Below are 142,350 nucleotides of genomic sequence, written 5' to 3' on the forward strand. Positions count from 1 at the left end.
GTTGCTATTTTCCTTTGACCCTTTCCCCTCCCACCCCACCAGCTCTCTCTCTCTCACTCTCTTCACAACCCTTTTCGGTTAATCGGAAGGCAATCCTAATGACGTCTTGTCTTGAAAACCACCGTGCCGCCTTCAGCTGCCTCTCATCACTCAAGCGTTGGGAGCGGTTCGTGCATCCGGCCCCTGCTTTCCCTTCAACAGCAACAGAACGACCCCCTTCCCCTGCTCCTCGCCCTCAGCTGCCAACAGGCGAAACGGGCAAGGATTGCGAAAGTGTTTATTTTAATATTCAAGCATTAAAACAGATGTTACCATCCCACCGGAGGGTGGCAGCATGTGTACTCACCATACCAAACACAGCCAAAAACGAACGAACCCTGGCCCCCCTCCTCACCCACATCTTATTATCCCTTTTGTCCTTCCCCGGCGTCATCCCGTCTCCTCGAGCGTACGTCGAATCCTTTGGCCGGACCTAACCGGACCTCGGCTACCCGAACGGTAGGGGGATTTAACCAAATAAATAAAATGGTAGCTTGGACATGGCGTGATTTCTTTTACCGCTCACCCCTTCCCGTTGCTGGGATGCGCCGTACTGTTGCATGTGTCACCCCGGGCATCCCTCGTTCAATCTTGATTTTTCGCATTTGTATTTTGCATAATCTTTCCTTCCTTCAGCATGTGCATACATTCAACGTTTGGTGTATTTCTCCATTATTTCCATATGATTTCCGGTGGGAAAATAAAGAGAACAAGGTGGGACATTCTAGAAACTACTTCGTGATGTTTAAAAAAACATGTGTTTAAACATCATTTCATGTCACGCGTTTTAATGCAATGTTGCTTCACTAATTTCCAGTCTTTTTGGTGTTTAAACCAGGAGCCTTGTGTATGTGTTGGCTGGTGAAACTTTTGCTATCACATTCCGATAGAGTTTTCGTTGCTTTTCCCATTGAATGAAGAAGAAGGAATTCTATTATGTTAACGATTTATTACAACTATAGAATTGCAACGTTACGGCAAACATCAATTTACATCTGCTAAATGCTTGACAAGATAAATTCTGACACGCCTACGAAGATGGTTCTTTATCCATTGTCCGACCGAATCGCTTCTAGTAACTCCAACCAAACGCCACACGCTACTGGCAATTGGGCTTCCAAGGAGGAGTGCCGAAAACCGGAAAATGGCGATTGGCAAACGGCGGCGTCCTGCGGGAAAGCGTGCTTTTATGCGCGGACAGGCAAACAGAGACAGCCGATGAAGCAAACGATTGGAAACTTTGGGAAAAAGGTGCACTATAGGAGTCCCCCGCAACTGTCTAGCGGACTGCTCGAAGGGAAATATTTCCCTTATGTTTTTACGTTGTGAAGTATGTGTTTTATTATTACCTGCGGTCAAAGCTACATATTCACATTAAGCCCTAAAATTTGTAACAACGAATGGATTGTCAGGTGGGATGTTTGATTATCAATTGTATTTTTATAATTGCAAATAATTTTTGAATGTTGAGCCTCTACAAAAGCACTCAAATCTCACAACAATAACGCTTTCCCTGGGTAAAAGCTAGCACACTGTAAGTTTTAACAAACGACACAAGCATCCTTAAGACGCTTTTAAGCTTCATTGAGCAAGTTATGCACATTATGTTAAGTTTTATCGAAGCTTTTATGTTCTGTGGCTTTTATGTTAAAAAAGAAAACGTGTAAATATAATTTGAATGAAAATGATCGTTGTAATATGTAAAATTCTTTTTCGTATCTACGAACTTCTAAACAAAGAGAAAAAGTGTACAACGAAACGATTGAGTGACGATCAAAGGGAAAACATGTGTCGCACATATGTTCGACTCGTCCTGCTGCTTACGGTTCGTTAACAATTGGCTGTTCAACAAGAAAGTGGTTACAGCACCACCATATGTAGTTGAAATAAATTCAATTCACCCGATAGTGCAATAAAAGGTCACCCCCGTTCAACCCTACAGGATAAAGATGTCGAGAGATTGAACACTCTTCAAGTAGGGTAGAGCACAAGCACAATCGTACCGAGCGTGAGAAAGTACCTGAACACGGGCAATAAATAACCTTGTTGTTCCCTGCTATCATTTGTGACCGGCAATTTTCGTTTCGAAATAAACAGACGACCATTTTCTGGTGTAAAATACTGCTAGCTAAATTATTAATGTTTACATCACTACCTCCAACACATATGTTTTATTAAAATAGTATGTCCAGGAGTAGCCACGTATAGCATATGTTTTTTAAACATTTAACGTTGCTAATTGTTTAATTTATCGGTTTAAAGTATAACAATTAATTCTAATCACTTATGCAACTACGCATAAATCATAAGTATGGCAAGATGAAACTTTCTGAATGTTAGAAGCTGTAAATGTTTCCCCCTTTCGAGTCGTAACCTAACCAACCCGTTTTGCTAAGTACAATGCATAAAATTCATCACACATCAAGCTTGAAAATCCTCGTTTCATCTAAACTTAAGAGTAATTCTTCAACTGGGAAACAAGCACGTTTCCCCAATGATTTTTATTTCAATTTACAAAAAAGAGAAAAACGTGCGTTCAATGGGACTAAAGGTAAAACACACAGTTGAACATCGCGAGAAATTTGTGGAAAGCGCTTTTAAAACCGTACTATATTTGTTAATGCAGGCTAAGTAAACACGCATGTCGAGGGGATGAATGATTCGTGCTTTAGAAGGTTATAAATTTGTATCCATAAATGCACAGCTACTGGATATTTTAAATGAACGAACACATTGTAGCGCCATCCGTTGGAAATGCAGTGAACTACTGGTGGTAGGAGGCATGAGCTTGCTTGATAATAAACCCCGTACGATGAGTTACGCTGCACCGTCATCACCTACTGTCAGTCGGTTTGACAGCTCGGAGAGCGTGCAGCTGCGCCGTGCGCCGTGTGCCGGACCGAAAGGGGCCCATGCTCGCTCGCTTCCACTAACACGGGATGGGATCACGGGGACCGGTTTGCTCGCTCGCGTTCCGAGCGTGTGTGAGAGCGCAATAGTACTGTCCGGTGCGCCGAACCTGCGGCAGCCATTCACATCGCGTGCGCCGCGCTCACTCACTCGTTCGTACCCGCTCCAGGCAGACGCACGTCGCGCGATACGTCAGAAACGGAAAAGGCTTCGGACTGCCCCTCGACGAGCGCCCCATCGGGCTCCCGAGTCACAGTGTGTGCGAGCCCCTAGAGCAGCCAAGCAGCCAGCATCAGCCAGTCAGCACCAGCAGCCAGCCAGCATCAGCGTTCGTCGTCCAGTCGCCTTCCTGATAAGCAGCAAACGGTGTAGAAAGTAAAGTTGGAAACCAAAACACGGTACAAAAGAAGCAACATTTAGCACGTTTGCTGCTCGAAGATGGTGAACATTTTGGCCCCCATCCGCGACTTACGGTGTGCGTGAGCGACAGTGTGGGACGGGGGGCGAGTGAAAGGGGGTCGGGGAAGCCATCCGAAAGGAAGACGGCATCCGACTGGCTGACCCCGCAGAAGAGGGCCCAAGTTGCGTGCGGGTTTTGTTGGCCAAAAAACTGTTGCTTTGGCGGTGTGCGAAGTGCGCGCGCGTGTGTGTTTATGTGTGGTTGTGTCTAGTGTTTGTGTGCCTCGGCCGCGGTTGTGTATGTGCGCGTAAGTGAAAACGCTCCTCTCGTCGTGCTGGAGCGCGAGGCGGTGCAAAGGGAACCCTGTGGCCAGCAGGCCGCCAGATAAAAGCAGCACAAGAAGTAATAACAATAATAAGCACATCCCAGGCTCCCGTCCATCAGCAGCCACGAAGAGCCCACTCTGCGGCCGCCTGCGTGTTTGGCCGCCATTCAGCATTCCCAGGCAGGCCGCGTCTCGACGGTAAAGAGAGCCCTTTCACGCTGAGGAGGAAAAGTAGCCACTGGTCCAGCCTTGCCAGCGAGGAAGCGATCTGGAGGCTTCTGGGCAAGTGGGGTGGCCAGCATCCACATCCCATCCATCCATCCATCCATCCTTCCCACTTCTCTCAACAGCCGCCATTCGATTTCGCCATTTGCGGGTTCGTTTCGGTTTCATTTCGCATTTCGCAAATGCACCCCGTGGCCCGGAAAACTACGCAAATCCCTCCCGACACATGGTTTATATCCTTTTTCTTTCCCCCCACACCTGGAGGTTGTCCACACACCCGTTATTGTTGTTGTCATTTTAGGGCCTTTCGCCAGACCTAGCATCCGCTTCTCGGTATCTGTCCCATTGATGAATGGGATCCGTCCGACGCTCGACCTGCTTTTGGCAGGATGGGGTTTTCTTTTTGCCCCATTGTCTCCGGGCTGGTGCGCCAAATGTCCTTAAATGCACAGGGAAGATATTTGCACTCGCCTAGTGACGGCGGAGGTAGGGGAAAGGAAAGAGAAAGTGAGAGAGAGAGAGCGAGAGATTGAAGGGAAAATGAAGGAGCGAGTGGTCAGTAAATGCGTCACGGCAACGGGCCGTTCTGCCCCCGTTTCATGTCCTTGCGGAAAGATCTATACGGGACCGGGTCTGGTGCGCCCGCCCGGTTGCTGGTGTATGTGTGCCCGTGGGTCCGTGTGCCACGGGTCACCTACGCTTTACACAGGGCCCCGGGCCGTCTTCCCCGTTTCCCCGTCTTGTGCGTACAAGGGTCTCTCGTCGTCTGCTGCGCACGTGTCGGCCGCAGTTGTGTTTGTGTGTGTGTAGCCGTGGTGTGTGTCTGCCTAGCTGTGCGTATCCGTCTGTGCGCGCGCGTGTGCAAAAAAATACCGTCCTTCATCGTGGTTTCTTGCTTTTCTGTTTTTTTCTTTAATAAAACTGTAACAATTTCGCTACTCCATGGCGTTCCATTGACGACGTTCCGCGGTTTTCGAACCGGCGGCAACGAGTCTCGTGCCCGCGGGTCGGTGGCGGTCAAAAACAGGGAAAGAAAAAGGTCGAGGCGAGGACGGTCGTCCAGCAACAACAAGCAACACAACACAACGTCCAGCAACGAGCACAAGACTCACTCACATACTCAGGCAATCAAATCTCTGAATACGCTCCGGCGCATTGATGTTGGACCACGAGGAATTCCGACCGTGGACGGATACGACGGATTTGGGAGTGCAGTAACTGGCATACAAAAGAGCGACCCCGCCGGGCCACCGGGGCCACCATGCCGTCACGTAACTTCTTCTTCTCCTCCGTAGCTACATTCTTCCAAACAAGAAAAACAAGCCCTCCCAACGAAGGCCCACGAACGCGCACGGCCAAATTTAAGCAAAATCGAACACAAGGATATCTTTGTTTGCTGTAATGCCTTGGACACACCGAAAAGAAGACAAATAATTGACACAGAAGAGCCTCGCCGTATTGTCTGCAGCGAGAACCGGATCCTTTGCTTCTTAATTTACCCATCCTCGGACGGAAACTGGAAGCGACCGATCCGCGGAGGACGTCCATGTTTTTTTTTTCGCTTCTAGCTTTCCCTGCTTGCCGGCACCAAAACCCCGGTTGCGCTTCGGCAATGGTACTGGATGTTAAATGCGGCCATACACAAACACAAGCACATACGGCACTTCAAAAACCGTGACCCCGTCCGCATCATCGCGAGGAAGGACAATCGCGGTTCGCGGTTCCGTTTACATCCTGGCACGGCGAAAAGGAACCGCCAGGGTCCGAGATACCGTCAGAAACACATCCCCCTCCCCTTCACTCGCCACACGCCCCATCAGCCGACCGTACCGGGGCCCTTTCCGCGTGGGCTTCTCTGGTCGCGGTCCTTTTATGGGCATGATTCATCCCGGTGTGTGTGTCCGTGTGGTTGTGTATATACAACCTTTTTTCTTCCTACCTCCTCACTCCTACCTTTCCCGTCAGTCTGGGAGCGCGATGTAACGTCCTGGGCTTTGTTTAGGCGGCGCACAGTGGTTCACCTGCAGGTCCTTGTCCTGTTTTATTTTTTATTTTTGGTGTTCTTGAACTACCGTTTTGCATAATATAGTCCCAATTACACCATCGGTCTAAAAACCCAGATTTTAGTAAGATTGAAATATATTTGAAGTATGGTATTGAAATGTTCAGTCAACTTGTTAATTTGCCTTGGAAGCAACGGGAGTGTTTGCTGATCTTTTGTTTTGTTTTGAAGTGCGCTCCAAAAACGAATTGTGATTCCCCGCAAGGAAACGAGGATTTAGGATAATTTACCAACCAACAGTCCTCGCACCGGAGCCACTGTGCGTCGGCGGGAATCGCAAGGAGGTGCATGATTCCGAAGGCGCTCGTTCTCCCTCTAGCTCTCTCCCGGTCGAGCAAACCCTGATCTGGTTCCCCTGGGGTTAGGGTTTTTCCCGAACGCCTTGTTGCACGGCGGTTGCAAAGGACACGGCCAACGGGATGCCCTGCTTCCCCCATCAGTATCGTCATTGCCATCATCCACAAAACGGGTGATAATCATCAAAGAGCATCATTGGCCCTGCGCCCTATCGGTTGCTGTTGCCTTTTTACTTGTTGTTTTATCTTTTTACACCTAAGTTACGCTCTCGAATTTCTCAATCCTTGTCTCTCTCCCTCTCTCCCATAATGGTGGAAAACATTCCTTACTTCGCCGTATCCTTGTGCTCTCTTACACCGGATCTTTTTGACTTTATCTTGTGCTCTCTCTCTCTCGCTCGCTTTCTCTCCTGCTCCTGGTGGTGATGTCCTGGCGGTGAACTTCTGGTGCTGCGTGCGTGCACTGTGCGCACCAAAACCGGCAGCCAGCCAGCCATCCTTTCGGTGTGGTGGTGTGCGACCGCATCGAATCCCGATCCGTTCGTCACACCATGGCGGATCCTCTCCGTCCGGGAAAATCGCAACTCGACAGGGAGAGACCGAGAGAGAGAGAGGGTTTTCCTTCGAACCAGAAACGAAAGGAACTGGCAGGGAATGTCGCTCTCTTCCAGCACCAACACATACGCGTTGGTAGCGTGTGCGGGAGTTTCCCCGTGCGAGCTGCCGGTCTCGTGGACGACGGACGATGAGGACATCGGAAGATTGCGCTGGCCGCTCAAGTTTGTGTTGTGCGGGAGCCAACAAAAAAAAAAAAGCCGGAAACAATTCTCCCTGCTGTTGCAGCGCCCTCTAAAGGCGTCCCCGCGCCTTCCACCAGATGCAAATGTTGCAACGATGCACCGTCGTCGTCGTCGTCGTCACAATAAATTACAACCAATCATAACGACCCTCTGCTATCGGTCGGTACCGAATATAGGGCTCGGTGTGGTTGTAAGTGTAACCGTGGCAAAAGGGCACACGGGGTTCGTTGTCCTGGTCCTGGAAAACTCCCGGTGCTGGGGGAAAATACGGCCGGCAGAAAAAAAAAACAATACAAGAAGGAACAGACACAACCAGGCAGGGCAGGCAGAGGCCACACCACACCAAAAACCTAACCTTCCTCTCAAAGTGACCGGACACCGGGTTTTTAGGTTTTCGATTTCCATTTCCCTTTCTCCTCTGAAGGCGATTAAATCCACGCCGCACGCCGGGTGAGTGGATGAAGTGCAAAGGTGAAGTCTGTGGTGCCGCCAAACGAATGGAAAATTGTCAACAACAACGCCAACGATGTGATGGAAAACAGCGACTTTTCGGTCCCCCAGGGGATCGTGGGGTTTCGTTTTTGGTGTGCGTCCCGTTTCAAAGTAGCAACGACGTGTGGCGAATGGAAAGTGTTTATTGATTTTCCTCTACCAGTTGAACACACGCACAAACATCGCACCTGGTGGAGGTGTTGAGTTGGAGTTTATCTTTTAACCTGAATGGTGGATATACTAAAGTGGAACGTATTTCTTTCCAGCGGGAACAAACCACAACACAATTCGAACGCACCCCGCGTGGAAAACAGAAATGGAAACTCCCGGTTCCCTCGTCGTGTTGCGTGTAATGGACGACTATCAGACCTTTGACTCCGCCTCACGCCTGCCCGTCAGCTTTGCCTGCTTCATAAAACGCACGACGGTTCCCGAAGGCAATCCGTGTCCCGTTTGCGAGCTCCTTGGCGAGGGTTGCCCGAAGGATAGATGATCGAAACCGGCGGACGGGGGAAGAGTTGGGTGGTACATTTTCCGCCACGGTGGAATGCATCCGTCTGCTCCTGTCGTTGGCCCACGACGGGCCGAGTACGTGAGTTGATATTTCATGTGCACACGGGTTTGACGGATGCTGTGCGAATGGCACAGCCGGTCCCGGCTGCCCTCCGCTTGGATCGAGCAGAAGCGGAACCACCGTCTATTCCGTATTCGGTTTGCCCCGCCATCTCGCTTTTCCTTCCATTCCGGAAGCCGGTGGAAGATTGATTTTATATTCCCGCTTCCTGCTGTGTTGCTTTTCCCCCGCCGCAAGATTCGAGACCCCGTCCTGTCGACCGTAATAACAAACGTACGTTCACGGGAAACTCACGGCAATCCCCCGCCCCCCAACGTGTTGCCTTTCCACGCACGAATTGCGTTACGGGGGTTTTTTTTCACAATACTTAGATGCCCACGGGATCCATAGATCCTGCTAAATGTTTCGGTTGACTTCTGGCATGTTCTTTTGCGGAGAAATTGGTTTCATACCTTAAGAAAAGCTTTTTTGTACGCCTTAAAAAGGTTGCATTCTTTCCCGTTTCGTGTAAATATCGGTCCGAGGTTCCTTAAACTAGAGTCTGTCCAAATCATTCATCGGTTGAGAGGGTGTTTTTGTTTGTTTTTCAGCTGAAGTAGAGTTATTTTTGGGGTGTTTTCTCCATGGTCAATCATTGATGTCGTTTCGCCACTTGTTATCGCTCCCTGTTGTTCTTCCCTGTACACCAAACACTTAAAATCCCTTTTCCTGGATGGGATGTGCCGAAGGGGCTAACTGGGGGGTCCTTTTAACCCACCCTCCATCCACCGTACAACGGATTGCGCCAGGGAAACTCTCTAAAACGCTGCCCCCCTTTTCCACAGCACCTGTGAAGGACGTAAGAATTGCCAAAAAACCTCAACAATCAACCGCAACGCAAGGCGACGCAGACGGACAAACCCCTTGGTCTAGTCAACATAGAAGTGTAGCTGCAAGGGAAGCAACGAAGTTGTTCGCCGGATTCGTGGGGCTGCTTAATTTAGCTTAATTGCGTCCATCGAGCCAGTCCGGGCAGCGAACGCCTACAACCACGAAGGTTTGGCTGTCAGCTTCCGTTTCTCGCCACAGGCCTCTACTATCAAACGACCATCAGAGTCAACACAGCCGAGCCGAGCCGCCAACCTGCCATGCTGGAGGCATGCTGAAGGTATGTAGAACAATCTTGCCCTCGTAATCGTTACTAATTTCGTTCGCCCGGCTGAACGCGAGATAAGGGCTGTCGTTTCTACGGACGAACGGGAGACCTAAGGTGCACGAAACACCACAACACGATTAAGCGATCGCTTCGTCTACACTGTGTGTGTGTGTAGTCACATTTTGCATTTCCTCCGGAAATCATTCTCAACCAGACGACATTGCAACGGTAGTGTGAGATCTGGGGAACTGTGGGTGGATGATCACTTCCTTTATGGCAAGGCTGGGCAAAAGATGCTATAAATAAATACATCATTTACTTTGTACCTCTTGCAATCACTGGAATTAAGATAACAATTTATTGAATTAAATAGCATAAGTATTCTGCAAGGATCCATTTTGTTTTAAACGGAAGAGAAATAGTTTGTTTCGGGGTTCCTTCCAGTCGATATGAAATATGGAATTGGATTATTTGTTTCGTTTGCAAGAAGATAAGGGTTTTCGTGTATAAGTTGGATTTTTTTATTTAAAACTAATTTAAATCGGGTTGTTCGATGGAAAGAACAATTGAAAAGCCTGGTCTGGGGCGCGAGAAAAAAAAATCGAACACTATTTATCTAATCTAGAAAAAGTTAGAAGGATAAAGCGGTATATGCATGAGCAAGTGTAAATAACGGGTAGCGATGGAAACCCAATCTGAATAAATATATGTTTGATATTGTTATGAAATGGTTGCCCAATGCTTCCGGTTAATGGAAGATCTGCTCGCGAAAGACTAGTTTTTTTTAATGTTACCACTATGTCCATATGGTCATGTTGTTTTGATTATATGGTGGTGATATTTTCATTATAATTCTATCGAAGTTTCAAAGTAGGGCAGAAGATTAAAGTTGGCACATCTTGCAGGAAATTGTTGAAAGTTAGTGTTAGACCTGGAATAACATATGCGAATGGGATGTTTTTTTCGCATTCTGTAAACCAAAAAACACTGTTTGAACAGATGTTGTACCTCGCTTTGAAGTAAAACCGAACCCTTCCCTGTCGATGTTAATTTGCACACAACACTTTTCGAAGAGACAACGAGGCGACGAATCTTAGTTCTACACTCTACTTGCTAGTAAAAGATTGTAGCCTCACTGGGGAATCGATGTTCCGCTTCGCCTGGAGCAGATGTGCACGTCCGGTAAGTCAAGTTATCGGCACCGATACGGCCGGAAGTGTCGAGTTGGACGCGATGGCAAAACCTCCGAACGGCCAAACGGCACAGTGTGTGTGGGTGTGCCGCCGTCATCGCGTCTTCAGCGTTAGCAAATCCCATTCGCATACCAGTTCCGCGCCCGTACGTCGTGGCGTACGTGTGTTCGTGCGGAGATGATGCCGCCGCGGGTGGAAGGTTTGCTATTTTACCATCCCTCCAAGTCGCTGTATTTAATTACATTAACTTATCATACCGAGCAGCCGGGCACCGGAATGGCTCGGATGAGCCAGCCCGGACGTCGACGTTGCGTAACACACACGCTCGCCCTACTTCCCAGACGATCTTATTCCGGTGCTCCGATGGTAGCAAAGGAAGGGAGCGGGGACGCGCGGTGTTAGCGGTTCGCATTCCACCAACCTGGCGTGACATTTTCGGCGCATTTCCCAAATGTCTGGATGCGCAAAAATGAAAGGAAGAAAAGAGCAGAGCACACCGATCCAGCAGCGACAGACGCAACCGCAAACGATCTCAAACGATCCCCGGGTGTTGTTGTGTTGACGAGACGGCGGGCAAAATGAATGTAAAAGAAGAAGAAGAAAAAAACGACACCGAATGAGAAACATAAAAATAAATCCGCAAACACGCAATCAGATACGAAACAGCGCCATCAGAGAGCAAGTCGCAGCAGCTGATCGGTCATCCGCACAATCAAACAGATGATGTCATGGGATGCTGGATACACTCCGTATGTATTCGCAATTCGCACGGCACGCGGGATGAAGTGGGGTGCGAGCGACGGGAGAAAGCAAACGCGCAGTGCTGCGATGATCTCTACTACAAGTGTAAAGGCGCCCCTTTGCACAGTAGGAACTACGCGGGACGGGAAGGTCGTACCCAAACTCCCTGCAAAGAATACTCGTTTTTGAATTATTAATTTTGTATTTACTTTGTGTGTACACTATACACTATCATGTCACCGCTTCTGAAACTAGGTACAAATTAACATTGAACACTGAGTTTGTTCGTATAATGTTGAAGAATTACAATGTTTTCAACTGCTCGCTGACCGTTTTGTTGACTACTTCACAGCGATTCAGTTTAAAACATTTCATGAAACCTAACATGGTTTCCTGTTCTTGCTTTGTTATTCTGGATTTTAATTAAACTCGTGTGTTTTATATTCCAGACCCGTTTTAAAAGGTAAACTTTTTTTTACAACATCGGGATCGGGTCGGGTGTTCTCCTAAACATTTCTAAAGAGAACACATGGGATGCTAAGGCTTACTTCACGAACAATATGAGTTGTTTCTGCTATGCTGGCCAATGACAAAACACTATTATGTTTTAGTAAACTGCCCACCCTAACACACATACATGATATTGCCCAGTGAGGCAAGTAGGAAATGTAATTAGCTTGCTACATAGAAGAGTGTTTTTGTTTTGAATTTCTTCAAACTAATTAATGCTCACAACTTTTGAAACGCAGACCCTTTGACCGAAATGTTTCGCGGATTAGAAACGGAAAACATTAAGCTCCGAAGGAATCGATCGATCGCTATCGCTCGCAGCATTACGAATGGTAACACTTCTCTTGTTGGAGGTGCTGTGTTTTTTTCCAGTCTGAATGTTGGATCTTGGTGTTTATTTCTGATAAGAATGCGTGAATAACGGTGAAATTACTTTCCGTCGCTGCATTACTTAATTTGGATGTGGTCAACATAACTATTTAATCTTCATCGACCATAATTGGATTGTGTAGTTATTATTTACAACCCTTTTCATTGAGCAATACTTCAAGTAATCAAGTTATTTCGAAAGCAGCAATTTTCATCCGAATGCTTGATATACAATACCCGCTGTGCCAGAGCAACGAATCGTTTTAATAGTAGAACCTGCAATATGGCCCGGGTGCAATATCCGTCACTATTGTTGATGTCGCCATTGTGAAGTGAAACGAGAGAGACACTCGTTCAATTCTGGCGTCCAACAAAAGTCGATGATGGAGCTGTTGGCGATGACGCATCGTGCGGTTACTGGATGGATGTAAGTTTTGAACCCTCAGGGTTTTCGGCTTTGATTGCGATGTTCGAATTTTCACCGAAACCGTGCCGAGAATGTGCTAATTTTACGGTAAAGGGCTCTTCACTTCCGGGTGCGGTTTACATCTGAAGGAAACCTTCCAGTGCACCTTCGGCGTTGGCAGACTAAGACGCACTAGGATTGTTTACGAAGATTGATGCCCCTGGACCCGATCTCTGCTTTTCTAAGGTCTCGCGCGCGTTGACCGACCCCCCGGCCTCTCGGGACCTCGGGGTCGGTCGCTGCCCTCGGTGCCCGCCGAACATCGAATCGCTCCAAGACATACGCTAATTGGCAAACCAGACCTTCCGCGGACATGACCTGAGAGGGAGCAGGGGTGAGGGGAGGGGAAGTACGAGCCGGCGACAGTCTGGACAGTGGATTATTATGGCTCCCAAACAAGCTGACTCCACACACACACACACACATACCTATCTCCCTGTTTTGCGAACGGACAAGTTGAAAAGAACAAAAAAGCAAACCCTTAGGGGGGTTAGTTACTAAGGGTTAGGCCAAAAAGGTTGAACAGAAAAAAAAAACAACACACACATATACAGCCACACTTGGAATGGAAACTCTACCCTCATCCTTTGGCGTTCAGACGAAACGCAATAGGGCGGCAAAAAGCAGAGTCTACTTCTTTGGTTACTTTCTCTGAATCACGGTTCCAGTGGATCTCCGCAGTGGCAAAATTAGCTCTTGGGAGACACATTTTTACGACGTATCTTGCCTTCGCCAAAAGCGGTGAAGCGAACGACACAAAGTCAGGACTAGGTGTGGATGTCCTTTTATATGACACACATATCATACCAGCGACAGAACAGGATTTAATTTTCTTAAGTTTATCTAAGGGTTGTTTGCTTATTGATTGTTGCTCCTAAGCTTGTGAGCTGTGATTCATTGTAACTATTTCCTGCAAGATTAGAAAGTAACTCTTGTTGTTTCGTACTGTATTTCTTTCTCGCTTGTGTCGTTATCCCTTCACGGTGCAATTCTACTTTGCAATACAATTTGTTCAATGATGGTGTGATCATTGCTGTATAAAAGAAATTGTCTTTTATGACAATTTACTCAGAGTTCTTTGAGGTTTTATACATTTGTGAGTGTACAATTCTATCGCTTAGACCAGGGGTCGGCAAAGTCCGGCCAGTAAAAACATTTTAGTGCTTATATAAAATAAGACACGCAACATTGAAAACTTCTCGTAGCCGACTTATTTTCACTACTGAGAGTAAGCCAACAAAACAAAAAAAACCAAAAACAAATTACTTTGAAATAATTTGTGTAGAGAATTAATGTCAAGTATTGTACAAAGAAATTAGTTAAAAGTACAACGAACCAAACGATGGACATTCAACGAAAGGAAGTATAACAATGTAACAAAAAGTTTAATGATTAAATTGCGTATAATTTATCTTACACCACTATTCAATTTAACTTTACTATTTCAAAACCTGACACTCTATTAAAAAATGTTAAGTATTACTTTGAATACATTGAATCATCATTTAAGGTATCCGACTCGCACTTATGGTTTTTTTTCAATCATCTGGTCCTTTTTAGGAAATGTATGCCGACCCCTGGCTTAGACGATACGAAATCGAGTATCTGGGCATTTTCCAGCGCTTTATCCTCCTTTGACCACTTTACATATTCTGATGGTTGGTTCTGCCAACGGGCGGATCTGCTCGAAAGCTTTGGAAATCAATTGTCAGAGCTCAAACTCGCAGACACTAGTGCTCGCACTCCCAGTTACATTCGCTTTTCGACGCTGTCAGACGGTCCGACAAGAGGTTCAGGTCCGGGTGGAAGAAGTGTTTGTGCACCACCAGAAGTCACGCATTCACATCAATGCATTTCGGGCAGAGTACCGGCGGAAACAAAACCCCTATCGCAATCGTACGTCGGTCGTGTCCCGGGTTTGGTGCTGGATTCAACCACTATATGCAAAGGATAAACCTACACGGGAGGCAGGGAACAAAAAAGGAAACGGACCGAAAGCCATACGCAATGGTATTATCCTGACGCGCGGGGGTGCACGACCGCAAACGTCAAACGTAAAGGGCGCGACGTAGCGATGGCAATACAATTAGTGAGCGGGGAGCAAACAGCGGACAGTGTGTGTGTGTGTGTAAGTGCGGTGCCCTGGTGTCCTGTGGGCAGATGCAGCAAACCATCGTTCGTTCGTTCAGCGTTTCGTGTGGCAATCGCATGGTAGATGGCTATCAATCTGCACCTTTTCACTTCGCCCGCTCTAACACTCTGCGAAGAGAGAGGGAGAGAGCAGAGTGTCTCTGGGTGTAATGCCACCTTTACCCGCCTACGCTGTTGACCTCCAACCTACGGTGTGTCCATTCGCCGGTTCGCCGCCGGATCGATGTTGACTGCTGAATGGTGCTCGCTCGGTAGTCCATGCGCGCGCGCACACATACACACACACACACTCACGCGGCTCTGCCGCAGCGAGTGCACTGGAAAGCACTAACCACGTTTTAACCTCACTAAAAAGAAGCAAAAACTTCGAAGGACTCGAAGTCGCCGATGGGACGACGGATTTCGGCAACTCCGGGCTTCGGGAGACGGGAGATGAGCGCCAATGTTAGCGCAAGGTGGCGAGACTTTGCCTCGTCGTTCTGCAACATTGTAGCGGCGTTTATTACACCCACCCAGAATCCTGCTGTCGGATGCTAAGCTACACTATATTTGATGCACGCATAAAACCGGAGCGACATCAAAGTCGAGAGTGTACTTTGTAGAACATATTTCCAAGTATTTCACATCATTCGGACAGCAAAAATGCCTCGCCACAAATGGAACTTACTCGCCTCCTTCGCTAAAAGATGCTAAAGGCTACACATGTGATGGTCTTCTGGTACAGAAAGGGAATACTTTGTGTTGTTTAAACTCTGTACAATCTTGTCGAGCTAAGAGATGATAAATTCGTAGGTTTATCCTAAATGATTTTGGCTATATGCTATATTTGTTTGCACCCAAATGTATGCAACTCTACCCAATCGGCTTGGTTACGTTAAATTCTATAATGGCAGAATACCCGCTAGGTATGATTAGCAAAACCAACTTATCAACTATAGCATTACAAATCAATTAACTATTTAATTCCTTCTTCCAGTGCACTGGCATACACCCCCACGAGCCATTTCCCGCTTGAAGCTGCCCGTTTAGTTTTGGGGATGTACCTTCCTTTCATCCGGACGACTCTGGAACTCCTCGACTCCAGTGTTTGTTCACGCGACCGAAAGGTCAAGTGGTTGATTGCCACAGGATGTTGCTGTTTGCAACTGCTCGAATTTCTGTCGTCGTTGTCTACGAAGGGCTAGTGAGCTCATTTTTCCAATTAATTATCATTCCGTTTGAGTCGTGCATGTTCAATCTTATGCGGGTTGATCTTAAAAACTTCCAACGAAGGGTTTTATTAATCAATAAAACCAATCCAGTCCAGGAAAGTTCCAATCGCATTCATGGATTGCGTTTTTCCTGCTTAATTTACAGCCATTTTACAGTGAAAGGCTATTGCCAGGATTTATATTCTGTGAACTTACTTCTAAGACCTGAAATAAGAGAATTAGAACACACTTTCTTCTGTCACTTTCGTGCAAGGGGTGGTGAAAAGTTGAAAAAGGATTAATTCTATCCTATCCTTAATGTTTTCTGATTCATTACACATTTCCATTTGCATTTTACTATGTTTATGTGTTTTTTACTGTTATTACAATGTTTTCCTAACATCAATTAACAATCGTAAACAAATTTATCGTTGTATGTTTATCTTTAAAGAAGCATAAACATAGGTTGTATAAACGCATAATTAAACTAGTTAAGATGTTTTCTCCTTTCTTTATAGGAGAGTTTCTAGAGTTATTGTTGGATAAGAAAGAGTCTAATTTGGATAAAGCTATCCTGTTGAAAGATAGTTATCCTTGCACGAGAGAATATACTAAAGGCTGTTGGCCCTGGAGTATCGAGGGACGCCCGGGTTTTAGGAATCCTTGAAAATCCTTTCGTTTTTCCATTAAATCACCCTCCTAGTTTTCGCTTGTTGGCATTTTGCATGTTGAGAGGAGGTTGTTAAAAATGAAAATAAACTGCATGTGGACGGAACCAGCTCCAGAGGGGGTGGTGGTCTCCTATGGTGCATCCCTACTGCATGTTCAATGGCATCACCTCGCCAGTGAAGCGAGCTATCGTGCTGGTTTTCCTCCTTCCCGAACCATAATTCGGTCAAGGACTTATGCTTACCTTGCCTGGGAAGATTGCGATTCACGTTTTTCCCTTTTCCCCCCGCGCGGAAAATTCTCTCACCTTGCCGCCTCCTAAGACCTAAGACCTCATTTCGCACCACACAAAAGCGGATCAAATTGGAGATTGCTTCGTTCGGTGCGGTCCACCCGACTCGTGCCGAGGCACTCGAGCACCCTGCCTCCTCCCACTGCTAGCAAGGAATTTTCCGAAAGCCTTAAAATTCCCCCCCACCACTCCCACCCCCTCCCCGTCGCAGCCACTTGTGGCGCTTCTGGGAAGCAGCAGCGAAGCGCTCCAATAACCGGGGGCTATTGATAGGGAGACTGTGGGCAACGAGATCAACCTTGCTAAAGTTTCCCCGACCACGGCGTCGGTGTTTGTATGTGGGGTAGCTTTCCTTTTTAGTTGGTTTGTTTTTTTGGTTTGTTTTGTTTTTCATTTTTCCTACCCTCGTTTATAGATATCGGAAGCATCCGGCTAATGAAAGGGCGCAGCATCACCTTGAATATCCTTGTGGGGGTGTTTGTCCCGGGCGACAAAAAAGGACGTGCGGGGGCGGGGTTTGTTAATTTTACCTCCGGTGAAGCGCACACACACAGAAAAAGAAACGGCTATTTTCGTCGAAATGGAGCCATCGGACAGTCTCGCGTGGCTCGGAAAAGGGTCCCCGCAGGGCGACACGGGCAAACACTGAACCCGCTGGCTTGTTGCTGTGTGCCCTTGGGAAGAAGAAAATCGCCTCCTTCTTCGACCGACACGTGCTATAACAAATAAAAAAAAAGCTCAATAAAAGCTAGCTGCGTGCCTGCGTCACCCTTGGAAGGAAGTTGTTTTTTTCCTGACGCCTCTCCCCTTTTCTATCGTTTGGAGGTTATGTTTGACGAAAGTGCAGCTTCGAGTTCCTCGGCGCGCGTGTGTGTGTGTGTTTTTTTTATTATATCCCTTAGAGTTGTATGCTTTGCAAAACCAAGAACTAAGAATCGACACTTATGCGTGCAGCGCTGCTGTTCCTCCACCCCGCTTCCTTCCGTGCTTTGACAGCATCACCTCGATGGAAATAACGCATAGTCATTCGTATACACAGACACACACCCGCCACCCTTCTGAGTGCGATGAACGTTACCCTTCAGGTCTGCAAAAGCCTACGGCACGACCGAGCCTCGCGTGTATGGGCGTTTTATTAGCCATTCTACTTGTGTCTCATAAAAGAGAAAGCCTTCCGGACTTCTACATCCCCCCGGTGCAAGTAGGGGAAGGGCGGCACAGTAATGGTAACTTACTGTTTCCAGCCGCCACCTCCGATGGCGTCGATTCGTAATGCAAACGTTTATTGCATTTTCGCGCAACGCACAGAAGTGTAGAAATGTGAATATTCTTCGAGAAAGGAAGGTTACCTCGAGAGGCAGAGGCTTGGGGTTATGCCAACACGAGAGACGACACATTTGCAAGCGTACTTACAGGACCGATTTCACATCTGATGACGTTTTGCGATGAACATTTACTCGCTTATCATTTGCCCATTTTAACTGATTATTATTCTTTTAAAACTGAACGGAAAAACGATGTTTACGACTTGTGTGTGTGTGTGTGTGAGTGTGTGATCTCATGGAGGTCTGAGGAATGGTAGGAAAAACCCCAGCCGACAAAGGTTCTGCAATCATGCAGCCATTATTAAAGAAGTGTTTGACGTAACATCATCGGTTTACCATAAAAATGGCGCCTTAGGTTTTGGTGACCTTTGTTTGGAGGTTGATACATTCATACAAGTGTTGATGAATTTTTGATTTGTTTGATAGCTGGTTTATGCAGAAACAGCTAAAATAGTTTGAGCACCATTTCTCCCTTCCCATTTTACAAATCAGATGTCAAATGTCAAATTTTTCATGTTTGTAAACAAACCGAACTCCACTGTTTAAGCGGTAAAAGCAACATGATGTTCAGCTGCAGTTTCAGTTCGGTAGTGCATCAGAGCGGATGTTAGCAGTGCATAAGTTTCCTGAAAGGGTTAGCGGAAAAGTAAGGTTACGGCACGACCGCGTGGTGACGCCGAGCTGGAGCTCAGGTCAGACAAATCCTAGCTGCCGCACATCTCGTTCTGTTTGAGCCAATCAAGCGGACCACGAGTTCTTGTGTCCTGACAACGGAAGGAATTATCCCTCCCGTGGCCGGCGGGTGGACATATGGCTATTATTAGCCGGTCCTAAAGGACGAGCCCCTTGATAGGAGTTCGGACAGAGTTGGTACGCCTCTGATTACGTGTAAGGGAACAAATTGTTCGACTTAGCGTAGGAGGATATACCCCGACTCGCATATCGAAAGAAGAAGAAGATGTTCAGCTGATCGATCGAAACAGTTATTTTTCACTATTATCTATACACACCTGTTTAAAAACGGTATCTCCTCCATAGTCCTCCTTCACCTTTCCTCAAGGAGATTGGAAAGCAAAGCAAAACATCAAATCATTGTGCGTCGGTTAAAAAGAATAACTAATGATCTGTGAAGGACGTAAATGATGGCTAATTGGCTTCACCCTCTCCTGCCCGGTGCAGCTAATCCTGGTTGTTTTGATTCCCGTGTCCTGGCGTCTTAAATGGATTTTAACATCGACCTAACGCCTTCGCATGACTGGACGCCAGTCAATCGCCAATTGATGACCTCTAGTCGTTGAGCGGCAGAAGGTGGCAATCAGGCATCAGACATCACGGGTCGCAACCAGCTCCCCGGGAAACGATGCTGTTTACCAGACTCTCGGTGCATTTTGTTCTGTCAGTTTCCCGGAATTGTTTGGCACACCAACAGCTGAGCTTTTCATCGCATAGAAGACTGTTAACTGCCCCGTAGGGTGTCCCGATATTGCGACTGCATTTGTACAATGGACAATTACTTGCAGGTCAACAACAGTAGCGCGTGGAATGGTTGGTTCCATGGAAAACGCTCAATCCAGGATATCTCCGAAGGGTTGGCTCTCGTCTCGGTTGTAAAAAGTTCTTCCTCGAGCGCTCTTCGGATGACACAATGTAACGACCGTTCGGGAAACTACAATCGATGGCAATAAATGTCTAATAGACTTTATTTTCGCCGGTAGCTTCACTGTAGTGTTCTAAAATTCTGGACTATATCTGGAGTTCCAGACTTATGTTGGTATCGTATTTCCAACCGCGAACGTATTTTAATTTTAGTTCAGGGTGATTAAAACCAAACCGTGATCAGCTTAATTACGACCACGAATTTCCTCTTCAGGATTCATTCGTTTTCCTGCCTTTGAAGAAACCCCAATAAAGAAGCGGCAGCCATATTATTGTTTTATTTGGATGCGATACTTCGCAGAGCTCGAAAAGAGAAGCTCTGCGTCGGTCGGAGAAGTAAAAGACAACGAGATATGCATCCGTTTTTCTTCGGTCTCAAGGCAAACAATTGGATTAGTATTGGCTCGTAACACTGCTATCTGCAAACAGTCATTCCATTGACACTTAAATCCTCAAACATCCACCTACTAATGGCAAAGGTATTCTGGGGACTTGCGCTGAGGCGCCTAGAAAACCGACAGCCGACCGAAAATAGATGAAAATGAATGGCTTGGGAGTGGTTGGTAACGGCAGGCGAACACACACCCACATACAGACAGAAACGAAACGCTCGTAGCGACAACGGATCCCCTCCGATTGGCGATGATTGGAGTTTTTCGGAACGCGGAACGGTTTCCGGTGACACTGTTCGCGGCTCCTTGCGCTACTTCTTACGCCACATCGTCGTCGTCCTTATCAGCTCCGAAGGCCGTGGAGTCCGGAGAAATTCGATCGATTTTCCGTGACAAAAACAAAAGAATTCGGCGCGCACTCTCGCAGATATTGCGTTTATCTAGCGACAATTTCTCTCCATTCGCCACTGTCAACCTCCTTGTTCGCGTCGTCACATGCAACTCTCGCTCTCTTCCTAACACGTTTGCGAAGCTTATCAGAAGTGTGAAGCGACAACCGCCTGGCGTTCATCACCATATCACGCGCATTTTTCGTGGAACGACTTGCGGAAAAGCATTCCCCAGCCAAACCGAAGCGTGTGGGAATGTAGGAATGTTTCTATTGTGATGCTGACCAAGTGGACGCAAAGGAATCGAATGGGATGTTACTTTCCTGGAGTTGGTTGGTTTTTAGGACTCTCTCTAAGTAGTTAGAACTATAGTTAGAACGCTCCAGTTGCGTGCTATCTTCGGATTCTTTGGAGAACCTTACATGTACTACAGTTGCCTGTAACTTATCCTGACTTGAGTGCTACTCTATCGTCCTTTGCAAACCCAAAGGCCTCTGACGTAGACGTAGTCCTCCTGCCTTATCGAAAATCCCCTTTCGGTGAGTCCTCTTCTCCCAGCTGTCACCGGCTCGGAAAAGAAGGAACGAATCTCTAAGCACGGCATCGGAGAGATCTCGCCCGTAGAATGGAGAAAATTGCTTATTCCACACTTGTCGACGGTTGCTACTCGTTCCGGGTGCTCGGTACCACCGGGTGCGCGCCGGCTTTGGGAAAAGTTGGGTTGTAAGCGCCCGGGCACGGATATACCTACCACCTTTTCCGTGCAGAGCGTGCGCCAGCTGGTGCCGCTTATATTCTTTCCGCCCTAATGGCTTCTGAAACCCGTCGCCTTCCAGCGGGCTGTAGCGCATCCCCGGACGTCCTGTGGGCGAGGCTCCAGCGGATCCAGCCCCGAAGGGCCAAAGGGCACCGTCACATCCGCAAGCGCTATTGGCAGGACTATTACTGCAATCGGAAAGCTTTTGTCACACACTTTCCGGGCACCAACAGGGAGGGAAGCGCGCACTGTGAGGCTGGCAACACTCGACTTCTGCTCATCGTCATCGGTTCACCTTGGCGATGGTTGTTGCTTGCGCTGTGCATAGGTTCGATTTGTTTTTGTCGCTGCAACATAACCACACAGTTAACAAACAGAGAGCGAAAAAATCATCCCTAGAGTCGCAAGGGCTCAACCTGGAAGGGGTTTTCAGCGCTTTTTATTTCAATCAATCCACAAGTTGGCTTTTCCATTTAAGTAGATTCTACTTAGTCATTCTTATCAACATATTTTATGTACTGTAACTGTACTGTTTTATGTACTCCAACCACAGGGTTTGTTTTTACTTTGGTGTTTGTTTTGAGTTTTTTTTTCACTCAAGGTGTTTGCTTTGAGTTTTGCAGCAGACAAGTTTTTCAACTACTATTTTCAAAGATTTTATCCCTGTTTCCACTTATTTGATCTATTGTTGTCTCTGATTTCAAATATGTCCTTATGAAGAAGTTTGTTGTTTAGCGTGTTTTTAAACTTGTAGATTATCCGTTGCATTAGAATTCATATAAAAAGTGACCTATAAACGGAAAATAATGCAAAGAATTTTACAAATATTGAATAATATACTACCGGTGCATCAACAAAGTGACAAGACATGTTTGGCAGTTATGAAAACACGTTCATATACTCCAGTTTACCTTCACTTTGTGGGTTTTGGAATGCAAAAATACACTCGAAAAATTCATAAAAGTTAAGTACATAATTTGGATAATTTAGCTGTAAAGTATCAATCTTTTAAAGTTTATTATTGTCAGAGGCTCTAGAATCAGAGGAATATCTAGAATAACCACAGTTTCATTTTTATTTTCTTGTTTCCGGCTAGAGCAGAAACTAGAATAGTAAATTACGAGGCAAAAGCAGTTGCGTTAGAGATAGAAGTTGATGGGTTATTTCTAAAACAGATGCCTTAGAGACAATTGTGGCAAAATTTACATTTACTATGTTGTAACAATAGCCCAACACTGTCTTGAACGGAGAACAAAACGGATATTGGTATGACGAGTTAAAAGAAACTCGGTGTGTTCATTTTGTGGTGCATTCCGTAATTCTAGTTTTCCGTGGTGTTATCCTTAAAACCACCACCGCAAACGGGGGTTTACTCCCCTTTTCCTCCCTGGCCGTTCATCAATTATTCATTTTCCACGCTCGGCCCGGAACTCCACCGGTGAACGCAGCAAAAAAAAAACGGAGGATAAGACTTAAAACATGAAAAATGAAAAGATTGAACTTGGTGGTGGGCTTTGTGTTACATTTTCCGGAATCGCAAATCACGTGCCTCCGGGTTGAGGATTTTCCCCGGATGCAGGTGTCGGTGTGAAGGTTTGAAATTATTTTCAGCCACCTTTTGGGGTGCCGTTTGCCAATGGGAGCTTGGAGAAACATTTAGTGAGGGTGATGTATATGATTTCCACTGTAGCTGGTAATGGATTCCGAGTATTCGGGAGTATTAGAGCGAAGAGATGAGGAGCGAGGAGGGTTGTAACTATCAGTAGATTTATGAACTTTGCTTCCCGCCGAGCTTGGCAGACCGGCACATCTTTGTTTCCTTGTTGGTGCTTGTTGTGAGATATTTCGAATCGCACAACACCCGCCCCAGTCTATCGAGCCTTCCACAATCCCTCCGCTTAAGCCAGGACGGTGCATTTACGTTGCAAATTGGACCAAACGCTCTGCCGGTGGAAAATCCCTCGACCACGAGCCTTTGCCTACCGGAGGAAATCACACTGCGGAACATAACCTCTCTTTGAGGAAAGCTAGCGAGGGGACGAGCTTGTGATGAAGCAAACAGATGGGGTAGAGGAAAACAAGATGCCGCAAGAATTCGGCCGGTGGTAAGTCGCGAACCTTGTGGAGGTTAAAAAAAATATATATGGGGAAAAACACACAGGAGAAACACATTTTAAATACCATCTCGCGCTTCGCGGTGTCTCGTGGTATCGTGTCTCGCTGAACGTTTGGAGCTCCGAGGCCTCTGTGGGCGTTTTATTACGGTAGTTTTTCCCTTCTCTTGTGCGTCGATTTATATATATATATATACGTATAAATAAATATGTTTGGTTCTCCTTCCATCCACTGTGCGGCTTCAGCGAGCAAAGACCACCGTCTACGTCGTCTTGACGCTGGATGCTGTGCGAGCATGGCACGTGGCATACCTACGCTACTGAGGAGGAGAAGTTGCTGCCGACATTTTCCACCCATTCGCCTCATGCCACCCACTGGGTTTTAGCGTGCCGTGGAGCGGTGGGGAACCTTCCGTGAAACAATTACTGGGCTTCCCTTTCCGCCGACGCAAACAAACACCACGTCGTCCTGTGAAACGTGAAAGTAGTTTCCGGTTGCGGAAAGTGAAAAACAAAACAGCACAACCATCCTCCCTCCCCCCTCCCGCACGGTGTGTGTGTGTGGCGGTCGTTAGGTGAACTGTTTTGTTACACATTTAGAACCACATAAATATAGAATACCGGCCATCCATTTCCGCTGCATTTGAGAAAGTTTGCACACGCCGTACGTATCAGGTTCCCGGGCAGTAGGGAAAACCATATGCGTTTCCAAACCCCCGGTGCGAGATTCGACCGACCCGTGGGCGACACAAATATGATCTTGTTTTGCCGGCTAAAGGGCGGAGGAGGGTACGCCGTGATGCTCATATTTTTAGACCATAAAACAATCGGGAAATGATTAGAGTGCAGTCAGTGGCCGGAAGAGTATCCCCCACCGGTTTATTTTGGGGGAAACAATGGTGCACACTTGTTCCGAAACTCTTATCAAACCGAGCACGTAATGGTGGATCTGATTCAAAAGAGCGACGTCAAAGGTTAGATTGATTGCAGCTGTACCAACACAGTTCTCTAATTTAAATTTGATTTACAAATTTAAGAAATAAGTATATTTCAGTGGCAAATATAGTTGAAATGAATGTCCTATGGCTCGTAAGACTATGACAGCAACTTTCATTCATCGGAAACATTCATTCGTTTTCATTTCAGTTGACTGAAAGTCTCCGAATTCATCACACGTTTACTCAATTCACAACAAATTAACGTTAACTGTCAACCGGCAATTGTGAACGGGTAAACAAACTATGCAGAATAGTAAACAAGCTATATTATTCCATCTCTAAAATTAATAATTATTCTTATTCTGCGTTGTGAATCATGTAAGCGAACTTAAATCGCATAAAACGATGTTGTTTATTTCGTTTAACGATCATTTAAAATGGTTTTATACTGTTGACTTTTTCTAAAGCTGTCAGTTTAGCAAATGTCAAACAAATTTAATTACTATGGAATAAATTTCTTGACTGGCTACATTAAGTGAAATTTAAACTTAAATTTGCTTGTTTATTACGCTTTTAGACAAGAGTTGGGTTTCACATGAGTGAAATGAGTGTTTAACAGTTGCTGTCAAATGAAAGTTGCAATCGTTTAATACCCCTTTTAGAAATGTAATTAGATACATATTTTCAGCTGTTTTTTACTCCACTTTCACCTTTCAATTTTTTCTATTGTACTACGATTTGATATAAATGTAGCAAAATTTAAGATAACATAATAAAATCATAATAAAGGCTGGTAAACCCTTTTTAATAATTTCCATTGCATTTCCTCCTTTGTTGCAACGCAAATTCGCTGGCAGCTATTATTTCCTCCTTTTCCCTGCTTTTCACGGCGTGGGATAGTGTTTTCTTTTCCCATTTTTGCTACTGCTAGCCCGTACAAATTCCAGAATTCTTTCCTTGGAAAGGATTTTTCCGGCTGACTAGGAATAAAAAAAAACACACACACACACACACAAAGTAAAGTGTTGCACCAAAAAAGGTTGCCCGTGGGGGACGGAAAAGAAAAACAGGGTGCATGTAAAATTTTCCCATCGTTTGAGCTGTCTTGCGATGCTGCGTTTGGATGTTGGAGTTGCACCAATCTAACCCCCTCTCCTTTTTTTCTTTTCCGCCCGAGGCCATTTTCCATCGCTTCCGATCGATGTGCACCAATTTGAGTTTTCCGGCTCGTTTTGATATTGTTCTTTTTTTCTTTCTTTTTTATACTGTTGGTGCAAGCTTTCGCTTGGTGTTCGCTAGAAAGTTCCACCACCACCACCACCACCACCACCACCTTCCCGTTTGCATGGGATGCAAATCCGCTTTTGGGCGACTTTTCAAAAAATGTTGCTGAGGAAAAAGGGGTTCGGGGAGCTGGGAAAACGTGCAGCAAAGAAAGCACATTCCCGAACGGGGTAGGAAAAATTGGAATACACTCCGTTGGAAGGCACAAGGAAATGGTAACACATACACACACACACACATCAAGCCAAACGTAAAACCACGAGCAGAAAACCGAACCCAAAATGTATTCATCTTTTTACTTTCGTTTTTGCTTTGCTCGCACGAAATGTAACGATACTCGAGACGTGCCTTGACAGAAGCTTCACTTCAACCCGGGGGGGGGTTTTCCCGCTTTGTGTGGCGCTTTTCCGGAGGGTGGACTTTGTACCGCTCCCCCCATCGCCCCTCGTTCCCTATCCGTAAATCCGTTCAATCACGTTCACGGTTCGATCACGGTTGCGTTCCTTGCGTTCCTTGTTCTTCGTGTTGTTTTTGTTTTCCTTAAGGATGCCCGAACGGAGAATTGTCAAGTGAAATAGGGAAAATAAAACAGAAAGCGATCAACCATTCGCGCATCCTTCGAAAACAGCTAAGGCAAGCAGCCTTCCGCTTTTCCGCCAGCCGGGTTTGATGTTCGCCAACAAGTTGATTCGGTGGGAAAGTCGGGTAAAGGTGTGGTGGTGGAAAAGATGTAAAAAAAAAACAAACGAACGAAATAGCTAAAACCGATTAAGTGTGCCCGAAACCGTGTCGTTTCCGACTTTTACCCGTCATTCAGTGTGTGTGTGCATATTCAGCTGTTTACGTCCCGAATACCGTCGTCCTTCGAAACGATGCAATAATTCGCAAACCTCTCCCGACCGTCCCGGGAACCTGCGATTACGACCTTTTTAACAACAGTGCACATAATCGCCGGCCCATAAAACAAACAGCAGCCAAGTGTGTGCATCTGCACTGCATTTTAGTGCATCGCTTTGCACTCAATTGCGTTCCGGTTACGTGTGTGTGCGAAACTAGGGACAGCGGTGGCACTTTTTGGCCCCTGGCTGAGCGTGGAAATGGCGGTACAATTGCATGGCGTCCGGCTGGCTTTTTTACGACCATTTAACTACTACTACTACTATCCTACGCTCGATGACACTCGAAGAAGGATGTCTTCGGCAACCCGGAGTGCTCCCCACCCATTGCTCATCGCCGAGGACAGTGCGAGCGTTTTGATTGTCGCAGTGTGTTTCCACAACACTCCACCGCCGCACACGTGCCTGGGCCCCGGTCACAGTGGGGCGAGTGGCGGAGGAGGAACGCGGTTAAAAACTGTTTCAATTTCGTTTACGTATGTCACCTATTTTGTTGAGTCATGAAAGAACCATGAAAGAGTGTATAATTTTCTTACCCGATTAACGAACGATCTCACAAACGATTGAGCTACATTTCGTTACCCCCAATGTTTTGCAAGTATATTGTTATTTTCTTATAATGAATGTTTGCTAGATAAATTCGTATCATTAGCTTGTTTTTCCAAGTCATTCCTTTCTACTTAGCTTCCATAAAAAAAAACTTCTTCATATCTTTCCTATTGGAGAACGACACCACAATCATCCCGAGGTTTGAGCATAACTCAATCAGTAAATGGTTTATACTTTGCCGATAAAATAATTACAATGCACCCAGTCGGTATGAAACAAAAGAAGAGTGAAATTGATATTAAGTTCATACTTTTATTGTTAGAACGTCTAGAGTTCAAGTCAATACTTATGGTTTATTTTGTAGTGATGTGCGTAATGAGTAATAATGAATGATTGAGTTGAAACTTACTAATGAATGATTGATTTCAATCCTAACGGGTTGTTTTTGTTACTCCCTTTTGAATTCTTTACTGGGAATCCTTTAATGTTACTTGAATCCTTTACTGGGATTCGAATCCCAAGAGAGTGAATGAATGAGTAAAAGAGTTGCTAGTCGCCGTGGAGAATCAAATCTTAATTTAGGAGTCGAATCTCTACTTCGAATTCGCGTGACTAACAACTCTTTTACTCATTCATTCACTCTCTTGGGATTCGAATCCCTGTTACGGATTCAAATCGTCTCGAAGATTAATACATCATTTTACACGTTTTAAATCACAAAATCGACTTAATCGTAATGATGGTTCACTCAAATCTTGTTGAGTTGTTATTCTCATCACTATTATTTTGGTTGACAATGTACACTTGGTGATTTTTTACTTCTAGTTTTAATGATCAAACCACCTTTCCCTTTGTTGGAATGTGTATTTGACAATATTTGTTGTTGATTAATTGGATGAGATCAATATTTTCTAAACAACATATGAGGCCAGACAGACACACAAACGTTCAATTTCATCTTTGAAATAAGTAAAGAGTGGATTTAAACATTTCGATCAGCGTTGGAGTTTTGCATTTTCGATAAGCCACATTGCGGAAAGGCTCTCAAAAACATTTGGATTATAGAGGATTGTAACATGGACTCTCCTTGGTCGAGTTTAATGAGCCATTCAAGTGGTAAAATATTGCATGTAGAATTGTCCGCCCGAATCGCAGACGCTAGACCACTGTGCTATTTTACAGCGGCGCTAATAAAAATCCTGTCCACCCGGGAGGGGATATCCAATCCGGTGCGTTGAGTGTGACAACCCACTCTCCTGCCTGAAGTTATGACATCTCTGCATATCCCCCGGGAGGAAATGTGGGCCATGTTTGATGAGTCGTGATTGACGTTCGTGGGTGTCCGATGTGTCCAGCCGAGCGGGAGAAAATGCGTTCGGCGCAATCTTCCGGCCGACATTACCGAGCTTTACGATTGCTGCACCTCCCGGAACGCACCGGGAAAAATGGCGTATTCGTTCTTAAGCAGCCGCTCCTCCGAGTACGTTCTTCGGTAAGCCGGGGTTTTATATCCATCGCAGCGGCGTGGAAAGTTTCTGCCCGGAAACCCGGAAGAAAACCCAGTTCTGGCGCGGTGTGCCTGAACCGGTTTAATCGTCCAGTCAGCTGTGTGACGGATACTTTTTCGAGTCCCTCCCCTCGCTCCTTGCTTCTTTCCATTTTCCCGGACTGCCGGAAGGATGCACTCCGGATAATCCGGACAATCAATTTTGTTTTTGCTCGGGTTTTATTTTTAATTTCATCGCTTCATCCTGTTGGAAACCTGCGATCGAGGAAATAGCACTCCTACACCCGTTTCCATGGCCTCCATTGTGTGCGGATTGGTTTTGAATAAACATGCTTGTTCCATGCTTATTTTTCTTCTCATTTGCGTTGTTTTCCAGTTTGTGCGCCGCTTTTGTTGTTAATTTATTTTAATATAATTGCCAAGCTGTTCGCTGAACATCGTTAACTAACCAAAACCCCACGGCCCCGGTTACGCCGAAGCTCGCCGGGCTACCGGGCGATCCTTGCGGAGAGTTTGTTTACCGCGGAAAATTCGTTTCAATTGTTTTACTTACCGTTGGTGTTGTTTTACATTAAATGATTTTTCTCCTCTAATTGGGGTCAAAGCACGAGCGAGCGCGAAATTAGACAACCAGCCGAGCCAACAGGTCGCTCTAGAGCGCGTTGGCGACGACGGCCATATTGTGCTCCGCTGAAGTTGACTTCATGGCTTCCAGCGTACACGGGCAAACATAGCAACGCGGCGTCGGGATCGCACTGGAAGTATGTAGAATAGCTAATTAAGTGCCTACCAGAAAGGTTCCGCCCTTCCCCTACCTACCCCCTTCAATCTAAACCATTCCTCCTAGTCCTAGGTGAGGACATGTCCCAGACTTCCAGCTAGCTACCTCCCAAAGGGCAGTAGGGACAGGGGAGTAGGTGTATGGTCGGGAACAATTCGCTGCACATGCCAAGAGGAGGGTGCAGGATGAAAACCAAACAGTGGCGATTTTCCACCGTACACCAGGAACCTTCTGTCACTCTAGGATTTTGCAGAGGAACTCTAGTAGTCTAGAACTGCAGCTGGAGTAGCTGTAACCAGGTGGTAAAAGGGGGTCGGAGGAGCTTCCACAGAATCGGGGACTTGCACTACACCTCAACACGCAGCCATATCAAATGGGAAAGGATTAGAACGGATTGTAGAAATGTCTGGTGAAAATATAGCAGTCCTTGAATTTCACAAGTTGGTGGAATCTGCCGCGTTTTCTCAAACCTGCTAGCGTTCTTAAGATGTAACACGTCTCACCTCAAGTATGTAATTGATAAAGCAATACACCTCCAACCATCCCATCGCAGTCCACGATCGGCAAATACCGATGCAAATGTCTGCAAGGAAAAAGGTTTTCCCCGGAGCGCATTCCTGCTAACAACTGTGTGGTCGCGAGTGCTCCGTCTTATTTTACCATCAACAGGATGACCCCGCGATTGTTCTGTGCCATATGCCACCGTCGACTGGGAGGAAGGGGGAAGGGGAGGGTTTAATGTTTGTTTTCCAATGATTGCGATGGTTTTCCATTTCCTAATGATATTGTCAGACGCTATTTAAATTATTTTTAACATCCAAACGCGGGGAGATGCTTAAGTGCGTGGTAGAATGTCTGCAGATAGTGCATCCCCCCACCCCGTGGCCTCCCCCCTCCCCCTCCCTCCACCACCACCACACACACGCCTTCCATCTTACATCTCTCCCTGGTCCCGTGTTCTGATGCGCAATCGCGCACCATTCGGCTTGCGCTTGTTGTCGCCTTCGGGTACCCCACCCCCTCCCTTCCGCCTCCTTCACCCCCTTTGGTGAAGGGATGCCGGGAAGTGCGAGAACGCCGGTATGGTTTGAAACTTTGCCATCGCCAAGACGCAGAGCAAGCAGGTCGGATTGATTGACGACTATCTACCGCTTGTTGGGAGCTGCTGCAGGGAAGGGGCGAAGATTGGAGGGGACATTTTCCTGATAAGGATGAGCTCCCGGCATGATAATGGCCCCGTGCAACAGCCGGGCTGGCGACTGTCCACCTTTTTTCCCTGCGACCGGATTGTCCGGATTTATATTGCTATTTTATTGCTCGAACTGTCGGTACGTATCCTGGTGCGTGTGTGACCGGTCGAGGAGACATGCTGTGTGTGTGCATGGATCATCGTTGTCGGGGCAGGAATCAGATAAATAGCGCCATCGCCGGGCTGCAGTCGTTCAGTTGCAACTCCACCGTTGGAAGACCAACACCTGTCAATCAAGCCAATCCCCATCCAAGTGCAACCAACACAACCAAAGCCTCCACTCACCTGATCCTTTTGTGCAACAGTGCAGTGCGATCCTCTAGCCGGTGAACACCGCTGACTTGCGGCCAGCATTCCACACCACAACAATCCGCCACTCAACAACCAATCAACCACCAATCCGTCGTTGAGAGCATACCTTGACTTCTTGGCTTTCCGTACCATTCCGCTCGCTTCCTGCTTCCGATCAACCGTCATCTTTTCCCTCAAACCTGTCGAATGGTGCAGTTGTGCAACGGTGTGCGAGTGTCTTTCCTTCCTTGCATTGCAATCTCGCAAATCAACGCAGGGGGAGACCTGTTGCATCAAACAGTTTCCCGGAAAAGAAAGTGTGAAGTTACAAACACTTAACGTAGAAGTGTACTGTGTCCGTGTGGGTGTGTGTGGTGTATGCAAATTTGGCAAAACATTGCGCCCCGAGAAAGAGTTAACCATTGTGAAAGCACTTTCTTAAATATTATAGTCCATTTTTCGATTTGAACATTGAAAACATGTTTATAATCAACTTATAAATTTCAAGCATATCGTTGTCGCAATCGCAATACCATCATTAAAACATTTAAACAAATATAACAACTGAAATAAAACAGAGTGATTAACATAAAACAGTGCATATAATTAATACTAAGCAATACACAGAAGATTGTTCGAAGTCAAAGAGATACATTTTGAAAAGTGGAAAACGGTGTCGGTTCAAGGAGTGAAAAAACATTTTTCCAGTGCACGAAATTTGGTCACAATTTATAAAACATTTTTGTACCAATTCATCATAAGTATAACAGTATAATCAAAGAAGAGCCTTGCTGAAAGAGAACATTTTAAATCCAAGAATAATAATTTTTTTTATAAGGTTTTGATAGTTTTAAATATCCATACAATTTTTTAGTACCAGAAAACATTACTCAGTTATCAAACAAGTCAGTTTGCATTAGGCTGAAATTGTGTAACGAAAGCATGTATTTTTTTTTAACTTAAAAAAGGTTTTTAAAATTTTAAACAAGTTGTTTTATTATACATTGCCGTGAATGAGTATCCTTGCGACGTTTTATACATGGAAGGAATCATTTTGAACAAAGTTTTGTTAGTTTCTTTGCACATTCTGTTCCGTAAAAATAGAAACATTGACTAACTAAAATGTGTTTGTTGTTGAAGTTATTCTAACCTAAGTTACTCTTCTTCCACTTTCTCCTCCCGATAGACAGCCCATGTCCGTGCCGAACCATACGCTGATGTGGCTGAGGTTGTAGACGGATCGATGCTCGCAAACGACACCGGAACGGAAGGAGTCACGTCAATTCAAACCCTATTCGTACGCACAACGCCTCGGAGGTGTACCGCTAAACCCCGCAGCTGCACCGTCAACAACACGTCCACACTTCCCACTGGCACGAGCAAGCCGAGGCTAGGCGGCTAAGAGGATCTTCGACTGAGTACAGTGTGCGATCAAAAAAAAAAGAAACCACCACAGAACAACTCCCTCCAATTGAAAACCACAACACAAACAAACAGCGAAAGAAAACAGAGTGCAATAGCATTAAGCGTCTGAAGTAACCCAAAGCCGCGCAAAGGTTCGACGAAGTTCTGAGTCCTACTTCCCGACAGGAGCGTTGTGAATAATGAAACAGATCAATGTGTCCGTCGTGGGTCTCTCCGGGGTCGAGAAGGACAAGGGGCAGCTGGGCGTGGGCAAGTCCTGCCTGTGCAATCGGTTCGTGCGCCCCAAGACAGACGATTACGCGATCGACCACATCTCGGTGCTGAGTCAGGTGAGTGTTGTACAGCGTGTGAACAGCGAAACATATTGATCCGAAACTAAACCTTGTTTTGTTTTCCGTGTTTCAGTCGGACTTCAGCGGGCGCGTAGTGAACAACGATCACTTCCTGTACTGGGGTGAGGTGCGCAAAACGTCCGAGGAGGGCGTCGACTACAACTTCAGCGTGATCGAGCAGACCGAGTTCGTGGACGATGCCACCTTCCAGCCGTTCAAGGTGGGCAAGATGGAGCCGTACATCAAGCGGTGCGCGGCCATCCGGATGTCGTCGCAGGAGAAGCTGAAGTACATCTGCAAGAACCAGCTCGGCATCGAGCACGAGTACGAGGAGGTGGTGCTGCCCGAGGGCCGCTTCCTGGTGGACGGGTTCGTGTGCGTGTTCGACGTGAGCGTCGTGCCGAACCGGACGGTGGAGAAGCAGGTCGAGTTCGTCACGCAGATCATCAACAACGTGCTGAAGAACAAGAAGCCGGTGGTGCTGGTGACGACCAAGAACGATGACGCGAGCGAGCTGTACGTGCGCGAGGCGGAGAAGATCTGCTCGCGCAAGGAGTACAAGGGCCAGATACTGCTGATCGAGACGTCCGCGCACGAGAGCATCAACATCGACCTGGCGTTCATCGTGCTGGCGCAGATGATCGACAAGGCGAAGCAGCGCTCGAAGATACCGTCGTACGGCGAGGCGGCCAAGCAGCGGACCGACCTGCTCACCACCAGCACCGAGTTCGTGACGCGCCTGATACGCACGCAGATCACCGACCACCGCTCGATCTGGACCACCTCGTCGAAGAAGCTCGCCAGCCACCGGGAGTGGAACGACTTTCTCGAGCTGTTCGGCAAGGAGGCCGGCCAGCGCATCTTCCGGCGGCACATCAAGAAGCTGCGCGAGGACTACCAGTCGAAGAAGCTGCAGAGCTACATGGACTCGTTCGCGTGCGTGCTGCAGGAGATCCTGCCCGACATCAACAGCATCAACATCGAGCTGGACAGCTTCAACGACTGGGCGTCGATACGGGGCTACTTCCGCAACCACATCGACTACGAGCAGTACTTCTTCGACGCGGTCGAGCGCGGCGGCAGCTGGGCCGAGCTGAGCGACATGAGCGACATGGAGGACGAGAACCGGATACCGTTCGACATCCTCGACACGCCCGAGGCCGAAACCGTCTTCAAGAACCACATGAACGCGCTCCAGCAGGAGCAGAAGCGGCTAGAGTAAGTCCGCCGCCCTGGCGCCCCCACCCCCGCCCCAAAAACCAATCCAATACTACCACCCCTACCTACCCGTACTTTCTCTTGCTCCACATCTGTTTGCCCTCGTTTTCCTCGCGTGTGCTGTAGGCTGTATTTGGGTTTTAGTTCTACTTATTTAGAACTTTTGTGTTGCGTTTTCCGCGGTATCTCCCGGTTTTGATTGCGTTCTATTCGAGTTTGAAAATTTGTGCCATTTCGATTTTACTAGCTTGCACCTGTTTTTGTTTTTCTCTTTTTATTTGTTTTCGGTTTCGAGTTTGCGATTAGCTATTAGGATTTGGAAAGTGAGTTTGGCAAAACTAAATGAACCATGTTTTACTTGCCTTTTTCCTGCACCCGCCCTCCGAAGGGAAGCAATGATGTTCACCGAGGCTTAACCTCTTCAACAAGATGCATTTAATGATTGTGGATGATAATTTTCCGAGAAGTTCTAAAAGTGAAAAACTCACCCCTCCGACATCGTGTCGATTTAAAACAATTGCAATCCTGTAACTGTGTTTACGCAATGCGTTTACGAGCCAGTAACATTTGGTTCCTCGTAGACGTGCAATTTGTTTCGAAGCTGCTGTGTTAATGTTGTGTGCTTCTATAAGCAAAAAAGCTAGAGTCAACAATCGTCCGGACGTCCGTTGATCCTGTGGGAGCAAAAACCGGTTCCCTTTCCGCGGCACGGAACAAATTCCTAACGAAACTTTTCGCGCGGAGAAGGAAGTTGGTGCATTGTTTGCTGAACGATCAAGGCGCGGAACAAAGGCAAGAAAAACATACATGGATTTGAGGGGGGGCGCGTCTCTCGTGTTTCACAGCAATCACGGTCGAACAGCCAGGCCCGTCGGCAATAGTTTCTGCCAACTATCGTTGCTCTTTCGCGTAAACCTAGGACGTGTAGTGGAGATGAACGGGGCGAACAGTAGTAGAGCGAACCGTTTTGTTTACGCTTTTCGTTTTCGCTCGTCGGCTGCTTTTTAGTTTCCTCCTTTTTTGTGTTTTCGTTTTTTTATGGTTTTTGTTTGTTTTTATTTTACCGTTCATTTGTTCAAACATACTTTCGTTTTACTAGATGCTCCGATTTATGCGTTCTTCGTCCCGCTTTTTTCCCCCACCCGCCCTAACCTATGTTCTCTACTCAACTATTGCTCTTTCAAAACCTTTCCTACTTACGACTCTGTACCGAGCCGTCGCCATAGATGGCATCGTCAGCGCGCCGTTGACTCACTCTAACTAAACGTTCTTGTATTTGTATCTCTTTTTTTTCATTCTCGTACCTTTTTGTCTGTCTTGTGCTTGCCTATTGTGGTTTCGTAAAAAAAAACGTAAATCTTAAACACTTGCCTCACCCACCACCCACCACACCACCACCCGTCACGTATGCGCGCGTGTGTGTGTGTGTGTGCGTGCGTGTGTGCGTGCGCATGTGTGACTGTGTGCGTTTGTCTGTGTGTGCCTGCCAACAGGATGCCAAAGAGGTGAATTGAAATGTTCCATTCTATCTATTTTCGTCCTTCCATATCCCACCCCGCCCCCCGAAAAAAAAAAACAAAACCTGCAAAACAAATAACGCAAACAACAAACTTACACACTCCGTGTCCCGCCCCACTTGGCACACACCCACTACCAAACGATCCCCGTCCCCGTCCCATGTCCGGGCCCCGCATCCCCCTTCCCGTCACAACCGACCGATGCCATGCCCCGACCTCGAGAGTGTGTGCGTGTGGGTGTTTGAGTGATGATGAGCGATGAGGCTCGGGTTTTGGTTGGTCGGTTTTTGTTAAATGTTTGCCCAACGCCTAATCGCAATCTGTTGCATCCGTTTTATCCCCGCTCGTCCCCAAACGCTCGTGTGCGCCGCGCAGGTGGAAGAAGCAGTTCAAGAAGCTGCTGGAGGAAACCGGCTACGTGACGCCGGGCAAGCAGCTGTCGGAGGTGCGCGTGCTGTTTATGGGCCGCGAGTGCTTCGAGGCGCTGTCCGAGCACGACTGCCAGCAGATCTACGACAACCACCAGCGGGAGCTGGTCGAGTCGGCCAAGCACAACTTCCAGGAGCTGCTGATGGAGCACGCGGACCGGTTCTACCACTTCAAGAACATCGAGCCGTCCGGCACGATCACGCAGAACGACATCAAGGAGATCACCGACGTGCTGCAGGAGGACCTGCGCTACAAGCTGCTCGACCGGCTCGACCAGGACCGGAAGGTGATGCTGTTCCAGCACCTCGGCTTCGTGCACTGCCCGATCCGGGAGCACTGTCCGGCCTTCCCGAACTGCATGGACGCGCTGATCGAGCGAATACTGATCGCGAACCAAAAGTACGTGTGTGCAATTGTTCTCTCCACTTGTCTCCAGCGTATCATCAGCTTCGTTTGCCTTTCTCTCTTTGTCTGTACAGCCTACCAAACCCTCGGTTCGCGCAGAAGGATGGCCAGTTGCAGCTGAACCTGATAGTGATCGGGCTGGACTACATCGCGAACGACTTCATCGACAAGATCCACCAGAACTGCAACGACAACGGAGAGTACATCTTCGACGGCCAAGTGTACGGGCTGAACATCGAGACGATCAACCGGGACAACGATTCGTTCTCGTTCGAGCTGCAATCGAAGGGGCTGATCTGCTGCTACTCGAACCGGGCGACGTTCCAGTACGTGTACGAGGTGCTCGATCGCCTGCTGGTCGACAATCTCGACTTCAAGGACAGCGTCAACAATCTGCACATCGTGTTCATGAGCGACGAGAAAAACGGCCAGAGCACGCTGCACCAGCTGCAGGCGGATGGGCAGTCGCTGGCGGAGAAGCTGCACTGCGTGTTTATCGACGAGAACGAGTTCTACGTGTCGCAGCAGCAGGCCAAGTTCGTCGACACCACGCTGAACAGCGTGATCGAGTCGATTCCGTTCGAGGACCTCAAGTACGGGCTGGCGCTGCACGACCTGCCCGATCTGCGGCTGATCATGTGCATCTTCTGCGGCGACCCGTTCTCCGTCGAGACGCTGCTGAGCGCGATGATGCTGGAGCAGTCGTGCGTGAGCGCGGGCGAGCGTAACATCATCTTCGAGATGTTCCTCGGCGACTCGAAGCGGCGGGTCGAGCTGATCCTCTCGTCCTACCACGGCGCCAACGCGTTCCGCGACGACCTCATCCACGGCTTCATCCTGCTGTACTCGAGCAAGCGGAAGGCGTCCCTGTCGACGCTGAGCGCCTTCTCGCTCAACATTCCCAACCTGCCGATGCAGATCGTGGCCGTGTCGGAGCAGGGCGGCGCCAATGCGTTCTTCGCCAGCGAGCTCTCGCAGCTGCTCATCACCGAGGGTAACGCGATCGCGGACAAGCTGCGGGCCCACTTCGCCACCGCCTCGGACGACGACGGTCAGTTCCGGTTCGCCTCGTTCGCGCCCTTCCTGAAGGAGGTGTGGGACAAGAAGCCGGAGATCGAGCACGCGTTTAACATGGAGGAACCGCTGACGATCGACTCCGGCGAGGGCACGATGGAGCACTCGATGCACCATCACCACCAGCAGCAGGTGCCACAGCCGCCGCCCCGGTACGAAAGCTACCTCATCAACGGTTCGTCCACCACCTACCGTGGGGGCAGTGGCGGTGGCGGCGGGGGACCGCTCCACCCGCACCACGCCCAGCAGCAGCAGCAGCAGATGCACCCGCATCAACACCAGCAGAAGATGTCCCAGCAGCTGTTCGACAACCGCTCGATCAACTCGCTCGACGATCTCGACAGCCTCAAGCAGCAAGCGCAGCAACACCAGCACCAACAGCAGCTCCACCATCACCAGCAGCATCAGCAGCAGCAGCAGCAGCAGCAGTATAGCAATATGTACTACTACGAGGACAGCAGCGACTTCGACAAGGGTGGCAGCAACCAGGGCTTCCAAATCTACCCGCCACCGACGACACCACCGGAGCCGGCACCGCCCGATCATCTGCTGACACCGTCGTCCATCCTGCGCCAGCTGAAGGCCAACACCGTCTCGCAATCCCAGTCGAGCCTGGAGGAGATCAATTGTGAGTATCTTCTCGTGACTCCCTTCTCGTGGTTTAGGGTTCTGCTTCTTCTACAGTGGCTCACCTTTCCGGTTATGGTTACCGCTCCACTACTTCCGAATGGCCCCGACGATGTATTAATAATATTTTACCACTCAACAAAAAACCCCTTTTAATAACCTGGTGCTCTGTTTGTTACTATTCCTTCTTTAAACTCAACCCCGCGGTACACAAGCAGCCGACGTCAGCGGATCCAAGGACTCGATCAACACTTACGATTCAGGTTGAACTCACTTCAATTACACTCATTCTTGCACCTGTGCACGTTACTAGCTTGCGTTGCGTTTTGTGTAAATCACGTGCAGTTCCTTGTAATCATCCCATTTCCTGTTTTCCTCCTTCCCTCGTGTTTTAATACTTAGTTGTTAGCTGTATACTTTTGTTTCCTTTTAACACTTTGCGTTCGCCTTCGAGTTGTAAATAGATAAAATTAAGTAACAAAATATAGTTAAATCATTTCAATCGAGTCGTAGATAACTTAACATTATAGAATTAGGGAAAACATTAACCGTATTTAAGTGGTAAACACCTGGTTTATTGAATATTTTGCAAATGAACATTAAATTTAGCTTATTACTTTGGTTAGCTAATTTAGCTATTTAATTTGGGGTTACTTTTGACTATTTGTATTATTCGTATTAATTTTCTATTTTGGATTGTAATTAGATTTAAATAGTGATCACTCTTTCGCTCTTTAAATAGTGATCACTCATCACGTTGTACAGGAAACATTTGAAAACATTTTACTTTACCTTAACGATTTAAATGGGTTAAACTTATTGTGTTAAAAAAAGATTCTTATGGTTCAGATAACATAATCTTTCAGCATGTATGAAACGCAGCATTGCATTGAGTGTTTTGCATCCATATGTGTATGTGAAGAACTCGCCCTTGTTTAAGATCATATTATAATTAGCATCATGCTTATTTTGCAACACCCAGGCTGGCTGGACGATGGGTTCCTCATCCAGAAGCAGGACAACAAGCAGAGTGAAGATCTGTGGAAGAACGTAAACGCGCACCACGCGTTCACCACCGGTCGCCGGCCGAATCAGTCGTCGTTCGCGAAGAAGATCCGCCCGAAGGGCCCGAGCCAGACGCTGAAGCAGCCGGGCAAGCTGAACCTGAAAAGTTTCGCCATCGTCAACGAGGCGATTGCGCGGATGAACATCGGTGGTGGAGGTGGCGGAGGGCCGGGTGGCGATGGTGGGGCGGCTACCGGCAACAACCACCCCGGCATGGGCATCCCGATGACGGAGAAGGAGAAGAAGAAGGCCAAGAAGTTGCTGCAGCAGCAGCAGCAGCTCGAGCACGCGCCGCTCGCCGCACCGGAGGACGACAGCGAGGAGTACGAGGACGAGGCCGGCTACGAGCAGATCAACGACGCGTTCAGCGACGCGGTCAACAATGTGGCGAGTCAATTATTTACCACCTTCTCCTCCGGCACCGGCGGCAGCGCTGGCCAGGGCGGCTCCGGACCAGGCGGTCACGAGATGGGCACCAACAAGAACAAGCTGCGCCAGCGAAGGGAGAAGGAGCAGAGTACGTAGTCGCGCGGGGCACTTTCCTCCGAACAGCTTTCACAAACATGATTTACTTTCCTTGTTTTCCTCCTACACAGTTTTCAACATCCAAGAGTACTCGGACTCGGAAAGCGACTCCAGCTCGCTGGAACGTAAGCGCTCGAACGATGGCTACTCGAAGATCAACCGCAAGGCGCAACCGCACAAACGACACCGCAAGAAACGCACCGCCATCCCGGTGCAGCCGCCGAAGATCCCACTCGGACCGTTCGGTTCGTCGGCGGGTGGTCCGGGTGGCGGCGCTGGCGTCGAGCTGCTGGGCGGTGGCAGTGGCAGTGCCCTCAGTTCGGCCCTCGGAATGCCCATGATGTACCAGAAGCTGAAGAACGAGCCGGGCAGCGGGATGGAGAAGCCGGAGCGACCCGCCGAGCAGGACGAGTCGAGCGTGGACGTTTCCTCGCCGCGCGACAACAACTCGCCGATCGTAAGCGTCCTCAATTTCGATGGCATTTATGCGTTTATTTAATCAATGCGAATCCAACATTGTATGATAATAGTTTAAGTCAGCATAATTGCCAATATGAAACTTAAGAACACTTTTGCAAGATTCAATGAAATATGATTCGTATCGTTGGAGGAATCATTATAATAATTTAATGATTGAACCCTCATTATTTATTATCTCGAGCATCTTGTTAAAAGTGTTGATCATAAAATTCTAACACATTGTGCAAAATCGAACAAAATAGGAGTGTTAGGGCACTATGAAACCCGTTTGTCTGAATCAATTAACAGTGTTTCTTTTCCAACAGTTCGGTGTGCTGCCTAAAGGTGGCGAGCGCGAGAAGCTCATCACGAAGCAGAAGAACTGGTTCGGCAAGGAGATCGACACGAGTAGCAAGAGCAGTAAGGAGTCGAAGGACGCGCGCAGCAGCTCGAAGAGCGGTGGCAAGAACTCGAAGAACAGTGCGGCCACCGGTGCGCAGGCCCAGCAGGCGGCCCTCGCCAGCCTGAAGCAGTCGGACAAGGTACCGCTGGTGCCGCTGTTCGTAGAGAAGTGCGTCAAGTTTATCGAGCAGGAGGGGCTCGACTCGGAGGGCATCTACCGCGTACCGGGCAACCGGACGCATGTGGACCTGCTCAACCAAAAGTTTGCCGAAGGTAATGCACTCGCACTCGGGTATGATCGAGCAGAATTTATTAAATTAGCCCAATCCCATCCATTCCTCGCAGACACGGACGTGGACATCGAGAAGCTGGACATACCGGTCAATGCGGTCGCGACTGCGCTGAAGGATTTCTTCGTCAAGCGCCTCAAGGGTCTGTTCAGCGCGGAGATGATGAGCGAGCTGGAAGAGATCGCTGGCTCGCGCCCCCTGCAGTCGATTACCAGCCTTAACATGGAGGTGAAGGCGGACCGCAGCTGCCGGCTGATATCGCTTCGGGCGCTGCTGAACAAGCTGCCGCCAAACAACTTTGCGATACTGAGCTACATCTTTCAGCACTTTGTTAGGTATGTTTGGGATGCCAACGACGGGGTCAAGTCAGTGGTGAAAATAATATGGTTCAGACACCAGAAAACTACGTGAGACATATTCTTCTACATATTCAATTTTGCACCTTCCTTCATTGCAGGGTGTCGGAAAACTCCAAACTGAACAGCATGGATAGTAAGAATCTCGCCATCTGCTGGTGGCCAACGCTCCTGCCGATCGAGTTCACCGATATGATGCGCTTCGAGACGATGCGCCCCTACCTGGAGGACATCGTGCAGACGATGATCGACCAATACCCGTTCCTGTTTCGCGGCGAGGAAGCGTTCGTGATGGTCTGATGCGAGTAAGGGCCGCGCGCGCGTCGTCGCCCGGATGCCGCTCGTTGCCGCCAAACGCCAACGCTGCTACTCCCCCATCGTCTTCTGCTGCTACTACCATCGCTCCCGCTGCTACCGCTTGCGTAGCCGAGCTGCAGCCATAATAATCTCGTCCCATAAGTGCAGCGCGCGAAACTCCTTCGCTGCGGAAGAGGCTTGCGCTGAGCAATGTAGATTGCGTGCACTTGAGGAGAAACTAGGTCGATCTGAAAACACAACGTACTCACACGCAAACACTTACCCAAACTCCCTAATTGCAACACGCCCAATCGTACAATATCTCCTACATATTCGTATATGTGCATGACAAATGTTAAATACACAGGTTATATTGATATATATTATATATTAGAGCAAAACAAAAAAAACAATGATTGTAACCTCCTGTGTCAATGTTAAGAAACGAAATCCCATATTGAAAATCCCTTTGTCAAACAAATACTGTAGGAAACGCAACGGAAACGAACGCAAAGGGAGGACGAAACACGGACGCAATAGCTCCGATTGATGAAGGAACGGTTCGTTTAGATCAGATGTTTAACGCGGCGTATGTGTGTGTGTGTGCACAACACACCACCTTCCCTTCCGGTATCGGTATCGACCCGATGCATTGATGATGCTAATTCGTGTGCCACCGAGAAGGAATCTTTCCGAGAAAGAGAAGAAACATAACCACACACGCGCACTGATGAACTAGCGGGAAAGAGGCACTGCGGAAACAAAGTTAAAAAGAAAGGGCGGTTAGCAAAAGCCACACTCTAAAAGAATCGAACAAAACTTTGCACTTTAGCTTTAAACTGTATTTTTTAAATATTTTTTTAAATTGTCAGTATTGTTAGCTCCCTCGAACAGAAAGCGGTTAGATTTAAAACAAAAAAAAAAAGGTAAATGAGTAAGATAAGCTAACAATTGCAAAAATAAATTAACAAAAGATCAAACCATAACGAGTTCGCGAGTTAGAGAAGGCTGCGGTAGGGTGGAGGAGGAGAACAGGATAATTATGAAATAGGAGAACAAACACACTCTAGTTAGGAATTCATAAATGCACCAACAGCTTGCTGCTGCTAGCACACGTGTAAGAGAGTAATAAGGTGATTCGCCAAAAACGTTAAAGCTAGGCAACACGTTCACCCTCCCCAAAGGAACAGTATATATGTGTGTGTATGTGTGTGTTCGTATATGTTCAGCATTTGTTGGTTGCTTTTTTAAATAAGCTACTAGCGTACGCTACTGCATGATATTTGGTTTTATTAGTTTTATTTTGCATTATTTAAACGCGAGCACGGTTGCTTCGCGTACCGATTGGCTCAATTTGTGAAACTGCAACCTATTCCGTGACATATGTGAGATTAATCGTAAACTAATTATTGCATTTAGTCGCCAAGGGAAGGATGCTTCCTTGCGTGCGGTCAGCGAAAGATTTGACGCGCTAAGTAGTAGATTTTCTAAAGAAACCAAGTGTAGAGGAAGAAGAATAACGAAGCAAAACCGCAAGACAAAAAAAACCGTCCGGCGGGGTGTGTGGCAGGTGTATATTGTTCGGCTTAGTTGTACATCGTTCGGGATGGGCGCGAATGTTTAGGGATTGGCAGCAGGAGTAAGAATCGGAAGTGTTGTAGCGCTTGAAAGATTTCATCATTGCACAGTATTCGCCCATAGTAAGGGAGTCTACTATCGGAACACGCTCGGAGGCACGCTTACACGTAAGAAACTAGGCAGGAATAGTCGAACCAGCTCGACAGGCGGAGGGAGGGAATCGAAGCTAAATAATATTAACCAAGTCAATCGGGATGCAGCGCCACGCATGTGCATTTACATTGCAGCGCGATGTGTTGCAATCCATGTTAGTTTCATTTTAACTCCGTGCAAATATACCGCGGTTGACCCAAGGGAAGTTAGAATAGCAAGCACGCGGGGAGGCAAGCTTGCTTATTTGCGTTCTCCCATAGAGGGCAGCAAACACGGAGAATGGCTCTGCTCCTCCTCCCTCTCGGACACACAGACACACAAAAGATTCCCTTTTCTCTGTCCCCGCTTTCTATGTCACTGTCTTTATCATCTACCGTTGATGTGTTGATATGAATGCAAGAGCAGAAGGTTAAAATTAAAGTATTAGAATTTAACAAAATAAAACTGAAATGAAAATGCACCGAAAGCGGGCACGAAGACGGGACACCTATCGCCCAGCAGTTACAAATTTCACTATACCATCGATTTACAAATGCCACAGACATTGTTTTTAACTCACACACAACAAACAGAAGGAAAAATGGGAAAACATAACTCCTGTAAACAGTTTGCCGAACATCATCCTACCGAAACGTAAACTTAAACGAAACCCAGTTGAAAAACAGAATCAGTATTTTTCTCGCGTTTGTGCGTGCAACCAAAAAACAAACCACAAGACGAACGTGAACGAAGAACAATTAATCTTCCCTAAAATCGTTACCCAACGTCGGAAGGCATGTTAGAGCAAGTATTTATTATGCTTTCATTCATAAAGGAAACAAAACTCTACGGACTCTTGAACAACCGTGCGTGTGGCACGCCAATTATAGATATATCTATACACAAAATTTATTTCATGCAGCATCGATCAGCATTAGAAGCGAGGAAACGAAAGGAAGAAATTTAGAGAGACGTGATATAAGACACAGAAACCGGATAGTAGGAAACGAAACAGAATGAGTCGAGACGGATTAGAGAAACAAACGAACCGACGCCATTATTTTCGGTTCTAGTCTGCCCTTGAAAAAAAAGGCCCGAAATCGGAAAAACAACGCTATCAATCCCCCCTTCCCCACCCTCCCACCCCCGCCCCTTCAACCCCCGGAAGGGCCAGAGTGTCATGTGTTAGGATAATATAAGATGCAAAACAGCAAAACTGTATTAGTATATGTGTGCAACGGTGGGGGATCGACATTGCCCGATCGCCAATGTTCGTCGTGTTGTATGTGTATTTAATGCTGCAGTATGGTTTATGTATCGTTTCAGTGCGTCTGCTTCATGTTGGGTGCACCGTTTCACACGAGGTGTACGAGGAGGAAAAACAGGAAAAGAAGTTGATGTTGAAAACTGCAAAAAAAAACAAAAATGTGAAAAAGAAAATGGTCGTAGAAAAGTGAAAAGACAAGTGAAAAACGAAAGCGTGCTCTGCACACCAGACCGTACATACCCATTCTATTGCAACTGAAAACCGACCTGTAAACAATTATGTGGTGATATAAACGTAAACTATAAATGGATATATTAGGTATAACATATGAATATATATATTTTTTGTTTTAGTTTGTAGAGTCTGTTGCGCTATTTGCTATGATGATGAACGCATCCAGTAGCCACTTCCCCCGGTCGGATTCGTCTAGCAGAGCAAACTGTAGCTGGGCAGATAGGTGAAAGAAACACGTAAAGGCAAAACGAGGTAGTTGAGGTAGCACGGGAAGCACATCCTGCACTCGAATGCTCGAATGATGCTGGCAAACTAGTCGGAGTGGGTGCAGCGTTTTTGCGGCGCGCATATTTGTTGGAACGTTTCGATTCTATCCCCTTTTTTTCGCTCGCTCAATTGCTTCTTAGTGTGGTGGTTGTAAGATTTGCTGCTCTGTTTGATCGTTTTGTCGCGCACTCCCTCACGGTGGATGGTTCTTAGTAAAGGTTCTCGAGTGGCGGCTCAACCGCTCTCCTCGTCCTGGCTGCAGGACGTATGTATGTATGGCAAACGAGAAGAAAATGTGAAATATAAGACAAGGGAAGAACGAAAAGCATGCGGAAGAGTAAAGCATTGCAATTAGGAAACGTTTAGCACCGTTCTACAATGCGGAAATGGAAGGATAAGAAACGAGCGAACACTTTTTTCCACGCTTGCTTTCCCCACTCTCCCCCTGGGGGATGCAAAACAAACCACTACTATGCTAAATTGGTGTATAGAACGGGTAAGGAGGAACACTACCGAAGGACACAGTCACAAAAGAAGCCACCCCCTAAACACACTGCACACGAAAAAAAACGAAACAAACAAAAACGAATACTCGGACATGTTATCACTTAATCACTAACTCTCTTCCTTTCACACACTCTCTCTCTCTCTTTCTCGATCTCACTTCGTCTATCTTCACCACACCAGTTTTCCACTTCTTTCCCCGTTGTGCTGTTGAATGTTTGAATGCCTTTTAACGTGTAAAGTATTGCTAGCGGTAAACGTCTGTTCATCCTATGCCGTATCGAACAAAAAAAAAAAAAGCACTATCCGCCGTAACTCTACTGCACACAACAACACACACAAAACCGAAACCTATCCATCCTGTACCCTATTGCCGGTCCAGTCCGCCGACGACCCTGGCCAGCAGCAGGGTCGGAAGAAAAACAAAACAAAAACTCACCGACCAAACGCGAAATGGTTCTATTTGCCTTTGCCGCCGCGAGTCCAAACGGAACATAAAGGAAAAACAAAAACTAAAAGAGTGTTGAAAGTCATTTAAAAAACAAAAAAAAAAAGCAAAACGCTACATACAACCATACACATACAACATAGACTAACAAATTCACGCCCAGAGTTGGGAAAATATTGGGGAAGAGAAAATGTTAAAGTGACAAATTTTGCTTTTTGTGCCATTACCATTCAATTTCTGAAGGAAGGAAAGGAAAACAAATTAAATTAAACTTGAATAGTTTAAAAAAAAAGGGGGGCGGGAAAGCAGACGAACGTCGTCGTCGTCGACATGTAGACACTACACCAACCTAAAACAGCGGGCAGCGCCAAACCGAAAGCGGAAGCGGAAGAAGAGTAAAAACGAAACAAAAAAAAACTAAGGAAAACGAATAGGAACTAGATGCAGCGTCAACATTAAAAAAAAAAAAAACAACGCGCGCAACACCGTGATCGACCGATTTGATAAGTTTAGGTAAGGTAAACCGGGATCCGGGCGGTAGATGCTAGTTATTTTAACGCTTTAAATAATTACCCTCCCCCCGCCCCCCATCACAGACAAAGGAAGAGTCACAACAGTGTACGAAAGGATTAACAAGCCGATTAAAAGGTTCAAAACATCAAGCGAAAAACGCCAGCATCAAACAAACAAACAAACATAACGACAGACAAGACAAGACAAACCATGAAAAAACAAAAACTTCACATAAGCGTGCAGCAGTCTCTGTGTCCAAAAAAATGTGTCGAAATGAAGATGTAATAAAAATAACAAAAAAATTAAACAATAAATTCGAACCGCGCCTTCTTCTTTAGCTTGCAATAGGAGCAACACTTGCTCGCAGATCACTCCACATCCGATCATCAGCTAACGTTCTGGTTCGTTTGATTCAAGCAAACAACAACAGCAACTTCGTTTTGGTTCTTTTTTGCCAAATGGCTTGTATAGCGCATGTGTATATTTGAATAAGTTTGTAACCGTGTTGACCCAACAGTAAAATGCAAGTAGATTCATCGGGCGCAGCTCGTCAGGAGCGTCACCGGAGCTAGTCGATCAGGTACGGGCTGTCGAGTGCTCCGAGCCCGGCGGCGACACCACCCTCGTTGGCCGTCGAAAGCTTGGTGCGAAGCATGTGGCCGACCTGCTTGTTGTACAGTATCTTGTCCTTGGTCCTGCGGAGTGAAAGGAAAAGCATATTACTGCCGCGATCGAGAGCGTTTTTCTAGCAGAAGAAGCGAGTGTCGGAGGTAGGAGGTAGTCTAATAAGTCTCTCGTATCAACAAGAGGATGCACCAGAACGTAGATGCTACCTATGATAGTATATTAGGTCTGCATCTAAGTTCTCGCTATTTGTAAACAAATATCGCTTGACGATTTTGATGTTATCTGAATCGTCATAATTTTAGCTTAGACGTATAGTAAACAAACTGTATCATCAGATTGGTGATTTAATTGTTGCATAATATAGTTATATTACATGGAAAAATGTCGAATTTCGAGCCGAATTATCACCATTTGCAGGAAGTGCTACTTTTCTTCTTCAATTCGCAGAAAACAGCTGCTCCGCGGGGGTCCGCGACAGCCGAGCGGTAGCGCCGGTTAGAAAATCGGCCCATGAGCGCCGGGGCTCACCACCTCGACGGCGTGGGTTCGAATCCCAACCGAGACCGGACCCTCCCCTGTACGAGAGGACTGACTATCCACGTACAACAGGGAAACAAGTCTTGTAAGCCCTTAACGGAGCAGGCATGACCAACAAGGTCGTTACGCCAAGAAGAAGAAGCTGCTGCAGCGTTTCGGGCACTTCAACAAGTTTACGGAGACGATACTCTTAGTAAAAACTACGTGCCTTGGTTGGTTTGGGCGCTTTAAAAATGGCGATTTCGATGTCAACGACCGTGAGCGCCAAGGAAGATCGCCAAACTTCAGCGACGATCAAATAGTGGTCGACGAGGATGCAAGCGAACTCCTACAACCCATCAAAACCGTCAGTGGAGAACGTTATCTGACACAACTGATGCGATTGAGTCGAATTTTAAAAGAAAAACGACCTCAATACGCGAAGAAGCTCGACAATGTCATTCTCCTACGCGAAAACGCTCGGCCTCAAGTAGCTGGAACAGTGAAAACTTTACTGGAAACACTGAAATGGGATGTTATACCTCACCCGCTGCATTCACCAGACCTTGCCCCATCAGATTTTCACCGGTTCCGGTCCATGGCACATGATCTGAGTGAACAAGAAGTCAGATCACGCGAGGAAACTAAAAAATGACTCGATACGTGGATAATGTCCAAAGAGTAACATTTTGTTTTGGGACGGCATTCAAGCGCTGCCCAAATGATGGACAAAAGGATGTTGCAAGCGATGGCCAATACTTGCAATGAGTAATCTTTTACCATTACTTTAAAAATGAAAAAACATTTTCATACAAAAACAGGGAGAACTTAATTGCAGACCTAACACATAAGTCAAATAAAGCTTGAGCTATTGACTCCAGTACGCACCCGATGACGGCTCCGAAGATGCCGAGCTCGGACACGAGCTGCACGAGGGGTGGCGGTGTTGGCCCACCCGGCCGGATCATGTAGCCGGTCGAGAGCGGTGGAAAGATGCGCTCCATGAGAATCCAGGCCGAGCGCTCGTCCGGCGTCATGGCGTCCAGGGCGGTCGGTATGTCGGCACCGTAGACGTTGTTGCCGCCTCCCTCGCGCTGCGGCTTCAGCACGAACCGCTCCGGGTTGGCCTTGGCTAGTGCGACCGCCTCCGCACCGCCCTCGTCCGGGTCGAGCGAGTACAGCCCGGTGAACACGTCGCGGATCGCGTCGATCTTGGCCTCGTCCGCGCCGACGAAGCGCCGCAGCACGTCCGGCCGGGCCAGCGCCTGCTGGACCTTCTTCGTGCCGGCCAGATGGTACTGGATCGACGGACACTTGATGGCGCGCGAACGCTCCACCAGCAGCCGGGCGGCCCACTCGTCCGCGCCGTGATAGTGGCCGGGTTCGTAGCCGGCGCGGAAGTACACCACGCTCACCTCCACCGCCGGCTCGCCCTCCTTGAGCGCCAGCAGCAGCTCCCGCTCGGTGCCGAGCCGACCCGCCCGCTGAATCTCCGTCAGCGTGCGCCGGACGACGGGCACGTGCGGGTACGTCGAGCGGATGTAGAACTCGTGGAACCGCTGGTCACAGATGTTGTAGGTCACGTCCTCCACCACGAACAGGATGGCCGCGTCCGGACGGTTCTGCAGCTTCCACGCCTCCACCATCGCGTCACACAGCCCCGACAGGGCCTTGTTTTCCGGCAGCTGGCGAAAACCAAAACAAACCAATCATTAGCTACCAACTCAACTCAGCCAAAGGGAGCGCATACTCACGTTGACGAGCTTATCCCGGTAGCCCAACTCCGTCAGGATATAGCTGGCGTATCCATTCCGAGCGATTCAGTCCAGCCAGCCAAACACCAGCAGCAGCGACGGCGAACACAAACAACCAAAAACAAGGATTAGTCACGGAAATGGTAGGCGACAAACAGTCGCGGCGGATGGGACGGTGGGGGGAAGGGGAGGGGGGAGGGGGGGGGTGTCTAGGACGCTGCATATTGTACAGGCGCAAGCAGGCGGCCTAACACCGCCCGGTTGGGCTATGCAGAGATAGACAGAGAGAGAGAGAGAGACAGAGAGTGAAACATGGGACTATAAACAGGAACACTGGCAGCAAGTCCCTGGTGCCGGGGAGTCCGGTGGGCTTTGTAAATAAACTAAAAAAAAAAAACATAACTCGGGTACTAGGAGCGGAAGGGGTTGAGAGATGGGGTTGGGGGTGAAGGGATGCTATTGGAACGAATATTTTAACTTTTAGTACAACTACTGTGCATGCACTACCAGGACAAACTACTATCTAGCATAACGAATCAGGTGTAACTGTCAATGTGCGAGTTTGTGTACGAGAGTGAGTGTTTGAATTTAGTTCCTTTGTAGTTGTCGAAAATCGTTGTTCCTATTGCTACCGTATGGAAAATGAAAAATGCCGAAAATGTAAAGTGCAATGAAGCTGGGAAAGTTGTCAGGAAAAAGACAGTCAAAGAAAAACAGAGAGAAAACGAAAGAGAGATAGAGTGAGAGAGAAAGGAAGAAAATGAAAATGAGAGACAGGACGGCGAAGGAAGAAAGTATAAAATAAAGTAAGAGATGGAACTTGCTTAAATCTTCCATTTGACGAGCAACAAGAATAAAGGCTTATTAATCGTAAGGCAAAGCCGGTAGTTGTTAATTTAGTCAGAGAGGCTAAACGAGTTGCGAACAGGAAGAGCGCCACTTCGGGTTACAGCTGCTCTGGTATCGTCTGCTCTTGATTTCGCCTTCTGGGATAACCAACTGGATGTTACCATTTTCGATTTACTATTCACATTGTTTTACTAAATAGAGTTAATTGATATAGTTGGAAGTGGTTGTTATCACTTTTTCTAAAGAGTTTGTTTGCTACTGATTGATTGGTAATACGTTTTGTATTTCTTCCCCGAATTAGTCCAGCTTGTGCATTTTATATAATCGTACATGGGCTGGTAGTATTTTTTACACTATTGTTTTGTGAGCTACCGCGACTAACAATTGAACGTTAGCTAACCTAAACCCAAACCGCGATTGGGAGACCCCCAAACCAATGTTGTTGAGACGCAGCACAAAACGGACCAATGAAATTAGATGAACGTACACCAGGGTCAACCCATTTGCCAAGGGAAGTAAGGGACACAGGTAGACCTTCCTTCTAGGTGCCCATATTGTACACGAAAGACGGTACACTACAAGGAGATTAGAAACAACAACAGACAACAGATACCAGATTTGTAAGGAACAAAGAAGACGTGCAAAAACGAGCAGAAGAAAACCGGACTTGTGAACACGACAGCGAAAACATTGTACCGCTAAATGGGTGGAAGGACAAACATACCAAAGTAAACTGTAACGTGAAAAACGAACATGCGGAATGGAGAGGCGTGCAACCAGAAGGTAGGTAAGTGGACATGCCCATCAAAGACAGCGACAAAAAATAAATGTGTAAAATGGGGCGTGAGTAACACAGCCAACGTAAGTCAGACACGCACAGAAAACCCACAAACAAACGGAGCAAACCGAAATGGAGGGGATTAAGGAAAGGATAATTTGGCCTTTTTTCTTGTAAAGTCCACAAACGACTGTCCGATACCAGTAGCGACAGCAATAACACACGAAAAGGAATCATTTCAAGCTTGCATCTGAGAATATTGTGGAAAGTGTTAGAAAACGGCAAAGAATTTAAAAGAACGCACAATAAAAGCTGTTAGGTCAACATGGTGCGCATGTTTGGTGGGTGGTTTGTGTTTAGTTAAATGTAAATGTCGTGTCGATGTGTTTGTTTGCATGTGCATGAGTGTAAGCTGAAGTGCAACAGCGATGGCGAAAAATAGTCAACTTTAGTTAATAGCGCCTTGCTACGCCTTTTTTTCAATGGCGAACCTATCTATGAATATAGCAATACAAAACCGTAAGTTTCCATTCCTATAACGACAATTAATCACTGAAACGTTTTGAATAAAACTGAAGAAACGGAAAAGGAAACTCTAACATACTCTAACAACGGTGTGCAAATATTCCTAAGCTGCTGTAAAAGTCTTTGTTTAACCTTAAGGCGCTACGAACTGAAATTTACCACAAAGTTTTAGTGAAAAGAAAGGAAATTTTACCGGAAGCCAGAAGCAAACATCGACTGAGCGTGTGGTGGTGGGACGGGTGGGGGGGGGGGGGCTTAGAAAACAAAATGGAGCGTGGAGCGTGAGAGAAAAAGTTATGGAAGACCATAAAGGATGGTCCCCGGGACGACAATGTTTGCCAGAAAAGGCGACAAAGAGGTGAATGGAAGGAAAAAGAGAGAGAGAGCGAGAGAAAAAGATCGCATGGTGCGGAGTAGGGAAGGGGCGGGGTAGGAAGTAGAAAATGTACCTATGCATTGGCGTCATGTTGGTCGAGATGCCGCCGAAGCTGGAGGCGATCGTATTTATCTCCACCTGCTTGATGGCATCCGAAAAGTTGGGCAAATAGTCTGACCGGAGCAGTGCGAGCGTTACGGTCTGGAAGAAGGGGAACAATCAGATCAGTAGCGAAACGGACGTGTTGTAGTTGTTCGTGTGGTGTCTTGAATGTTTTGATAGCGACGTTACACTACCGCTTGCCGGCCTGCCATCGCTTCCCGCATCGAAACAATCCTGATCGCTGACCACTTAGCTTTGCTGCCCTGTAGTAGTCGTGGGTCTGTTGAAGTGTCCAATGTGTCAAATGTGTCAAATTGTCTGCCGAACCTTGCGTGAAGTAGATGTCCTTATGCCCTGCCCTTTCTTAAGTTTTTAACATTGACCACAGCACGGTGCGTGTTTGTATATATGTGTGTGTGTTTGTATATGTATGAGATCGGAATTTCGGCACGGATCTCTCAAGCAAATAGCGTGCGCGAGTGGCGTATCTCTTGCTGAAGCTAAACAGGTTCTATCAGGACGAAGAACATAAACAAAACGAAAGTATCAAGTTGCACTTGGCAGCGAAGGATAATGCACGTACATCCATACACAAGCACACACAAACACACATACAAGCACGCAATAGGGAGGAGAGAATACTAAAGCAGGCCAGAAGGACCCATCTAGTGTTGGCCACATACATATATCGTTTCACTTAAGTGGGATAACATTTGAGAACACACTTTTTACGGCTTGGTTTGGAACACAATCTTTCCAAAAGCCCTTCCCCCAAAGATGTGGCAGTAGATCAATACGGTCTATAATTCCGGGTATGCTTGTCAAATAATGTGGGATAAGTTAAAAGTAAAAGGTTGTCAACAATTCGGAGTTCTCTGGCTCCTATTGAGCAATAAGCTCTTGAGCGACTTTGAATACACTTCGTTTGCAATGTCACGAAACTTGGTGCTCCGAGACGACCAGTGGACGGATCAACAAAAGGGAGGAGGAAACCAAATCGAAAGCAAAACAAATAAAAATCTGTGTGTTTTGGTGGAAAAGCGAACGATCAAGTGGAGCGGACAACGCTGACATGCTGGGAATGGGAAGAGATAAACGGAACTAGCGATAACGGAAGTGAACTGGCAAGGCTAACACGGCCCTACTCTTCACTCAACTGTACAGCGCTGCCTCAACGGCAACAGGAAGCGCTCAACACGTAGCATGCCGGGGACGACTAAGGCAAACGCCATGCTATATAACTACGGGAAAATATAAAACAGAAGACATTCTATTAGCAATGCGTATTAATTATCTACCAGCAGTTGGGGGGGACTGAACACCGACTACCAAACCAGGATGAGTGGCTACATCGAGCTGAAGGTATCAAAACTAGCCTTAGTAGTTAATGTAGAAAAATACCGTGTACCTACAACAACTACTGGTTACATCGATTAGTATGTAAATCGATCTTAATATAGCGTAATACTAGATACATATTTATAATCTCCACAATAAACTTCGTGGGCACGCCAAGGGTCTCAACATCATCATCATCTCCGTCATTTTCAGTAGCGATTGGATTCGGATTCACGAAATGGGTGAACGTATGTGTTTATATGCCTCAAGAAGTTCTTCCAACTATCAATTGGTTTTCATTGCGTGTGCAGCTTGGAAGCGCTTATCTGGCGTGTGCTAAAAGCGTTTGTGGGGGGTTATGGTGTAAGACCCGTAACCAATTAAGGAGTGAGGTGGAGGCGAAATCGGGTGTTTGGCAGCGTGAACACACAACTGGAGCACAGGACACAAACGGTATTGTGAAATGAAAATGAGTTATACATAGATGGAAGTATTGCAGCGCACGTCACGATAAAACACCCAAACCGAAGCGGGCAACGGGGGGTGGTGGTTCAACCGGGATGACAAACTGACAACTGTAACTGGAACTCTGCACGTAGGAAGGTTAGCTTCCGGGAGGCAATGTTTAGAAACGTCTCACAAACGCCACCGCCACAGACGGAGCGTTCATTTGTTTTGTGTCAGTCACCATGCTTCAGGACCTCACGGTATTCGTGCAGCCGTATTCACACACGTGTAAGCTTTTCGGGGGAAAACGGCAAATCATTGTTTCACAAACGAAGGGGGAACAACAGGAGCTTCCTGCGGGTTCACGACGAAAACGATTATTTAAGTGCATTGGGGGGAGAAGGTTAAAGTGTAAGTAGAAGAAACATTGTAAGTAGTAGTAACAGGTACTGTGACAGTCAGAGATAGTAATTGTCTAGCTAGAAAACAACTCTACGTGGGAACGACTAACTTCTACTGACTACTACTACGGATGGCAAAGATAAAGTGTAATGAGATCAGAAAAGACGAAAAGGTAAGTAAACACTACTGTCTACTGATAGTAAAGAAACGGTGAAATGTGATCAGCAAAGATAAGGAGATAAATAAAGTAACTTAAACAAGGATGTTGTGCGATCAAAGAGATGCGATAGGAGAGTGAGCAAGTAAGAAGAAATAGGAATGAGACAAAAATGATAAAGTGTAGAGCTAAAAACCTTTGCAGATATTTGCTTGAGGGTCCGAGGTGACCGAAACCGGACGCGATCGTGTTGATTTCCACCTGCTTCCAGCAGCAGTAGGCGTTCAGCGGATTCACTCGCTCGCTGCATATGTTGTCGCACCGCGTCTCCAGCATCAAGTCCGATCGCAGCAGCCCCAAACTGACGGGCTGAGACCCCCGTGCCAAGGGGGGTTGTGAGGGAGGGAGGGAGGAAGAAAAGCCACGCATTTTCCCGCGCAACGTGCACGTGTGTGTTCGCCGAGGCCGAATGGAGGCGCCCCGTGTTCCGTCCGTCAGGGTTCGAGATTTTCGTTTCAGTGTGCACAAATGTATAGGTAATGTATTCGTGTGTGTTTGTGTGTGTGAGTGTTTCCAATGTGTTTCAGTGTACAGTGTATTCGAGATTCAAACATTTCGATTCCCAGGCAAGGTTGTAGGAGGAAATAAATGTATAGTAGATCGGAAAATTAGACTCAGCGTACAACAAATGTTTTGTCAGCGTGTTTTGCCAAACAAATCCAATAGGCCGCGATGGGAAACTGGTCTGGGTACAATCTGGACAGCAGTGGTTCTAAAACTTATTGTTGTCCGATCTCTAGTCATCGTGGTGTGACTCAGCAATTTCGAAAAACAAATTGTCAATCTTAGGTCTACGAAAGACAGTTGATAAGGTGGTGAGAGAAAGCCCTACGGGAACCCTGATCTATGCGGTCGTTTTTGCCTACTCTTAAGCAAGACCTACTGGAAGCCTCGTTGGTTGCTATTGACTACCCTCGAGTGGACGGAGATATGGACATTTTGGGTGCTCCCTCGCGGTAGCTGAATACGAACTTAAAATAAACCGTGCTCCATAACAGCCTTACCTGGGTAATGCCCTCGTCCAGCACCGTCCGGTAGATCTCGATGAGGGAACGCGTAAAATCATCCACCTTCACCGTCGACTTGAGAGTGTCGAAGAGAAACGCACTGTCGTGGGCGACGGTGTGAATCAGTTCGTTTAGCACCGGCTGCAGATTGACCGCCTTCTGGAACTCCACCCTCGGGAACGACGAAGGTGTCAGGATGAAGGGGGCAAACTGTTGACGGAAATAAGATTATGTAACTCTCCGCTACGCCAACGGCACCGTGCATGACCGTGTACGCCACTTACCTGGAGTGCGTCCGGATTGAAATCTTGCTTGGAACGCATCGCCGCACCGTGCATGATGGCCCAATCCTTCGCCTTCTCCACCACCTCCACCAGCTGGTCCTCCTCCAGCGGAAATGGTATGCAGGACTTGAGCGTCGACGTTGGAGTGCTCATCTTGCCGGTTGTCTCGTATTGCTGATTTGATAATTGATTGCTTTCTACGCACTGCACCTCACTAGAACCTTCTAGGTCACGGCGCCCCCGGTTGCTGCGATGATTGCTGCGTGCACACGGTCGACGAGCAAACTACGAAGCCAACAGCACCTAACTCGTTCGTTTTAAAGCGACACACTCCGTGCTGATAAGATAAACTGTTCCGTCATCTAGCACGCGTACGTTGCACAAGAATGGTACGTTGTAACTGTTTGGCTTGTGCCGGGAACAATAACAGTACACCGCATCGCGAACAGCTGTCAAACAGGAAGCGGAATGTAAAGAAACATAAAACAAACTTCAAAGCCTCCTAGGGTGGATGCCGTTTTTATGGGTGGGATCATCCAATCCGTTGAGGATGGCTTCAGCGTGGTAATATCAGAACGGAATATTAAATTTGAAAAGACCCGAATCGATTCGGCTAGATGATTTAAGCGAAACTGGTACACTGCTTATGGAAAATGATTTCAAATTGCATTACCTGGAAGGAAAAGATAAATTTGGACGACATCTTATGAGAGTCGTTGAAAACAAGTCTAATTTCTACTCAAAACAATCTATTCAACATACATCCTTAAAGAAGATATAAAGATTTCCTTCGTCTTTTGAATGGCTGTACCAACTTTCCTTTTCACTAAAAAAATAACCCTTGAAACGAGACGTGTTGATGTACACTTACATACTCCAAAATTAATCCATACTACCCATAATTAATTGCTTATATTTCTGTAGTTCTCTAAATTGTAGTCCTGCCCAAAACGACAGAAGAAAAACATTGAACAAAGTGGATTATTCTATCTGTTTGTACGAATTTACAGTAAATTTGCCATTGGACAAATGTCCTGAAATGCATCTGTGCCTGCTAATCATGTAGCAGAAAGATCACACATAAATTACACCGCCAGGAAACTAATGTGGCTTGAAGCACTAGTGGAATTTGTAATATCACTTGCACAGTCGGACTATTTTTTGCCCGTTGCATTGACCGAGTTACACAGGGTGACAAAGAGTAGAAAATTTAGAATTCTGCTAAAATTATCGTAGAAACAGATTATTAGAATACATTTGTTTAGCTGGAAAAAGTTTATCCTTTCTTCTTATGATGCATTCGCAACAAATACTGACCGCTTTTCAAAGTGACATTTCTAAAAGCAGAACCGCCATATTGCTTTTCCGGAGTCGGGTTTATAGCGCTGGGTTGGTGCGTCAGAGAGTGACAGAAACGGCCTTGGGCCGTAGGAAATCGAGAGTGATGGAGAGCGAAAGAGAGCGAACCAACCAATGCATCAACAGTGTTTTTCAACGCGCTTTCCGTTAGTAAATTTGAAGCATTTACGTTCGTATAGTTTTATCATAATCAGCCCAGAAATTAAAGAAACTCATTGTGCCATTGGTTTTCAACTATTGTGTTATTGCCGTTGTGGTTAGCTTGCAATTTGGAAGCCAAACAGATACAAACTGTCACATACGTTATGTGGTATCAAAAGCATACAAATTATGGAGAGTGGAGGCCAGGGCTCCGAATGTGGCACCATTTTGCAGTATCTAATCTCCGATCCAGTACAAAGCGGATGGTTTGGAGTTAAGGGCATTTCAAGTTTGAAGATTCTGGAACCATTGCGTACACTATAAGCAACTTTTTCGTATCAAGAAACTGTGCACATTCAAAACACCAACACCAGAGACGGGCCTGCTGGTGCTGCTACCTCCTTTCTCTTCGGTACACATAACGGACAAAGCAGGGTGAGAGCGAGAAGGAGAGGAGTGAGCGATGGGGTCGTGCGAGCGGGAGACAAACAGACTGATTGGCAGTACCGCCAGTGCACGCACACTCTCGCAGCGGGCCAGTTCGGGCATGCGAGCTCGAGCGCGGTCATCATGCATCTCTGCTACAGCAGCAGCTGAGCGAAAAACAGACGTGGTTCGGCAGCGTACACTGCTACAAAGCACCATAGCAGTCAACATCTATCAAGTGGTGGCACAGAACAGCGCACAGTAGAGGTATAGCGGACAGTAAGCGCAGCAGTAAAGTCAGCGATAAAGAGCAGAGGGCCCTTACGGCGCACACCGTGACCGTGGCAGAAGCAAGCAGCACTTCCGTTGGCAAAGGTGTTTTCCAATACCAGCAGGTTGCCATTTTTGTTTCCCTTCCTTTGGTTCTGTCGCGAGGGCGAAAAAAAAACTTTTCCGCGAGGGACACGAGAAAACAATAACACAAGGCCCACCCCGCCCGCCCTCCCTCGACGCCCGCTCAACCGGAAAGATCGTTGCAATCGGAAGTTCAGTGTAAAAGACCTTGTGCGTGCGTGCGCGCGTGTGCGTTACCTTTTTGTTTTCGATCGCGTCTTGCATTATCTTTCGGTTTTCGTCGAAAAAATCACTCGAACAAAAAAGGCGAGCCATCGGTTGGTTTGTGAAAATCCTTCCAACGACGTGTCCTGCCCGTGGCCGAGCAGAACAGTATTGGTGTGTGCAAGGATTCCTTGTAGCCTTGCGAGAGAGACTGGTTGGGGCCCTACACTACTGACAGCAGTGGCAGTAGCACCAGAACGACATAAGGAAAACGTCGTCGTCACCAGAGGCATAACAGTTTAGTGCCCTCTTAGCCCTTTGTAATACTTTCAAGGGACTGAGGCGTTTGCCTGCATTGTTGTTTTAATTTCTTCACTTGCCTCGCTGCCATCTTTCGATCAATTGCGACCGATTTCGCCTTTCGAGCGGCCGCGTTCGCTCGTGTGGGTGTATCCCAAGTGCTAGTGTTCTTTTCTGACCCCCTCCCCCCTCGTCCCCCCTCCCTTCCTCACCACGTACGTTGCCCGCTAAATAGTGTTGTTTTTTTCTTTCTCTTCCACCTCCCTTGCCCTTGTTTCTCCCTTTGGCGACGGGGCCACAGTAATTATCAGTTAATTTAAAAGTTTCGCGTGCATCGCGCGGGGCTACCGTTGTGTTTTTGTGTCAGTGTCTGTGTACAGTGTTTTATTATATCTTTTCGAAAAAAAAGTCGGTTGGCAAACGGGCGCGTCTGTCCACTCTGCTTCCGTCTCGGCCCCTAGGGGAGCGCTGGGAGCGGGAAAGGTGGTGCCCTCCCCCCCCCTCCTTCTGCACCGACGGTGTGACTTCCATCAACCGTGCTGAAAAAAAGAGAAAAATACACCAATCAACTGCAACACACCCTCCCACTCCCCTCAGCCAGTCAAATAAGTCCCACCGGAGCACCTGAGAACCGGGGAGAACCGCTTGCTGCAGCCCCTTGCGGTCACAAAGGAGCAAAGGAGGAGTAACAATCTGGCCCTGTCCTCTCCGGTTCCCGGGTAGAAGGGGAGACCTTTACGCACGACGCAGTATTCGCCACCCTTTCACTCCTCGGTCTCACGTGCGCACGGGTTAACCCCGATGGCAGCCAGCGAGTGAAGCTTGCGATTGCACCTTGGCTGGCACGCGCGACGACACGATGGACTAGCAACGGCACTACGGCAGCGAGCGAGCAGCAGCAGGGCAGCAGGCGGAGGAGCCAGAGGCGGAGCTGCGGTTTTGGGGCCCCGCTCAAGCGGCGGATGATGGTGGACGACGGTCAGAAGCAGCAGCAGCAACACCAGCAACCACCACCACGCCAGTAGCCGCAGCGCTAGTACCAAGCACACTAGGCGGTAGCAGATTATGTAAAGAATCCACCAAAAGCGCCAACCAGCAGCAGCAGCAGCAGCAGCAGCAGCAGAGCAGCGAAGCAGAGGTACGTACGAAGCTTGAGGATGAGAAGTGCAGATGGATTACAGTTAAATAAGTTTTTCAGCTGTCCGCCCTTCCGCCACGAGCATCATCCCTTTCTCGAGGACGATGGGGCGTGAATTGCCGGACTTTTACCTTTCACTCCACTAATCGCCGTCCCAGGGCAGGCACTCGGTGTTGGTCCCTTTCAGGAGACCCGCCTAGACATCTCCCAAGAAGCGGCGGAAACGTATACAATTCATTCACAAGTAAGACGAAAGGACGAACGGGAACAATTCATACCAACTTTCTTCGGCGACCTTTGGCTAACTTCGTTTCAACGTTCCATTTTCCTTCGTTTTCCCACGGATCGCAGGAAACTATTCAAAAGTGGAAAATTTTGAACTTCAGGGTCGCTTTAAAAAAGCTTCTGGGGATATATTTAAAATATTTTCTCAGAAAAAGGCTGTGCGGTTGTAGTACCTGCAATAGATCCGTCGTTCCTACGGGCCAAACTCACTATTAGTAAACACACGGCTGGATTTAAAATAACACAAACAACGTACGGTGCAGTACTTAATTAAGAATACCCAATCGTATCGTTATCAGCATCGAACATCACTATCAACATGCCCAGGGTTTACAACAATAATCGTATCGAGCAATATTACACATATATTGCATTACCTTATGCATAACGGGTGCGGTAATAAGGAATATTTCCAATCATATTGACCGAGCCGACAGCGACCAACCGTTGTTGAGCGACACACAGCCTTACGCAAAATGGAAGATTTTTGGCTGCAAAAGAAAAGGGTCTGAATCAAGAAATTGGGGCTCGTTTTGCAAGGCAAATTGTCAGTTGATGGTAATGTGTGTGTGTGGGGGGATGTAAGGAAATTAAGATTCATTGGACGGATTGAATTTCAATCGTAAGCTCATATTGAACCACGTACATCTGCAGGGAGGAGTGGGTTGGGTGGAAACAAGAAATAGAAACCCTAACCAGCCATTTTCCATTCCATTGAAAAACAACTTCCGATTTATTGGCAACAAAACCGAGATTGGGTTTTAAACCTACAGAAATTTTGCTGGAAGGCCCTAGATCCACTTGCTGTTGCTGCAGAGGATAGCAACGGACATTTAGAAGATGATAGAAGTGATGCAATAGTACACTGCAAAATGACTTCGAGGGGCAACTTTGTCACTTTCAACACTACCACTTTGGCACGAATCCATCCAATCGGTGTTGGAAGCAGCTTAGCAACGGAATGACCGGGCGATCGCAAACGTGACCGACGTCAGTTGCACCGCTGCGATCTCGTGCGAAATCAGCTCGAGGGTTTGTTGCACCGTGGCTCAGGAATAGTCTTCGGTTGATTTTTTTTTTCTATAAAATCTTCCTCTCTGATTTTAGTAATGGATCTTGTTTTATGGTGTTGTTGCCGATATGCTGAGAATACGATATTTTGCTCTGGTGGAAATTTCATTTGCTTTGTAAAGCGCTGTATAGTACAGCACACGGCCGGAAGGCCGCTAACAGCCTCACCCGCCATGAGATAATTGTCAACTTCGCGTTGTTTCGCGAATCCATCCACGTACACCACCTTTCCCACAAATGCAAAGGATTGCGTGGGCCAGACCATCCTATGCACTTTACAGATACAGTCACCGTATGGCGTGAGGGGCAAGTCAACCGTCAACCCGCAACGGTATACCGCAAAAGGTGCGATAAATTGTCCATACGATCCGGGGCTACTTTAGCAGTGAACGTGCTCATTAAACCCGATCGTGGTGGTTTTAGCAAATTGTTTCCCTTCACTACTTGAACATGACGAACGGCAGAAACTTTGGTTACGGGTGAATTATCGTTAGCACTCATCCCCGATATTTCAGTTCAGCAGTTGGCCGACTCTTTCTTTATGTTTAAAAGATATGCAGTTTGTCGAAAAACATTTACCATGTGTGGTAAATCCCACAGTTTTGCTTTTAACTTCTGCCTCCAACGAACTATTTTTCTAAATATTTACAATCCTGCAACAATGTATAATTTCACCTGTGACACATAAATCTGTGCACGTGTGCGTTCGTTTTGTTTTCAAATAAACCTACCACTACAGGAACGTGTGCAGACCCCCCGATAGGGGGCTAGAGACTATGACGCAGTGTTTTTTTTAGTTGTTTTTGTTGTGTGTTTGTTTTGATCGTGCCCCCGTTTTGCGTTTGCAAGGGAGGCCAAATGGCGTTCAGCTTTATTCCATCCCTGTTGGGTTTCCCTTATAGATGACGAAGATTTGCCTTATCATGCCTTCCTGTGGTTTTATGCTTAGGCGTGTTGTGGCCCATCGATGTGAACGGGTTTTCTTCGCCTGTTGCATGTTGCTTGCGGACAATCTTTTCGTTCCCGTTGAGATTAACACTTTGCTCATGAATTTACTTTGTCTCTTTGATACCGACTTATTCACACCTTCTTTGGATAGGTTATTTTTCCATAGGTTTCCAATAATAAAATATGTCGCTGCTTCTTTTCGATGAGTGGTGTTGAACACCCAACAGATTCCCAATGGAGTTTTTTAAACCTTTTTTATATATCATATTGTATATCTCCGGTTTTATGGTTCCTCTTTTTCTCGTTGCAGTTTCATGACATCATCGTACTGCTCATTTCGCAAGTTTATGAGTTGTGACAATTCATTAAGATCTTGTTCTCGGAATTTGATTCGGCTTCAGGACATTTTGTCACTTGTTTTTTGAAGCAAGCTCGATGAGTTTTCTCTGTCTCACCCAAAACCAATCCACTTCATCAACTTCCAAAAAAAAAAATTCGATGACGGTGTACGGCGGCGGGTTCGTTCCGCGACGGATTACGATTTACGCATTGCAAACAAAAGTGCATCGCAATGTTGTTCGTTGGCAATTAAATGTATTAAAATATATATGCTGCATCAACATTTCGCGTCTTTTTGCCGCGGGACGATTGACGTTCAACCAAGGGCGCAGAGGGAGGTGTGATTTACCGAAAAAATCCGCCGTATTTTTGTTTACCTCGATGCTTCGAAGTTGAGCCCGCGATGAGCTGTGTTTGTTTTTCGTCACGATTTGTTTTGCTCTGGTGTTTTGCTGTTTTGCGCAATCGTGATATGTCGCTGCGAGGCGAATCGAGGCTACCGTTGCTGGTGGTGGTGGTGGTATTGGTTGCGCTAATGGTGGTTGTGTTCGTGCGGTCTGTGTGCTGTTGCTGCTGGGTTTTTCTTTGTTCTCTGTCGTGGGGGGCGAAACGTTTTTCGTGGGGGAGGACGCAAGGGGCGGACGAAGCAACAGCAGCAGTGTTTTGTGGTTGCGTCGTGAACCTGAACTCGACACGAAAAAAGAGAAGGTTTATCTAGTGCAGTGCACAATATGCGCCTACGTGCATCTGCAGCCACACAAACTGTTGGAAATGTGTATGTGTGCGGGGTTTGTGTGAAATATTGTATTGTATTTTCAGATACTTTTCCTTAACATTGTTTCCATTGGTTACAGTGGTTAGCAACTTCAAATTCGAATCCTTACGTACAGATTGGAAGATTTGACATTTGACAGTCTGTTTTTGTTTTGGTTCCGTTTCTCCATATGAGCAGGCTTTTCGGTGGCGTTTGCCCCCCAGCTGACGAACTAACAACAAACAGCTCAAACACTCAACACCCCATTCAGCGCTCTCCCTCTCTCTCTCTCTCTTTCTCTATTTGCAGTGAGTTTTGCTGCCCTTGAGCGAAGTTCGCGATTACGAAAGATAACCTCAATGGCCGTTTTCCTACCCTGCCCGAAACATACGCCGTATTTTGCCGAAAAATAACCCACCCCATGGCATATGGATTGGGTGTGGTTTTTTTTTTCTTCTCTTTCGGTGCCCATTTGTTGCATTTGCTCGGGTGTGTGTGTGTACATGCGTAATATATGCGTACAACAGCAGAAACCTAATGGCCTACACTACACAACAACGCACCTCAGGAGCAGACGCATTGACGTCGCTATTGCGTCTTTGTTTTGAGCTGCTTTGCATCCCCTTTGGCTTTCCCGCAGCAGCACGGTCCCGGGCAAGGTGTGCGGGGTGGGGTAGGAGCAAAGCCCTAGACCGACGTGTGACGTAGCCCGAGGGGTGTGTCAGGGGGAAAAAAACTGTACGCACTGTACGCCAGCTGGGACAGAAAAGGACGGCCGGACGAAAACTAGCGTACGAAGAAAAGGGGAGGAAAGGAAAGGAAGAAAGCAAGCGATACCGTGTCTTGCCCAATGCTGCTTTCATCAGGCTTGCAGTATCTGCAAGGGTTACCTACTTTAGAGGGAGTCAAGGGAGAGGAGGCAGCCAGTGAAAAGAGCTAGGGCAGTAAGTGCGTTTTTCCTTCGAGAAAGTACAACGACGAAACCAATGGTGACGAAACGGGAACGCTGCTGGTGTACAGCTCAGCCCTTGTCAACGATGTGTTTCACATCCCATCTCCAGGAGTCTGCAACGCCATCGAGGAAACAAAGCTGTTCTGATTTTGCGGGACTTGGAGTTGGGTGGAACAAGATTATTGCTCAACTCGATGCGTCCATTTGCTTAAACATCCAAGTGGACAGCAAAAAACTCCACGAAGCTCTAGGAAAAAGCCAAGATGGATTAAATTGCTTCTTTTCGAACGAAACGAAAGCAATATGATAGAGCAGAATTAGCGCCTGGTTTTATATTCCAGTCTTGTCCTAAGTCCATCCACACCCGGTCCATTTCACTTTAATCCAAAGAGTTTTTAAACGCCCAAATGGATTGAGATGTGCTGATGGAAGCTCTTAGTACGGTACGGTGATTGTCTCGGTTGCCTCCGTTGCAATTCCTATTGCGCGATAGATAGCAGCGGATAAACGTTGTTTATTTGTTGAATAAGCATAATGCGTAGCAGTTCGTAAGTCCGCCTACGAAAATTGCGTGGCTCAACATTTCAACGGCTTGTGAAATTGTCATGATTTTGCGTGTTTTCTTTTCGAAGAGATGATTAGGTGGCGTAAACATTCCCTTCCGCCGAACAATGAACACATCAACATCAGGTATTTCTGTTATGCTCAATACAATATGGAAGACTTGCTCGTGTTATACTGTGCCACTTTTCAGGACAGTTGTTATCGGAACGAAGGCGCTTGATATCTTGCATGACTCATTTATTGGCGGAAGATTTTATTTCTACGTTGATGATTAATCAATTTGAACGAATCGCACATCCAAGTGTCACTAAAAATGACGAGAATGGTGAACAAATCACCTTCATTCTAGAAACTTGTTGTTGATACTGGAAAGATGTCTTTTGTTTTGATCCTTGGAGTGCACTTCGAATACGTTCGCTAATATACTCGATACAGACTCTTCCGGTTCTGTTCTCTAGTAGCCTTCTTGTTTTTCTTCGGTTTGGATAGGTTTATTACTTTATAAAACGATTTCAAATTGCGCTGGCGCCCCCGTAACCGAGGTCGGCGATAAAGAGGAACCCATAGCCTTCAATAGAGACCAGTTTTATTGGACGTTAGAAGCTGGAACGATGTCCTGTCGCTGCAGGTTGGTGGTACTGCTTTCGATGCAATTATTTGTTATCCTTTCCGGCACGTTCCGGTCCCCTTGTGCCCGGTTGGCAGGCCAGCTTTGATTGAAGCCTGTGTTTCGCTCAGCATGATAGAAATGCTCGTCACCAACATCGACCCTGCCCCCCCCCCCCCTCCCCTCCACCCCCGTTTCAGTTGGTCTGCTGCTAATTTGTTTGTTTGTACTTTTCTTGTCGCCCGTCGACGTGACACACTGGCAACTGGTTGGCTTCTTCTGGCCGTTCTCGAGGTATTGGCCCCGGGTTGTTTGAGTTGGTACGTGCCATCTTCAACCGTCCCGTTCGAGCGAACGTGTGAAGAAGGCGATGCATTTGACGATCGGGCGCTGGTAGCAGCGTTTATTTTTAAGACCACCTCACCACAGCACGGGACGGTGATGGTGGTGGTGGTGGTGTGGAAACCTTGGGGATTTCTTCGGCAGAGGAGCGCGCGGGGACTGACCAAGTGTGACACGGCGCAGGCAGCATCGGCCGTCACCTGCCGTGCCTCGATCGAGTGCAATATTCCATGTTATATGTACATTTCACTTTGATTGAACTTCGAGATCCGACATTCACAGCGGCCATGTTGATTGTGCACAACAACAGCTTACTATAAAACCGCAGCGATGGACAGGGGAGGTGGATGAACGTGTCCGGAGAAGCGAAGACGTGGTCAGTGCCATCCCCCCCCCGCCCGGGGTAGCTCGCCTGTGGTCGTGCGGATATTCCGATGATGGATCGTTCGAGTCAGGCGAATGCATAACGGCTGAACAAAGCAATACAAGCAATACACACTTTTCCATGAGCCGAGTCGCCTCGTTGCTTGTCGTGGAAGGAAAGACGGTGCACGGGACGAGGAACTAAAGGTCAGGTGGAAGGCGAAGGGCAAAATCGTTGCAACATGAGCCGCAATTGCCTGCAGCAGCAGCAGAAAGAAAAAAAACCTACCAAGACAAACGTGAAAGGGCCCCCCCCCCCCCCCCCCCCCTTCCCCGGCCCGTCCGCCATCCGAGTGGAGTGGAGGGGTGTTGCCCGCACATGAAACAGCTGATTTTACCACACACATGTACCCACAATGTCCGTCAGTACGTTGGAAGGGTAATGGTGGCAATCGAACCGCCATGACGATGACGTTGTTGATGATAACCTGCTGGTTACTGCTGGTCCGATAAATAGCCAGCCCTCTGTGGTAATCCGTGAGCTGAGCCTTACGGCGTTAGTCACCAAGGTGCCCCCTCTCCCCCCCAAACACTACTTCTGCGTCCTCTGCTGCATGATGTATTAGTGGAGTCTTTGTGTCTGGCGCGAGCCCGGAACGGCTGCAATGTGCCTCTTTGTTCTAATCCGCTCTAGCAGCTCCAATCTGCAGCGTCGAAGGGCAGCGTTGATTGAGGTCATCACCACGGCTCAGCAGTCAACTGATAAAGCTCGAGATAGGTTTTCGGAAACCACATTCGTTCGTTAAAAAAGATATGGAATCGTCCCCGGAATTTGCGGAGTGAACAAACTCTACTACGTTTGTACATGTTCGCCATCCATTCCTCATTTGTTTTCAACATTATATATTGAAACATAAGCTCTTTGAAAAAACCTCAGTTTGAGTGCTTTGATGTTGTTTTGGAAGTGTTTGGTACTGGAAGAGATGTGAGTGAATTGTTTCACCGAAGATGCAATATTTTATTTCACATAGACTGTGAAAAATTAATGTTTTTTGGATTATCGTCTCGCCGGAGAATGGACCGACAAATTGATTGACCTGTTTGAGATCAACCCCGGACGGAATAGGGAAGCCAAGAATCGGTATAATAAGCTGCCTGGTTTGCGACTTTGATGAGGAGCTGGTTTGGATTTCTTATACGAATGGTTTCTCGTTTCGAAAACTGCTTTAGGAGGAGAAGCCCAGCCAGTCAAGCAAAATGTGGTGTTCAACACGGATTTATGACGAGTTGGTCTTATCCAAAGGCTTCGGGCGGAACTTGGGGATCCACGCGTGTGCGTGTGTGTGTGCTTGTACCGATCGAAGGTTCTAGCCCAACTCGACTGCGGCGTCATTGCAGTGCGCGAGTCGTCGTTGTTCCTCGCTGACCTAATTTGGCTGCACAGCTCGGTGGCGATACGCACACGTACTTTGCACCAGCAGAAACCACTTGAGGACTTGCTCTGCGCGTCCAAGAGGGGTTCCGACCGCTCTTCGAGTTCTCTTTGTTTCGATTTCCCGTGGTTTGGGGAAGGGCTTCTGGTGCAGCGAGGATGCAAGACAGTGTGTGCATCGATTAAACACGGACACTGCTGCAGCCGTGTGGTGTGGTAGTGAGATGGTTCCGCATGCGGGGAACCTGGTTTCAACGGAGACGGAAGTCTGCAGACGCCGTGGAGTTAGTTCGCTACGCCTTCGTTTAGCTTCCCCTTTGTCCCCAAATCATCTGTGCATGCTTGTTTATCCGCACGGTGGAAGTATATGTCAACCAGCGGCCATTCCTTGGCAATTACTGCCGACGAAGCTGATGCCTCCGAGGCAATCTGGTGGATCGTGATTTGCCTTTCGGAATGTGCTGCGCGGGGTTCATTGACCGCACGGAGGAAGGTGCGCACGCCCGCGCTCGAACGTTTGTAATCAAAAACGTACTACGTGTAAACATGTTCAAAATTCGGTTGTTCCTACCGAACGAAGTAACGATTTCTTGTTCTATTGGGGGGGCTTCTTTCCACACCCGTCTATCGGTTCATTTAACACTCGTGCCTTCATCTTCTTGATAACTGTATGTGTTTGTGGAGGTGTTTTTTTTGAGGGCTTTTTCTTCATCGTCCATTCCGTCTTTCACGCTTGCCCGTATGCAACATCTTGTGCATTCACATTTCAGCTCGCGGTTTTCTGAGAGGAACACACATTCGTTGCCATCGTTGCAATGACGTTGACGGAAAACACACATGCGTCGCCCGATGTCCTCTGGTTTCTAAAGTGTTGTGTGTGTTTTTTTCCGTTTTTGTTTTCTTTCATTTTAGTTATGTATTATTTTCAACGAAATCACACATCAGCCTCGAATGCATGCGATTGCTTTTTCGACCCACACAACATCTGCGTGGACGGTTTTCGTGTTTTCGAACGGGTCGCGTTGCGTACACACCCCGCGGGCATGTGGTTGTAGTTTTTCTTCACACTGAGGCGCGCTGCACGGTGGGCCTGGAGGACAGACGGTCAGCGGATCATACGTTGGATGACGAGATTGACTTGAAAAACTTTAAGAGATAAAAATTTAAGGCAAATATCAAAAAATGAATAGTAGTTATGCATTTATTGATTTTTGGACATGTAAAATTTGGTCAGTTGGATCGAGTTTATCGCTTCACGAGTGGCCATGGTCACTTTCATCACAGCAGTAATTAACAAACTGTTGTTACAGTATATATCTCTTTTCGTTTTGACGTTTTGATGGAGGACTTATTCATTTTGTAGTTTCTAAAATTACTATTTTTAGATAGCTTAGGAATGGATCAAATTTGTCAAGTAGAAAGTTTGAGTTGTGTCCCATTGTGCACTGATTTGATGTATGTTTTTTTTCCAAACCCTTTCAATTCTGCCAAAGAACGCACTTGAAGAAGGGCTGCTTGTGTAGCAAAAAAAAAAACTACATACATACTTTCAGCAGACAAAAACTCTGTTTTCGAAATGCACCATGCCAGCATTTCGAACGGTTGACTTGTTTGACGGCGAGGCCGAGTCGTGGGAAGCAGGCACCGGGAGTAGGGGTAGTAATAACGCTCCGAAATCAGCTGCTTTCGATGGCCATCGTCGTGTTAAGCGTCGACCAGAGCATGTTCCCCTCGGCCTCGGTTTTTGTATCGTTTTTGTTTTTCAAATCATCTTTCTCAGGGCCGCCGTTGAGGCGAGTTCTATAATACCACTAGAAACCATTGTTCTGATGTTTCTACCACTCTGACTGCTTACACCAGGATTATTTTTTGGCCTTGTTTATAGGACTTTGTTTAATGCTTGAGTAGGAAAATCGATTAGTTTTAACAAACAAAGAAGCAACAATTTTAAACTTAAAAGATCTACAGTTAGTTGATTATAATTACTGCACGTGTTGGCTTCGCTTTGCTCTATCTCTAAAATACCTTTTCCTGTCCCTTCATAGCACACAATTTGCCCAGCGTGAACGAGCGGGATTTAACTTCGTTGTGTGTATGCGTGTACTGCAGGCAATGTTGGCCGTTGGAGGATTGTTGTTTATTGCGACATGGAAAGACGCGAACGGCGAAGGCCGTTTACGCCAGTGCAAGGCGAAACAACTGTTTCTATTATTTTTAACCCTCTTGCATGAGGTTCAGATCAAAAGCGCGCGTGTGTGAGGGTGATTATTTCGTACCGTGCTTGCTTGCGGTTATTGATATGCAGCGGTATGAAGGGGTTAAAGAACGCCGAACCAAAGTGGTCGTATTAAAACACAGTTCATCGTGATCCAGAACGTTATAAAATAACTCTGTTTTCCGTACTTTAACCCCTTCGTATTGCTACTTTAAGATTGCGTTGTAATACTTGCTTTATCTTAATTCTATTAAAACTTTTCCTGCATCTGCTTCGGAACTATCGATTATGCAATAGCAATGGATAGATGCAGCGTGCAGTGTGGAAAAAGTTGTCAACTTCTCAAAATATGCGGCGCATTTCATCCTCGGCAACCTTCCCCTTCCCCCTCCCAACCCTAGGCCCTTGACCGGATGCTTGCAAAGTTTATTTTAGGAAGCAACTCGTCTTTCCCGTCCCAGTCCCACCGCAGCAGCCCGGGGGAGGGAGGGGGTGGGTTTGAAGTGAGAAAAGAATGAAGAAATTTAATGCTACTGCCAACGGGGACAGAGAATAGAGCAACCGCCAACTTGTGCCAACTTGCTTAATCCTCCCCAACCCCCTCTTTTGGACTGGATGGAAAAACTAAAAACTCTTGCGAGTTTTCCCTGTACCGTGGTGTGTTTTCAAGTCCAGTACAAGTTTTTTAAAGTCTAGGGCGTAACATACGTATGCCCAAGATTATTATGTAACGGTTTATTTGAAGTTTTCCTTTCTGATAAATCGTTACCTAATAATCTTAAAGTTGTTGTACTAATCCTGAAAGCCAATGGCATCCAGACGATTATGTCTTCGTAGGAACTTCAACTGCTGTGGAGTTTCATAGTAGGATTACGAATCTCCACTGGAGCCGCTGCTGCGACAGCTGACATTTGACATATGTCAGGACGCGATCAGGAAATGACAAGATAAGGGCGTTCAGCGATATAAAAGCAAGGCAATCGCTAAAATGTAGTCTTTTCAAGTTGTAAATTGGTTAAATAAATATACTCAATTTGTGGTGCGATGCACAAGCGACCAAAATTTACCCTTTTTTAAACCCATTTGGTACAATTCCCTCATGTAAGGTGTTAAGTTTTAATCATCAATTTGTTTTTCTCCCCTCTGTTTTCTCCACCGCTGCTAGGGCATCGTAAGGGAAAATGTCGGCCGACTCTCAGCGCGCCCGCTTGGCGGCGGGGTCGTCGGGTGGTGGAGGCGGTGGAGGCGGCGCGGTGCGCTGCATGCCCACGATCGTGCCCCCGCAGGCCGTCAGCGACCGCTCGATCATCGACAGTGTGGCCGGGTTCATCAACGACGTGACGCTGCAGGGCCAGACGCCGCTGGGTGACAGCAAGGACCACATCCTGTGGGTGCGGTTCGAGAACGCGGCCGACATCAGCGATCCCTGCCTGGGCGACGACTGGGAGCTGGAGGGGGGCATCGCGCCCCCACTGCTGCTCATCCTCGGCTACGTCACGGGCGTGCAGGTAAGACTCACAGGACAACGCTCTTGCCCTGAAGCTCAACCGTTTTATTTTACACCGTAGGTTTGGATCGTGCCGGCCAATGGGGAGGCGATCGAGGTGCTGTCCTGGCGCCACGGCAGCGTCAAGTGTTTGCGCGTGCTGCCCACACCGAGCGCCGCCGGCGAGCGCGAGACGACGGTGGATGCATCGATGGTCGATCAGTACACGCACAAGCGCCCGCTGATAGCGCTGTGCGAGAGCGCGAGCGTGGCGGGCGGATCGGCTGGAGGGATGGCGGCGGCGTCGGCGGCGGCAGCGGCGGCGGGCGGCGGTGGCAACGGGGGCTACCAGTACTGCGCCGTCAACTTTGTCTCGCTGAAGGACGGCGAGACGGTGAAGAGCATCAAGTTCAAGAGCACGATCGTGGACATCCTCGCGAACCGGTCGTCGATCGTGGTGACGTTTCCGGAGCGCATCGCCGTGTTCGATGCGCGCACGCTCGAGGACCGCCTCACGGTGACGACGTGCCATCCGAGCCCGGGCCTCAATCCGAACCCGGTCGCGCTCGGTTCGCGCTGGATCGCGTACGCCGAGCGCCGGCTGATCGCGTCGAAGCGCTCGAGCGGCGGATGCGAGGGGGACGGCGTCACCAGCTACACGGCGACGGTGCTGAATGCGGCCAAAAGTCTCGGCAAGGGTTTACGCGAGCTGGGGGAGCAGGTGGCGGCCGGGCTGACCGGGAGCCACCTCGGTTCGAGTCTCGTTGGTGGCGGCAGTGGCAGCGGAGGAAGCGGTTCCGGACTCGGTGCCGGCCTAGGCGGTGGTGGCGGTCTGGGCGGTATGGGCGGTCTGGGCGGAGGCTCAGCGGATCACCACGGGGGGCTGCTTATGGGAGGAGGAGCCGGCGGCGAGGGCAATCAGCCGGGCGTGGTGACGGTGCTCGACATCAAGCATCCGATCAAGGACATTAGCCCGACCACGGGCACGCCCATCACGTGCCACGGAAGCGACCCGATTGTGGCGCACTTTCTGGCACACTCGGAGGCCATTGTAGCGCTCGCCTTCGACGCGCCAGGCATGCTGCTGCTCACGGCGGACCGACGGGGCCACGACTTTCACGTGTTCCGGCTGCATCCGCACCCGAGCGGGGCAACCCTTGCGGCCGTTCATCACCTGTACGTGCTGCACCGCGGCGACACGACGGCCAAGGTGCAGGACATCACGTTTTCGCTCGACTCGCGCTGGGTGGCCGTGTCGACGCTGCGCGGCACCACGCACGTCTTCCCGGTCACGCCGTACGGTGGACCGGCCGGCGTTCGCACCCACTGCACGCCGCTCGTCGTCAATCGGCTCTCCCGGTTTCATCGCTCCGCCGGGCTCTCCATCGACGGGCGCTCGAGCAGCCCCGTCTCGCATCTGGCGACGGGTGAGGGCGGTTCCGGCGCGCACCATGCACCTTCGGCGTCCGCTTATGCGAACCCCCGCACGCCACCCTTCCCGCATCCGACCATCGTGCAGCCACTGGCGCAACTACGCCAGCCGGCTAGTCTCGTCGTCGGCGGAGTCGGTGGGGTCGTCGGTGGCGGTGTCGGTGGCGGTGGCGGTGTCGTCGGGCTCGGATCCGGCGGTGGCGTTGGTGCGGGCAAGTCCCACGGCTCCCACGGCCGCCAGCGCAACTCGTCCTCCTCTTCGTCGGACGATCTGGTGAAGCCACTGCGCGTTTGCGCCACGTTCGCGAAGGCGCGCTCCTGGCTGCTGGATCCACCCGGGTGTTCCGTGCGCGACACACCCGCCCACCGTATTCAGCGCAAGCCAGTCGACTCGCTGTTCATCATGGCTGCCCACGGTGCCCTCATCCAGTACGATTTGGAGCCAAAGCATGCCTCGGGTAAGCGAGTTACTTGACGAGTCAGTCAAATTAGTCACTTCTACGTTCAAATGTACCATAGGCATAGGCCAATTTGTAAAAGGATATCGTAGCAGATCTGATTCTGACCTGATTGAATCTACAATCTACTGAACACACTCGTTTAACCTGTGTTTTTCCTTCACTGCATCCTTTCAGGCACGCCGAGAGAGAAGATTTGCGACGATACACCGATCGAGCTGGAGGTGGAAGCGAAGGCACAATGGTGCCTGCAGCGCCAGGAGAATGCGTCGACCGGCGACATCCAGCCACCGCTCCCGCTGGACAACTGGCTGATCAAGGATCGCTTCCTGGAGGAGAGCGTCGGGGGCGCCAAGCTGGACTACGGCGAGTACCACTACAAGTCGAGTGCGCGCGACCTCGACAAACAGCTCGGCAGCGCCGTCTCGGTCGATCACGACGAACGGTGGCTGTCGCAGGTGGAAATCATCACGCACGCCGGTCCGCACCGGCGGCTCTGGATGGGGCCACAGTTTATGTTCAAGACGTACAACACACCGAGCGGGTAGGTGTCACCCAAACGGACCTGTCGCTGACGCTTTCCATTCTCACCACTGTTTCCATCGTTTTTTTTTCTCCAGCTCTCCGCTGTCCTCGATCGACACGGACGCCGTGGAAATTTGCACCGGCGGTGGTGGTGGTGTCGGTGGTGGTACCGGCGGTGCCGGGGGCAGCCTGTACAACCGCCCTCCTCAGCGCTCCAACCCGATGAACATGCCTTTAGCTGGAGGTATGATGAGGCCCTTGGTACCCGTACTCATTGAATCTGGATCATGTAGTAATTTTCACTCATATTTTCCATCGCTCGCGTCAGTTATGATCTCTAATGCGGAGCTTCTCCTTCTATTCCTTTTCATTTCCGTTCCTCTTCCGTGCACACCGCGAGCGCAGGCAGCTACGAGCAAAGCCCGCGTATGATGAACATGAACGAATTTCGGCACCACGAAAATCTGGATACGGAGTTTTCCTCGCTCGGGCCGGTTGAGTCGCAGCTGCGTGAGGATCTCGCCGATGCGATGCGCGAGTCACCGCTAATTGCAACAAACACGACGACCGGACGCGACACTACAGGTACGAAGAACGCTCCCAACCGTTTTGGTTTTGTTTGTTCGCCATCCATTCCCCTTGGTTCCCCTGTGGCGCATATCTTTAATCCCGGGAGTGGGGAACCGCTTCATGCCACATACAACACGCACATCATACATTGTAATACACACACTCACACAAACACTAGCCATAATGTTCCGTCGTTGTGCTTGTTCCGTTCCGTTTCGATTAGCTTTGCTTAGGTTTTGGTTTTATGTTCTTGTTTTGTTCCTTAGAATACGAAAGGTACACACTGTGTTCGCGTGCGGGCCGATTCGCTTCTCTAATTACATCAATTCGGTTCCGTCGCCTATGGCAATAACATCATTTGTAGGTTCAGTTTTGTAGCACATTATAATTTCATTGTCAATTCTATTCATCATCTGTGAGACAGTGTTTTCGCTATTTTCCACACACCCATTTTTTCGTTGAAATGTTTGCTCAATCTGTACTGCCTTTTTTCATAGTTCACGTTAAATGCTTTTCCATTCGACTTGCCTAAATTAATTCCCACGTTTTGATGTTTCATCAATTTCACTCACTTTCCCAACCCGCACCCACCATATGCTGGCATCCGCCAGATGATTTCATGGTTTTTGCTTTGTTTACCACACGCTTCTTAGGTTCGATAAGACATACACGAACACGATAACATCTCACCTATTTTATATTATATTTTCGTTGTCGAATGGAATATTAGCTTGTAAGAAGATATATTCGTTTCTTTTCCACATGGGCGGTTTTTAAGAATGTTTGATGTTGGTTTCGAATGCTCGTTCGAACGTGCCCCAATGCAAACGGCCGACTCCAATAGTGTTGAGTCAAACACACACCAATTGTCATACGAATGTGCTGCCAGTGGTTTTTTTTTTCATTTCTCCGTTGTGTGTTTTGTTTTGGATTTTAATGCCGATGTAATGCACAGTTTCCCGCGGCAGATGGAAAAGGGTGAAGCGTTGTTTGTGTATGAATGTGCGTATGCAAAGAACTTTTGCATTTATGAATGCGTTAAAAGGTGGACGCTGTCCTTTAGTGGTTATGCAATGCGGTACCAAAAAGCGACTGAAACTGGCAAGGGAAATCGAGAGCAAATGTAATTAGAAAGCAGCAAAACACGACCCAATTTAGGTTAGGAATTTTTAGGGATATACGTTGTCTAATAGATTTATTCATAGCTCTCGAGCGCGTATCTTGTTGTAAGATTTTAGTCTATTAACAAAAGCGTTTCAAAACGTATTCAAAACATATACAAATTAAATATATATATGGCGCAGGGAAAACGAACATATGAACCGTTGCAAAAACCAATGTCAACCGCACCTTCCGCACCTCTTTTCTCTTTCTGACTCTCTTCGCTCTCACTCTTCCCCTCACTTCCTTTATGCCGCTGTATCCACTTCTTCAATCTGGCCCCTTTCCATTCGATCGTTCACCGTACGGCGGGCCCCACCAGAGAATGCGTTGATGCGGAGAGGAGAAGCTGGATGATAAAATTGAGAACGCCAAAGGCAAGCTTTATTTCGAACACGGAAACGGAACCGATGAAAGAAGCAAAGTGTTTTGGATGAAAAGGATAATCCGGATAGCGAAAGGAAAACCACTCGCGCGATAGAAACGATGAGCAACATCGAAGGAGTTAGGTTACCCACGAGTTCGTTTTTCGTTCGAGCGCAACAGCGTTTAGTTTGTTTTTTTATAACAGCGAGGAAGAAAGTTCTTGCTAGATTTGCTAGATGATTCTATTTTCTTAAGGCTTTAAGGCGACCAGAACAAGGGTGTTTTCCAAAGCTCTAGTTTGTTTTGTGTGACATTTCGTTTTACTTTCTTTTGTTGATAGTTCTTACTTTGTTCTTTACCTTCCAAATGCTTACTAATTAACGGTTTGTAGTAAATTGGTTTTGTTTTCTTTGCTCTTTATTCGCGACCGCATGATTTTGTTGTTGTGTTGTCTACTGCACCATTTGGCAGTTCAAATTAACTCGTTGCTCTTGTTTCATCTTGTTTGAAAGCATTTGCGCAAGAGGAGAGCTTCTTTTGTTTTGTTATTTTTCTCGCTAGTTCATATTGCGCTCCCCAATGGCCAACCCATCCCCCCCTATCACCACGTGCGCTGCCACCATCACTACCCAAACTTCTCTCTCAGTGTGTCGCATAGGATTGTTTTCCGGAAAACCTGGCGCTAATAGCCCTTGTTGAATATATGATTCGCAACGCGCGCTTTTTTTTTCGTTTTTGTATGTTGTGTTCTAGTTTTTCCGCACCTTCTCTGTAGCAAATCGAACAGATTTAGTGAACGCGTTGTAGTTAGCAAAGCACAAGTGTTGCCCGTTTGCGTTATATGGAACGAAAGAGCGTACCACAAACAACAATGTATTTGAATTGTGCAAGCAGGCTTTTTTCCGTTCCAAAACGTTTGCGACGTAGTTTAGGTAATGCAAAACATGCAATAATAGCAAAACACCAAACCCGAAGCAAAAACCTCCGTTACGGAACGCAATCAAAGTACCAACAGAACATGAAATAACACAAAACAATGATGAAACCTACCAGAAAGATATGAACACCGGTTCTAAAATACTTGCCTTTGGCTTCTTTCTTTTTTCTTCCCTTCTCTCTTTCTCTCTTTATCTCTCTCTCTCTCTCTCTCTCTTTTTCTCCGTGCGTGTGCGTGTGTATCCGGCCCCGCGTCGCAAACCGTGTTCGCAAAAACCGTCACGTCCTTCTCGACGCCCGCCCTCTGATCTACTACTACGACTACTACTACTACTACTGCTACTGGTCCTACTGCACCCTTTTCACCTCCTCCCACTCGGGTGTGTCGGGTTCGTGCGTGCCCTCCCCCCCGCCTACACCACTCCCAACACCGGACGTGTCGTCGCTACTGTGTCTCTCCGTCTCCGAACCCTGTCCCTGGCCTCTGGTGCGATGAACGGCCACGACGAAACATTTGCGACATCGACGACGATCACCACCTCTTTCTTTCTTTATTTCTCTCTCCCTCTCTCTTTCTCTCTCCCTGTCATGTATACTTTCGGCCAATCCTTATTTCACTTCCTCCCAAAACACAATCCTCTTTTTTTTTCGGGAAATTTTGTGGTTTCGGCGCGCGTATCTGTAGGAGGGCAGCATCAACAGCAGCAGCAGCAGCAGCAGCCACAACATCTGATTTCAACCTCCACCCATCATCCCCTAGCTTCCACCGGAACCGGACTCTCCTCGGTTTCGTCCTGCTCGTCCACCTCGATCTACTCGTCGACACACTCGCTGAGCTCGATCTGCGATCACCAGCAGCAGCAACAGCTGCACCTTCATCAGCAGCAGCACCAGCAGCAGCAGCAGCAACAGCAGTGCGGATGCGGCAAGGGCCCAGCGGCGGGTGGCGAGGGTGGCGATGGCACGGGAGGCTACATTGAATGTAAGCAGCCGGCGTTCGCTGGCGCCGGCGACGGTAGCGGCAATGCTAGTGCTTTAGTTGTTCACAGCGGCGGCGGTCCGGCGAAGGCGGCGGGCGGCTACCCTTGCTACTCCTCGGAGCAGTCGGTTCGGCCGGAGTCGGCCGCGAGCGGGCGGCAGGCGGGCGGTGGCATCACGATCGCGAAGGTGGTCAACCCGCTCGGCACGGTGACGACGATCAGTGGTGGTGGTGTTGGTGTTGCTGGTGGCGTTGGTAGCGGCACCGGAGGACCGGACAGTCTCGGCTCGGACGATTTCATGCAGGAGTGCGGCGAGGAGGAACCGTACTTGCACGAGAACTGCGACGAGGCGCTGTTCCGGCCCGTCGTTACGGTGCGTGACGTGTGCAGCAGCAGCAGCAGCAACAGCGCCCGGTACCGCGGTTCGTCGCTTGATCGGTCGGGCGGCGGGAGGGGGAGTGGTGTGGTAGCAGGTGGTGGCGTTGCCCATGCCGGCGGCAGCATGCTGGCGGCGCTCGGCGGCTACGAACCGCGACCCGTCAGCCAACCGGCGTCCCTCATTGGACGCGATCTCATCGTGCCCGTCATCGAGGAGAAGCAGCTGGCGTACTTCGGTGGCAACGCCAGCCGGATCACCGCTCCAGCCGCACCGCGCACCGACACGGCCCCAAAGCAACCGGCGCCGGTGCAGGTGAAACAAGACCCAACAGCAGGTTCCACTGTTCCGCCCGCTTCGACGAGCTGCGAAGAGTTTGAAAACATCGAACTACCACCACCAGCTCCAACTGCTACCACACGGGACAGGGACAAGGGGAAACCGCGCAAGGAGAAACCCACACCGCTGGCGTCGAAGTCGAAGAAAGCCTCAGACCCTGCCGGCGCCGTCGCACCGTCGTCGGTAAAAAAGGGACCCACCGCCACCGGTGACAAGCAGCGGTCGTCCAACAAGCGAGGAGGAGGAGGAGGTGGTGGTGTTGGCAAGGAGCAAGACGCCAAGGTGGCACCAGAACAGTTGCTACCCCCCCTGGAGGCACTTAAAATCGACGATCTCGAGCTGTTCGGCGAGGAGGAGGGGGACGCTGGTGGAGCCCACCCGGAGCTGGTGGTACCGCGGGAGAATCCCTCCAGAACCGTAACACCGGAACCGCCCCCGAAGGATGAGTTGTACGAAATGGTAGGTTTCGGTGCGCCGCCTCCGTTGCCTCCGCTCGAGCTGCCTGCGTTCGAGAACGACCCAGCAATGGTTGCAGCTCCGGAGGATGACCGGGCGGCTGACGTGGAAGGTGTCAAGGAGGAGGAGGAAGAGCAGAAGGACGCCGAGCGGACGCTGATCAGTTTCGAGAGCCCCCTCAGCGAGCAGATGCAGGGGGTGCTGACGCGCGGTAACATCCTGTTGGCGATGTGCTCCAGCCTGCGCGAGGCGTCTCCCGCCGGAAGTGGCGATGAAACGGTTGCTAGGATGCGCAAGGAACCGTCGCTCGAGGGACACGATTCGGACTACAAGAGCCTCGAGCTGGAGATGGAGGCGGCGGTGAAGCAACCACCACCACCACCACTGGGGGTCAGCACCATTGTGAGTTTGCTGTCGTCGGCCTCGGACGAGGAGGACGAGATGGAGCAGGCCAGCAGGACGCCGCCCAACAACGAACGCTTGCTGAGCGAGGAACGGGAAGACGACGAAGAGGTTGATGGGGATGAAGAGGAGGAGGATGAGGCAGACGAGCGCGATGAGGGCAAGCGTCGCCGCCGTAAACGCCCCAGTTTCCATCGGAGCAATGTCAACAACACCACCACCACCACCAGCGCCACCACCAGCGCCAGCGCCACGGTGACGACGACGGCAAGCGCTAGCAGCAACAGCAGCAGTAGCAGCAGCAGCACGGCCACGACGGCGACGACGACGGTCGTGTCCCCGGCACCCCCGCGGGGCAGGCAGGACGAACACGACGACGACGAGGAGGACGGCGATGAAGAGGAAGACGACGAGGAGCTGCAACCGCTCATCCCGAGCAACAAGACTTCCTCTTCGTCGCTTTCCGTGGCCACAGTCGGTCACACTCTGCCAACGATGACGACAACCTCCACGCAGAAGGAGCGTCCCTCCGAGCCAGCCTTGGAGGATGAGGATGGCACTACACTGCAGGCTTCGTCGCCCTCCCACCACAAAAACACACCACTGCCAACCGAGTCGACAAACGAAGAAGACGAGGAAGACGATAAGCAGACCACGAGCAAGCAGACCACGCAGAACGCCGCAACCAAACCGAAAGCGGCCGGCGCCCCATGCAAACAGCAACCCGTGGCGCCTTCCTCGTCGTCGAACGGAAGTGGAGGAAGCAGCAGCAGCGGCGGCGGCGGCGGCGGTGGTGCAGGTGGCGGCAGTGGAAACAGTGCTGGTGGCAGCGGCGGTGGCAAGAAAAAGTCCAAGAAGAAGCGCAAATAATTGCTAGCGAAGCGAATGGTGCTGTGGGCGCTCCGGGCGGCGGCATCATTGCTCGTTCTGCTGCTGCTGCTCTCCTACCTGCTGCTGCTCCTGCTCCTGCTGCTGCTGCTGCTGCTGCTGCTGCTGTTCAACCTTTCCCACCACTTTGCCCTCGGCCTCCTGCTGCTCGGCTACCTTTAAAAGCAGGCGATCTCAGTTCTCCCCACGGCGGGGATAAGTTTTGTCCTTCGATGCATCCGTAGCGTCATCTAACAATAACGCTGGTCTCAGCTTGGTCCATCCTGGATAAAATGCTTTCCATCGACACGCGACAACACCAGTAAATGACTTTGCAGCTTTGTTCGAGCTTCCTGGCGTTCTTGTTAGAGGGCGCTGCTACCGCTTGCGTGCGAACGTCTCAAGCAATATTTGTGGAAAGCATCTCCGATTATCTCTAATGATTGGAGGATCCCGGCCCAAAAACGGTGGAAAAACAAACAACGGGAGAGGGTTGCGTGGAGTGGAGAGGGGGATAATTTTCCCGGGAAATGTGAGAGAAGAGTAGGAAAAGGGTTTTCACACGCGCCCGTTACCGGTGGGGCTATTCGATATGTTTTTTTTGTGTCTTTAGCTGATAGGGATTAGCTCAAATCTGGACACCTGTTTCTTTAGTTCGTACTACAAGTGAGGCGCACGTCACGTCCAATTTTGCTGTTGTGTTTCTAATCGTTGTTAATCAAAGCTATAAAACGGTAATCGTGATGGACGTGCACAGCCATTGAGATGAGACATTGATATGCGTGTGTGTGTGAAACCATTTTTTAACCCAACCCCCGGAGGCAGCGGGAGTGTGTCGAGGTTGGATCTTCAGCTCGGCCCCATGTACAAAGTGAAGCGAATTTCATGCCGAGGAAGCTCTACTTCAGCTGCTCAACGTTCGACCTCGACAATGTGTGACACGCGCGGCTGCACTTGTTCGAGTTTAGGTTTAGGCGTTTCAATGTGCACCAATCATCATCAGAATACCTTTTCGTCCACACACAAACACACACACACACGGAGCACACGTGTTCTCAGATAAGTTATTTTAGCTTGTTCGTTTTTCATCGTCTAATTTTTAGCTTTTAAGCTTTGCGGACAGCTCACACAAGGAATTAGATACGGAAAGGGAGAGAACGAGTGGAGAAAAATGCACGACAAGTCCAGCGGAATGGACCTTGGCTTTGGCAGAGCGCAAACAGCATGCGGTCCGTAAAAGGACCCTTTCGAATCATGTGCGCGCTCAGAATAACGAACACGTTTGTTCTTTCTCTCACCTGTTCGCCGTTTGTTGTTACTGTTCAAGTGGTGTTTTTTTAGCAATGTAAGCGAATAGAAAAGCAATCAAATCAGTAGCTTAACGTCTCCGCTGAAGGGTTTGTGAGTCAATAAGATTCGAAGTAAGGCGGCAAAACACACACACACACACACACCCCAAATCGAAGCAAATTACAAGCAATTGAAGTGAAAAGTGCTGATATAAAAGGACATAGACTTGGTTAGGAGAGTTGCGCGTGAAACAGAGTAACTTTGAGTGTGTGTGTGTGTGTGTTCGCCGGTACAAAAAAAAGAACTAACATGTAACAAAGTATGGAGTAAGGACGCAACAAAAAGAATAATAGTTTTTAATCGGGAGTTTGTGCTGTAAGCGATTTTTTTCCCCGGGGCGAGATTTTCACTGAACGGCTTTTACACTTGTGCTGATTTAATCGAAAACTCCCCCATTTTCACGGAGCGGAAGAAAGAAGGAAAAGCACGTCTGTTTTCATCTTCTTTAGGTTATTAATAGGTGTATATTAGTTTCGTCTGCAAAGCCAAACTATACATTTTCTGTATGAAGAAAAAAACACCTACCTTTGTTTTGAGGGTGGCTGTTTCCTGACAAACCATCTAACAATTTACAAACATCAATCTTTTTCCTCCGACGATACTGACTTGTCGTGCCCCGGTTTGGTATGTTTTGCTCCATTTTCTCTACCAGTTTTCTGTCGCTGCTGGATTGCGGTAGTGTATGCTCTCGGTATATAAGCAGCAACTGGCTTCAACGGTAATTTTAAACGTTGCCTAATCAAATACCCTTCTAACGTTACATTGGCGTGAAATGGCCCTCTAACACTGAGGCGTCTGTCTCCGACAAATAATAATAAAATTTATTTAAACAATTAAGAAAAGGATAGGTAAACAAGTTACTCTTTAATAGACACAAAAAAAACTCAAAACAAAAAAAACTAACTACGAAAAAAACGATAAAGAAAGTGTTGAAAAAAGGCTGAGAAAAAAAAAAGAATAGCTTAAAAATTATCCTGGGACCGTTGTGAAACTGGATAAACCGAAACCGAAAGCAAAGTCAAAGTGAAACAGCACAGTAGCATGCATCAATTACACCGCTACCATTGCAATAACACTTACGATAATCTTAGAAGGATAGGGTGATAAGAACACGCAGACACACAGCACACACAAATAAGCAACACGTTTACGTAGAACTATCAACACAGGAAAGCCTAGCGGACGTGCTGAAATCCTATAGGGAGCCCTTTTATGAAACGAAAGTAATCATCAAACGAAAACTAGGTCGAAACACAAACAAACAAAAAAAAAACAAATCACACGTACAGCATACAGGAAGCTGACAGCCCCGAAGAAATGTGATTATTTATATATTTATTCCGAGTTAGAAAATCGAGAAAGCCGAACAGTAGTAATGGATGGCGCGCAAGCACAGCGAGCGAAAATGCGAAACCCGGTTTGGTTACAATTATACTTAAAAACTGCTAAATTTGGCAAAAAGCAAGCGAGAACGAGGAGAGCGTTCATAAAACAGCACGTAGATCTAACTTCAGGCCGTTATACAAAACAACCAAGTAAGGAGAAAGAAGCTGGGGGAAAGCAAGCTTAAGTCGGCTTTCTGCAAACTGAGAAAGAATGTAAAGCAAAACACAAGACAAAAGAAAAAAAATAGATATATATATATATATAAAAAAAATATTGCGTTGAAGCAGGTAAAAAAAATCTATTAACGGTTAGAAAAATCGTCTCGTGGACGGTGGAAAAAAGAGAACAACAACAAAAAAAAAACTCAAAAAATAAATAACTAATAAAAATCGAAAACAGACAAAAAACTAAAAAAAAATACAAAACAAAAGCGAATGTATTGTTACTGTTAAGCGAGGAGAGGTGTTTGAATGTATGTGGATTCGTTCGGTTCATTTCCTAATTGTTGGGACATGTGTGTGTGTTTGCTATGGAGATCGCGTTCCAGCGTTTGTATATCGTTTCGAGAAACCGTTTGCCCGTCGTCGTCATACCCACACACCAACATTTGTACAACTTTCGCTAAACTCTATTGTTTTTTTTTTCTTCTCGTTTTTCTTCTTTTTCCATTTTTGGCGTTTGGTGGGATTCGCCAGACGGGCCCGCCGGGATGGAGGACAGCACCGGCGATCTGTTGCGCCATCATCATCACCACCACCACCACCACCATCACGTGGAGCAGGTTACCGGGCAGGGTGGCGGGGGCGGCGGCGGACTGCAGTCAACCTCACTGGTGCACCTCGACCAGGAGGATATGAGCAGCAGCAGCTTCAGCTCGGCCAGCCGGGCCTCGCTCGAGCTGGCCCAATCGTCCTCCGGCGAAAGTCTGCTGCCGTTCCACGGCGACTCGAGCGGTTCGTTATAACATGGCGCCATACGGCGATCGCGCAGGGTGGGCGGCCGGGGGCTGCCCGTGCCCGGTTGGCCACGTCAGGTCATCGTCGTCGATCGGCCGCTCCCGGCGCGTCAGGCCGCCCCCGACCGCTCGCGCAGACCAAAGAAAGCCAACGCCGGAAAGGAGGAACGCGCCGGCGACGATGGCTGGCAGTACATCGAAACGGTGGAGCGTGGGGAAGATGGTGTGCAGCCGGCGGATGATGACGAACCGGTGGGAGGTGCAGGAACGGTATTCGAAGCGGAACACGAAGACGCAGGATTGCAGCTTTATCGACCCCAACCGAGGACGGACGAACGGGGTGAGGGTGCGGCAGCAGGAGAACCCCAGTACCGCCAGCTGGTGAACGGGATGAGCGTGCGACTGTACCGCTGGATGCAGGGTGTCGGTATCGGTTGCCAGCGGAAGCGTAAGCTTCCACCGGGAAGCTAGTAAGGACGACGACACTCGCAACAGCTGAGAGAAAGAGAGTTCCCTTAGTAATAGTGCACTAGGTTAAGCGAAATATACATCGGAAGCAGACCGTAGAGAGCACATATGTACCATATCTCACCTGTAAAGAAGAGGGTTTGGCCACGTCCTGTTTCTTCCGAACGATGGCATATTTTTCGTTAAAATCGAATATGAAACATGGTATAGGAATGGAAAATCATATGACAAAAAAAAACAAAAGAAGGATTATGTGAAAACAATAAGAAATACATAATTCATAGATAACATAGGATAAGAACAGAACTTAGGCCACAAGAGAAAGAGGAGCCATGAAGAATCTGCGGTTACAAAGCAGAACGTTGGAACTTCCGCAACAATTGCGTTGCTGCTCGCGTGTAAGGAATGTAAAACGAATGTGCGTGATGTAGGTGTGTGTTTGCGTGCGTGCATGCTCGGGTGCTTGGGACTAAAACGTGGACAAGATTGCCTGTGATAGCGGAAACAGTTGGAGGAGATCGGGGGAGAAAAAAAAACCGCCAGCCAGAGTAGATTCGGTTTGTTTGGCTTGGGACGGGTGGGTGGCACGATGAAATACGGTGCTGGGGTGGGGTGGTGAAGCGCCCGGCTAGGAGACGTGTGCGTGGGTGTGTGCTTGTCAGGGATAAGTTTAATAAGCAAACCAACATTGATGGGTGGACACTAGGAAGCTAAGGCAAAACATATACAGCTAAGATGTATGTTTAAAAAGTTAAGGCTTTTTTTTCTGTAGATTTTGTTTTTCGATACGCAACTCTACGTTCTATCCGGACGAGAGTGAGCAGGAGAGAGAGAGTTAGAGAGAGGTCCCACTTGGGAGGAAAGGTGAATTTAAAATTCAATACTGGACGAATCGAACACGTCCACTAGGTATGGTATGATGTAGTTTATCATATATTTTTTTTAAACCTTTTTGAATTCATTTTTAGTTAGCAAAGCGTTTATTTAGACAAAGTATAGAGTGCCCCAAAGCGCTGTAAAATATTAAGAACTTCAGTAGAACTTCGTGCCCCTCCGCCTTCGTGCGGTGCGGTTTGGGATTTCCCACCGAACGGAAACGTAAGAGAAAAGAAAACCACAAAACGGGACGATACGTTCAAAACTTTTTTTCCAAAGCCCTCTCTGCCAACAGGTTAGGAACCGACAAGGGTGTAGTTAAGAAAGATAACCGGAAGGGCATCCGGCGCGTTGTTCCGACAGTGCAGGGGAGCGTTAACAACCCGATACCCAGTGATATTAGAGGAGGTGAAACGGATGAGTAGAGAAAAACAAAAAAACAGAGTGAAGTTTACGAAACAAACTAGAGATGGCAGATGACTCTTCCGGTTCCGGTTCCGATCGAGTTTACGTCCCAGGAATTTCAAAGCAATATTGGATTTCGAGTAACCCGCTCGGTTTTTTTTTGCCCCCTTGGTACGGTTTTATATTCAGTAATGTTCATTTTAAGTAGACACTATTACTATTGTGGTTCTTTAGAGAATCGAAAACCCAAAACCTTTCTACGTTACTTCTCTAGCCCCATTTAAACTATGCATAATCTTCTAGCGGAATAGACATACATATATATACTACATAAATTAGCAAACATCGAGGATTGCTTCTAAGTAAGAGGTTCTTTTTTTTTTAAAAGCCATCCCGAATGGTGAAATGTTTAGCTTTGGCATTTAACAGATAAGAAAAAAGAAGGTATACCATATACCAGGTAACCACCATTTCCATTTGGATGCAGTTTTGTTTTTTATTTAGATTTGTTTTAGAAGGTCGATGGTATAGTAAGGAGTAAAAAGGAAAACAATCAAATAAGAAACACATGTCATATGAAAAGTATATAACGGTGAGAATGGAAGCACTTATCGTACACATATGTAAAACCGAAACCGAAATAAAGAACCACCATAAGGCAAAGAGAGCAAAACGCAAAAGTGTAAAGCCACAACACAGTTCATATACATATTTCATTATACAGGGTTATTATCGATGTTTGTCGAGAGTCAAAGTGAATAAAAACACACATCTAAAGTCAGTTTTTCATGAAACAGGTTTTTCCGTTTGGTGTTTTTTTTTAAGTGTGCAGAAGAAAACGCCTGGCGTACATTTTCTTTCTTCTTCTTCTTCTTTTAATATATAAAAGTCAACGTTGTCTGTATATAAATATGTAAATATATGTATGTGCTCGCATCACGCCAAATCTACCGGTCCGATTTGCACCAAACTTGGCAGGAAGGTAACTAATTTTCCAAGGTTGAATGATCTGAACTTCGTTTGTTGATATCCCCATACCTCCCAACCCCTCCCAAACACCTACCCTCTAAAGCTAAAGAAAAACAATTTTAGCTCAACGATTATTCACCTGATTTTCACCAAAATTGGTGCACATGCTGCTTACGTAGGGACATAGCATGGGTTAAAAATTCATTTATCTAGGGGAAGGGGAAAAGGAGGGGGAGGGTTCTAACACTACCCCATACCACACAAATGGTAAAAAGGCAATATGGGCATCAATTTCGTGGTATTTGTGGTCTATAAATCGAATGGCCTTACTCTTAATGTTCAATATTAGCCCAGGCTCCCTCTACCCTCCTCCTCTTCAGTGAAACAATAGCAATCCTCAAAACGAAAAGCGTTAATTTTTATCACATGTATTCAACGCAAAATCTACTAAGTCTACCTTTATACGGTAGATATAATTTCATCCATCTTGAGGAAGGGGTAAGGGGAGCTTCCCATCCTACCGCCTAGTTCAAAAATGGATAAAATACAATATGGGTATCATTTTCGTAGTATTTGGGGTCTCTAAATCTTATGGTCACAGTGTAAGTGCTCAATCTCATCTCAGACTTCATTTAGTAGCTTCACACCGTACATATCGTGGAGTGACGGTAGAAGTGCTCTTAAACAACACGCAATTTCAATATTGGCAAGAGTACTTAATGAGTATCAATGTCGTAGCATCTTTTTTCCTCCTTTTCCTCTTCTACAACTAAATAATGTTGGCTTGACTCAAAAAGCGGTGAATTTTGATGACATACATACAATTGTATTAGGCAACACCTTTTGGTCTGGATTTTAAGGGTAGTTTACTAGACCTATAAACTAGATTTAAGGGTAGTCAATGTTGTTTTTGAACTTAATTTTGTATATGTGATCACCTTTCTTTACCTATCCCGCAAGCTTACACAAAACATTATTTCTAAGCGATAAAGCAAAAGAACTTTAAAACGTGCTTAAAAACATAATACATAAGTTTTGCAACTCTTATAATTACTTCATGGATTGGCTTATCGTTTGTTTATACAGTCGGACGTCGATTATCTATTGTCATGCTTGCTTCAAATGGTTCCACTAAGGTGGAAACCCATTTAGATAGTAAATGCAAAATGTGTATTAATCTGGTTTCGTCGACTTAAGGTAATACTAAAAAATAGCATTTTCTGCAGATAGTAAAATTTAAGATTGTGAAACTCAAATACTCAAAATGAAAACACTCTCCCGCTTGGAGTTTCTTTCTACCCGGATGAAATCGGGTTCCAATTAAATGCAAACAGTGTTATGTTTGGGTTTGTTTTTTATTACTTCTATTTAATTTGTCGATGATTAAATTACACGAGTGCCACGACGAGAGCAAATCACGCGGCTAAGCCCCACTCGCAAACACACACACACACACACACACACGTACACAGAATTACACGAGTTTCCGGTGCGCAGTGTCCATGTGGGGAACCGCTTGACCGGTGTTTCCGGTTGCGCGCGCGCTCGTGTGTGTGTGTACAAGTGGTTCGTTTTGGTTTCGCGGTTTATTATTGTGATTCATTGGTTTTTCGTTTGTATGGTTTTGCTTTCCGTTCCGCAGCAGCACATCGCCCTCCGACCTTCGCCTGTTAACCTATTGTCCTATGTAACTTTTCCTCCATAATTCCTCTCGCTTTATTTCTTCCAACACACACACACGTGTTTACCCTTCAGCTCAATTCCAGACCTTTCGTGTTCCGTGTTCCTACTTTCCCAAAATTTAAGTCGCTTCCACTTTCACCTAATCACGTTAGCCTTTTGCCTTAAGATAGGCGGAACATCTCGCACTCGCAATTGAACATTTAAGTTAATTTTTGCTGGAAAAATATACTCTCTCTCTCTCTCGCACTCTCCACACATCAACCTCCTTCCGCAATCGCCACTGCCTTTGATTTTTCCTTCGATTTAGCTCCTCGATTCTGGTTTGCTCCTTCCTCCCCCTTGTATCACACAGCGGAAGCCTCGTGTCAATCCGCCAATCCGCCAGCTCCAGTACAACGGTTCTACATGTATACATATAATATATAGATATATTTTCATTTAATTAGGATTTGTGTGTGTTTTTAAATTATTCTCATCTTGCTTGCTCTTTTCCTCTTTCTCAGTTCTGTGTGTTGTTCCCAGTCCGGCCGCTTTCCGCTTTTCCTACGCTTTACCATCCCGTGTTCCCATGCGCAATAGATAATTTTCACCCCGGGTTCAGAGGCGGATGAATTGTTCTAGAGGCCCCCGGGCAGCTACAAGTTGTAGGTCCCAAAAACATACATTACACTCAACCTTATATTTTAAAATATAAAAAAAATTCATCTACACTGCAAACAAAATATTTCCTCAATATTATCCCAAGTTTTAAATTCCAAAAGCCTTATTTTCAAAACCATACTTCATGCGAAACCATGTTTGCCAACTTCCTAGGAGAATAAATTTTCACGAATAGTATTTTCTATGAACAAAATTGACGAGTAAGCTGATTGTTTTTAAATCTAATTAGTTATTGAGCCTCTTAAAAACTGGAAAAGTTCCTTTGAGTGAAAAGTTCGAAAAGAAAAGGTTAGAACAGTGCAAACGCGTTAGAACTATGTTTGGAAATGAGCAAGGCAATACTTTTGCTACTCCATGTCCATTATCCTAAAACTGTTCTGAGAATTTTCCTCTTCTGCAAAACAATCTTTAGACTGATCGCTTTTATATATGTTAGTGCATCAGTATTTTATATTTGAACTTTAAAAAAACCTCAAAAATGTGACGTTTGTTCCTCCTAAAAAACCTAAAAAATGTGACATGCAACTTTTTTGAAAAATAGTAAAAATTAATCCAACATTAAAATAAAAAAAATGGGCAAAAAGGACGGGGTCCTCGATAACTCGAAGGCCCCAAGCAGCTGCTTAGTTCGCTTACCCTATGATCCGCCTCTGCCCCGGTTTGTTTGTTGAGATGAGATCACAAAAAAAAACAGAAGAACAAACTTCCTTCATTCCGATGGCAGGTGGAAATGTGGAATTGCAAATGGTTCCGAACTGTTGTTTGCTATCATGATTGCTTTCATTCGCATCGTCTCCCTTTCACGGCAAAGCGAGTTGCCCACGGAACTCGAATTCCGACGCCTTTTGAATATCGCAGTTTAAAAAAAAAAACGGGGTAAAAGCTAGGAAGAAACGAAATCACTCTTCCTGGCGTCTTCCTTCGGCAAAGCCACTTGCCGAATTCGTGCCACTAGCTCTAGTTTAGTACCGTTTCGTTTTCTTTACGCCGTTTCCGATCCGTTTCTGTCCTCTTTATGCGGGGTTTTTTTTATATTCCCTAACGGACCTTTTAAATCTCCGAAGTCGGTTCGGACTCCGTTCTCATCGCGAACCCGAATCCTTTTACGTAATTCTTTACCCTTTGTCGGAACATTATCACGCTCGCAAGTTGATGTATTGGTGTGCCAAAGCCGGGGCACACTCCAATTGACCAATCGGAAACTACAGATCGTTTAAAGTTATTGTCACAGAATAAAAAGGTCGAATTGATCGCTTCGCGGGTTCCGTTTTTGTGTTTTGTTTTGGCAGCCTCTATTTGGAGAGTGTTAGAATCCCCCGGTGTTTCCCTTTCCCGCTGGCAAATGGTCGTCCCTCGGCACTAGCGTTGTGAGTGAATCTGTTTCAGCCTCGTTGAATGGTGGTTCGCCAAAAAAGGAGCAGTTTCCGAAACTCCATTCCCAGAGATGTCCCGCACGAGGCTCACGCATCCGATTAAAGATTCTTCCGTTCGTCACGACTCTCCTCCCTGTCCATTGCTATCTTTCCTCGCTCGTCTTAGGCACTTCTTTGATGCTTTTTTCATGTGGTACTACTAGAACATAAAGTCTGTCTCATAGTTAATTTAGCCAAAGAAAGCGCGCTACTGTGGCGCCTCTAGTGACGCCAGGCGGACATTATAATTTTTAGTAGTATTAGTAACTAGTAACGATCACATTGTGAATGTTTCAGATGTGTACTATTTTGTTTCGCTAAATGCCGTACAATGGAAATTGAACTGTCAGAACTGAGCCCGCACCAAATACTGGAGCGCTGGTGGACAAATTGACAAGGCCTGGAATCCACGAAAAAGCAAAACAAAAATTACAAGTATTTTTCTTTTATACAGTTGTGCATAAAGTTTGTTATAAAAATAGGTTTTTACTATTTACGTGCTTCCTAAGGTTGTACAGGGCCAATAAGATCCATTTGGTACCAACACCCAATTTTGCAGAGTTTCGCCCCATAAAAAAAATACTAGGCTACCACAAAACTTCGTCTTAGACGAAGTGGTGGAAAAGTAAGAGATGTTCTTGGGAAGAAGAAGTGAAAGGAGATTTCCTTCCACGATACGGGAGCTAATGCAGAAACCAAAAAACAAAATGCATGAACGTATAAGAACAGGGAACACATAAATAGTAAAATCCAATTTTTATAACAAACGTTATGCATATAACTGCACAAAATAAAAATAATTGTCATATTTTTTTTGCTCTTTTCAATGAATTCCCGGCCTATTCCATTTGGTCAATTGCCTTGGTGATCCAGTATTTTGTGCGGATTCATTTTTGATCGTTCAATTTCCATTGTACGGCATTTAGCGAAAAACAAATAGTACACATCTGAAACTTTCACAATGTGCTCGTTACTAGTTGCTAATACTACTAAAAATTATAATTTCCGGCTGGCGCTAGATGCTCCACAGTAGCGCGCTTTCTTTGGCTAAATTTTACTATGAGACAGACTTAAAATTAGAAATTAAAAACAAACCGTACGACTACTTGTTTCCTTGTCGTGCGAACGGGTTTTCGTGCACGCGGGGGGCGGGAGGGGGGAATGTAAACGGTTTAGCTAGCTCGATTCAAGTTGCTCCGTTTTATTTGATTTCACATTCGGTACAAAAAGAAAAAAAATGGTTCAATTATGTGTGGCACGCGAATTGTGGCGCTGCAATTCCCCGGGAGGGTGGAAAACTGGTCAACCAACTTTTCCTCCCTTTTCGTTGGGCGGAACAAACACACACACACACATCTTACCCTTCAACGACGGGATAGCCATGTTCTCCCAGCTCCCAGCGAGTCCCTTCGTTTCCCTACAACAACCACTACTAGCTAAGCTCTACTATCTCCTAAGTGAACAGTAACTTGGACCTCTCGCTCTTACTCGCTTCCATTTTCGCTAACCATGTACAACGTTCCGTTGAGATCTGTCTTTAAGATGTTTTTTGTTATCTTCTGCCCTGTGTTGTGGTTGTTGTTCAGTGCAGCTAGCTGTTTGTTTCATGTTACTACATTCAACCTCTCCCCGTTGGAAAGCTCCTTGAGCAAAAGTTCAACGTTTTGTAATGGTTTCTCTTGTTTTCTTCCCCTTGTTTGCCTACACAGATTGGTAACTTGAAACAACCTACCGCTCCACCACCTACTAACTAATATTCGATCCCGGGCACGCCGGCGACGGAAATCACCTGCACCTTAGGTCTGATTAATTTTCTTTCGCTACTTCTTCTCCCCCTCGTCCTCTCTCTCTCTCTCTCTCTCTCTTGGTTCGTTCGCTACCGACACACGGGAGGCGTCCGTGTGCCGTTTCTAGGATTCACAATTTTATAACTGCTTAACTTTTATTGTACATTTTGGTAGTTCCGTCCTAACCGCTCAACCCCTGTCCCCCGGTTTGCATCGTCCTAACGACTCTATCGTCCCGGCGTTCCTTACTTAATCCTTCTTTTTTTTTCCTACTCTCCCTCGCTCTATATCTCTCCTCCTAAACATTGCTACATGCATTTATTCTTTGCTAGCGCGTCTCTCACCTATCCACCCCTTAGTGCGGCGCAATGCCCAGAGTTCGAAATTCTTTAAATACTTATTTTACAACGCGGCAGTTGGGGGAGGGGAAGGGGGGGGGGATTGCTCGTGTGGTATGAACGCCCTCCCCCACCCAAAAACCGTGCCTTTCTGTTAACTACTATACAGAATAGATTATATCGAATGGAAATGGAACGTTTGGCGATGTGAAATGTAATGGACAAGGAACGGAACGAACAATCAAACAAACGAGCGTCTTCGAACAAGAGAAATAGAAAATCCTAACTAACAGTATTCATCCTCCTTCTAACCTCGAGGTGCTCGAAATGCTTCTTGCCGTGCTGCTTAGGTCCTAATTAAAAGTTATAGAAACAAACAAACGGTCTAGATTGTTTTTGTCGAGAGCGCGAAAGCAAGCGGGCGAGTGGTTGCGAGCCGATAATAGTAAAAAAAAAGAGGAAAAATCATTGGCCGCCTGTGGCAAGGATGGAAATCATACTCCGCATAAAAGATGAGCATGAGGCACACGGTGCCGGAAGGGAAAACAAAAACCTCACTCACACTAATCGACAGATGTTTTCGCACAATGCTTAGCAGCAAATGTATGAGGAAAAGAAAACCGCAAGACCAACTCCTTCTGCTAATACTGCTGCTGATCCAGTGACCATCACCGGATGTTTGTTTGGGAGGGGAGGGGAGGTTCGAGAAGGGTGCACCACTCGGCTCTAGGCGTCCGTTCGTTCCTAAATTTCCCGCCCGTCTGAAATGGGCTAGCGTCTCACGTTTTACGCGCATTACAACTTCTCCCTGCGTTCTCCACCGTCTGCTTCTCGCGCGCTTCCTCTGCCCTGCCATCCATCTTACTTACTAGGTAATATATATATATATATAATAAGAGTACGCTAACTGGCCGTCTGTAGTCTTATGTAGTTCTGTTTTAAATATTTTGGTGCAAAATTATTGACCCGTTGCGTGGGCGTGGGGGGGGGGGGGGGGCGGGGTGAAACTGTTTGAGAAAAAGCAGGGCAGGCACCCATCGTTCGTTCAACCCACAACCACTCCGGCTCCTAGTGCTCCGCACGCCGGCAACTGAGAGGCCGTACTTAGAAGCCGGACGCCTCGTGGATGAGGTCCGACAGCACGGTGCTGTTGTACGACGGCTCGGTGGTCAGCAGGGTGAAGCCGGCGACCTGCTCGGTGTGCTCCTCGCCGTACGGGTGTCCGATGGAGCGCAGGAACAGGAACGCCAGCATCAGGAAGCTCGAGCCGAGCAGATCGCCGAGGGCCGTCAGGTACGGGATGGCCGAGTTGTCCGGATCGATCTTCAGCTTCCACATCAGATGGATGATGACGTGGGCGATGTACAGTAGCAGCATGATCTGAAATGATGGGCATTATAGGCACCTCGCTCCGCTGCGTCTACGTCGCGCTGAAGGCTCACCTGAAGCGTGCTGACGAACAGGTAGGTCAGTACGAAGGGTAAGCCGATCGTCGAGCGGGACATGTGGATGTAGTCGGCGACAAACACGAACAGCACCTGCCCGGGAATCGACATCATGATGAGAATGCGCGCAGTTTTAGCGTACGGCACTGTGGAGGAGAAGAGCGGAGAACACACCCGTGCGGGTTGGTGAGGCTGAAACGGAGGTCAAACAATCGGGGCTGCGTACCTCCTCGGATCAACGCCCTCCACGGCAGCTCGGCGATCTTGGCGTGCGGCGGTATGATGCCGAGGATGGAGCTCTGATGCAGGAAGGTGGAGATCTTGCTCGCCTGCACCGACACCAGGTTGCCGCCGATGCCGTTGATGATGGGCTGGAACACGACGAAACCGTTGAACATGCCGACCGCCGTGTCGAGCACCAGACCTCCCATGCTGGGGTGTGTGTAGGAATGAGAGGTACGTTAGACATCAGACAATTCGCAGCTCGCACGCGGATCACACTTACCCACTGATGAACAGACTGGCCAGCACCGGACCCCAGCCGGAGGTGAGGACGCGGCTCGTGTACTTGTTCCGGTACACCACAAACACGAAGAACGGCAGCAGGATGAAGTACCCGGTGACCATGACGAACGTAACCCAGAGGTGCGTTTCTGCAAGGGAGTAAAAGCACGATTTAGGTACCTTCCGGAATATGTCTACCGTGAGGTGCGGTCATCTTACTGATGTGATCAAACAGAAGCGACGCCATGCCGGAGAGGATTGAGATGGAGACGACATCGCCGATGGAGGCGGCGAGCGGCGTGGCCAGATTGTCTGGGTTCAGCCGGAACCGCTTGGTGCAGAGAATCACGCCGACCAGCACAAAGTCTGTGAATTGGGAGCAGTGGAGGAGTTAGTGTCATGGCGCAGGAGACGGCGCTTCACGCGGGTAGACGTACCGAGCACGAAGCAGGAGCTCGTAGCGGTGAACATGCTGGACGCGGTGATGAGCATCGCGTGATCGAACTGGAAGCTCTGGTTCATGATCGCACCGACGACGATCGCAAAGATGGAGACGATGAACGCGGCAACAATCGCCTGCACCTGCACCAGCGCGATGTTCCCTATGATCATCTTGACGATCTCGCGCGTCCCGTTCAGATTGCCGAGGTTCGCCTGGGTCGACATGCGCGACGCCAGACACATGTCCAGGTTACCCTTCAGGCCCAGCAGGGCCGGCACCAGGATGAACAGCTCCGAGATCTGGGTAAAGACATTCCAGTTCTGATGGCATTGGCGTTGGAGAGAAGGTGATCCCCGGGTGGTTATTGGGAGGTGAGTGGAATAGAAGAAGGTAACTTTAAAGCAACGTGTTATGGGGATGGCTGGATCTACGCTACAGTAAGGATGGAGCTTTGATTGATTGGATGATGACGGTGGGCCCCAGCACTCGAGAAGGTAAGGCGCTGGTGCCCTTGTCCGTGAGTAGATTAATCGTCGCCATGAGCTCGCCGACGTACGGGAGGATGTGTCGCGCGTGTGAAGGCACTCACGCCGACAAGCACTGACTGGTGAGATGATGGACACATGGAGTAATGCCGTATATGACTATCCTTCGGCGACTACGACAGTGAAGGATATCGCATCGCAAACATCGCACGCTACAAACTGACACACAGCCACACAATTCTAAGTCACGGGAGTTCATGAGTCCAAGTCGTCGTAGACTTTTTGTCGTGGAGATGAACGCGTCCGGAAGAGGGCAACGGGAAAAGAGTAAGTAAGCAGGCACACCAAACAGATCAAATCGGTAACAACACACACAACACAGCACACCGGAGGCCTACCGGAGACAGGTATGTGAACAAACCGATGTCAATGCCCATCGTGGTGCGTCCCTGCGAAATTAAAATATTGGAAGGACCAATCGATCAGTCATCGGGGTAAATAAGTTTATACGTAGGTAAGTTCTAAACGTAGTCCAGTCTGGTTGGTGATAACGTCTTATGCCGGTGGAGAGTGTAATGACAACAGGTGATACTTGCAGGTCACCAACTTCAAACGATTGGGGATTCCCACCAAAGGAAACACACCTGTGCTTCACGATTCTTGGAGTGACGACGTCTCTTAAGATAACCGCTCGATTCGTAGACTTAGTGACGAAGCGGTCAAAAAGCGCTGGAATGATTACTCCCTGGAGGGTGCAATGTACTTGGAATCTTCAGTCTATGTCTGTCACAGCGTATGTGTCCTGATTTCGCGTGAGTAAACATAGCATTCCGGGTGAAATGTTCTAGTCCGGGGGGAAAAAAAACACCTCTCGCTCGCGGGCTCGAAGTCAGCTTCGCGCCAGGTAAACAGCCTGCGCTGGAGTACGCCGTGAAGTATCTGGGAATTGTCAACGCAGAATCACGCAACGGACCGATAACGCGAAAGAGGTCTCCGGTGAGTGCCACGGGAGTGGACACTTATCTGGGAGGTGTTTGATTCGTTTACGATTGTTGGCGAGCGGAAAGAAAAGGTGGAATACCAAACGTACGACAAGGGCTTGACAAAATAGACATAACATTCAACTGACATCAGCTCATTTCGACCGGCAGGGCCGGTTGGTGAACACCAGGGAGCGTTGCGGCTGGAGCCACTTCATCAGCGACCATGTCGACTCGGGTTTGTTGATGGCTCCTGCGCGGCGTCGTCAATGGCGAACCTGCTGGAGTTGCACATTCCGCGGCGTTATCTGCAGCGTATGAGAGACACTGGCCCATTCTATCGCAGTAGGGGGGAAGGCTTTTGGAGAATCAGGTATCAAGTAGGTCGAGTGGTAGAGAGTAGAAGCCATGCAAGTGTGTTAGCGCTGCGGCGGTCAGACCTTTTGACCGGACCGAGGAACGTTAGTGTAGTAGGTGGGTTCATGCAGCCCACGGGAGAGCCCACACATCCTTACTTATATAAACGTTCATACCTCTCCGTTACCTACCTCTACGCGTCCCAGGATGATACCGGCCGCGATTGTACCGAACCCGGCGATGAAAAACGGTACGGCGATCTGCAGCGTCGTCTGCCACCACTTCTCCGTCCGGATGGCGGCGACCGGACCGTGCCCACCGTCTCCCCCATCTCCTCCGGCGGGCACAACTTCGGACCCAGCGTTGCCACCGCCTGCGTTGCCATCGGCATCACCACCACCGTCTCCGGCGCGCTCCAACGCGGTCACGGCGGGACGCTGCTTTTGCTCCAACGGACCGGCGAGATCTCCAACATCGCCAGCCAAACTACCGGTGTAGCAGCTGCTGCTCGCACGGTGATCACCACGGTCCGGGTCGGACGACGCAATCGATGTGGTGATGATCGAGCTCAGCGAGCCGGTGGTGGACGCTGGCTTTCCGGATCCATCACCTGCTACAGGAGAGATACAAAGAAACGATCCAGATTAGGAACAAAGGGCCTAACAGAACGGTGAACTGTTGGAGCTACAATAAGGACTAAAGCTAACGCATGCTACTCAACGCTCTACAAGTGCAGCTCGAAGCGGCTACGTTCAGCACATTTTTTATTCAACTGTACAGCCAAAACACTAGCAGCACTACACTGGAAAGAAACTACACCTGTTCCAAATATAAACGGGCCTCACGTCATTTGCCGGTGACGACTGCACGGGTAGACAATACATTCCTAGATAACCCAACTCCACAACCCGCTTCTTCTGAAGGTCTTTCCCCATTGCGACCGTGACCGATCAGTAGCATCATCATCATCATCATCATGATCATCATCATTGTCACTATCATCATCAGTAGCAGCAGCTACGACACAACAGCATGATAATAGGCTTATATGAGGGAGATGATTTGACAGATAATATAACTTGATTGTGCTATTGCCCCGACAGGTGCAACAACAGTGCTACTAAATTAATTACCCTACGTGTGTACCTTAGCGGTGGAAGCTGCCTAATTATCTGCCGCTCTTTCTCGCTCCCTCCAACACACACATACTTGTAATCTCTTTCCGTCAATCCCGAAAACCCTACCTTTGCCCTACCGGTTCTATCAGTACATTCCCAGGCCTCGGATGTAGTTCTCCGCCGACACGGGGGTGAGGCGCTAAATTGATGTCGCTGTTTTTCCATCATGGTTTCACTTTTTCACTACCCCTTATCTATTGTTCAACCCGTTGTCCGTCCTGATTGGACATAGGAAGAAGGTACTGAAGGGGAGGGGGGGGGTTGCACACAAAAAGGTGCAAACACGACAAACACATGACATATAGAGATGTCACCTGGGACGTATGATAGGAGTCGTGTAATTGTCTTTTTCCGATTGTTTGCTTTTGTTTGGGGGAGGGGGGGAAAGGGACGTTTTCCACATCGGCAGAGAGGTGTCGAGGTGTTTGAGTTAGAGCTTCTCTGCCCCCCACCCCCCTCCCCGTCCCCCGTCCCCGGGGAGATCGAGTAATTTCACCAGTTTGGCAAGTTTGGGAGTAGGAAAAAAAAAATAGCTGAAAAATGACCTCTTCCGGCCATTAACAAGCAAACCAGTTAGTTCCATTGCTCTCAGGTAGGTGAAGAATAGCTGTTGCCGACGGGTTTTGTGAAAATTTGCGTCCACTTTCCCATGTCCGACCAGTTTGCGTGCGTTCCTATGTCCTCTTCTGTCACCATTGTTCACACGAGCGCACCCAACACACGGAACGCTCTGCTAGTGGAACGTGACGTGGAAGTTCACAATCAACTGGTAGTCGATAACACCCGTCCCTCATCCCAGTGTTCCTCCCGTGCGCGGGATACGACTCTACAGTGCCTTGGCATCGGCTAAGGACGACTCGCGACTTTAGACGGACTAATTGGCGCAGCCGAACGGTTGGCTGATTGCCTCACCATCACCCATCATCGTCATCAGCTCGATGCCCCGATGGCCGAGATGGTCCTGGGAGTTCTATTTTGAAACCGTGACCGGTCCTTACAAGCGGGCACGTGCTTACTAGCATCTGCTCATGTGGCGTATGTGTTCTTGGTGTTTGGAGGGACGCCAAGGTTGACACACCGAACGGAACGACGGGTTACATGACGGGCAGAGGGTGTCCCAAGTTCTAGATATTGGCAGAAGTAAAGGGACCAAAGGTTGGCGACAGAAGGCGCCAGGCTAGAAGTTCGACTTCGTCTGGTGCAGCTGAATGCCGATAAAGCGTGACTAATGCAAACGGGAGCAGAGTTTCCTTGGGGACAATAAAATCACCTTCGCATCATTATCGCCCAGCCAGCCCTTTGACTTCGGTCGTTTATTGCCACCGGTCGGGTGAGCGCCGATAAGGTGGATAACACTTGACGACCACTAGGTGTATAGCCCCGGCGGTACAATCTACCGCCCTCCCGTCGGGCGCGATATCTTTGGTCGTGATTTAAATTGCGTGAGCCACACTCTACATCGCGTCCTGTCCTCTAATCTCGATTCCAGATTCCCTTAATCGATCGGCCTTTTTTATGGCCGCGTGGTGGTGGCGGTGTTTCGACTTCGAGCCAGCGCTAAACAGCGGCGTGCTGTCTCCAACCGCATCATCTCTCCCTTCCCGTCCTCTCCCAGAACCTCCACTGAAATAAAGTTGGAACGCGGAGATGCGCACCACTTGAATGCCCGAGACAACGGCGCGAGTGCTAGCTGTAGCTCGTGGAAGTTAATTTGGCTAGATTAGTTGCGATAGAGGCAAGTGGTGGCCGGTGGACCTCCCCCCTCCCGGTCCGATGCAGGTTAAGGGTAACCGACGCAATCTGCATATCTGCATATCGTTAGACGGGCGGGGGCTGGTGGTGGCACCGGTGTCTAATTGTCGGAGTAGCAACTTCGGTATGTATATAAAAAAAAAAAACCTCAACCCTGACGAAAGGAGAGACGGCTAACACGGACCAATGTTAAGTTTGAAGCCCCCTGAACCAGACGGAAAGCCCGCTCTACTTGCTGGACCCCAAACACGCCGAACATTTTCCCACGCAGAATTGAAGGAGAAGGGGTCGAGAGGGAGCGGGAGAAGGCATGTGATGCTCCATCCGATAATGTAAAGGCAATGTAAGACTGCTCGAACGTAACCTTACGATTCGTAACGGTGATTCATCTCACCATGGCAGGGGGCGCGTTTTGCTCGCTGTCTATAAGCCGCTACCTCGAGCAGCACGCTCTCGATGAGGACCATAAATTCCGCGAAAATGTTGTTTTATTTTTACTCGAATCGCCGGAAACCGATTCGCGTGCGGAAGCGATGCGCATTTGTCGCCTCAGGTACAACAGCTGCGTTAACCTTGCAATCAACAACTGCATTCCGTGGAGAAAAGAAAAAAAACACAACGGAACATCACACTGAATTCCAACCGATTCGATCATGATCAATCACGCTTTAGTACTAGCCGTCAAAGGCAGGTACCGAACCGCTCCGGGCCTAGAATATATATGGTCGAACTATTTAGTCACCGATAGCCCACGGAAATGCTGAATAAGATTTGAGCAGACATGTATATTTCTGTTCGATTGAAGACGGTGAAGGTGTTTTGCAGCACACAACTCGAACTCGATTGACCGAGACTTAGTGTACGAAAACTCGGTACATACAACTACACCTTTGCCTGAATAGGCCATCTCGTTGAGTGGTTTATAAAGAAGTTGTAGCATAATCATAGTAAAAAGAGATGTAAAATATATGATATAACATGTAAAGAGAGTAACTAGAGTAGTAAAATCAACTTGAAAGACGAGAAGAAAAGAGAAAATAAATGTAAAAGTGGTAATAGAAGAATATCAGAAAGAAGCTGACGAAAGAATTGATCGAACTTTAACCGAAACGGTTGGTACTGTAAGTAGTAGTATTTGAAGTTAAAGAAGAAGAGAAGTGAGAAGAAAATAAACAAACAAAGGTAGAGCAACAAGACAGGAATGGAAGAACGTTGCTGGCAGGAGAAGCCGAACAGTGGAAGGTAAAAGTAAGAAAGACGAAACGAAAAATAAACGAACTCACCATTTCCACCGTAAATCGTGAACGGGCGATAGCTATCGTCATCGACCCGGTAGAACTCGGTGGCCTGCGGGCCCCCGACGGCACCGGTACCGGGCCCGGCACGGAACGCCATGGCCGTGTCGAGCGAAATGACTGTGTGCGGAAGGGGCGCCGTGCCGGCGCTGGAGATGCTCGAGCGGACGCTGGCAGCCCGCGAACCGAGCGCCACCGGGCCCTGGCTGTCCAGCAGCACCGCGTCCAGCGTATCGAACGGGACGACACTGTCCCGGCGCGCGCCATCGGCGGCAACACCGCCGCCGCCGCCGCCAGATTCCACAATATCGTTCGGTTTCATTCTGAAAGTCTTGTCTATAGCTCTTCTGCTAGCACTCGCCGCTGCTGCTGCTGCTGCTGCCGCTTCTGGTTCCACCGTCGACTTACACTACTATGAGATGAAACCTCAGCGATTGACTAGATCGTGGGTACGGATCGCGGGGCCGATATGCCGAATGTTCTTCTGCTTGCCCAAATATTACTATATTAGGTATTTCTATACACGTGTGTGGTTGCTTGTGTGTGTCGGTTGGTGTGTGGTCTATGTTGTATTTAAGTAGGCACTGAGACTTGCGAGACCCTCGTTCGTTCTTCCTTCGCCTTCCTCGGGTGACGCAATGTATATCTATATATTCGAATTCTAATACAGACGGGAGGGTGGTAGACCCTATACGACGACAGGAGGACTATTAAACTTAGCGGGCCAACGGCGTCGTGCGTTTTGAGCAGTGGTCAGAAGATGGCCTAGACCGGGCGGCTAGAAACAGTCGATGAGATCAGGGCCTGGAGTCGACAACTGGCTGGCGAGAGAGAGTGTGGCCGGTCGATGCCTGGAACGTGCCCGGCGCGAAGCTGCTTGCCGGTGCGTGGATATTCGGTAACTTCGATTCGCAGGGGATAACGTAGCGTTGGTATTCGGGGCTGTCGGCTGATGGCAGTGGCACTGACACTACTACTGTCCGAACGTGGTTAAGTGGCGTTACGCGCGTTACATTCGAGGAAGGTCGTTCGTGGTGTGGGCCACCACCCGTTCGGTGTCGGATATCTTCTACCACGCCTTGGGTAGATGGTCCCTGGTATGGGATCGCTCCCTCGCTCCACACGGCCAAGGGTTTCCCCTGCGGTGCTGCCGGTGCTGCTTCAGGTGCTGGTGCTCCTATCGGCACGGAAGCTTGCTGCGCCCAACGGCAACAACCACTGCCATCCCCGGCGGCCGCAGTACGGAGCAGGGGCACGGTGCTGGCGCTGGGGACCGGCTCCAACCAGCCTGCCAATGCCCGGCCACGAGTTGCTCCGACCGACGCCAGCAGTCCGCTCGCCAGCGCAACTTACGGCTAAGGCACTCGTGCGTCTGCTGCAATCCGGCCAATCGCCTACCGCCTGCGTCGATCGCCCTGTAGCTGTGGGTGCGGTAGTGGCCGGCTTCTAGCTGGCGGCTTCTAGTCCAGCTTTTGTCGCGAAACGCTAGGGTAGGCGAGACAAGGACAGGGTCAGTTGTGTGAGGACTAGAACGACTTGGGCGGAGGAGACGGAGAGTAGTGTGGATGTAGAACGCACTATTCGCAGTGGACAGGGCTACGTGCGACGCCATCAACGCAAACCCCACCGAGGCCATTTCCACGTTAGAGACACCAATCGACCGACATTAGTAACCCTTTACACCTGAACCTCAACTGTCAACCGTTTCAAACATTTACGCAGAGAAGGATTGCCACCAATGGGAGAAGCCACAACCTCAATCTAAGTTTTCCGTCCCAACATCGGATGCCTCGAAGCCATAACCAATCACGAACGAGACACAGACCCGTCAGACCATCACCAAAATCACGTGAAGAAGAGCGACTACCTTAGCCTAATTCTACTTTAGTTTTTAGCGGGAACCTACAGTGCGGGATGAGGATCTAGCTGCAGATGAGCCGAACAGGGATGTGACACGACAAGATGTTAGCTAGTGTACGGCACCCAAACCAACCACATGGACCAGCCTAACGAAAATGCTCGCAACTTGACGGTATAATGTTATAAAATGGAGTACTAGAACATGCGTGAACTGTACTTGAATGAGTATAGGGCTGCTTCACTTCACGCAACACAGTTCACGCGTTGTTCGGGAGATCCTTATACGTCGGGGATGTGAAACAGTATGCCAACCCGAAGCCACCGACACCGAAAAAAAATATGGTAAGATTTTTAGATACACACACACACATACACACACACGCACGCACACAGACACAAATCCAGCTCCGGCACGCACTGGCACGCTCGTGGGTATGGAAGAGTCAAAGGAATCAATGCAATATGGCGTCACTGCCGGAACACATTCGGTCCGATCTGCCAAGATTGATTGTGAAGCAGACAACTGTCTATCTCTTCTAGTTGGGAGTTGGTTTTGGTTGATAGAGTTAATAAACCATTTCTTTTCGGTAGCGATCCTTGCGGAAAATGTAACAACATTAACACGGACGGATAGACGGACACACAGACGCACACACGCGCGCACGCGCAATTCCACCGAATGAGAATATGAGGCAGGATAGACACAGGCTAGCGATCGCCGAGCGCGATCGATGTAATTGAAAACCCGAAATGCTGGTGTTAGTACATTATTGTGTAAACTTGCACCAGAGGTAAAAACAAAGGAACACTACTAACCAGCGACGGCACAATCACCAGAATTCGGTTCGCTTTACAGCGAGCCAAGTTGGATAAGTCTCCTTGCTGCACTTTTAGGTAAAAACTTCCGACCTAGGAACCCTATCCAGGATCGCACGAGGCTGATCCAACACGACACGATCTATTTTGCGGGAGGAGTTAAAAACACGCACTAGTAGTAGTTTAGGCACGAAAAACTTAGTGCACGCCCTGCTTCAACGTGTGGTGAAAAACGGTTCCGGGACTCGCGAAATGTAGGTGCTTCCACGGCGACGGCACTAGGATCAATGTCGCTGGAAGCCGAACGCACGAGCTTAGAAAGGCACACCGCACCGAAATGAGAGCTGCGTAAGCTGGTCCGTTAGTAATATACGCCTGTGCGACGCTGGAGCGTGAGTTGCGCCCCGCGAGAGCTCATGTCGTCTCATATAGTCGCGAACTCTCGCGGAATTACCCCGCGTGTGGGAACGGGGTGGAATTCGCCGTTAGGACGCGCACGAGTGAGCGCGAACTACCGCGAAAGCTCGGAAGACGCGGGCCAATGATAAAAGGAGCAAAACAATTAAGCACAACGCTTACAGCGAGCGGCGTCCGCGAACTCAAGAGATGCTGGAACGTCGGCGAGAGAGTGAGCACCAGCTGAAAGCTAACGGGTGAGCCCTTATAGGGCGCGTGGAAAACGCGTGCGCTACCCGTTGGGAAGCAGGACTCGGCGCTTTTGAAGCTTTTCTCGTTTTTTTGTTTGTTAGATCGCGGGCTGAACGCGTTCTCAACAGAGTTTTTGTGGCAGAATTTGGATTTTGGAAGCCTAAGTCTAGACGATTTCTAATTGACACTCAATGCGCCCCCGGATTGCGGGTCCACTGCAACCTTCAGGTTTTCATTTCCCCCAAAAACTTCCATCATCCCCTCCAGTACCCTCGCTCCCTCTCATTCTCACTCGCCAAACACAGAGAACAACTGTTCAGGTCGTCTCACACATAATGCTTTCAAGTAAAGTGCCTGACCACCTTCGCTGCACAGCGAGCGGCCACTTTCCGACCTTGGCCTTCGTGGGAGGCAGGGGGGGAGGGCGATCAGCTGTGCGCGTGGGAACCGTTGGGTTTTGGTTCGCCAAACTGAACTTGACCCCAGGCAGGTTCCCGTTAGTTCTGCCAAGCAAGTCTAGTCTCGCTGCGATCGGGACTTCTACGCCTGGCGATGAAACGAACCGCATTAAGGAGGCGCTGACCATTCGGCACGACCTTGGCAGAACCCGGCGGGCGGATGCTGCGCAAGGGGATTTCCCGGACGTTCGACCGGATCGGATCCTCCTGATGGGAATACCAGCTTTGTTGCTTTTATTTGTTCGGTTCCGCACACGCACCCAAGGTGCTGGTAGCTGCACGCAAGAGTTGTTGTGCTCAATCGATTACTCACGCTCGCTAACGCGGTCGCGCTTTTAACATCGTGTGAGGACATTCTGCGTTAACGGCACCTTTCTCGAGCTCCATACAAAATGTAAACAATATACTGAAAAAGGCGAATAACCCTTTCAGCGAGAACCCTTGGAGAGTCCCGGTGGATACGAAACGACGCGCCTGTTAAGTTCTTGTTTACTTTTGTTGTGTGATTTTGACAAGCCGCTTGGAGTGTGCTCGTAATGTAAACAGTTCCTGTAGGACAAAGTCTCTTCCGCTTACTGAGAAAGTAAGTCCTACCTTCCTTGCACAGTGGAGGGGAATGTAAATCTTGTTGTTTCAGGCGGTGGTTCTACAGTAAGAAACTCATGTTTGACACTATTACAAGTAGGAAAGTAATCAATTGCAAGACTGGAATCAGGGACTAAGGTGTCTCACCGAGCGTGGTCGGGATAATTCAGGATAATGAAAACTCTCGCCAAACAGGTTCGAAAGTCGAAGCCTGCGGGGCGTTCAGCGAATGGTGAATTTTCTCTCGTGACTCACGCAACCATACCTTATCAGCGCTGGAAATCTGTTGTTTGTGATCAGCGACTCAATCAGCGCGCGCGGATTCGCCTCAAGCCGATTAAGACGCCGCAGAAGCTTTGTGAAGCGTTGTAAACCGGACCGATGGAAGTGGAGCTTACTTATGCCACTGGTTTATCTGGTGCTGGGCGCTAGAAAGGGGGCGCTAAGGTGTCAGTTGCAGACCCCAACGGCCGGGTCGGACGCGTGAGTCACACGTGAACACCGATTACCGAAATGCGCCGGGGGACTGGCTTTACCATTGCGGTAGTTCTATTTTCGTACACTCTCGGATATCGAAGATAGTGAAGGATCGATCCTCACGTGACGCCTGCTGTGAGTCATGGCCTTTTGACCTCAGTGGCCGCGCTGCCTATGTGTTCTCAGCTCATGAGAGGCATCGCTCGTAGACAGAGAATAGTCATAAAATGTCAAGCCACCTTTACCTGTAAGTGTGCGCTACAATGTTTTTCGTTTCAGATTTACGAGTCAGTTGACTCACATTACTTTTTCTACAAATAGACAGATAACTAAAACAAAGTACAATCACATCCAAGTTCTAGACAAAACAAGGTAAAACGCAGCTTGATTCTCAGTGCGGATAGTTCTGGCGACGACCGGTAAAGTATATAGACAGGAAATCAGAGTAGTTAGGAATTTCTCACTCCTGCACATACGATGTATAGCCTAACATTTAGAGTGATACTTAAAATTCTGGCAAAGAAAACGATGCGTGGATGAGACATTAGCAGAGTAGATAAGAATTCCTCATTTCGCATACAGGATATATAGTCTAACGTTTAAAGCAACTGCAGATCGGATGTTTAGTCTATCGTTTAGAGCAATATGATACCGCTTTCTGCAACTCTTCTGAAAAGATGCTGATAATTCTGACAAAGGAAACGATAAAGTATATAGGCAGGAAACTTGTTTACTTTTTCAGCTACAGGATATACATATAGTGAATCGTCTAGAGCAATATGACACCACTGTCTGCAACCCTTCTGAAGTGTGGGTTTTAAGCAGGCTGCATTCTATCGAAGAGGAAGACGGCCATGACCGTACCACGGTCCCTGCCTCAGGTGTCGTTCTTCGCAGCGGTTGCTGACACCGATAAGTGCCAAAGGCCCTCGCACGAACCGTGTTTGGCCTCTCCCAGCAGAAGTCTTAATGCGTCGACACATTTCCGTCCGCGACCTCCGGTGGCAATCCGATTAGGTTCCACGATGGCGGATGCCGCGCACAGGATGCAGGCGATGGATCTCAACGGAACGGAAGCGCTCGTCGACAGTCGAATGCCTCCACATGCACAGCCGGGGGAGATACCATCCGATTGTGCTACCCCCATTCATAACTCCCCATTCACCCGTGCGGCAGTCACCCGACGCCCGGCCGAACTCGCGCAAAAGGTGTCAATTAACGTCTTATCAGCGGCGCTGCGCTATCATCGTTCATCCCCGCGCGCGTTGGAAGCGCCCTACGCTGCCTGCGTGCCCACTCCACTTCTGTCCTCGAGATGGGTGGTGGTGATGGCCTTCCGGGGGTTCTACTATTGACAAAGGTTTTGCGCCACTACAATCGAGCACACGGTACTGACGTTTTGCCACTATCAAACCCACCTTCTCCGGCGTACCTGGCGCCCGATGGCACGATCCGAGCAGCGGATAGTTAGTGATCTAAAACACCGAAACTCGCGCCCGGAACGTGATGCGTGATCTGGCGACATTGTGCGACAATTTGTGCTACAATGAAATGCTGCTTGTCGGTAGGAAAAATACCGCCCGACCACTTCACTCGTGCCAGTTGCCAGGTAGAGTTGACCGATAACGGCTGCAACCCCTCAGCAGGGTAACCCCTCGAACTCGCGCGCGGGTCGCGAGCCCTTGATGTCCGCTGGGTGTACAGCTGAGCTCCTGGCGTAAGGTGAACCTGGAGGTGCTGGTCCTTATCCTTATTTATCGATCGCACCGCACTCGACCGGCTCATTTGCACAAGTGCAGCATGCGTTCGCCCTTCAACGCGAACGCTCTCTTTCGGGAATTCCCGGCCAAGAGTCGGGCATGGCCAGAGAGTGCGTGCCGCTGCGGTTCCAGGGCTCGGTGGTTTTGCCTCTTCCGACGTCACAGCCGTCGGAACACGATCTCACGTGGCATTTCAAACGGACTTTCGATGTCGATTTCGCTTGATTGATTGAGGTCCACCCACTGCCGGCGATTGCCACCAAACAAAAAAACCCACCCGCCACCAGGTGGCCGATTGTATGGCCCCGGCTGAACACCGATTACGGGCCTCAATGTTGTTTTTGTTTTTTTTGTAAACAAATGTTCGTAACCAGATGGAAGCGCCGATGCCGGACGCAGCCATCGCAATCAATCAAGCGCCGGGGGACCCAAACTGCGCCAAAGATGAGCTCAGCCTGGACAGCGCACCAATTGTTAAAATAGTTGTTTTGCCCACAAACACCGCACAGATTGTGCCGGTGGCGCCCGCCTTAAGCCATCTCCGATCAATTAGTGAATCGCGGGTTGTGGCGGCTCAATTAACCGATGAACTTCCACCAATTGAACGAAGGAGATCAACTGCTCGGTGCCAGAAGCGCAAGAAAAACTTACTTTTTGCTGAGTGACAAGCGAGGGCCGCTATCAACATTTCGAGCATTCATTCATGAATCTGCTGATATTTATGTCAAAGATTGATGGATGTCCAAAGCTGAATGAATCTGTCAGCAAAAATAAAACAATAGTGCCTCAGCTTTGCACATTCTTTAAGTTCTCCAAATCCTCCAACTCTTAGAATGCCCATGAATCCCTCATTCAAAAATTCATTCTCATTCATTCTGCCTAAAGTATAAATCTGGTTCTTAGGCTCACTTTCATATTGTTTTATCACGAATAGAAAGCCATGAGCTGTGTCACAGAAATGTGCAATTGCAAAATACTTTACTTCGGCAGATGATTTACAAATAAGGGGAGTTTTAGCAGGACATGATTAGTATGTTTAATTTTTTTGTTCAGGTGCTTCCCGGTGCGGTTTTGATGAATAGCACGCTAGGGGCGTAAAATTCCCGCCTTGGTTTGACATCGGTAGCACGTACGGTAACAAAACTATCGCAACAAATGTACTTTAATGAGAAACCCGCGTGTAAATCCCGGTTTGGCGTAACACTTGTCAATCTTTTCCCCATACCTGGGACTTAGTTTTTTTCTGGATGAATGGCAGGGGATTCCCAGCCCCTAGTTACGCTCCAAAATACAACCGGGCATGTTGCCAGTTCCGGGATTTCCCTTAAAATTCGACAAAGCGGCATCAGAGATCAAACCCAATGTCGATTACGATCGCTAGCCGGTTTTCGGGAGATCAGAACCAACTCTCTCCCGGGCAGCGTACAAACTGCCGCCATGACATGACCGAAACCGAGGTTAGTTATGCAAGTCAGTCCGCTGCGTGCGAAGGCGGGAGCAGAAGATAGCGGCCAGCTCGGAACGGTCGAGCTCGGATGGGTAGAATCATGATTTTCAGACTCTTTTCAGCGATTCGCGTCACGCCGGTGATGATGATGATGATGCTGATGGCTGGCGGCACGTTTTGTGCTACACAATTGAAAGCGTTTACCGCCGCCGCGTTTTGCCACACCGCGTCTGGCTGTAAAGCCGTGGGCTGTAAGTTTTGCATAGTACAGGCGCAAACATGCGGAAAGAAGATGTACTCATCTCATCTGGTCGGGTTTGGGCACACACACCAGCGTCCGAGTATGCCGCGCTGTTGCACGTCGATTGCAAAAAGGTGCGGAAATGTTTCGGGGTCTGCCCGGTGGAAAATCGTCGCGACGATCGTTTGGATCTGGTGGGTCAAAAACGTCGACATGACACGCGCTAGAACCATCAAATCCACCGAAACACACCGAGGGGTTCGAGTGGCGACAATTTCGACCGAACCGAAAAGCACGTCCACCGAGCCAATCATTTCGCATCGTCCGTTTTGACAGCAGCAATTGATGCAAATGAAACTGTATGTGAGCGCGTCTTGAACCGTACCGTTTGTGTGGAAGAGGAGAGGGAGGGGTACCGGCCAGCGGTTGATCGCTTACTTATCCGACATAAACGGAACACGACACGACCGGCACGCGTCAACCGAGCAGCATTCCGACTGCGAGGGAAGGCGAACCACTTGTCGCGTGGCACTGTACGTGCCCTCCTTCTCTCGCTGTCAGCTCGCATCTCTCCCACGCTTTACCAGCATCATACCCGGCGCGCTAATCAAGGGATTACTTGATTCGATAATAAGGGCCCATACAGCAATGCATTGTTCTTCCACCTGGCATGAAATGAACACTTTCCACCGGTAGACAGAAAGTCGGTGAATTGTTTCCTACCTGCGAGCGACATAGAGGCTGCTGGAATGGAAGCCTAACAGCAGCAGTTGAGCCCGCCAAAATGTCTGACTAGCTAGAAAATGTTAGACGCCGCAGTACGCCGAGGAACTGTGCGGTCTAGGCGCCATTTTATTTCAAAATAACTATAACTATATTGACTAAGAGATCTGTCAAAGAACGTGTCCCTCCAACACTACCTGTACACTTAAATTCGGTAACATGTTGTGGACGTTTCACCTTTGTTCATTGTTCACCGCACCAACGGGAAGGACTTACTTCAATTTCGGTGTAGACACTAACCCAGAATCACGACACATCACGCGGTACTTCAATAAAAAGACCTAGAGTAGAGCAGCGCTCGCTGGAGACTACTCGACTCGGTAACTATGGGAACCTTTGGGGTGGCTCAATTCAACCACGGCCCTATCGTCTTCCCTCCGCCCAGCTAGATCGAATCGTCTCACGAACTTCACAGAATGGATAGCGGATAATTCGCTCAATTGGCTCTTATTACAGATAACCCAAGCATGCCACCATGAAAGGGTAAAAACTAGCATGGGGTTTATAAAATTCGCAATCGCGAATCGATGGTGAAATAAAATAGGAACACAAAAACAAACCTATAGCTGTATATACACCAGTCCACACCAGTGCTATCGTGGGATTTTCGTTCCCACGTTTTCATGGCGCGGGTGGACGCCCGCTTTTCCTGACTCCTAGTTCCTAGTCAGTTATACAAAGCGATCTACAGGGGTTCCCTTTAATACCAGCATTCTATGGGGCTCTCTAAACGAGCTTGGTAGGTTGTTCTCTACGAGTTCTTGGATTACAGGTTTTACAAAAGTACTGAACATGCCTGCCTGTTTAACAGAAACACTAAAGAGAGAGTCCAACGTCTACTTTGTAGAGTGCCTGCCGTCTACAGCCTGATTCTGCCGGTACATTGCACCTGCCCGTTCGGGCAGAAGATGTGTAGATAACGATCACGAGGTACCAAGCGCACGCCCCGTTAGGGCCTTATGGCAGTGATGCACGCAACGTGTTACATTTTGCTGTTTTCCCATGCTCACACTGCCGCCTCATTGGTACGCAATTGTTACAACCGAACACACCACACCCCTCCCCTTTTCTTATCGCTCCGAAACTGTATGCCACCCGCCGTAGAACCCGCCGGTGGAGGTGTAAGAATGAAAAACATAGTCCCCGATGTAACCGTAGTAGGCAGCTGGGTTCGCGCATTCGCTGCATAATGATGCTGATTAGTTTTTATCATAATTCACTAAGCCCGATCACCGATCCGGCCCGTGGAACTGCTTCCTTGACATTCATTAGGTTGCTGCTCGACTGATTACCATCGGTTACGACTGGGGAGGAAGCGGAGGAATCATCTCCAGTGGAGTGCTATATGTGATATAAGGGGTTTAGTACGTACGTACGGAAGCGACCTCTAGGATTCTGCTACACGCCGCTTAGGATATCCGCGAGGGGATATTTTTAACCCATTAGAGGTTCACAGCCCGAGATGAGGGGTAAACTGGTACACTGAAGTCGTAAACCGTCAATAAGAACCCGATCTACCGCTTGATGAGGCACAGAAAGTAGGTGTTTCCTGGAAGCGTCTTCCACTCGGGGGAGAAAACCCCCAGTATCGTACGCGATAGGGCAAAGGGTGTAGGTAGAAAGAATATGTCCGAGAATTCGTACGCACGAATCGTTTTGATGAAACGGTTTTGCAGCGCCCGATTTAGCGACCCTCTGGTCTGGTATAAATAAACAGCGAGCGAGGCGATGCGATGCTCGAGCGTGTGCCATATCGTTTCCGCCGGCAGCGGCACTTCAGAAGACAAGCAGCGGGCGAAGTGGTGACGCTATTGCGAGATTTGCGATACGGTTGCGTTTGTTTTACTGCGAACAAATCGTACCGTCTATGGTCACGCATATTTGGCCTTCTTTTCCGACACAATCCAAAACCGAACAACAAAACCTGTTTCGCCAAAAAACCGGGGAAAGCGGACTGGCACGTCTAGAACTTTCGACTACCCACGCAGCTCGAGTTTGGGATCCTCGAGCAGGCAGACCGTACACATACGCATCGTACTCTCTACCCGGGATCCGGGTGTTTGACGATAAATGGCTAGCTATTGCTGCTTCTAATATGGGTTTTTGCGAGCTTACTGTGTTTGGTCCTGCGACGATGCATATTCCGGTATCAATCAGCTGTGGAGGTAGTGGTTGGTGAGCTTCGCCCCTGGAAGATGTCGTTGATCGTTGGGAAGAGTAATCAATTGGCGGTCACCAATGAATCGATGTTCCTTTACACTCTTTCACCACAGGCACTAGATGACTTGACTTTCGCGAGTCTTTTTCTGCCAATGGCGCCGGAGGAATGGCAACACGGCGGGGTGGGGGTTTGGCGAGCTGGTTATGGCCGAAACCAGCAACCAGACAAAAGGCGGATGCACTCACTGACTGCAGCGGCAGCACTGACTTCGGTGGTTCGCGAATTCGCAGATAGGGGTTTGTCGGGGGATTTTCGTGCACACGTACAGCTTGGCCACAGCACCACAGTTGCCCGGGGGTCTTGTCGACACCGACACAGGAGCGGGTCACTCGAACGGAGCTCGACGGGTGGGACGAAGACGCGACGCGACGCACGCACGCCAAGACGACTGCGGTGCCGATCGTCGGCAGCGGTTTATACCCGAATTCTATGCTGCATCTGATGGGCCTCGGGGCCCGGCACCACTACAGCACTGCCGGGCGATGTCGTCACGTTCCGACTCGGCACCACTACAGGGGCAACACGAAATGCCGGTTCGCTTGCGCGCTTGCCAACCCCTAACCCAAGATACACCCAAAGACGTTTGGGCATTGTTGTCTCTTCTGCGGCCGAAAGGAAATAAAGGGCAAAGGGAGAAAGAGAAGGAAGGAGCCGGTCTGTGGCGAAGACGTGCTTGAGACGGCGTCAGCAACAGAAGGGACGGGGCGAAGAACGGAATAGAAAGCCGCAAAGAACTTGACCGCCGTACAGTGACTGCCGCGTGAAAGGTACATGTGCCGTTGAGAGTGTAGATTCACTCGCATCCGGTGTGGCTGTTTTACTTCATTCATGAAAAAAAAAAACATATTCTGGAGTGCACGACTCCTTTCTGACGTATCCATGATGGAATTCGAAAGCATAATGTCATTGAACATGAGCTACTTTCAGCCTCAAAAACTATTATTCTGATGAAACGGCGAATGCAAAAACAACATGGATAGATTAATGCGGGTTCTATTTTTATCTCCATAGTGCCACTGCAAAGTCAGGTTCCACCCCACATTCTTGCCGGCGAAACAAACCGGATCAATTAGTCGCACCAGACGCAACCCGGACCAGGAAGTACACATTTTCGCATCAGCAGTTCGTGGTGACGGTGCTGCATACACCACTGTACCACGGAACCACCGGTCCCCAGACAGGGGGCCAGAAGGTCACGCGTGGTAATTTAATCTTCGTGACGCTTATTATTCTGGTCATTTACCTTTTCCACTCCGGCCAGGCTCTCGGAGGAGATCCACGGAGATATCCTGTTGCCATGGAGTGGGCATACAGGCATGAGACGCTAAATCTCCGCTCCCATCTGCTGATGCTTCCTTTTTTCGCAGCCGCCGTCGCTCCTCCGTGTTTTCATTGGCATGTTCCATACACGCGTGTGTTTGTGTAGTCCAAAATTTTGGGAATCAGTCTGCCCCGGACGTGTACTCCACGCTGAAAGTGGACTTGTACGAGAACCGGACCTGACGATACGTAATGAAGGTGTACCTTCAGCGGCGATCGATTGATAATGTGGTCGCGACTGAGGCCGCTTCGTCTACGAGGGCCAGTACGCTGTCGAACATCACGGACGCTTCGCTTATCCACGCACGTCGCACCAATCGCCGCATTCGATCGAACCCGAAACTAGGCTGGAACACGTTTGATAAGGAATGTGCTACGCCCAGCCGGTGGAGAACATATTAAAAGCGACCGGGAGGACGCTCGCCGACGCTCACTTGCGTTCTGCGCGACGTTCCGGCTAATTGGTCTCCCTAGCCTCGGACAGGGAGACAGTTCGGCACGATCGTGACGTCGGCATCTGCCTGCGCATGGCTTGATTAGTCGGCTGGATCGACTCCACGCGAGGAAATCTGCGACAAACGTCACTGCGTCAACGAGATTAATTGGAAACGATTGTCGATATCCACCAGGGACTGGATCGTTTGCACCATGGACACTCTCACCGCACGGAGCATACTTCAAACTCAAACCCCTAAGCATTGGGCCCTTGAGGCAGCAAACGTCCAACAATAACTTGGAAGCAGGTGTTCCGAACAACCTAACATAGGTGCAAAATCGTTTACGCAACGTTTAATAGCCTAATATACCAAGAAGTACCGGAACAAGCTCAACGCGTTCGAAGTCGCTGCACGCACCAATCAATAATGTTTCGGCGCGAGGTCGTGAAGGGCAGTGCATGGCTAGGGCACGGTTTAAGCCCTACACTCCGGATGGCCTCAATGTAATTCGTTACAATGTTACGCACTAACCAACCATCAATCTTAACCGTGGTATGGTTAACACGTTTTAACCACCAGCCCTCGTTTATGCTATAGGTTCCAATGAGCTACAGGTTGAGATGTCTTAATTCTCGATGGAGGATGTATGCCTTACGAACCTCGTTCAACATTGGGCACGGCGTGCAACCTTCTAATGTAGGGAGAAGCTTCAAACGACCCTAGGCGCAATTTGTACGACACACACACACAAGGCGGACGTGCATCGTTTTATTGCCGCTCGTGCCTGATGTGTTTCCTGATGTGTTTTGCTTGGAGATTGACTCCAAGAGTTGTAGTTGATGGCGCATATGCATTCTCCCATACGCCTAACGTTAATGTTTCCTCAATGTTTTTTTGCCTTGCGGTAGCAAACGTGCCAAACCCCCTTATGCGAAGAGGATGGCGCAACGGTGCGTCAGGATCAGAGTTGCCGTGCAAGCGCAGAATGACGCAGTTCGAGCTATCCGTCTAAGGAAGGATATCGTTCCGGATACGGTGACGCGTAATGGCGCAAGTCAGGCAATGTCGGGGAACGCCTCTGTCCAGGTGGACAGGTGGAGAGAAAAAATAGCTCGGCTTGGCTCGTCGCCCCTTCCACCGTTGACCCTGAGGAGCCACCCCTGCCCCGGGGGGGGGGACTGGAACGGATTGGATTCGCCTCCGAACATTGGAGGTAAATTTGGCGTTCGTTCGTCGAACGAGTTTTCAGGTTCGCCCTTAACCGGCACTGGTTCCTTTCTATTTTCACACTCGTTTCATCACCCTCGTCGCAAAAAAAAAACCCGCTGCAGACTCCGAGGCAATGAACGAAGGGAATCCCCTCTCCCCCTTCTCACCGCCTCTTCCGCCGCGTGCGTCACACCCAAAACAGAGATTCAACCATAATCTGCCGCGTTCGCCAAACTGAACAAGCTGTAATCCAACTGTACATCGGTTCCGTCCGTGCAGGTTGTAGGAAAAATACCCATAACAAACCGGAGCTTTATTGGAAGCCCGTCAGCGTTGTGCGTCAGCGTTGCGCAAGTCCTTGAATATCCGTTCCGGGGGGAGGGGGCCGGTGGGTTGTGGTTGTGCGGTGTGGTCCGCTTAAGGAAATCAATCTTAGCACGTGCAGCGTCCCGCAACGAAGAAACCAGGCCTGCAGGAGACCGGGTCATGCCAATTACGGCCATGTTTGCGGTTGCGTACCGACGCGGTCCGGCGTGCGATTAGTAAGGCGACGGTGTTAGTTCATCCGTTGGGCGGCTGGCGATGCTTTAGCATGGACGCCCGCCTCTACATGGTAGAAGCAATGGTTTTGATGTAATTTGTTCGGTGGCGTTATTGCTGCCGTCTTTCAAGCTGCACCGAGCCGCGGACACTTGCGTCAAGGTTGTTATCATTGGCCTTGGCATATCTCACTGCGATAGGTGTGAACACCGACAACCGACCGGGATGGAAAACCCCATTGACGAAGCAAATGAGTGGAGATTTAGAAGGATTCTTCCAACAGGATGCATTTATGACCACGCATAGGATGACAGTTTGACACTTGAAATAGAAATAATCTAAACACTAAAATCAAATAAGAACAGATTGTTTCAAATTGCAAATATTCGCCACGGTTTCTGACTTTCCGACCCTCCGTTTGTATGGACCATTGATTGTAGTTATCAGCACGTTGTGTTGCATCTATCCACCCTCTGGTGCAGTGCAACACCTGCATCGGTGGGCGGCAACAGGAAGGCCACTCTTTGCCCTTGATTTTTAGCTGCTTCTTGACTCATTTTTTTTCTTCTATTTTTTCGCAAGCACTCTTGCATATCAAATTGCGTTCTGCATACAGTGGCTTTATGCACTTGCTCGTACCGAATGGAGCTCGCCATCCAATTAACAACAATTGGCGCCTGCGAAGATGCTGCTGGCCGGCGGGACAAACAGAAAACCCCACCATGCTGTACCGTATGCTTTCCGATTGATGATGATGGATGGATCTGCGATCGGGCGGTTGACGTCTAATTCGTTTTTTTGACCGTGATAATACATTCGGCAAACCACAGCCTCGTGATGGGAGTTGAAATCATCTGAGATTGTTTCTTTTCCGTTTATTGCTCTATAATCAGTGCCCTAAGCGCTGAATGAATGATTTTGTGTTAAAAATAGCCGCAGGTCATTGTGTGGCTTACGTCCCTTCAAATATGTAGCTATCTTTTTCGTGAATCATACAGCTCAAATCACGTGAGTATAGATGGGAATATGGTCCCATCTGGGAAATAATGACGTCCCCCGTCCCCACCAACCGAAAAGCGATCGCCTCTGTGGTTTTTTGTTTATCTTGTGTGCGACAACGTGTGCTTCAATGAATCGATCAAATACAGTATGCTCGTGAGGAATTTGGACACGTGAGAATTTGTTGCGTGTACCACGTTGAGCTAAAAAACAAGAAGAAGAAAAAACATGTAGTTTCACTACATAGCACTCTGTGTACCGCACCCTCCCCCGAAAAGCTACCTTTAAACCAAGACTAGTGTAGTCGAAATCGACAGAAATGTCCCTTCCGGTTGGTCGACTCTTGGGCCCAGATTTCCAGGTTCATGCGTGTATGTGTGCGTGTGTATGTATGTATGGGCGAGATTAGATAAGAAGTAGTACGGCTCGGAGTGTGTGAATAAAAACAAGAATGGCAGCAAAACGGAACAGTAACCGCAAGCAATATCAAAGTTCTTGTAAAGGGCACTCGAAGTGCTCGACTGGCAAGTGTGTTTGCCCGGACAGCCCTGGCCCACTGGCCAGCGCCGGTGTGTGCACCACCGAAGTACCAGCAACCAAGGCAGCATACCCAGCATATAAACAGGCGGGCGTTTTGTTAGCATTGTTCACACGCGTTACCGATTGGAAGGCAAAACAAACACTGGCGCTGTGCGCGAAACGCTTTAAGGTTTAAGTTTTCCCACTTTTTTCGTGCTACCTCAGCAACACATTCGGTACATGCGTGGATGCCCCGGCTTTGCAACACACTCCAGAGAACGATTTGACACGGCCCGGGCCCATGGGGCGATGGGCAGCTTCCTTCAGGGGGAAGCACATCCAATGGTGGACATTCCGTACGTCATCAGTACTGGTACTTACGATGGCATGTTTTACTGAACAATTTCACCGGGGTTAGAGACGGTTCATAGATAGTTTGAACAACCGCACTGGCCAGCAGATGCTGCAAAGTGTTCACTCCATTCACATGCCAAAAACATCACTACTGCCGAAGGCCAACGAAAGGATGCGATAGTTACGAAACGTCGAGGCGATTCCCACCTTGTGTCCGTTCTTAGTATGGAAACGTTTCGTTTCGCACGTGGTAGTGTATTGACCTTTCCGGCGCGTAGTGTATCCGTTTGCACTTTCACTATCCGTTGTACTATTTGTCGCTCTAGTCCTCTATCTGCGCTACTGTTTTTGTATACCGACCGGTAGTATGTGTTTGCTTAGGCCGGCTGGGATTAGATACGCCACATGCGAATCCATGCGCACGGTATCCACACGTGAGGACGCTGCATTTGACAGTGGCCGCCTCCGCCTCCGAAGGTACGTCAAAAGCCGTCACGGATCGAAGACGACAGAGGTTCGACCGGTGGTCGGTGGACGGACAGCTCGTAAGGGAGGAGGGGAGGGGGACGAACATGTGATGTACCGTCGACGTACCATCGTAGTGCAAAGGCAGGGGCCGGGTTTTGGGTTGGCAGGGAGGAGGTGGAGGAGGTGCCAAAGCTCTTGCCCGAGGAGAAACCCTGACGGCGCAAGGATAGGGAAATCGGAAGCGATTGCGTTGTGTTGAGACGGTGACGGTTAGAACGTGTGAAATTATAGGTGACCACTCGTTTGCGTGTGTGTGTGTGTATGTGTGTGTGTTGATGGCTTACCAAGCCCGTTCGCCTCCGGTCGGTAAAGGTGATCACTGTTGGTTGAAATCGGTTGATGGACGCCTTTGACCCGCTCGAGGTTGCGTTGGCCCGTTCGACTGGTGGTGATGCTTTATGATGGCCCAATTTGGCTGCGGATTTGACACTTCACGCAACAGCCCAGGACGCCGCGTTCGGGAAAGGAAGCTGGGAATCACGACGGGATTAACGGGCGAGCGCCTGACCGGTCGACGAACACCAGCAAGCAAGCGAGCGAGCAAGGGACACCAACACACACTGCGCGTCGAACAGCTGACGCATGAATGAGGCGGCGGTCCGCGGCGCAGCGAAAGAAGATCGGACAAAAGCCACCGAAGCGAATGTCCTTCCGGGGCACCGGCGGATTCCGCACACCTGGCCCGCGACCCTGGCCCGCGAGTGGCACTTTCGGTGAAACCGCGATATGCAGCCCGAAACGGCTTCGAAAGGTGCAGCGAGGCCTTTAGCGAACGAGAAGCACATGTGTACACCGCACACCAGCTTGCCTGCCGCGTTTTGGCGGATACACACCACGAGCACCACGCGCGCGCCGTTCCCAGCGAACAGAACAACGCTCGCTCACACACCGTTAGCGACAAAGCGCGAGCACACTGTGCTCGCGGTGGCGGCGGCGGCTGCTGGTTGGCGTTGACCGCTCTTTTGTGTTCTTCTTCTGCCGGTTTCTGCCTTCTAATCCTCTAACATCCACACACACGGAACGCGGGGGGGACCTCTCGGCCGGACCAGTGAACGCATCCCGCGTACGGTGGTGTGCGCCGCACAACAGTCAAGCGCGCGCGTTCGAACACTTTCCGCTCGGTGGACGGCCACGACGGGCCGTAGGGGAAAGTGTGGCAAGCTGCCTCGTTGGGGCCAAATGTACCGCCACCTTTTAAACCGAATCAATTTCAAACTAAATGTAGTAATAGAATATCGTCACGGCTCTACAATTAGATTCAACGGAGTAAACATAAACTTTATCATGTTTATCATGTCATTAGACGTGTTAGAATAAAATATCACAATCACGCAGACATTAACCAAGTACCTCAATATGTTTCTTAACCAAAAATGGAACATTCTGATTGTGGAGTTAATAATCAAAACATCCTCATCAAAGAGGCAATATGCACCGGTTTACGTGAGGCAGAATGCACTGCTGTGAATGTTTCCAAACATATTTCCAAACATATTGAAATATATGATGTGAATGTCATTATATCTAAACAAATTTGGATACATTTTATTTTACGGAAGGAAAAAAGTACTATTAAAAATCCCTCTTTCGGTAACAATTGGTGAGTTGTACTATCAATTTACTGTTTTTCGGTAGTAAAAGAGAAAATACAGAATCGATGTGTGAAAGTTATAGTTTTTTTTTCTTGGATGGACTGCAAGAAATTAATATGGTTCGCTTAGGGTGTTGCATTTTGCCTCACATTACCTTATCCCCATTATGTACGAGACGCACCGAAACGATCGCGCTTTTGTAGCGCTCCACAGCGTGGTAATTCGGTATCAAATCGCGACACCACCATCATCATCATCATCATCATCACTACCAGCGTTGTACGTCGTTTCACCTTTTTTTTTCGGCAACGCAGCGTGCTGGGAGATTACTCTCGAGAGATCAGGTTTTTCAGTATCGTCGTAACTTTGTTCCCTTCCCGGATGGTTCTGCTGTTTGGGATACTTTTTTTGCTACATGCTTTATATGCATTCGCATCGAGGAGGACGGATATTGTGATGTGGCGATTTTCCTAACATGCTTTTCGAAAATTTACCTTATTAAAATTCGACTCAATGTGTGCTATAAAACACGCAGGTAAATATAACTTTTCCAAATGTGAATGATCAAGGAAACTGAAAATAGTTCGTCGTGATATTTAATGTTTCGTTCTACCTTTTTAGCCCACCGTCTACGGGATGAAAAGAGTGAGGAACACCCTTACGCCGGCCGTCTCACAGTAGGAGTCTTGCACCGATTTACGTTCTCCAATGACGGATTTCCCCAGCCGATGCGCTGGCTTTCGGTTGCATTTTGTTCTTTAGTGTAGGAACGAGAAAACCTGCCGGTTTGGACCGCGATTTTCGTTCTTTTGTACCCCGTGCTGAAAGAGACTTAAAGAGAAGCATGCACAGACAAGAAGGAACGTGATATTCATCGATGGTGGCTGGAAATAGTCCTTGTATTCGCCAAGGCACTGGAGCTCATAGCACAGAATAAAACGGTTGCCACTGTTTTGTACATTTTCCACATTCCTCGTCATGTTTTATCATTACAAGCGACTTAGAAGGACCAAGGTTGACATTTGGAAAGGTAAAAACATGGCAGAAACGCTGCGATTCTTACTTTGTCGCATGGATTTTAGCTATATGAAGTGCGGAGGTATTGTGGCAGTCACATCATATCCAAATGCAAAAAAAGAAGCCCGTTCTATTCTGAAACATCAGTATAAATCAAAGACAGGCGACATAAAAACAAAATCATGTCGTTCCACGTCATGAGCGTAAAATGATCACATTAGAACTACAAACAGTAGTGTCGACAGTTTCGGCGTGCAGTTGATATACCATTTTTTTACTTGCTTCCACAACACCATCTGATGATCTACGAATTTCCATTCGTTTCAGCCATTCGCTACACCGTGTTGCATAATTGAGCACAGCTACGGAGTGAAAAACTGCACGAAACTGGGAACCCCAGTACACAAAGTTACCCCGGAAGTTACAAGCCCAAATAGTAAAAACATAACCGAAACGGTGACTTTGAATTAGTTCACCTTTATGGTTTGCTAGTTTGATTCAAATTCTTTTTGGTTCTAGTTGGCGCATTTTTTTAAATGTTCCGTCCAATCGTCGAAAGTTAATTTTGTTTGTGATCTATGATTCAATTGTTATTGAAGTTTGCGAAAAAGAGGTTAAGGAGTTGAACATGCAAGTAAACATTCAACGTTGATGCCGGTCGGTATGTTCCACGTCACACAAATAGAACTCACGGTATTACGATACTTCCGGCTAGCAATATGTAGAACAACATTCGTTATATCTTATCAGCTTCCAAGAAGTACAGTTAGTGTCTGCCACACTCATTAATTTGTCGGGACAGCGCGCAAAATCCAGCCGGCTAATCGCATCCGATTGTTGGACAATGTCAATTACACCAGCATGACTCTTGTTTACTTCTTGAGCGTTTCGGCATGATATATGGGCGTTCAAGCGCCCCCGAGGCGTGGCGGCGTCGATTCTGCACGCATGCCGAATGTGATCGTGGATAGACACTGTTAGGAATTAGGGTAACCGAGCCGGGCCGGCGGTCAGCCGCTTATCGGCCAACGAGTTCATGCGATACCTTCTAATGGCGCAGGATGAACAAGGTAGTGTACGTATGCCCTTCAAAGGCACTGCCCAAAAGCGGATCTTATCAAGCAATTAGCGTTGCTAACGGACGTTGGTGACCCAGAGAAAAGTATCTGGCTTGTCATCGTCGGCAACTGGCAGGCTCGATTGGATGGGACGAGAGCAGAATACAAAGTTGCCAGTGCGCGCGCGCGTCTTTTATGCCCCGTTATCTAGCAAATGCACCGGCAAAAGTGCAGTTTTCAAGAAGCTGCTAGATATCATACTCCTGATACCGGTCGACCGCACGAGCCATTATCGAATTTTTGCAAGCTTAATGGCACGCGTTGTTGAAGAGGCCAAAGGTGATAAAAACGACACACTCCACGCGAGAGATAAAACTTACTAGGAGCCTCACCCAGCCTTCGCTACGTTTGTACAATTCCGGAACAGCAGCAACGAACGAGAATAAAAAAACAACGATTCAGAATAAAGAATCGACGGGGATGATCCCATCTTCCTTGACATCGTTGGATCGATGGTAGGATTATCTTGAATCACGCGGGAATCAGCAACAGGAAGAACACAAATCACTCAAAGCCCATATCACTTAAGCCGGCTCAGACCACGAGGGTGATTGCACTAAGCTGTAATTGAACACAAAAAAAAAGATATCCTAATGGGAACCTTAACCCTAACGCCACCCTTGCGACCTTGTGTATCAGATAAACGAAATCGTTAATTTATTGTGCATTTGTGTATCAGTACTTTCCGACCACCTCAGCCCCTGAGGCTTCCCTTTCTGGCTCTGCCCATCGGCGGTGGTCGGCGCCACACCCGAAACCCATCTGCTAGAGTCGCCGGTCGGCAAAAGAAAACACCGATACTCCAAGCCATCCCCCCGGGGGCACGGGGCGTGATTACTCGGAGCCGCGAGTGCTACTTCATGCAAGGGAAGCTTACCGGAAGGATTAGCGATACTCCAATCGCCCCCGGCTGCCGCACATCTCACGCCCGGTGTATCTGTAGGCGAACGAGAGGGTTACGGTTTCAGCCATAACTCGCTCGTACGCGGATATCGCAGTCGACATCGGTATCGACGCGCCTCATTGATTGCATTCCGCCAGATAAGAGATCTGTAAAATTGGTCACTCCGACCCGCGGTGTAAACTAGTCCCCGGAAACAATGTTTAGCCGGTTTCGCGAGTTCGATTGGATAAGAAGTCCAGCTATACAGGCCTACAACAGAGCCTCGCGATAATGAATACAAAGCCAACGCAAATGTCTGTGCAAAATGTCGATCTTCTTCAAATCTCCCGGTGCAATCCTGGCAGCCCACCAATTGAGATTGGCCAGCAGATTATGGATGGTCCAAATGTTGCGCCACAAGGTTCGCGTAGTGTAGTATGCTAGTCATCTCCGATTAGATCGCTATCATGCGGCACGGTGTCGGGCTGTAAATCTGTTGTGATCCAAAACAATCCTGGAAGGGGGCAATGGGGGGGTGTGTGTGATACCACCGTGTCGGTTTTTATTGCCCTTCCTTGGAGGATGGGTGCCTTGCTAGATCCAATATTGACCAGAATTTGCGACTTTGCTCGTACGGTGTTAAACCCTGCGAAGGCAAACCTCGAGGTATCGGGGAGTTAGATGGGACTATGCTAGTCTCCCCACACTGACCTACATAGGACGCAAGGGGGAAAACCCTCCGACGGCGAAAGGGGAATGGACGTAATTTGTTTTTAATTGAGTCCCAATCCCGCCCGTCCATTGGCGTGGGTCCAAGCATCGTGTCCTATAGCGCTTTCTCCACGGGTTCGTGAACGTGAGAGTTCGCTCTGTTTCTTCACACTACCACCAAGCAGAGGTAGGCTACAAAAGTCAAGAATCGAATAGAGAAAATCCTAACGCAAGACTTTCCTGTTCAAGGTCTTCAAGTCTCCGTGCGACAGTACACATTTTTGAGGATTGCTTCCGTCACCCAAGGAAAGAATGGAGCGTTTCCGTGTCCAATGGATCGAACCGATGGGGAAATGAAGGAGGAGACAATGGATGAATGAGAAAATTCGTGTGGAGAATTGGTGGCAGCGAACCTTTCTGGAACGTGCATCCCGACCACACACACTCTCTCAACCGTATCGTGCTACGCTAGAAACGGAGGATGGAAAATTGCATCACGTTGCGAAATCCTACCGGTGTCACCCAGACTGGTGCAATTTGAGTTTCGAAATTGAAATTATCCCTCCTTGTCCAACCGAGCACGGAGTTTGTGCCCTTGCGCTGGAAAATGGGGTTCACCCGGATGATTCATGGCATTTTACCTTCTCCACCTAGGGTTTTCCACGCCGGGTCGGGCAGGGAAGCGCACGGTAAAGTGCGACATTTATTAGATGGTTTTTTCCAACTTTTCCGCGAACCTAAAGGTCCTTGCTGCGACCTTGCTGGGGGGTTTTCCGTCCCAGGGTCAAGCGTGCAGGATGTAGCGTTCGATCCAGCACGCTGTTGCGCAACCCAAACCCCCCCTTTTGCGTTACCGACCGACCCGAGTTTTCATCGCCCGAGCGAAGGAACATAATGAAGGAAAGTTCCAGTTCGCCATCCTGCGCGAGGTGAAACCTGGACGCCTCAGTACACGATGTAGGAGCTACGTTCGCAGGTATGCCAACTTTAAAGCTATCGGCAACAACAACAGAACAGCCATTTTATGGATTCTTTAACGGCAATTCGCACCTTCCTGAACTGCATTCCCGGGTTCTGAGGGGGTTCGTCCAACCCGCTGCACCACGGTGGAACGCAGTAATTATAGGACTTTGTTGTCTCAGCCCCGGAAACCGAGTCGCAATGAGGCAAATAGGCTCCTGTTTCAAACATCGGCTCGAATTTCTCCGTGACGGTCCAAAATAAAAAAAGGTGCAGTGATGGCAAACCGGTCACAGACCAGAAGGTTTCTACTTCTCGCATTCTTCATTACCACATCTATAATTGGTTCTAAATTCATTCAGTTGTCACAGGAGTAGTAGGTCGCTTACATGAGGACAACAGTATTTAACATTTAATAAAGGCTATTTCGGAGCTATTCCTTCACAAAAAATCAATCTCGTTATAAGCAAACGCATACGGATTATTCTGAAAGGCTGTTTGTTATTTCTGCTGTTCTTCCAATACTGTAGATTCTGCTAAATGCACGACGACGTACAAGGTTCGCCTTCCCTGGCTAAGCCCTTCGGAATTGGGTTTCCGGCTGCAACGGTATCGGTCGAAGGACTTAGCACTCCCATTCTACACAGTTTTCTAGCTGCAGTGCTCTGACCATTCCTTGGAGACTGTTCGACGGAGTTTGCAAAGTCGACTCGTTATTTTAACTAACCACTTCATCCACCATTTCACTCGATTGTTGTTAGGTTGGGAAAGCTTAGCGGGAAAATTATTTTCCATTTTCTCACCCGATGGTGCCCGTTGGAGCTCGAGGTGGAGTGTTGCTTCTCCTAATAGTGAACTTTCAGTCGAAGAGATTGGTTACGCCTGGTCGCGGTCGGAAATAAGCAAAGTAAAACAATAACAAGGAAAGGCAGACTTGCAGACTGGCAGACCGACAACTGCATACAGAGTACATACACTCGAACACACGCACACATAGTAGCTACACCGACTAATTAAATGAACTGCAAGAAGGACTCTACGGGAGTGATGAAACGAGACGATGACGAACAGAAGTAAGCGATGAGCACTCATTATTGTTTGCTAGTTCTAAAACATCTAATGAGCAATGCAAAATGGTGATGAAAAGTATACTCGGGTAGCATAGCAACCGACACTGATTGGAAGTGAGCAGGACATAGCTAGCATCTACACCGGTCAGCAATCCAATGGTCGGCGTTCTATAATCTACAAAGCGACAACGAGAATCTTACGGAACAGGAAGGGTACAACCATTACAGCATACCAACGTAGGACTAGCATGCAAACGGAAGAAGCGAGGCGCACGTACGTCTCTACGCACCATTTCGAGCTTTTCCTTTTGGAGTACATTAGTCCGATTGGGAATGGGCGAGAGACCGCACTTAAAAGATATACGTCGAGGAACTAATTGCATCGAGCGAACTGAAAGTATGCCCCCGAATGAGCTTTAGAAGTGATTAATCCAATCGTTGATCAAATAAATACTCCAAGTGGTTGATCGATTAAACAAACGAAGATATTCAATTTTTATAAGATTTTGATTATCTCCAGGGAGCCTCCGGATGAATGCGACTGTACAGATACCGAACGAGTAACGAGAGTTTCTTGTTTAGCTTCTTAGTTCCATTAGTTCTAAATCGTGTTTGACCCATAAATAAATGAAAATACAACATAAAAACTGTAGTAATATTAAAAACAGGGTTTTTGGGAAGCTATGTCTTTGCTTGGCCTTCGAAACTGGTATTGGGATGAGCCGTGCAAGAAGAGGTGACATTTTAATCTCTAGTTATTTAACCATAGTGGTTGAGACTCGTCTCGTAACCCTTTCGCCTACAGTTGCATACATTCCGGTAGGTTTGCGAGTACGGAGTGACGTGCGTGCACCTCGCTGGTGACTCACAAAACGTGCACTCCCGGAAGGACACCCCTCCTCACCGTGTGTTCCACCGAAAGGCTTGGGAAATGGGTCCGTTTTAACATTGTGGTGGTGTTTTTCGTCAGCGGCCGAATGTGGAATCTGTGTGTCTAGTATCGATTGCGATCAGTGTGGCGAGCTGGTATGTTCCGGGTAACATAGAAGGGGTGGGGAGGGAGGGGGGGGGGGGGGAACCATAGAAACACACAGTGTAGCGACAGACTGAACACAGGTACAGAACATAGCGAGCTATAGGTGAGGAATGAAATGGGAGATTGCATATTCACCGAGCGTCGGCGGAGTCGCAGGCTTGGAGGCGCTGGCGGTTGCACCGCGGGACGGCGGGGTGAGCAGGGTGTAGTGGTGCAGGTGCAGGGCCACAATGGCGGTCCGGCACGGACGGGATGCCCAGTGGTCGCCGTGGCGTCGTGCCGCCGTCACGCGCCCGGACGGAAGGCACCAGGTGGGCGAGAGGGGTGACGACCGGGCGAACGACGACGGCGTGCTGCTGGCCGTGCCGGCGGAGATGAGCGGGCGAGTGGGCAGCTCTCCCGCGCCACCGACTCCTGCTCCCGCTCCCGCTCCCACTCCGTCGTCGTCCACGTGTTCCGCTGACGTACCGGATGCTGGATGCGCCACGTGCGTCACGTCAGTGTCCTCGCGGCAGCCGGCTACTCCCGAAAACTGCACTCTCTTGATCACGCTCTCGCTCTCGCGTATCCTTCCCACCGAGTCACTGTCACCCTCAATGGCGCCCCGGCTGGTTCCCGCCTCCTATCGACGCTTCTTGGTTGACGGTTCAGGTCACAGCCTTCGGTTCTAGGTTCGGAGAACCGGGATCGATAAGAAACTGCACGAAGAACAACTTCGAACCCGAAAAACCCTACTCAACAGCGAAGTCCTTGAATTCTGAGACCTCAAACTAGCTCCTGCGTGCGTCTGGCACTTTCATCCTAAGCTATTGCAACCCTACGGTAAGAGCGCGAGACATACGAGACAACCTTAGAACAGTGTCAGCCTTCCTCCCTTCCTCCGAAGAGTGCACGCGAATCGCATTGGAAACCGGAAACCGCGCGGCGCAGCCGAAGCCCTACGGCGAGGGGGTTGCATACAGCCACAGCCACAGCCGACGTCGCTGCCTCATACGACGGAAAAACCCGCGGCGAGATATATCGGCCGCATGGTGCGAGGATGACCTGTCAAAACCGAGTGCGCTCGGTTTATCTCTTTCGCGTCTCCTCGCTGTTACCTGGCCTTTCCCCGTCTGACTGCTGGCATCAGGACTGCTACACATTCTGTCTCTGTTCCTCTGCCCGACCTATGTCCTTTTTCGCATGGTACTAGAGTTTCGGGCACACACTGACAGGGGGGTCATGGCAGACGGACGCGAACCTGGACTGGCTTTGACAGCCGCTTGCTGTCACGTTACCCAAGAGGGATGGATAGAAAAGAATTTAGGTAACAAAAAAAAAAACAACAAACCTATACCTGAGCATCTTCCCTATCCGGCAGCGGCGCGGCGAAGGCCGTTGCTCCCATTTCCGCTTCGCTACTCTGACCACGTGCGTGATAAGCCACCAATCCTGCCACCAGGAGGAAGTGTTCCCCGGCGACGCACGAGCTTTGCGGAACCGAATTCACGATTCCTGTCGGCAACATCCGGACATTCCGGCGTGTATCTGCACTGGTGGTCTTGCACGACCTTGCAGTTATTATTGGTGGCATTACATAACGATTACTTGCGTCCGCTCGAGGAGAACGGACGCCTCGTTTGCGTCGGGAATTGGCGTGCGGTTGCCCGCGGCGTTGTCCTGTCCACCCAAAACTACTACACCTGGATTTCTGCAGGGCGGGGGTGGTTGGCGGTTTGGGTGGGGGAGGAACCGATATGCCTACCTTGTCAAGTACTGCCCCAGACGACGAGTTGATTGGAGAGCCGACCGTACAACGACGTCTGACGTGGTTCGGTTCAGTTGATCGCCGGACGTCCCGCGACACTGGATGGGTACACTATCACAGAGGAAGATGTTAACGGCGCGTGGCCAACTCCGGGCAGCACCCCCTTCCACAGCGGGCTGTAAACAAACTTCACTTCACGGATCGCGCGGGGTGGACAATCGTCCGGAATATTGATTTCCGCGTACCGGACGAAGGAATCGTGAGGAACTTTTGTAATATTGGGGGATCTTAGAGCTGCGGCCACGTCGGTGTGGCACCTGGGACTGTTTTGGCTAGGGGGAAAGAAAGACGGGTAAGGAGGCTGGGCGGGGGATCGGCAACCACGTCACACGGGACAGGCGACGGGTGGCTGAAGGTGGCGGGAAAATGTAGGGAGCGAGCGCGCGCACGACAACGGCACCACTTTTCCTTGACGCAGGAATTCGCAAGGGGGATCCGCTTTGTAGAACTGCGCTCCCGGTGTTGATTCGTTCACATTTTGATTCACTATGTGAGCACTGCACCCCGTACGAGCTGCCGAAAGGTCCTTGCACGCCAAAGGGCACCGTGTAGCTGGCCGTCGCACTCTCGCGAGCCCTTTGTTGGTTTCCGTTCTGCTGGACGTCTGTCTGCTGCCTCGCTCGATCTTGGTGCTAGTTTTCCCGCACGCAAGGTAACGGGTAGGAGCGGGACAACACCATCCCGATGGTGCGAGAATTTCAGACAGTCTCTGATGACAACGGTGGTAGCACGCGAATGTCGGGAATGTTTTGTCCTTGCGCATTGCGTATATTCTGCTTCTGCAATCTCTTCTTTATCCGCCCTGAGCTACAGCATTCACTGTTGACACCCGTTGCCAATAGAGGTCACTTCGCTTTGCTTGCACTGTTTGACGTACAGATGGCGCTTGCGTTGCATTTGAAGATTCAAACTCAAGCTACCGGACGGCTCTTGCAAAACGAAACGAAACAGTTTAATTAAAACATCATCCTGATGGTCCTAGAGAACGTTTTGGCAACACTTTTGCCACCCTCGTGCAAAAATATCAACCACTATACGCTGCCAAAGAAATCAAACATTGCCTGCTCTTTACTATAATTTGTAATTTATATCGAGCAACGGTATTTTGAACGCAAAGGATTGTGCAACTTCCAACGATAGTAATATTTCACGATTATCTGAATTGAATATACGTAGACGTTCTTATCAACGTACTGTGTGCGAAAATGTTATTAACGGATAATTCCACCCTCGAACTCTGCTGTTTTGCCCATTGATTGTTGTTAGTTCCTAAACTAACCATCTGCACTGCCAGTTGTATGTTGTATGTACGACTACACGAGCCCGAGGCGGTCGTTGACAAGCGTTCTAATATCTGATCTCCCCATTTTCCAACACGTGCGTCGAAAATCGGTGTGGGCCAAAATACCATACACACATTGATGTATCGACCGACAGGTGGCTTTTATCAGCGTCGCTGATAAGCGTAGAGCCCTGTCGATAGCGTTGAGTCATTGGCCAGGGTTTGTCGCAATACCTGAAAGACGCACGTCGATGGCCCCTAATCGGGGCCGGTTATTACACAGTGATCCCGACTCGGGCCTGGAGCAAACTTCAACCCGTGTGCTGATTTCGTTGGGTTATGGCAAAGTGTTCTGTTCAGTGATCCCGGTAGAGTTCTCGAGGATAGCATTTCTCCTTAGGAGAACGCTCACTTTCTTATGTGTGACAAGCCCGTGTCAGTGTGAATTCTTTTTTTTTTGCTTACAATCCTTCCAGCTTCAAGCAACTGTTGCCGCTCGGGTGTTACTTCAATCAAGCTGCGCTCGATAAGCGTTCAACCCTTTCAACAGTCATGCTACGCCAGCTGATAAACGTGGTGCGCTTCGTACTGCAAACGGTGCGGAAGTATATCAAGCCACTCATACTGATCGTCTCGTTCCTGACATTTATCTGGCTTATTGTGGATACAACGCACAGACCGGAGTTTGTACGCCACGCGTCCAAGCACAGTTTCCGGCGCAATCAAACTTCCGACCCGGAGGCCGATCGGTGGGACCAGCTATCGGTGCAGCGCTTTCTCGACCTGCTGGAAATCGATTTCAACGTGAGTGCACCCGATAGCCCCCAACAGGGACATCCCACGTCCTGCCAGCAAGACAACACCTTGCTGTTTACTGCCTTCGCAGGCAGCACCTTCGTAGAGCATATGTGGCATTACTTGTCCCTGATCGCCCTACAACGCAGTGTAATGCACACCGGAGCCGACCACTTCGATGTACGTACGATGCTGACTATTAGTGCAAGGGCCGAGTTGAGTCAACTGTTCGTAAGGTAGAATTCATAGACACTTACATTTAGCAACACGAATACAGTAGCTACGATGCGATGTCTCTTCTGCAGTTTATCGGATGATGTTATCGATCAGCAAAAGATCCAATGCTACGACGTGCCCACTGCTTACATCTTGAACGACGACACCACTGTTGAGGTGCCTGAATCCGGCAGTCAACTGTACATTCTAAATAACAACGCCAGGCGGCTTCGAGAAATTCTGCAAGTATCCTGGGAAGATGTAGCCATGTACTTCCAGTACGTTTCAAAACACGATCGCATAAAAAATTGCCTATTCTCTAAAATTACCTCCCACTGTCGCCCCACAGAATAGATCTGAACAGCAGGAAAATAGCAAACGACATATTGGTGAATCTTCGACAGCGTACCATACAGAATGAAGGTGAAGAAGTCGGTGCTAGCCTACAATTCGTTGGCTTGAAGGTAGATGATGGAGATGAGCTGCCGTTCGAGTATTACTATCGGGCAATCACTTTCCAGCGTAAAATGTACGACAATGGCCAGTTGTTGTTCGTTTTGCTGTGCAAAGACACGAAAGGGACGATCTGCAGTATGCTGAACGCGCAAAGCGAACACATTACCGTGTTGCAACAAAACATCGAACCGGCCATTGACTTTGCGTTAATGTCTCTGTGTAATCACACTATTGTTTCTCAGGAAGCAGACATCTTCCCACCGCTGCTCCGTGGCACTGGTAACACAGTTGTTTACGGTTATGAAGACGACTACAGTACAAACGTCGGACTTGAGCTCGCGAACTTTAAAGACCACTGGTACTCGATCGTTTAGTTGGTGCTGCATAAAGCCGCAAGCCGATGAAAGTGTCAAACGACACAAACTATTTTTAATCCAAGGGTAACAACTAATAAATAAGTTACGCAGGACATATTTAACTCATCCGAACGTTACAATAATAACAAAGTTTATACTGAACTACATTTTAATAAGGTGCAAATTTTATCAAATTAGTCATATATTAAGAGATACATAAATGTTTTACGCTCAATGCCAGTATGTGTTTTATGCTTGCCATCAACCGACATTTTAAAATCGAGCCACGTTATGTCAAAATATAATGCGTCAAACATGGCCGACAGGTAGGTAAACATTACCAGATTGTAAAAACACAAACAAATTTCTCCCTAAATCTACCTTCTGCATCAATAATTACGGATATGCTGCAGAAATATAGGAATTGGCCCGATACATTCATCCGTTTGCTTCGTGTTTCGTTCGACAATGGCTAGGAGTGTACTGGACAGTCGAAAGTTTATGTGCTTCAAACGAAAAAAAGTGAAAAGCAACTCGTACGGAAGACCACACGGATTCGCAGTTTCGTGACCGATTTCGGTGTGATCTGTTTACATTGATTTATAATATTGAGGACTTCCGTTCGCATTGAATATTCAAAATCAAGGTTTCATGGCAGAACCGTTGCGATCGAATGCTTAGATAAATAACTACTCGTTTTGCTATTGCCGTGGTCAGCATCGAAGCTACACATTGTAATGGTTAATCGCAAAGGTACAAAATTTCAATTAAGACTGTTATTTTACGCGTTACGATGGCAACCACGTACACTGCCACGAACTGTTTACATTTAATCTAGTAGACATGCACAAACGTCTTGCGTTCCTCTTTGAAATACCATTGCTCAGTATCGGAACAAGTGCTGTGTAGCGCGGTTGCGTACTTGACATCGTCTAGGTAAGTGACTTGCTGCCTCCCGCAAATTGATAGCCGTGTTGTTCATGATAGTTTGTTCTGCAGCCAGCCGTTTGACGGCGCTGCAAATTGGTTTAGACTTAATTCACACATCCCGAGAAGCATCTGTTCGCGGATTTGCAAGTGCTGGTCAAAGTTTATGCGCCCTCCGTCCAGCAGTTTACACAATTAACTACCCTCCGGCACATAAAGAGCAGAGTGATTGGGCCTACAAGTACTATTCTCATTTTCTATGCATGTTGCAATTCTCGTGTTGGCCGTTGCTTTGGGCAGATCGCTGTCCATTTCAGCATTATCCTGGTGGTCTTCGATGTTACTTGGATGTTCTTGGATGATAGAAATGTTACTTTACAATTGAGCAAAATTTGCCTAATCTTTTTTAGCATATCCTCCTTATTTGCAGATAGTGGAAAGAACTTATTGTTCGCCAGGCAATCAGCAACAACTCCGTACTCGAAGTAATCATGAGGCAAGGCGATATCAGCAAATCCGTAAGTGTTCGGGTCGCGCCTAATCTTGTTCATAATCCATGCTTTACTGCGATTAAAATTCGGTGGCTTTCCGGATAAGATAATACATCAAAACATATCAGGTCAAAAGTCTAACGACTTGTTTTTTCTTCTCTTATTTTATTTGCAGGAGAATTCTGTCGGATCGAAGCTGATACCGTTTATTACCACGACTGTGCTCTATTTTTCGCTTATTCAGCATACCGAGCGAAGCACCATTCCGTCAACTGTGCTGAAATGTATGCCGATATACAGTCTCCTGTTCTTTGTTATCCTGACTGATTTCAAACATGCCAAAGCGTGAGTTTTGTAATTCATATAAAATACTTTTAATCTAATGGTTTTCTATCGATTGTAGGAAACGATACAAAATGCGCATTTTGGGTGGACTTTTGTTCTCTTCGCTGGGAGATTTACTATTGAACTATGACTTATTCGAAGCAGGCATGGGCGCATTCGGTATCGCACAGGTGTTCTACATACTGGCGTTCGGTATGAAACCATTGAAAATATGGATCGGTGTGCTCCTGTACGCTTGTGGATTATTAGGTAAGTTATGCATTTCTAGCTGAGAGATTTTTAACTCAGGATTTCCTTTTTTTTTCCTCTAAAGCGACCTCACTCTTTTACGGAAATTTGAACTCAGTGATAAAAATGTGTCTTCCATTTTACGCAATACTACTGCTAACAATGTGCTGGCGATCGTTGGCAAGAGTCGAAGGCACTCGGGTATGTTTCCTCGTCGCCACTATCCTTTTTTAAAATATTGATTCTTTAACATCTCGGATGATCAAATCCACAGAACTATCTGCGCGTGATGTGCGGATTTTGCAGTGTACTGTTCGTGATATCTGATGGCATTATTGCTTTTGACAAGTTTTATGTGCCCATTAGTGCGGCTCAGGTTAGTATTTCACACGCAAAATGTGTGCTCCGGTGGTTCAACTAATGAAGATTCTTTTATTTTTTTAGACGTACATCATGGTCACTTATTATGTTGCTCAAGTCGGAATAACACTTAGCATAAATGACTACCAGACGGACGATTCACCAATCAAAACGCAACATTCAATCCATTCGCGTACGAAGATCCAGAAAACCAAGTCATCCTAAACTTTTGTACCCCGATGCACCGTCGTCGACAAGTCAAACCGTAAATTAATACTTAGTCTGTGATTCTAAATCTTCCTACTATTTGGAATATTCCTAGCCGATATCAGATATACATTCTTGTTAAAAAGAAATTAAATGGACTGGTAACGGGCATGTTCCATCGAATTTGGTCAGTAGATGTATGTTTAGACCGTTAATAACGCAACGGCTTCATGTTGAAAATAGCGGTGCATGGATATCATATGTTGTATTAAAGACTTCATTGAAAACTTGGTGCAGCTCATGAGTTAATAAACGCATATTCCAATATCAGTTTTATTTGTTTTTCATCCTCGGCACCAGAGAGAATTCATTCATTAGGGTATTGTAGTTTTTACGAAATGGACCAAAACAACTGGGATCAACTACAATGACGTACAATCTAATAGAAAAGAGAGAATAAGAAGTGTAAGATTTTCGTACTTGTATTAACTACCGAACATTGATTGGACTATGTTTGTTCTAGTTGTATAATAATAAAACATAATAGAGCAGGTACCATGTTTAGAATGACCGCGTGGAATCAACTTTTTCGGTTTCGGTTTTGGTAAAATTAATTTTGTATGAATTATTTAAAAAAAAAAAGATTTTAGAGGTGGTAATAATTCAATTACAATTTGAATTTGAAGACAACATGAAAGAATTTCTAAAAAAAACGAATATTTTTAAATTTATTTTTATGGTTCGCGTTTATAACGTCCTATAATATGTGACATTTGTAGCAATAACACAATCTATGTCAACAAGTTTTCGTTTAGGTAGCTGACGCTATGACGGTCGCAAGAAAATAATTTCACCTCATCGTTTGAATCTTGTGGTTACTATCTAGTCAATACAACGGATATAGGACAGAGTTGTATCATTTTACGTTAAACAATCTGTCGGGGTAACGCGAAAACAAGCACCGTACATGCTTTGTTCGCATCGTAACAGTTACAAGTAGCGGTACATAGATTGGTGGTTACGAAAATCAAACAGCGTCGGTATTCTATTACAAAATGTCACGGAAACCAGAAATGCAGATCCAAAACGCACCGGGGGATGTGATATCGGCTGTTAAATTTTCTCCCCAAGGAAACAAGTTTCTGCTCGTTGCTTCGTGGGATTCCTGTGTTCGCCTGTACGATGTGGTCACCAATTCCTTGCGACACAAATTTTACCATTCGTCACCAGTGCTGGACTGCGCATTTTTGGTATGTAGGATTCCCTTGCATAGCCTTTTTCTCAAAACATACTCGTCTTAGCAGTTTGTTTTCCTTTTTGTTGCACAGGACGCCATGAAGACGGTCAGCGGTGGCTTGGACAATATTGTTAAGATGTACGATCTCAATACTCACGCGGAAAACGTGCTCGGTAGTCACAATGCGGGTGTCAAGTGTGTCGAAAGCTGCAAAATGCTAAACGCAATTCTTACCGGCAGCTGGGATAAGTCGGTTAAGCTGTGGGACTTGCGCGAGAAAGAGTGTGTTGGCACGTATGAGCAGAGCAACGGCAAGGTGTACTCGATGAGCTGCATCGACGAGAAGCTGGTGGTAGCCACCTCCGAGCGCAAGGTGCTGATCTGGGATTTGCGCAACATGGTAAACTACCTCGAGCGTCGCGAATCGTCGCTCAAGTATCAGACGCGTTCCGTGCGCTGCTTCCCCAACAAAGAGGGCTACGTGATGAGCTCGATCGAGGGCCGGGTTGCGGTGGAGTACTTCGACCCGAACCCGGAGGTGCAAAAGAAGAAGTTTGCCTTCAAGTGCCACCGAGCGAAGGAAGGGGACATCGAACTCATCTATCCCGTCAATGCGATCAGTTTCCACAGCGTGTACAACACGTTTGCCACCGGCGGCTCGGACGGGTACGTCAACATCTGGGATGGGTTCAACAAGAAGCGGCTGTGTCAGTTTCATCTGTACGATAGCTCTATTTCGAGCCTCTGCTTTAGCGACGATGGAAGCACCCTAGCGATCGCCTGTTCGTACATGGACGAAGCGGAAACACCGCCAGATCCGTACCCCAAACCGACGCTCTACGTGCGTTACGTCAACGAGCAGGAAACACGTCCGAAGTAGAGCGTAGTCAGCACATACACGACCAATCAATGTAAGACTCAATGAATATATTATCACACACTTTACCGTTCCGTTCGCTAATCAATGTCGGATGGCTTTACGTTAAATGTTTGTGCTTTAGATTATATCACTCAGAGAAGATGATGAACATCCGACATATGATTTATATTAACGTATTATTTATCCTATCGCCCATTTGCCAGCGAGTTGAATTAAAACCAGATATCGCGATCTCTCTTTTAAAACATTTAAAAAAACTGAACTAGTGAACTGATCTAAAATACATTTAGACTTTAGCTAGATTACGTTGTTACTTACCACGTAATGTGACATGTGCGTGAATCTCAAACCCATGTAACAAAAAAGGAATAAACGATCAGACATATAAAATAATATGCTGTCCCTGCTCAGATCGTTTCAAGCGTTTATTTTGAAACTCTTTAAGATACCGCTCTTTTCGTGATAGCTGGATATAATGGCAACTTTTTAAAGCCTTTTACAACGAAATAACAACTCATGCACCGTCACGGGTGTTAAGTCATGGTATGCATGGTGCCATTTCTAGTCGGGTTTAGGAAGCTTGTCCCCTCTGTGTACGTTCAATGCTTACTTTGCGTTGACTTTTCGCACCGTTGGCCACGCTCAATCCGACTCGGTGATTGTGTGGCAATCGAATCAGTTGTTGCCGACGGAACCAAGAGATAGCTATATAGTGTGCGTCCTCGGGATGGAACGAGCAAATTTTCATATGTACTTCCTGGCGATTTTGTGGTAATGCGCTGGTGATGTTGGATTCCGGAGGCAAACGTAGACAGCACCGGCTGCACTCGGTTGTAAGGGCACGTAAGGCAGGCACCAAGGGGTGCAGAAAAAAAGGGGGATAAGCGAAAGACAAACGCCCGAGTCGAGCTCGCCAACCCTTTAGGACCGTGTCACCGTGCGTTGGAAGTCTGGATGGAAAAGTTTTCATTTTACCTAAATTCAATTTGGACTGCCGCGAGTCTCGTTTTTGGCTTGGAGTGCGCTTCCACCGCCAACTCCGCAACCAGCATCCCCCGTATCGTTCCCACTGGGTTCCGCCCGAGCCGGTCGGAAAACGAAATAAAACAAACCGTTACCGTTTGCCGGCGGCTTTCGGAAGGTAGCTAAATTGGGTTCGCCGTTCTCGCCGAAACGGTGTGCTTCTACTTTTTTTTTCCTTCTACCACTCCCCCACCCCTTCACGGTTGGGCTTTTCACGTTGACGGTTCTGATTCAATACACTAGTGATTGCAAATTGTGTACCTATCTTGAAGCTACTGCCGGCAACACCGGTAGGGTTGCCTGGCGTTCCTGGCAGAACCCGGCCGGTGGAAACCACCCCCCTCCTTCCTATCACCTCATCCTGTGAGTGTGTGTGTGTGTGTGTTGGTGTGTTACTTTACGTCACGTCAGCGTAGCAATCTGGGAGAAGAAGTAACTCGATGGTCGTCGGGGGTTCCCTTTCTTGTTGCAGACGAATAAATTTGCATACAAATTTGTGGTCCCGAGAAGGAAGAAGAGAAAAAAATAGAGCCAAACGAAGGAGGAGAGGTTTTAGTTCGCACGCAGCTGCTCGCCGGTCACACTTGGCATCATGTCATATCTTCGCATGATAGGGTTATTTTATTTTGCACATCGGACCATACCCGGGGTCCGGACCACGCACGGCCACGCAGCATTGAATATGTATTTCGGTTCGCAAAGAGTGGATAGTAGATATATATTTTTTCTAAATACCACCGGCAAGTGAACATGCTCGAGCTTATCGTCCGGGTCAGTGTCAACCGTCCTTGCCGGCATGCCCTCGCTAAGCCTGCCCCCGTGCGACGCTGGGCCGGACTGGGGAATATTTGATCAGTCGATGGTTTCGAAAAATAAAAGAAATGCACAACATTGGCATTTTTGCAACCCCGGGGAAGCTCAATTTGTTCCCCGTTCATGCTGCTCTCACCGGTCCTGGACACGATCCCGCACTAAAATATACATCGAGTGAACGCACGGAGCATACCTAAATCGCTCGTTTCGCACATAGTTTTCCTTCAACCTCGCCTAAGTCCAGTGGCCGTGCGTTTCTCCTCCGTAATGGTCTCGACAAAGCCGAAGGAAACCGTTTGAGCACTACAAAGTACCGTCACAACCGTTACAACCAAAACAGAAACCACCATCTTGGGCACCGTGCACGTAACATCCCAAAGGATGCTTACTGCTGGCTGTGATTACCGGAACCTAAATTGGCGGGACAAACGGGTAAGCCCGCTATTGAGTTTCCCGATTGCCCGACCATCAGCCCAAGTGGTTTCCCATTGTCAATGTTGCGAGGTGCCATGGGGCAATGATTTTCGAGAGCATTTTTCCCTTTTCCGGCGGCTTTCCGGTGGCAATCTTTGCGTTCGTTTACTGCTCCGGACGGCAAGAAAATACCGGGATGATCGGTAAGAGCATCAGATTGATTCGCAGATTGAGGCGGATTAGGTTCGGTCAGTAAAGGCGAAGTCAAACCTCTCTCCCACTTATCCATTCCGAGCGCATTTCGCTAAGCCCGTGTTTGTTAACGGAAATGAAATGGCTTGCTGCAGCCCGTGTCAAGCCGATCCGTGCCATGCCATCGTCAGTCGAGGACTGTCGCGTCTTTACCGACCGACAGGTAGTTCATTTGGGGTCTTATTCACGAGTTGTCGAATAGATCGGAACCTGCGAGTTACGAACTAGGGATGAACGGATGAACTAGGGCATGCGCCATTGGAAAAAGGATATTTTAGGTGTACTAAAAAGTTTCGTTTCGTTTCCCTCCTCTTGGCCACCTGACGTTAAGAAATAACAAGTACTTACCATTGCCTAAAAACATAATTCCAGAACAAATGACGCAGCATTGGCAGAAAACTGTGCTGAAGGATAGAGAATCTATAATGTACGAGTGGAATGTTTGCATTATCAGATTGGAATCCTGTAAATTTAAGGTTATAGAAGAGCGTAATTTACCTCGTCTCATGTGCTGAAGCCATACTACAAACATGTCAAAGAACTCAAAACTCAGCTTGGAGCAAAAACTTTGACATTATTAATCAAAACTGGGAGCATCAACATTATTTAAGTGTAGTTGATTGTTTTATTTAGTGTTTTTCTTCAATGTTTATCTCTTTTGACTTCATGTTGCGTAGTTGATTGTTTTATTGTGTGTTTTTCTTCAATGTTTATCTATTTTGGCTTTATGTTTTAAAGTCACGAGCTCAAGATACTTGTTACCTTTAATTTAATTTTCTATTCGAATCTTTCGAGTTTAACAAATTGAAAGAGAGATCACAGCACGCATACGACATGAGGATGAATCAGGTAACGATTTTAAACATAATGACCGAAGGCTTTTCTTGGCTAGGTTTCGGATCGGTTTCGGATGGAAGCACTATGGTGCTGCTAGATCTATTAACACTAGAACTACCGGACCTGTCATTTCGACTGGTCAGGTACTTTTTCAATCTCATTTGTTACTTAAAGTTGAACAATTCTACCAAATGTTAATTCATGACTTTCACATACCCAATGAAATCTTAATTTTTATGTATTCAAAAATAAAATTTTCTTTTTAATAATGAAGATAAATTACGGTAATGTTTGTAGCGTCAAAATCGCGGTAGTTCTAGTGTTAAGCAACCAGGTTTATTGTAAATTGTTCAATTAAAAATGTCTTTCAATTGAAGCACTGAACGTGTTATTGTAAACCTACACTGCATGGAAAGAAAACAAATAAAACGGAATATAAAATGGTAGATAGCCATTGAATTGATGATAAAACACACAAACTTTGTTATAGTTTGAAGAACACCTTTATATCAACCACTGAAAATTCTAAGGAGAATAATGTACACAACCAACGTTTGTTTCGTGTCAGTCAAGTCTTGAGTAGGTATTAAAAACGTAAGAACTTTAGTCCGCTAGCCTCAAGGTATATATATTAGATATTATCTTTAGTATATTAGATATATCTATATTAGCTATATCTCTATATTTATTCACCTTGCGCTAGCCTCGGTTTTCGTCGAGGTCTAAGTCCAGTTTGGTGACGAAAACCGAGGCGAGCCTGTAAATAAAATTTCTTAAATCGACTTCTTGCACACTTTATGGTGTTGCACTTGATGATTGTTGTTGAACATCTGTGACGATCCCGGGGGACCTTTTTTAATTATTTATTTTTATATTTATATATGTTTCAAATTTTGAAAAAACTTACTTTCACACCTAATGACACGACTCAAGCTTCGGCAAGTGGGGAAACTGGCATGAACTGGGGATGAACGTTGGCCCCGTCCGTAGCTAGTGTGTTCGGGCAGGCCAGAGTGTTTCGGAGTGCGCTAGCCGTAGCCGGAAGTGAACGGTTAGTGCAGCCAGAGCGTGCACCAAGCACCGTGCGTAGGTGTACGTTTCAGCCGGGGCTTTTTGGTGAAACTGCAGCTGGAATTAGAAATTGATTGTAAGCTCGATGCTGATGCACCGATTAGGTGGTAAATGTCGGTGCAATTTTGCACAATCCCCCTCCTCAACCAACTTACGCCTCGCTTGCGTCCAGCGTAATAACTGCACCAACATAATTTGCTGTCTGTCAGGATCGCCGTTCTCACGGCGACGCTTGCCATGGCATGGCACCATGGCAGATGCTAGCACCGGGCTGCACACAAATAAAGCGTACCGACCGATCAAATTAGGTTGCTTCGGTTGGAGAGAAAATCGAAAATGTCAGCGTTTGAATATATTTTCACGCGCGTGAACATTCGACGCCAGGAGACTGGTGGCGGGCAGAGTGAAAGTAAATAGCATAAATAAATAAATAAATAAATAAACACGACGAAGATCCTTTGGTACCATCGCCCCGCGCAGTTAAGACGTTCGGCGTTGGTTCCGCGGCGGCAAAAAGCGACCGGCTTCCACCCCTCACTGGCACGACCGGGGCCAACTAAATAAAGTGAAAATAAATAGCGAAAAGTGGGTAACACCTTTGATGGTGGCTTAGCAGAGGGAAACCCGGGTTCGTTCGCCGTAAGGAAAACCGTGGCGTGTGCCCGATGCACGCGTGCGAAGAAACGACGCATCCAGTGAGCACCTCCCGGTGGTATTTTTGCAACACTCCCCAGCGTGCTGATAAAATTGCTTGGAAGAAGAGGATGAAAGGGGGAAGGAGGTGGCAAATTTGTGACGTTATAATCGAAAAACGAACAAACGCGATTCGAACAAAAAAAAACTAATACGAAGCAAAAATGGTACGAAAATGTGGAACAACAAAACGAACACCAGCAAGCAGATGAAACACAATTTTCTTTTAAATAAAGTCGATTATTTTTTCGCCTGTTGTTCTGTTGTGGGAGTTGGAAAATAAAATAGAATTTTCATTTTGAAGAACTTAGGGCAGGGAGTAAAAGGGCACACACACACACACACGTCAGTGCAGCCACATTTTTGGACTGTATTCACGACGTGTGCGATACGTACGCAGTACGGGGAGCTATGCATGACTCCATTGTTGCAAGGACCAATAAACGAAGGGGAAAACAATAGGGCAATACAGGAAAACAAAAACAAAAAAACAACAGGCAAATAAAGCCTTAAAAAAAACTAGGGCTCTTTTCAAGGCCAAGAAGAGTACTTTCAAAGTTGATGTGAGTGGAAAACCCGACCAAAAAAAAAAAAAAAGAAAAGGAATCACGCCGGTTTTGCGTTTCTCTTCTGATGCCTGAACACATGCTTGATAGCATCCTTCCTATTGAATCGCGGAAGAATATGAAAGCCTCCCGCTAGGGGTGAATAGATCCTTGCTTTTTGAACACAATACAGCAAAAAGAATGAAGACTATAGAGAGAATGGGGCAGACGCTTCAGAAACAACATAAAAACAGCAGAAGTAAACATTCTTACAAAAATGAAAGAGTAGAGAAAATATTGCCCACAGTAAAAGAAGGAAAAGTGTGCTGGAACAGAGCCAAGAAAGTGAATGAAAAGCGCACAAAGAAGGAAACAAAGGGCGCATACAGTGAGTGATACTTTGCCCTGCCACCATGGGGCTTAAAACAATTTCGCTTGCGGGGGAAAGCACACTGCAACTGTTAAATGCTGCTGCTTTTTTTATATTTCTGCAACAGCGGGGCGTCACTTCATTGGATGTAAAGTAAGTAACCTCGAATTAGAGACCATTCCAGTGTTCCCTTCTTTTACTGTCGCAGTTAAATCGTTTTTTTAAAGAGTTCACTATGGCTCACTAGGGAAAGGATCGAATCTAACCGGCCATTTTGATCCAAAAGCAGTCTCCAATGACGTTTGTTTGTTGTTCCTATGTTCTGTTAAAATAGATTAACAGGTTGAAATCAACTCGAATATAGTTGTCTACTAAATTAGAAGTATGCTACATTAATTACTAACAAATATCCTTTGGGGAGTTTGGTCTTTGTTTGGTTTTCTACCATTTTTTTTTTCATTTAACTAAGTTTATAACCAACTTTGTCCGACTTGCCCTAACTCAATGAATGCGATTTTCATCTATCAACGATTAATTAAAGCTTAAAGATCGTCCTTTACCATTAAAGCGTGCGGAAAGCTTTGTAAATTGGTCCCAAATGATTTATCTACAGAAGACAACGTTTTTTTTTACACGAACAAAAACGAGTAAAAAAGAAATGCAAGTATGCGTGTCAGTGTACGCCCATCGTCATCTTCTTGGAAAACGCGCGGTTTTCTAATCGCCTCG

General features: G+C 47.9%; 7 protein-coding genes across 11 annotated transcripts; 5 read left to right on the top strand and 2 right to left on the bottom strand.

Annotated features, from left to right (window-relative positions):
• The first annotated feature begins 3,081 nt into the window (after nt 1–3,081).
• LOC131269451 (rho GTPase-activating protein 190) lies at nt 3,082–46,355 on the top strand. 3 transcript variants are annotated; one of them, XM_058271813.1, is made up of 12 exons: nt 3,082–3,872; nt 8,948–9,270; nt 32,154–32,721; nt 32,798–33,942; nt 35,835–36,287; nt 36,368–37,995; nt 38,210–38,257; nt 38,977–39,576; nt 39,656–40,041; nt 40,370–40,718; nt 40,791–41,070; nt 41,193–46,355. In XM_058271813.1, the coding sequence occupies exons 3-12, from the start codon at nt 32,572–32,574 to the stop codon at nt 41,389–41,391; spliced, it is 5,238 nt and encodes a 1,745-aa protein (XP_058127796.1). In that variant the 5' UTR covers nt 3,082–3,872; nt 8,948–9,270; nt 32,154–32,571; the 3' UTR covers nt 41,392–46,355. The 3 variants fall into 3 exon arrangements, with proteins under 3 accessions (XP_058127796.1, XP_058127797.1, XP_058127798.1); XM_058271814.1 differs by having other exon boundaries at nt 38,213–38,257; XM_058271815.1 differs by lacking the exon at nt 38,210–38,257.
• Nucleotides 46,356–46,780: 425 nt separating this feature from the next.
• LOC131269805 (glutathione synthetase-like) lies at nt 46,781–55,948 on the bottom strand. Of its 2 annotated transcripts, none has more exons than XM_058272333.1 (6): nt 55,554–55,948; nt 55,267–55,479; nt 51,830–51,957; nt 49,229–49,271; nt 48,363–49,159; nt 46,781–47,026 (listed from the first exon to the last, which is right to left on the bottom strand). In XM_058272333.1, the coding sequence occupies exons 1-6, from the start codon at nt 55,704–55,706 to the stop codon at nt 46,900–46,902; spliced, it is 1,461 nt and encodes a 486-aa protein (XP_058128316.1). In that variant the 5' UTR covers nt 55,707–55,948; the 3' UTR covers nt 46,781–46,899. The 2 variants fall into 2 exon arrangements, with proteins under 2 accessions (XP_058128316.1, XP_058128315.1); XM_058272332.1 differs by lacking the exon at nt 51,830–51,957 and adding an exon at nt 54,399–54,571.
• A 2,723-nt stretch (nt 55,949–58,671) lies between these two features.
• On the top strand, nt 58,672–82,103 carry LOC131268907 (uncharacterized). The gene is made up of 7 exons (XM_058271204.1): nt 58,672–59,475; nt 70,513–70,855; nt 70,916–72,722; nt 72,900–73,266; nt 73,343–73,539; nt 73,653–73,889; nt 76,966–82,103. Exons 2-7 carry the CDS (start codon nt 70,529–70,531, stop codon nt 79,701–79,703), a joined length of 5,673 nt encoding a protein of 1,890 aa, XP_058127187.1. The 5' UTR covers nt 58,672–59,475; nt 70,513–70,528; the 3' UTR covers nt 79,704–82,103.
• A 10,990-nt stretch (nt 82,104–93,093) lies between these two features.
• Nucleotides 93,094–117,211, bottom strand: LOC131268911 (solute carrier family 41 member 1). Its single transcript, XM_058271209.1, has 9 exons — nt 117,129–117,211; nt 100,416–101,912; nt 96,394–96,815; nt 94,376–94,700; nt 94,158–94,304; nt 93,940–94,087; nt 93,661–93,866; nt 93,432–93,580; nt 93,094–93,369 (listed from the first exon to the last, which is right to left on the bottom strand). The coding sequence occupies exons 2-9, from the start codon at nt 100,747–100,749 to the stop codon at nt 93,094–93,096; spliced, it is 2,007 nt and encodes a 668-aa protein (XP_058127192.1). The 5' UTR covers nt 100,750–101,912; nt 117,129–117,211.
• A 12,446-nt stretch (nt 117,212–129,657) lies between these two features.
• Nucleotides 129,658–130,946, top strand: LOC131269444 (uncharacterized). Its single transcript, XM_058271799.1, has 3 exons — nt 129,658–130,136; nt 130,206–130,394; nt 130,466–130,946. The coding sequence occupies exons 1-3, from the start codon at nt 129,658–129,660 to the stop codon at nt 130,944–130,946; spliced, it is 1,149 nt and encodes a 382-aa protein (XP_058127782.1).
• A 619-nt stretch (nt 130,947–131,565) lies between these two features.
• LOC131269193 (lysoplasmalogenase-like protein TMEM86A) lies at nt 131,566–133,957 on the top strand. 2 transcript variants are annotated; one of them, XM_058271530.1, is made up of 7 exons: nt 131,566–131,681; nt 132,286–132,373; nt 132,522–132,691; nt 132,750–132,940; nt 133,005–133,120; nt 133,194–133,295; nt 133,364–133,957. In XM_058271530.1, exons 2-7 carry the CDS (start codon nt 132,347–132,349, stop codon nt 133,502–133,504), a joined length of 747 nt encoding a protein of 248 aa, XP_058127513.1. In that variant the 5' UTR covers nt 131,566–131,681; nt 132,286–132,346; the 3' UTR covers nt 133,505–133,957. The 2 variants fall into 2 exon arrangements, with proteins under 2 accessions (XP_058127513.1, XP_058127512.1); XM_058271529.1 differs by lacking the exon at nt 131,566–131,681 and adding an exon at nt 131,810–131,864.
• A 368-nt stretch (nt 133,958–134,325) lies between these two features.
• On the top strand, nt 134,326–136,005 carry LOC131268821 (mitotic checkpoint protein BUB3). Its single transcript, XM_058271099.1, has 2 exons — nt 134,326–134,736; nt 134,815–136,005. Exons 1-2 carry the CDS (start codon nt 134,542–134,544, stop codon nt 135,601–135,603), a joined length of 984 nt encoding a protein of 327 aa, XP_058127082.1. The 5' UTR covers nt 134,326–134,541; the 3' UTR covers nt 135,604–136,005.
• Nucleotides 136,006–142,350: the final 6,345 nt, after the last annotated feature.

This window comes from Anopheles coustani, chromosome X (genome assembly GCF_943734705.1).
Source record: "Anopheles coustani chromosome X, idAnoCousDA_361_x.2, whole genome shotgun sequence".
NCBI classification, from domain to species: Eukaryota; Metazoa; Arthropoda; class Insecta; order Diptera; family Culicidae; genus Anopheles; species Anopheles coustani.

Excerpts from the sequence above, each read along its gene's own strand:
- LOC131269451 (XM_058271813.1), top strand. The coding sequence starts at position 32,572 with ATGAAACAGATCAATGTGTCCGTCGTGGGTCTCTCCGGGGTCGAGAAG. Across the intron at positions 37,996-38,209 it reads GAGCCTGGAGGAGATCAATT|CAGCCGACGTCAGCGGATCC; the intron begins GTGAGTATCTTC and ends GCGGTACACAAG. Across the intron at positions 39,577-39,655 it reads GCGAAGGGAGAAGGAGCAGA|TTTTCAACATCCAAGAGTAC; the intron begins GTACGTAGTCGC and ends CCTCCTACACAG.
- LOC131269805 (XM_058272332.1), bottom strand. The coding sequence starts at position 55,706 with ATGAGCACTCCAACGTCGACGCTCAAGTCCTGCATACCATTTCCGCTG. Across the intron at positions 54,572-55,266 it reads TGGACGAGGGCATTACCCAG|CCCGTCAGTTTGGGGCTGCT; the intron begins GTAAGGCTGTTA and ends CGGGGGTCTCAG. Across the intron at positions 47,027-48,362 it reads ATCTTCGGAGCCGTCATCGG|GACCAAGGACAAGATACTGT; the intron begins GTGCGTACTGGA and ends TTCACTCCGCAG.
- LOC131268907 (XM_058271204.1), top strand. The coding sequence starts at position 70,529 with ATGTCGGCCGACTCTCAGCGCGCCCGCTTGGCGGCGGGGTCGTCGGGT. Across the intron at positions 70,856-70,915 it reads GCTACGTCACGGGCGTGCAG|GTTTGGATCGTGCCGGCCAA; the intron begins GTAAGACTCACA and ends TTTACACCGTAG. Across the intron at positions 73,890-76,965 it reads TTCGCCATCCATTCCCCTTG|GAGGGCAGCATCAACAGCAG; the intron begins GTTCCCCTGTGG and ends GCGTATCTGTAG.
- LOC131268911 (XM_058271209.1), bottom strand. The coding sequence starts at position 100,749 with ATGAAACCGAACGATATTGTGGAATCTGGCGGCGGCGGCGGCGGTGTT. Across the intron at positions 96,816-100,415 it reads CACGATTTACGGTGGAAATG|CAGGTGATGGATCCGGAAAG; the intron begins GTGAGTTCGTTT and ends TCTCTCCTGTAG. Across the intron at positions 93,867-93,939 it reads GCCAGTCTGTTCATCAGTGG|CATGGGAGGTCTGGTGCTCG; the intron begins GTAAGTGTGATC and ends CACACACCCCAG.
- LOC131269444 (XM_058271799.1), top strand. The coding sequence starts at position 129,658 with ATGCTACGCCAGCTGATAAACGTGGTGCGCTTCGTACTGCAAACGGTG. Across the intron at positions 130,137-130,205 it reads TTGAGTCAACTGTTCGTAAG|TTTATCGGATGATGTTATCG; the intron begins GTAGAATTCATA and ends TCTCTTCTGCAG. Across the intron at positions 130,395-130,465 it reads GATGTAGCCATGTACTTCCA|AATAGATCTGAACAGCAGGA; the intron begins GTACGTTTCAAA and ends GTCGCCCCACAG.
- LOC131269193 (XM_058271530.1), top strand. The coding sequence starts at position 132,347 with ATGAGGCAAGGCGATATCAGCAAATCC. Across the intron at positions 132,941-133,004 it reads GTACGCTTGTGGATTATTAG|CGACCTCACTCTTTTACGGA; the intron begins GTAAGTTATGCA and ends TTTCCTCTAAAG. Across the intron at positions 133,121-133,193 it reads CAAGAGTCGAAGGCACTCGG|AACTATCTGCGCGTGATGTG; the intron begins GTATGTTTCCTC and ends TCAAATCCACAG.
- LOC131268821 (XM_058271099.1), top strand. The coding sequence starts at position 134,542 with ATGTCACGGAAACCAGAAATGCAGATCCAAAACGCACCGGGGGATGTG. Across the intron at positions 134,737-134,814 it reads TGCTGGACTGCGCATTTTTG|GACGCCATGAAGACGGTCAG; the intron begins GTATGTAGGATT and ends TTTGTTGCACAG.